The sequence below is a fragment of the Dicentrarchus labrax genome, unplaced genomic scaffold (assembly GCF_905237075.1).
Source record: "Dicentrarchus labrax unplaced genomic scaffold, dlabrax2021, whole genome shotgun sequence".
Taxonomy (NCBI): Eukaryota; Metazoa; Chordata; class Actinopteri; family Moronidae; genus Dicentrarchus; species Dicentrarchus labrax.
In genome coordinates, this window is record NW_026136705.1 from 20,177,303 (window position 1) to 20,299,198 (window position 121,896).

The following is a 121,896-nucleotide window of genomic DNA, read 5'->3' on the forward strand; positions in this document are numbered from 1 at the left end:
TAATTACGTAAAGCAAAAGATTTTAATTTTACACTTTTTTAATTGTAAACAAGTGAGATGAGCAGCAGGACACAGTTTATAGTTGGGAGGAGGTCACCTGAAAGACAAATCATGCAGCTTCTCCATAGATAGTGAATAATGGAATAACTGCCAGGAAATTATAACTTAACCAATAAAAAAAACTTATTATGGATATATTGGAGTACATTGGAATAGCAGTTATCTGGAGTAATATTTAAAATTAACTTCATTAAGATCACAGTCAGTGGACCAACTCCACAAAATGTCACTTGATAAAAATACAAAGTTCAAAGTTTAATACTGTTATTTCCAGTTTAGGGAACAATTTAGAGGCCACTAATTTGACTTTTTTTTGTAGAATATAAGACATAAGATGCTTATAGTTTCCCAACAGTCACCTGGATATTCATAACATATTAATTACGAGTGGATTAAATTATAATGGACTGGTACACATCCAAAACAGCCATAAAGATTATTTTCATATTCAGATATAGACAAATCATCTATCATGTTCTGAGAAGTGTTCATGGCGCAAGTGTGAAACCCAGTGGACACACAGGGAATTGCAAGATGACAGCACTTCTTTTAGTACACTGTTGCTATATTTCTGTTTCTCAGTAGAAGTAAACATACTGTGCTTGTTCCTTCATCTAGTGGTAAAATCAGTCTATATTTTTATTTTATATGTAGGTTTATGCATTTCTCTTAAAAGGAGGACAGTTATAGATCTTTGCCATCAATGTTACAGCTTGCAGAGTTCATTCATGGAGCCCATACAGCCCAACAGGAGCTATATCATGGGTGCAGGGCGTTAGATACAGATCCAGTCCTCCACGGATACACTTGAACTTTTCCTTTCAACTCAGTCCTCAGGTCTGCAATTTCTTTTGCACTACAGAGAAAAGACATATACAGACGTATGTGTGACATTACAACCACCACATTAGGACTGTTTCAGTGTTCACCTGAGGGGAATAAGAATGATTCCACATGTCAGGTTCAGCTGCTGAAGGATTGTGGGAAGACTTGGTCTGGAAAACTGGAGAGAAACACAGTGTGAGATAAAGTATCACACAACCAGAAATGCTTGTATTTATTCGTGTGTTTACAAAACTCTACAAACCTTTGGAGGTGGAATACAGGAAGTAGGCGTGTTACTGTAGATGTGGTTGATGGCTTTCTGAAGGATCACAGCCTGCTGAGTGAGGCTCTTCAGGTAGTCGGAGCTTTCCTTCGTGCTGTCATGGTCCTCACCAACCTTCATGTGTGCAACAAAAAAGTTAAAATTAAGAGCATATGGCATAATCTTAACGCAAAGTGTTCCAGGATTTGTAAAACTCACCTGGCTCTTATATATTGAATAAGCCTCTTTCTCATGTTGCAGGGCTGATCGAAACTCTCCTTTGCTCTCGTACACAGTGGCGAGCAGATGGTGTCTGCACACAAGGTAAAGACACGGAGGGAGAGAGGTAAAGAAAACTTTTTTATAAATGAAGGAAGGGAGCAGCATAGATCACTGATATGTTTTCAAGTTGTATGTAATTGTAATGTGTTGCAATCTGTGTTTTTTATCTTCTCATCTGCTTCTAAATGTAAGAAAACAGAGGAACGTGGTGACAAACTGTCTTACCCATAAAGCAGACTTCCAGGACTGCCTTTCTTCATTTAGACACATCCAATCACTACACCTCAGAGAGACTATAAAAATGATGCTTTATCATAAACTTAACTACACAACTAGTCCATTAATCATTTATCGATTGACAAAAAATTACTTGGCAAATGTTTGATAATTGTTTAAGTAATGTTTCATGTAAAGCATTTCATGGTTGCAGCTTCACAACTGTGAACATTTTCTGTTTGTCCTTTTAATAGCTTTAATGTATTTATAATAATATAGCAGTTTGGAATATTGGTTGGACAAAACAAGCATTGTGAAAGTGTCACTTTGGGTTCTGGGAAATTGCGACGGCATCAATTGATTAATGGAAAAAACAATAATCAGCAGATTATTTCATAAATAATTAGTTGCCGTCCTATACAAAGTAAATTAAAATGAGCTCCACCTCAGTGAAATTCACCTTTTACTTGAATGCATGAGTGATAATAATCAATTATATAATATATAATAGTGTAACATAGGGGGTATTTCAATTTCAATACAGGACTTTTACTTGTAACAGAATATTTTCACAGTGTGATATTAGTACTTTTACTTCAGTGAACGATCTCAATACCCCTGACCATCATCAGATTAAAACTTTCTCTAAAGTTCTTTTTAATAATTTTTTTCTTTTTACAGAGGTAGAAACTGTAAATAGTTGCAGTATATGAACATCAGAGCAGTTCATGGGATTGTCTCAATGTCTATATAAAGACCTACAGTCCATGACAACAAACAGAATAAAAAAACTTCAATGAATCTTTGATTTATTTGAATGTTGTTTTAATGTAACGATACAAGAGGGAAGTCAGATTCAGAATCACATTATTTGATACATTCACTAAGTGTACAGTATTTTCTAAAGAATCACAGTGTAGCAATAACAACAGAGTTTGTGACAAATCAATCACACAGCAGCCAAACAACATCCTTACAGTGGGAAGAGAAGGGCACCACTGAAGGTGCTGTAGTTATCTTTATCGTCATAGAGAAAATTACCTGATGGGAGAACAAGGTGAATTTCATCTCCTGCTATCAGCTCCAAGACAAGAGAGTTAGTGAAATACTTATCACCCCCAGAAGATTGCCAAATATCATTATACATAATCCTTTGGTTGTTCTTGTACACCTGTATACCCATAGAACCTGCATGGTAACCAAATGCAGTGAACTGGAGATAGTAGACCCCTTTCACTGGTGCTGTGAAGAAACCTACAGAGTAAAAGCAGAAAATCAAAAACATTAACAACTGATTGATGTAGATTTCCATGACCTCATGTGACCTGCAGTATATTACCTGTAGCTGGATTGTAAGCGTTGCCAATGTTGGTGAAGACCTTGCTGTATTTCAGTGTCATGTCAGTGTTGTATGGTCCAACGTTCCTTGAATTAGTCAGAGCTGTGTAAAAGGCCACCTTTGGTTTCTCTGTTAACACAAAAAAGTTAATTTATGTCATTAAACTTAACTTAACTACACTAAATAATGTTTGTAAGGTGTGTGTGTGTGTGTGTGTGTGTGTGTGTGTGTGTGTGTGTGTGTGTACAATCATCACCTTCATTTTCTCTCTCCAGCTGGTCAATCCTGGACTTACTGACGAGAAGTTCACTCTCACTGGTTCTAAGTCTGGTCTGCAAGTCTGGAGTTAATACAATGACAGTGAATTACAGAGCAGAGCAGTCATCAAAATATCAAACAGTTAACATGCAAAACAAATTATATACAGTGTGATCTCCAGACATTGAATCCTACTGACTTTGGTGATCCTCTGACTTTTCCTCTGGCGCCACCATGAGGTTGACATTTGTGGTTTTGAGTGAAATGTCTCAACAACTGTTGGATAGTTTGTCTTGAAATCGATTTCTCCCTCAGGATGATTTGTAATCACTTCGGTGATCTCTTAATTTTTCAGTGCCTTATATGTAATCAGTAAAATCTTATATTTCATTCTGAATTCATAATCACCGGATTGAAATTTATAAGCAGATTTATGAGCAATATTTTCACCTCTATTTCAGCTATTTTTTTTGTTTCCCTTTCTTATTAACCTGAAAACAACATTATGTTTAAAGATGTACATAGATTGAAATAATAACATAGTAAATAACAAACAATACGTGACACTTATTAAACAATCATGTTTGTCAGTGAAATACCTGCATTCTGTTTCTCTAGGTCACTTGTTTTGCTCTCGGTGGCAGTAAGTCTAGTTTCCAGAGAGATCAGTTGTGTGGCTTGGACTGAAAAACAGAATTAGTTAAATTTTTGTTTGTGAGTGGTTGAAAGCTGTTTAAGTAACACAATGAGTTCTGTTGTATTTAGTATTTAATGTAGCTTAATTATCCACACAATCTGAATTTTTATTGTGGAGCTCACAATTAGTTTATCAGTGCACTGACACACTTCAGTCAAACTCTTGAATCAACAGGAAAAGTTACCAGTCCGTACCAGAATTCTCTCTCTGCAGCAGCTCCATTTGCACCTTGGTGACCATCAGCTCAGCCTTCAGTTCATTCACCTGGCTCTCACTGTCCTTCACTCTGGCCTCCATGTTCCTCAGCTCCACCTTGAGCTCCACCACCATGTCTCTCAGGGCCCTCACCTCTACCCAGATGTCAGGGGTGGTTTGCTTTGTGGTCTGCTCTGACGATTCCTCAACTGCACCCACCTCGTCGAGGCCTCCACCCTCCCCCTGAGCCCCTGAGCCACACAGACCGAGCAGCAACAACAGCAAACCAAGAACAACCCTCATTGTCCAGTTACACGTCTTCACAAAGGTACAGTGGTAGAGTTGGTCTGTCTTATATAGTCTCCAAACTTCAGCTGGCTGAATGAATGGGAAAAACAACAAGTGACTGATTCAAGGCCTCAGATGATTAAATATGATCTCTGTGCTGGTGAGAAAATACAAGCTGCTACAGGCTGGTGGAAAACTTTTACTAAGATACTCTCATACAGTCACAGCTGTATATACACTGTGTTCATTAATACACACACATAGACAAACAGTCACAGAAACCTACTTACCCTGATGCCAAGGTGTTTTAGTGTGTGTGAGGGTTATCTGATTAAAGTCGCAGAAGTGATTAAAAAAAAAAAAAAATTAAAGTAAAAAACCACCATTCATTAATTTGTTTTCTTGACATCACAAAATGCAGACAAACCTCATAACTTTCCTATATTGTAACAATGATGCAGTTATATTCACTCTCAAAAGTCTTGTAAAATAAGCTGTGAAGCCCAGAGAAAATATCTCTCATCTTTTCACTCTTCTAATCTCGTAGACATTATCTATAAATCACAGCATGAAATTATTGTTATAATATTACTATTATACATTATTAGTGCAGTGATCATGGCATGAAAGCTATCTGATTTAATGGCATTTCTGAGACTAAATGTAATTCTAAATCTGACCATCTTACAGCTAAATATCCCTTAAAGCCACAAAATCACAGAACTCATACATACATCCATCTTCAGCACCATATCCTGAATCAGTGTTACAAACGTTAATGTGTTTGTTATATATATATTTAAATGACATGTGGAAGGTGCTGTAGTGTAGCAGGTGGTACAACCTAGCATGACAGCCTGTGCTGGCAGACAAACTAGTGGCTGTTTGTTGTTGAGGACAGATTTAAAGTCTTTCCAAAGCCCACAGTCATAGTGTATGTATGTATCTGACTGTTTGTTTCAGCCAGGTAAAAAATAACCACACAATTTGAGAAACACAGAGTCACAACAGGTGGTGCCCTCCTTCCTTGTCTTGCAGGACTGGGATCACACTTCTTCAAAGTAGGCCAGGGAGAAGCTGTCTTCTGTGCAGACATCTATCATTCTGCTGTGTGCAGTTTCCTCTGCTGAGTCATCACTTCAAATTGTCTTTGTTCATGTCAAATCATGTTTTTAAATAAAATAACTGAAAGTTTGACACTCTGGTGGCAGAGGTGGAGCTCATGGAGTCAGATTGGCTGAATGGACAGCCACCATACCAAAACGGCGTTGGTCTGAGCAGAGAGGTAGCTAAGCAACATGGCACACTTTTTTAATTGTAAACAAGTGAGATGAGCAGCAGGACACAGTTTATAGTTGGGAGGAGGTCACCTGAAAGACAAATCATGCAGCTTCTCCATAGATAGTGAATAATGGAACAACTGCCAGGAAATTATAACATAACCCATAAATATAACTTACTATGGATATATTGGAGTACATTGAAATAGCAGTTATCTGGAATAATATCTAAAATTAACTTCATTAAGATCACAGTCAGTGGACCAACTCCACAAAATGTCACTTGATAAAAATACAAAGTTCAAAGTTTAATACTGTTATTTCCAGTTTAGGGAACAATGTTACTACGAGGCCACTAATTTGACTTTTTTTGTAGAATATAAGACATAAGATGCTTATAGTTTCCCAACAGTCACCTGGATATTCATAACATATTAATTACGAGTGGATTAAATTCTAATGGACTGGTACACATCCAAAACAGCCATAAAGATTATTTTCATATTTAGATATAGACAAATCATCTATCATGTTCTGAGAAGTGTTCAAGAAGTGTGAAACCCAGTGGACACACAGGGAATTGCAAGATGACAGCACTTCTTTTAGTACACTGTTGCTATATTTCTGTTTCTCAGTAGAAGTAAACATACTGTGCTTGTTCCTTCATCTAGTGGTATAATCAGTCTATATTTTTATTTTATATGTAGGTTTATGCATTTCTCTTAAAAGGAGGACAGTTATAGATCTTTGCCATCAATGTTACAGCTTGCAGAGTTCATTCATGGAGCCCATACAGCCCAACAGGAGCTATATCATGGGTGCAGGGCGTTAGATACAGATCCAGTCCTCCACGGATACTAACTTGGATACAGTTGTTGTCCAAAGTAGGCTAACCCACTTATTAACACCAGCGATTTGCCCGGCTTTCATTTGCCATTGTTATTTTCAGAAGTCTGGCTGAAAACACAGATGTGCTATTGTCCCTTTAGTCCAGTTCAGTGTTGTTTTTTGTCGTCTGCAGTTCTTAAGTCTTTTTTTCCAGCTCTTCCACTTGAACTTTTCCTTTCAACTCAGTCCTCAGGTCTGCAATTTCTTTTGCACTACAGAGAAAAGACATATACAGACGTTGTTGTTACATTCAGGTGTTGGACATTACAACCACCACATTAGGACTGTTTCAGTGTTCACCTGAGGGGAATAAGAATGATTCCACATGTCAGGTTGAGCTGCTGAAGGATTGTGGGAAGGCTTGGTCTGGAAAACTGGAGAGAAACACAGTGTGAGATAAAGTATCACACAACCAGAAATGCTTGTATTTATTTGTGTGTTTACAAAACTCTACAAACCTTTGGAAGTGGAATACAGGAAGTAGGCGTGTTACTGTAGATGTGGTTGATGGCTTTCTGAAGGATCACAGCCTGCTGAGTGAGGCTCTTCAGGTAGTCGGAGCTTTCCTTCGTGCTGTCATGGTCCTCACCAACCTTCATGTGTGCAACAAAAAAAAGTTAAAATTAAGAGCATATGGCACAACCTTAACGCAAAGTGTTCCAGGATTTGTAAAACTCACCTGGCTCTTATATATTGAATAAGCCTCTTTCTTATGTTGCAGAGCTGATCGAAACCCTCCTTTGCTCTCGTACACAGTGGCGAGCAGATGGTGACTGCACACAGGATAAAGACACAGAGGGAGAGAGGTAAAGAAAACTTTTATACAAATGAAGGAAGGGAGCAGCATAGATCACCGATATGTTTTCAAGTTGTATGTAATTGTAATGTGTTGCAATCTGTGTTTTGTGTTTTCTCATCTGCTTCTAAATGTAAGAAAACAGAGGAACGTGGTGACAAACTGTCTTACCCATAAAGCAGACCTCCAGGACTTCCTTTCTTCATTTAGACACATACAATCACTACACCTCAGAGAGATTATAAAAATGGTGCTTTATCATAAACTTAACTACAGAACAGTATATACAAGTGTAGCTGAAACAACTAGTCCATTAAACAATTAACGATTGACAGAAAATTACTTGGCAAATGTTTGATAATTGTTTAAATAATTTCATGGTTGCAGCTTCAGAACTGTGAACATTTGCTGTTTGTCCTTTTAATAACTTTAATGTATTTATAATAATATAGCAGTTTGGAATATTAGTTGGACAAAACAAGCATTGTGAAAGTGTCACTTTGGGTTCTGGGAAATTGTGACGCCATCAATTGATTAATGGAAAAAAAATAATAATTTATAAATAATTAGTTGCCGTCCTATACAAAGTAAATTAAAATGAGCTCCACCTCAGTGAAACCCACCTTTTACATGAGTAATAATAATCAATTATATAATATATAATAGTGTAACATAGGGGGTATTTCAATTTCAATACAGGACTTAGACTTGTAACAGAATATTTTCACAGTGTGATATTAGTACTTTTACTTAAGTGAACGATCTCAATACCGCTGACCATCACCAGATTAAAACTTTCTCTAAAGTTCTTTTTAATCATTTTTTTCTTGGTACATAGTTAGAAACTGTAAATAGTTGCAGTATGTGAACATCAGAGCAGTTCATGGGATTGTCTCAATGTCTATATAAAGACCTACAGTCCATGACAACAAACAGAATAAAAAAACTTCAATGAATCTTTGATTTATTTGAATGTTGTTTTAATGTGACGATACAAGAGGGTCGTCAGATTCAGAATCACATTATTTGATACATTCACTAAGTGTACAGTATTTTCTAAAGAATCACAGTGTAGCAATAACAACAGAGTTTGTGACAAATCAATCACACAGCAGCCAAACAACATCTTTACAGTGGGAAGAGAAGGGTGCCACTGAAGGTGCTGTAGTTATCTTTATCATCATAGAGAAAATTACCTGATGGGAGAACAAGGTGAATTTCATCTCCTGCTATCAGCTCCAAGACAAGAGAGTTAGTGAAATACTTATCACCCCCAGAAGATTGCCAAATCCCATTGTGCATAATACTCTGGTTGTTCTTGTACACATTTATACCAATGGAACCTGATTGGTTACCACATGTAGTGAACTGGAGATTGTAGACCCCTTTCACTGGTACTGTGAAGAAACCTACAGAGTAAAAGCAGAAAATCAAAAACATTAACAACTGATTGATGTAGATTTCAATGACTTCATGTGACCTGTAGTATATTACCTGTAGCTGGATTGTAAGTATTGCCAATGTTGGTGAAGACCTTGCTGTATTTCAGTGTGATGTCAGTGTTGTATGGTCCAACTTGTCCTGAATTAGTCAGAGCTGTGTAAAAGGCCACCTTTGGTTTCTCTGTTAACACAAAAAAGTTCACTTATGTCATTAAACTTAACTTAACTACACTAAATAAGTAAATAGGTGTGTGTGTGTGTGTGTGTGTGTGTGTGTGTGTGTGTGTGTGTGTGTGTGTGTGTGTGTGATGTAGATGAGTAGATACAATCATCACCTCCATTTTCTCTCTCCAGCTGGTCAATCCTGGACTTACTGACGAGAAGTTCACTCTCACTGGTACTCAGTCTGGTCTGCAAGTCTGGAGTTAATACAATGACAGTGAATTACAGAGCAGAGCAGCTATCAAAATATCAAACAGTTAACATGCAAAACAAATTATATACAGTGTGATCTCCAGACATTGAATCCTACTGACTTTGGTGATCCTCTGACTTTTCCTCTGGCGCCACCATGAGGTTGACATTTGTGGTTTTGAGTGAAATGTCTCAACAACTGTTGGATAGTTTTGAAATCGATTTCTCCCTCAGGATGAGTTGTTATCACTTTTCTGATCTCTTAACTTTTCACATAGCGCCATCATCAGCCAAGGACTGAAACTAAGTACATTTACTCAAGTATTGTACTTAAGTACAGATTTGGCAGTTTGGATTATTGGTTGTACAAAACAAGCACTGTGAAAGTGTCACTTTGAGCTTTGGATAATTGTGACGGCATCAAGTGATTAATTAAAAAACATAATCAGCAGATTGATTGACAAATAATTATTTGTTGCTTTCCTGTACAAAATAGTTCAGAATAAATTACACCTCAATAACAGCAACAGTCAAATCCTTCTTTTACATGAGTAATAATAATAAATGATATTATATATAATAGTGTAACATGGAGGAATTTTGGGTGTCAATACAGGACTTTTACTTGTAACAGAATATTTTCAATGTGATATTAGTACTTTTACTTAAGTGAAGGATCTCAATATCGCTGACCATCATCAGGTGACATTTTCCCTAAAACTTTAGTTTATCAGTAAAATTTATGAGCAAAATTTTTATACACTTTTTTCTTTCCCTTTTTTATTAACTTGAAAAAAATATATATTTTCAAAGATGTACGCATACAATCTTTAACACAGATTAAAATAATAGAATATAAAAAAACAAATCATCACAATTAGTAAACAATCATGTTTGTCAGTGAAATACCTGCATTCTGTTTCTCTAGGTCACTTGTTTTGCTCTCAGGGGCAGTCAGTCTAGTTTCCAGAGAGATCAGTTGTGTGGCTTGGACTGAAAAAACAGAATTAGTTAAATTATTTTTTTTGTTTGTGAATGGTGAAAATTAACACAATGAGTTCTGTTTTATTTATTATTTATGTAGCATAATTATCCACACCATGTACATTTGTATACATTTATTGTGGAGCTCACAATAAGTTTATCAGTGCACTGACACACTTCAGTCAAACTCTTGAATCAACAGGAAAAGTTACCAGTCTGTACCAGAATTCTCTCTCTGCAGCAGCTCCATTTGCACCTTGGTGACCATCAGCTCAGTCTTCAGTTCATTCACCTGGCTCTCACTGTCCTTCACTCTGGCCTCCATGTTTCTCAGCTCCACCTTGAGCTCCACCACCATGTCTCTCAGGGCCCTCACCTCTGCCCAGATGTCAGAGATGGTCTGCTCTGACGATTCCTCAACTGCAACCCCCCCTCGTCGAGGCCTCCACCCTTCCCCTGAGCCCCTGAGCCACACAGACCGAGCAGCAACAACAGCAAACCAAGAACAACCCTCATTGTCCAGTTACACGTCTTCACAAAGGTACAGTGGTAGAGTTGGTCTGTCTTATATAGTCTCCAAATTTCAGCTGGCTGAATGAATGGGAAAAACAACAAGTGACTGATTCAAGGACTCAGATGATTAAATATGATCTCTGTGCTGGTGAGAAAATACAAGCTGCTACAGGCTGGTGGAAAACTTTTACTGAGATACTCTCTCATGCAGTCACAGCTGTATATGCACTCTGTTTATTAATACACACACATAGACAAACAGTCACAGAAACATACTTATTCTGATGCTAAGGCCTTTTAGTGTGACTGAGGGTTATCTGATTAAAGCCAGTGAGTAAAAGTTTTTTCTTCACTCTGTCTCACTTCTTGTCTCATTCTCTCTGATATTTTATGAATTAATATAAAAACTTTCCTCCGTTGGATCATTGTGATTTTCTATTCCATCTTATATTTTTAAAGTTTTTTCTTCATTCTGTGTCACATAATCTAACAAGTCTGGTCCACATTAGAAATGTGTGCACCCAGTTCATCTCACTTCAGATCGGTTATTGTCCTACAAAGGGAAATTCTCAACTCAATAACAGAATCCAAAAACTTAAATGAATCTTTGATTTATTTGAATGTTGATTTCATGTGACGATACAAGAAGGAAATCAGGTTCAGAATCACATAATTTGATACGTTCACTAAGTGTACAGTATTTTCTAAACAATCACAGTGTAACCAATAACAACAGAGTTTGTGACAAATCAATCACACAGCAGCCAAACAGCATCCTTACAGTGGGAAGAGAAGGGCGCCACTGAAGGTGCTGTAGTTATTTACATCGTCATAGAGAGAATAGCCTGATGGGAGAACAAGGTGAATTTCATCTCCTGCTATCAGCTCCAAGACAAGAGAGTTAGTGATATACTTATAACCCCACTCAGGCAGATTGCCCCAATTATACATAATCCTTTCACTGTTCTTGTACACATCTATAGCCATAGAACCCGGTTGGTGACCAAATGCAGTGAACTGGAAATAGTAGACCCCTTTCACTGGTGCTGTGAAGAAACCTACAGAGTAAAAGCAGAAAATCAAAAACATTAACAATTAACTGATTTTGATTTCCATGACCTCATGTGACCTGCAGTATATTACCTGTAGCTGGATTGTAAGCATTGCCAATGTTGGTGAAGACCTTACTGTATTTCAGTGTGATGTCAGTGTTGTATGGTCCAACAAGTGCTGAATTAGTCAAAGCTGTGTAAAAGGCCACCTTTGGTTTCTCTGCTAACACAAAAAGTTCATTTATGTCATTAAACTTAACTTAACTACACTAAATAGGTGTGTGTGTGTGTGTGTGTGTGTGTGTGTGTGTGTGTGTGTGTGTGTGTGTGTGTGTATACAATCATCACCTGCATTTTGTCTCTCCAGCTGGTCAATCCTGTACTTACTGACAAGAAGTTCAGTCTCACTGATACTCAGTCTGGTCTGCAAGTCTGGAGTTAATGCAATGACAGTGAATTATAGAGCACAACACACAACACATTTCATACAGTATTGTGACCCTCATGTTATTTGTTGAGCCAATCTTCAAAGAATAAACTGCTGTAAATGTACAGTAGTTAAAACAACCAGTATGACCATTAGAATCGATTAAGGCAGATAAAACATTTGGTTCATTTTAGGGGAAGGTTGCAGGAGCAGAGGTCAGAGGGCCATTAGCCAAAACGCCTCAGTCTGACAATAACTTTGCTCTTAATAGTATCTATTAAAATTTTAAATAACACAATGAGCTCTATTGTATTTATGATTATGATTTATATACATGATCTATAAATCACAGCATGAAATTATTTGTATAATATTACTATAATATTAAGTGCAGTGATGATGTCATGACAGCTATCTGATTAATTGGCATTTCTGAGACTAAATGTACCTGCTCAGTCTATATTACCTACATTGATTTGTGGGCACAGAGCTGGACTCTCTGGTGACAGTGGCAGAGAGAAGGACCCTGGACAAACTGCTGTCCATACTGGACAACACCCATCACCCTTTGCACTACACCTTCAGCAGGCAGAGGAGTGTGTTCAGTGGCAGACTGCTGTCCCAATCCAGCTCCAACAACAGACTCAAAAACTCTTTTGTCCCCCTGGCCATCAGACTGTACAACAGCTCTCAGTAAAGGCAGGGAGGACAATCTATCTATCTATCTATCTATCTATCTATCTATCTATCTATCTATCTATCTATCTATCTATCTATCTATCTATCTATCTATCTATCTATCCATCTATCTATCTATCTATCTATCTATCTATCTATCTATCTATCTATCTATCTATCTATCTATCTATCTATCTTGATAAGATATGTATTAACATTAGCAACACATGCTCGTATGTTTTGGTTTACTGTATTAAAAGGCACAGCACAAAAGCAGAACTGCAGATGAATATGTTCTAGCATGACTATAATATGGTCATTATAACAATATTAAAGATGGATACATTGTCATTCCATCCCATACACATTCAAATTACTTTAGCAAAAGAGTGAAAAGAAAATTTCCCCTAGGGGATTAATAAAGTATATCTTCTTCTTCTTCTTCTTCTTCTTCTTCTTCTTCTTCTTCTTCTTCTTCTTCTTCTTCTTCTTCTTCTTCTTCAATAAGTGTATCTCTGTAGGCTCATGTCACTATGGTGTTTTCCCATTTGTAGATCCCCTTTTATCTCTGACTTCATCTATAAAATAGAGAAAAACTAATGTTTGAAGCAAACACTACAAATGCAAACAGGTAAAAAGATGAAAATGTGTGCATGGTGTGTGGTTTTAATGCAGGATGTTACCAGATTACTGGCTACATTTGATCTCCACTATATAATATAAACAGAGACGTCACACAATTTAAGTTACAAATGAAGGTTGGTGCTTGATTTGCAAAGACCTGAGACACTCTGACCCAACCCAACTTAGTCCTAAACGATAGCAGGTCTTTTCAAATCACATCCCAAAATATTTAGTGGCAATACACCGGCAGACTGCACGACAGCACATGATCAATGTAAATGACGAATCCTCAGTGGTAGAGAGTCTGGCTCACATTTCCCACAATTTATTCATGTTCAAATTAAATTTCTCAGACTATTAATGACTGCAGATTACACATTATTAAGATTGTTCTACAATTAAAAAGACATATTTAGAGGATTGTGTGGCCTTGATGGGGGTGTTTGCTCTGTCTGCATTTTACTGACTGATCTAGGAGACTAATGTCTGCACAAACATCAGGCAAAATAGAAACACTGTTGTATGATCACTGTTGTAATGAAACTATTCACAAAATAACTTGAGATTACAAATAACTGACACATCTTTGTTGTAAATATTAATTTGTGTCACTCGAAATTAAATCCCATAAGGTACAACATTGTTTCAGATGTAAAATTATTCCTAAACACAGGACATGAATTTGGCAGGAAAATCTCATAATAGAAACACACACACATTAAATTACAATCCCCCACAATGGTGGAGCTCAAGATGTATGGTGATGTTATTTAAAGAACACAAATAAATAAGGTTAAAGATGCAAACGGAAACACTTACGCAATGTGTTGATGAAAAAAGAACCAATTATTAAGATAGATTCTACCTGCAGTGATTGTCTCCAACACTAACCCTGAGAAAAACATGAGCTGAGGCAAAAAGAAAGAATAGAAGAAATGGAAAAGCCATCAATCTGCTACTCAGCAAATGAGTCAGGGTATGAAATCAACCCCAAACTTAAAGTAACCCCTAATGCTAAGACATTTGAGCACAATGATACCAAATAAAACCTTAGTAACTCAAATCATAATAGTACAAAATAAAGTTCAAGGCACGTCAACAGTCTAGAGTACAAAATATAAAAACTTGAAATGAGCTCAAGCTTGCAACTGTATACTACATTTCTATTAACTATCACATTGCAAGAAAACAATAAAAGGCACCTGTGTGCTGTTGTCAGTAATGAACCTAGTAACAGAAACAGCAAGCAAATACAAATGAAATACCAGAACAAAGATCAAACACTGCATTTTGTGTCACATTTAGACACTGTCCCTGCACCCGTCTGCTCTGAATATTTAGACTTTTCTTCGAGTTCCAATTAGTACTTTTATAAATTGCTTTTATCACAAAGTTCTTTTTCACATTACATATTATTGATCAAGAATTATCTTGAGTTTATTTTTAGTATTTAATGCTACATTCAACAATATGTTGTTAAATTTATAATCAGAAATGTGGCAATTTCGTTGAAACTTGAAAAGTTGTATGTAATTGTAATGTGTTGCAATCTGTGTTTTTTGTCTTCTCATCTGCTTCTAAATGTAAGAAAACAGAGGAACGTGGTGACAAACTGTCTTACCCATAAAGCAGACCTCCAGGACTTCCTTTCTTCATTTAGACACATCCAATCACTACACCTCAGAGGGATTATAAAAATGATGCTTTATCATAAACTTAACTACACAACAGTATATACAAGTGTAGCTGAAACAACTAGTCCATTAAACAATTATCAATTGAAAATTACTTGTGTTTGATGTTTGATAATTGTTTAAGTAATTTCATGGTTGCAGCTTCACAACTGTGAACATTTGCTAACTTTAATGTATTTATAATAATATAGCAGTTTGGAATATTGGTTGGACAAAACAAGCATTGTGAAAGTGTCACTTTGGGCTCTGGGAAATTGTGAGGGCATCAATTGATTAATGGAAAATAAAAAATAAATAATTAGTTGCCGTCCTATACAAAGTAAATTAAAATGAGCTCCACCTCAGTGAAACCCACCTTTTACATGAATGCAAGAGTAATAATAATCAATTATATAATATATAATAGTGTAACATAGGGGGTATTTCAATTTCAATACAAGACTTAGACTTGTTACAGAATATTTTCACAGTGTGATATTAGTACTTTTACTAAAGTGAAGGATCTCAATACTGCTGACCATCATCAGATTAAAACTTTCTCTAAAGTTCTTTTTAATATATTTTTTTCTTGTTACAGGGGTAGAAACTGTAAATAGTTGCAGTATGTGAAAATCAGAACAGTTCATGGGATATTCTCAGTTTCTATATAAAGACCTACAGTCGATGACAACAAACAGAATGAAAACACTTCAATGAATCTCTGATTTATTTGAATGTTGTTTTAATGTGAAGATACAAAAGGGAAGTCAGATTCAGAATCACATTATTTGATACATTCACTAAGTGTACAGTATTTTCTAAAGAATCACAGTGTAATCCAATAACAACAGAGTTTGTGACAAATCAATCACACAGCAGCCAAAAAGCATCCTTACAGTGGGAAGAGAAGGGCGCCACTGAAGGTGTTGTGGTTACTTCCACCATCATCATAGACAGCATGCTTTGCTGGGAGAACCAAGTTAAATGTATCTCCTGCTGTCAGCTCAAAGACAAGAGAGTTAGTGAGATACTCATTACTCACACTAGACAGCCAATCCCAATTACACATCATCCTTTGGTTGTTCTTGTTCACACATACACCCATTGAACCTGCTTGGCGACCAAACACAGTGAACTGGAAATAGTAGACCCCTTTCACTGGTGCTGTGAAGAAACCTATAGAGTAAGAACAGAAAATTAAAAACATTAACAATGGATTGATGTAGATTTCCATGACCTCATGTGACCTGCAGATATTACCTGTAGATGGATTGTAAGCATTGCCAATGTTGGTGAAGACCTTGCTGAATTTCAGTGTGATGTCATCGTTGTATGGTCCAACATTTCCTGAATTAGTCAGAGCTGTGTAAAAGGCCACCTTTGGTTTCTCTGTTAACACAAAAAAGTTAATTTATGTCATTAAACTTAACTTAACTACACTAAATAAGTTTGTGTGTGTGTGTGTGTGTGTGTGTGTGTGTGTAGGTGTGTGTGTGTGTATTTGTGTGTGTGTACAATCATCACCTCCATTTTCTCTCTCCAGCTGGTCAATCCTGGACTTACTGACGAGAAGTTCACTCTCACTGGTACTCAGTCTGGTCTGCAAGTCTGGAGTTAATACAATGACAGTGAATTACAGAGCAGAGCAGCCATCAAAATATCAAACAGTTAACATGCAAAGCAAATTATATACAGTGTGATCTCCAGACTATGAATCCTACTGACTTTGGTGATCCTCTGACTTTTCCTCTGGCGCCACCATGAGGTTGACATTTGTGGTTTTGAGTGAAATGTCTCAACAACTGTTGGATAGTTTGTCTTGAAATCGATTTCTCCCTCAGGATGAGTTGTAATCACTTTTCTGATCGCTTAACTTTTCACGTAGAGCCATCATCAGTGAAGGAATGTAACTAAGTACATTTACTCAAGTATTGTACTTAAATACAGATTTGGCAGTTTGGATTATTGGTTGTACAAAACAAGCACTGTGAAAGTGTCACTTTGAGCTTTGGGTAATTGTGACGGCATCAAGTGATTAATTAAAAAACATAATCAGCAGATTAATTGACAAATAATTATTTGTTGCTTTCCTGTACAAAATAGTTCAGAATAAATTACACCTCAATAACAACAACAGTCAAATCCTTCTTTTACATGAGTAATAATAATAAATGATATTATATATAATAGTGTAACATGGGGGGGATTTCAATGTCAATACAGGACTTTTACTTGTAACAGAATATTTTCACAGTGTGATATTAGTACTTTTACTTAAGTGAAGGATCTCAATATTGCTGACCATCATCAGGTGACATTTTCCCTAAAACTTTAGTTTATCAGTAAAATTAATGAGCAAAATTTTTAACACTTTTTTCTTTCCCTTTTTTATTAACTTTAAAAAATATATATTTTCAAAGATGTACACATGCAATCTTTAACACAGATTAAAATAATAGCATATAAAAAATAAATCATCACAATTAGTAAACAATCATGTTTGTCAGTGAAATACCTGCATTCTGTTTCTCTAGGTCACTTGTTTTGCTCTCGGTGGCAGTCAGTCTAGTTTCCAGAGAGATCAGTTGTGTGGCTTGAACTGAAAAACAGAATTAGTAAAATTTTTGTTTGTGAATGGTTGAAAACAGTTTAAATAACACAATGAGCTCTGTTGTAGCCTATATATGAATACATTTAGATTAATTATCCACACCATCTTAATTTTTATAGATTTATTGTGTAGTTCACAATAAGTTTATCAGTGCACTGACACACTTCAGTCAAACTCTTGAATCAACAGGAAAAGTTACCAGTCTGTACCAGAATTCTCTCTCTGCAGCAGCTCCACTTGCACCTTGGTCAAGATCAGCTCAGTCTTCAGTTCATTCACCTGGCTCTCACTGTCCTTCACTCTGGCCTCCATGTTCCTCAGCTCCACCTTGAGCTCCACCACCATGTCTCTTAGAGCCCTCATCTCCACCCAAATATCACAGGTGGTTTGCTTTGTGGTCTGCTCTGACGATTCCTCAACTGCACCCCCCTCGTCGAGGCCTCCACCCTCCCCCTGAGCCCCTGAGCCACACAGACCGAGCAGCAACAACAGCAAACCAAGAACAACCCTCATTGTCCAGTTACACGTCTTCACAAAGGTACAGTGGTAGAGTTGGTCTGTCTTATATAGTCTCCAAACTTCAGCTGGCTGAACGAATGGGAAAAACAACAAGTGACTGATTCAAGGCCTCAGATGATTCAATATGATCTCTGTGCTGGTGAGAAAATACAAGCTGCTACAGGCTGGTGGAACACTTTTACTGAGATACTCTCTCATGCAGTCACAGCTGTATATGCACTCTGTTTATTAATACACACACATAGGCCAGGGAGAAGCTGTCTTCTGTGCAGACATCTATCATTCTGCTGCGTGCAGTTTCCTCTGTTGAGTCATCACTTCAAATTGTCTTTGTTCATGTCAAATCATGTTTTTAAATAAAATAACTGAAAGTTTGACACTCTGGTGGCAGAGGTGGAGCTCATGGAGTCAGATTGGCTGAATGGACAGCCACCATACCAAAACGGCGTTGGTCTGAGCAGAGAGGTAGCTAAGCAACATGGCACACTTTTTTAATTGTAAACAAGTGAGATGAGCAGCAGGACACAGTTTATAGTTGGGAGGAGGTCACCTGAAAGACAAATCATTCAGCTTCTCCATCGATGGTGAATAATGGAACAACTGCCAGGAAATTATAACATAACCCATAAATATAACTTACTATGGATATATTGGAGTACATTGAAATAGCAGTTATCTGGAGTAATATCTAAAATTAACTTCATTAAGATCACAGTCAGTGGACCAACTCCACAAAATGTCACTTGATAAAAATACAAAGTTCAAAGTTTAATACTCTAATTTCCAGTTTAGGGAGCAATGTTACTACAATGCTACTAATTGGACTTTTTTTTGTAGAATATAAGACATAAGATGCTTATAGTTTCCCAACAGTCACCTGGATATTCATAACATATTAATTACGAGTGGATTAAATTATGATGGACTGGTACACATCCAAAACAGCCATAAAGATTATTTTCATATTCAGATATAGACAAATCATCTATCATGTTCTAAGAAGTGTTCAAGAAGTGTGAAACCCAGTGGACACACAGGGAATTGCAAGATGACAGTACTTCTTTTAGTACACTGTTGCTATATTCTCAGTAGAAGTAAACATACTGTGCTTGTTCCTTCATCTAGTGGTATAATCAGTCTATATTTTTATTTTATATGTAGGTTTATGCATTTCTCTTAAAATGAGGACAGTTATAGATCTTTGCCATCAATGTTACAGCTTGCAGAGTTCATTCATGGAGCCCATACAGCCCAACAGGAGCTATATCATGGGTGCAGGGCGTTAGATACAGATCCAGTCCTCCACGGATACTAACTTGGATACAGTTGTTGTCCAAAGTAGGCTAACCCACTTATTAACACCAGCGATTTGCCCGGCTTTCATTTGCCATTGTTATTTTCAGAAGTCTGGCTGAAAACACAGATGTGCTATTGTCCCTTTAGTCCAGTTCAGTGTTGTTTTTTGTCGTCTGCAGTTCTTAAGTCTTTTTTTCCAGCTCTTCCACTTGAACTTTTCCTTTCAACTCAGTCCTCAGGTCTGCAATTTCTTTTGCACTACAGAGAAAAGACATATACAGACAGTATGTGTGAAGAAATCATCATTTACATTCAGGTGAGTTGGACATTACAACCACCACATTAGGACTGTTTCAGTGTTCACCTGAGGGGAATAAGAATGATTCCACATGTCAGGTTGAGCTGCTGAAGGATTGTGGGAAGGCTTGGTCTGGAAAACTGGAGAGAAACACAGTGTGAGATAAAGTATCACACAACCAGAAATGCTTGTATTTATTCGTGTGTTTACAAAACTCTACAAACCTTTGGAGGTGGAATACAGGAAGTAGGCGTGTTACTGTAGATGTGGTTGATGGCTTTCTGAAGGATCACAGCCTGCTGAGTGAGGCTCTTCAGGTAGTCAGAGCTTTCTTTTGTGCTGTCATGGTCCTCACCAACCTTCATGTGTGCAATAAAAAAGTTAAAATTAAGAGCATATGGCATAATCTTAACGCAAAGTGTTCCAGGATTTGTAAAACTCACCTGGCTCTTATATATTGAATAAGCCTCTTTCTCATGTTGCAGAGCTGATCGAAACTCTCCTTTGCTCTCGTACACAGTGGCGAGCAGATGGTGACTGCACGGAAGATAAAGACACGGAGGGAGAGAGGTAAAGAAAACCTTTATACAAATGAAGGAAGGGAGCAGCATAGATCACTGATATGTTTTCAAGTTGTATGTAATTGTAATGTGTTGCAATCTGTGTTTTTTGTCTTCTCATCTGCTTCTAAATGTAAGAAAACAGAGGAACGTGGTGACAAACTGTCTTACCTGTGCGCATGTTTCAGGGATGTGGCACCGTGATATTTGGAGGTTAAAATGAAGGCGTTCTGTAGAAACTTCAGGGAAAGCTCATACTCCATCAGTCCATGAAGCACTAGACCGAGCATACTCTAATGCAGTGGAGCACAACAGGGACATTGACGGATGATTTACAACACAAGGGTGAGATGTGATTTCTACCTTTTAGCACAAATAAAAGTTATTTTATAAAGAAGCCATGCCTGATTGATGACAAGCTGAATTACCAATACGTTGTCAAGTAACTTTGTCAGAGTTGCGTTCAGTGTTTTCTTATGATGTGAAGAGGCTTCCATTGTCTATTTACATTTCTCAGGATCTTATCTACCTTTTGTTTGCTCTTAAATAATCTTTCCTCAAGTTTTATTCCAATACTTAAATATTCTTAACAGTGTCCCCAAGTGTACTTTCATTTTTAAAATGTATATCTTTTCTTGTCTTTTCGTCCCTTTTGTCAGTAACTGTATTGTTATGTTTTTAAATTTTCTCATCAAAGGGTGAATGGAGAAATGGTTTATTTCGACCAAACCAGACTTGGAACAACCGAACAAGGATGTTTTATTTTGTTTCTGAGTCTGAATGAAGTGTGTTTAGTGAACCGCAAGATAAAATTAGTGTTTTGGTCTGAGATGCTGGTGCGCTTGTACGATATCTAGTCTGAAAGCCGTATACAGCACCTTCAATGTCTATGTGCCTGCAACACTTTGCAGTTAAGGTGTCACTTACATCCAGCAGTGCGACATGAGGATGGTCTTCTCCAATCACAAGCAGGGTGAGGTACCGAGCGCGATACAGGAGCTGTAGAGAGGTCGCAAGCCGGCCTCCAGCAAAGCAGTACAGAGCCAAATGAGTCTGAATCACAGATAGATGTAAAGAGACAAGTAAAATATTACATTAATAGAATGAAGTTAACATATTATCTGTTTATAGATTGATGAGAAGGTAAAGGAACTCACATAGTCTTGTATGGTCTGTGGATGGTCTATACCTTGTACTCTCTCGCTACTCATAACAGCCCTTTCCTGGTGGCTGAGGGCCTGTGAGACATGGAGAAATGAGGCAAACAAAACTTTATGATCAAGCTCACAGATGATTATATTTCTGTCTGTTTGTATCATGATGCAGGTTGCATACAATGCAGGAGATGTGGGTGATGATTCAGAAGTCTGGAACCAGGCTAGGTAAAAGGTCATGGTTGAAATAAACATATAATCCATATTTACATCTGCATATTCCCCCAAGATGTAGCTGATCCGTCCCAGGAGACGCAGGCACATGCACACATCCTCATGCAGGACCCCACATACGCTGCTGAACAGGGTTAGGGCCTGGCTAATCAATTCATAGCCATCTTTGAGAAGCCCTGCAAGCAAACATAAAACACTACTGATGAGTCTTAAATGTACAAAAATGAATAACATCTGCTCTTCACATGAAGTACACTGGATCCAGATGGAAACTCCGACCCATTAAATGATTTTACCTATCAGCAAGTCCAAATCTGTGCAGATCAGTGTTGGATGTATGATGTTTTTGTATTGTGTGTTGACCCTAACTATCTGTGTATGACACACAATGGACAGTTTATGAAATCTTATGGTGCCTTTAAGTGGAGTCGTGTTTACTGTGTGCACCAGTAGAGTCAATTTGAATGACCCACAGGTGAGGTATTCACAACCTAACATGTACAGAATGTACATTGAAGGGGTTATTGGTTGATGTAGTCATACTGGCCACAAAGAGATCCCTTCTTAAAGCAATTTCAATATAAGTTATGGGTGACAAAATCCACAGTCCTCATTTTGTGCAATAACACATTGTGAAGTTCAGCAGACTTCAGCATTCTCAGTTAGTAAAATCCACCATGTATCTTCTAAAGTTACCGTCTTTTTAGTTCAAAATGCCCTATTTGTGCTTCAAATGTGTGCTTGCTGAGCCATGGCAGAGGCACCATAACAAAAAGAATGATTTTGTACCCAAACAACTGTAACCTTTGAAGATACCTGCTTGACTTTATACCTCAGAAAAGTCTCATATTAGCTTTTCCTGAGCTTAGGAAATGTATTTTTACACAGAATGAGGACTGTGGATTTTGTCCCCCTTCGCTTGGATTGAAATTTCTTTAAAGGGGAATTCTCTTAGTATGGTCAGTGAACAAAAGCTCTTTCAATGTACATATTGATTTAAGACAGACTTGAAAAACTGTGAACTTATCCTTCCAAGTTTCTGATTCTTCAATGTCTGAGGAAGTTCATTTCTAAGTAGTTACTAAGTTATTTTAAAAATCTATTAATAAATCAATTCTTAAAAATACAAAAAACTAATAATTCACAATTTTAAAATGAGGAACAATACCATATCTATTCATGTTGTCAGTTGCGTAGCAACAGGGTTCTAAAGGCTTAAAACATATTGTTAACTTCACTTCCTTTATGGAGAATACAACCTCAACAGTATCAGAAATGTGACATTTCTAGCTTTTTGCCAAGTGTGTATCAGTTGATATGTTGAATAATATGATACTACTGTAGAGAAATGTTTTACACATTTCCCACAGTGTCTTTGTACTGTAGCTGGTAAGGACTTAATATCATGCTCAACAGCACATCAGCAGGGAAGACACCTTTCTATAGGGGCCCTCCAGTTAATAGTCACTTTAAGCATCCAGGCGAAGCCACCATGTTGACCTAATTGTAAACATATATGCAATACTGTAAGCAGTTGTAAGTGTCTGTCTGTGTCTCTCACCCTGCTGTACTGCCACCTGGGCGTGCTGCACAAGGCGTGTGGCATCTGTTCCTGTAGGTTTGAGATGTTTGACCACAGGGAACATGTTGACAACATCCTCCTCACCAAACACTGGCCTGTGTCGGGACTCAAACACATACTCCCTCAGCTGCACCTAAATGCAGAGGAACACAAAAAGGCACTGTTGCATTTCAATGCTGCACTAGATGCTGGAGATTTATTAGTTTTTAAGGGTTTATTAGTTTTCAGCAACACAAAATCCTGTAGCATAATGTTAGCTCTCAACTTATGTAGCCAGACCTCTGTCTTGTTAAGCATCAAATATGACCACACTTATTTTCTCTGTGAGCTCCACAGGATAGAGGTGTGACCAAAACTAGATGACCTCAGACATAAAGCTCATCTTGGACATCTTGGTGAAAAAGGTGGCAAATAATGTTTCTGCAGCAGGTTCAACCATTACCACCAGTACTGGTGACCCTAGTTTTCTATCAAAAGAGATTTTGCTGTTTATAGGATTTTGTATTTCTCTCTCTAGTCATTGTTGCACTTTGTCTGAGGCCTCTGACACCAAAAAAGCAGCATCTTAGGTATTGGGGATTCAATTAATCTCATAGGTAAATGTATTGTGAAGAGAAGCATGGTAGATATCTGACCTGGATGCCTGTCTTGATGGCCATCTCTCTCAGTAGGGAGATCCTCTGCAGGCTGTGTTTTTCTAGTACTTCATCTATACTTTCACTGAAAGATAGATAAAAATGAAAGCATAAAAAAAACCTATTGCACATATCCAACCACAAATTCCCACACACACACAAACCTGTCTATTGTGTAGTCGTAATAATCTCCAGCCTCAGTCCTGATCCTGCCCCACAGCTCACTGGGGGTCAGTTTAGCCCACACACTGTCTGTCAACAAGGCAACTCGACTCCCGTGACTCCGTCGACGTCGGCTCCTGCGGCGAGAGAGTAGCTCATCGGAGCAGGAGTCAGGGAAACAAGAAGAGGAACTCAGGAGGCAGTTGAGGAAGTGACTGACAGCAGCGGAGAAAGCTGCAGGCTCCACATCCTGGGACAAAATCAGATGTATGTTGATATTAGAAAAGTTATGTGGCATTGCAAAATGTTATTTTAATATATTTGTATCTTCTACTTGGCAACATTATTTGTTTACTTCACCTGTAGGTAGGTCCTGAAGATGTGTTTTGCACTTCTGATGATGACTTCACTGATAGAAATTCTCTGTAAGGGAATATTTGTATAATTATTTGATTAGGAAGACTTCAGCACCCAGAGAAAAGAATGGGATTCAAGTGGAAATCTTAGGTAGGCAGCTATGATGACTTTACATTCATGTGATATGGTAAATAATAGCTGTGGTAAATACCTGTATGTGGCTGAGTCTCCCTCTCTCCTCCATCCTGTCCAGCTCCCTCAGTAGGGTGCCCAGGTATCGTACATTCACACCCCGCTGGTGAAGCACTGAGGTCAGGGTCGCCCCATCCACCGGCACCGCTGTGTGGTCAAGACAGTCCCTCAGCTACCACACACACACACACACACACACACACACACACACACACACACACACACACACACACACACACACACACACACACACACACACACACACACACAGGAGCAGCAGTACAATTAATGATTAAACGTCATGCACATAACAGACCTGACCATTATTGCTGCACACAAGACTCACCACTGCAGGAATCTGATTAGACAGAAGAAAAGCAGCCCCATCCCATAACAACTGTCTCTGCCTCTGAACCTCCTCAACACACTCAGAGGAGAAACGAACACCTGCAGCAAAGGCAGACAGTTCAATGTTTGTCTTTACAGCATATATAGTATATGGCTGTGTGTGTGTGTGTGTGTGTGTGTGTGTGTGTGTGTGTGTGTGTGTGTGTGTGTGTGTGTGTGTGTGTGTGCGTGTGTGTTCAATACCTGGAGAGCAAACATTTGGATTGAAGCGGATGTCGAAGCAAGAGTCACTCACTGATCCGACAGCTTTACAAGCTTTCATGATCACATTTCTTCTCTGAAACTCTACAAGAGTGAAATATGAAACAAAATATTGAATAATATTAATAACAATTACAGTAAGAAGTCTTTTAAGTTAGCAGAATTATATAATATTATATTCTGATTCTAAATTTGACGGTCCATTTAGTTTTGGTTCTTTTTATCATATCACATGAGCTTCATCAGCAGATGGAGTTTTCAGATATCTTGTGGAGTTGTTGTTTTTCAATAAGATTATTATTTTTTCTAGTTGTTTCATATCAATTAAACTACCCCATCATATACAATTAAATAAAAATCACAATTGTACCTCATTTGATGTTTGACTGCGAACAACAAAGATGATATAAAATGATGATAGTATGATATTAGCAATGGAAATATTTTCAGAATATTGTGCTTTCTTGTAGTACTTGAACGTTAAAGTGGCCCTCCTATGATAATAATAAGGTTTATGTTAGAGATCAGTGTCTGATAGATTGCTATGTAAAATCTTAATTTGCAAAGTGCATAGTAACATATCTGTATATCTGTCAGGTAAACTTAGTGAATATTTGAACATTTCTGATTCCATGACAACTGAGCTAACTTCATCTACTCATGAAGATGACGTTATGTGACTGAAAGCTCCAGAAAAACTACTAAATGGACCCTGTGATGAGATTTTTTTCCCAAATGTTGTTCCCAAGGTCAAGAATGATGTCTATTTGCAGGAACCCAATTTCTCCTGGTTTATTATTCTACATATAAATATCAATTTAACTGGTCTTACTCACCCATATCAGCACCAGCAGTGGCTGTATCTCCAGTTCTCGGCTTACAGACTGGCTCCTCACTCTGCTCCGTGGCTTCATTCTGTTCTTCCAGCTGGCTCAGCCCCTGAGCCACCATCTTCACATAAAGTTCATACCTGCAACAGAAAACACAACTTAAAGTATATATTTTTTGGGGGGCTTTTATTATAGTGACAGCTGAAGATAGACAGGAAAGGGGGGCAGAGAGAGGGGATGACATGGAGCAAAGGGCCGCAGGTTGGATTTGAATCCTGGGCCGCTGCAGCAAGGACTCAACCTCGGTACATGGGTCGCCAGCTCTACCCACTGAGCTAACTGGGCGCCCAGAAAACACAACTTAAAAGTCCAAAGGGGTTCCACATTTCCTCTTCCTCACCTGTGCTGGACGAAGGCCTCTATCAGCTCAGATCTTAGGTTTGCCAGGCTGTGATGATGTCGGCGTGGGTAACCAAAGCTCTGACACTCCTTTGGCACCTCACCCCTCTCCTCTGTCTCTGAGAACTGGAAGTTAAGGTCAGGGGGGAAGGTCCGGAGAAGGTCCAAGATGTAAGGTCTTCCGTCATTACCCAGGATGCCTTTGGTCTCGATGCCAGAGCAAAGCTCTACTGGACTGTTCCTGTGGTCGAGCACCTGGTGACGCTGGATTCTTAGTGGTTTACTGGTTTTATCCAGAAGCTCCAGAAATCTGGAACAATGTTGGGAAAATTAAATGTTGCATGATTACATGTTTGTACTTGATCAATGTCTAATTACATAAAGTATAAGACTTTTTTGTTACCTGGGGTGTGTAAAAACTGTTTTTCCATAGTCATTAGAGCCATAGACTACACTCTGCTCCTGATTTTTCTCCAGAATCCCAGGAACAATTGTCTGAGCGATAACACGCAAACCACGATAATCCACCACAGCTGTCCCAAGTGTGTGAAGCCCTTCTATATCGACAGATGTGTATGCCTGTAAATTGTTTTAATGGCAAGAAAATGAAGGGATTAGATTATATATATTTGAAAATAAGAACAGTAGTCCATGTGGCGGCAGAGAAGATTATTTTCTGTCTATTACTGTTGTTTTTCCCTTTAATATCCACAAACTCATACCCTTACAGAAGTACTGAAGCAATACTGTTTTTCTTTAAATGGGACAATGAATGCATCCCAAGCACCTCACTACTCATGCAGGTATTGCTGTCAGGATCTTTACCTGTGCTCCTCTCAGGTCACAGATGGCAGCAGCATGAGCAGCAGTGTTGCCCCCTAGTGGGCTGTAGTGCTCAGATATGTCGAACCCCAGGCTGAAGAAGAGGTTGTTCCAGATGAACATCTGCATATGAGGGGCCTCGCCGGGGTTTAACGGCATGAGGTTACCATCGACAACGGCTACAGCACCTCGTGTTGCAGCTTCAACAAAGTCACTGTTAGTCTAGATGGAGGGATTAAAATCTTGGTTAACACAGTTTCTCTTCCTTTATTTTTATAAAGAGCAACACGATTTAATCAGTAGAAAGAGGAAGCTGTTTCATTAAAAAGCTGAACAGCACAGAGGGTAAGACAAGGGAGGTTTTATTTAAGTCCTGTTGTCCTGGTCACTGCTTCTGGGATTTAAACTAAACTCTCTCAAGTCTGCTTTTCTAGCCATAAATCAGGGAGATATTCGGAAAGAAGATGTTAAGAAATCTGTGGTCTCACCTTGAATATGCTCCTCTCTCTGTGCAGGCGATCCTGAAGGGAGTTCCTGGTGAGTTCCCTGCATCCCTGCAGCTCCTCATTCCAGTCCCGACTCTGTGGTCATAACACAAAACCTAAATATCAGCAACATCATTACTATCAGTAGCCTTAGCTGCATCATTAAAACCTCTGATTTTGTGTGTAAGTGCACACATGCATGTGTCATAAGTTTCCCTTATTTTATGTCTGCAACCTGCCCAGCTGTGTGCTCGTCCTGGCCCATCCGACTGGTGTGTGTCTCCTCTGCTCTGACACAGTCGAGGGAGTGGTCTCCCTGAGGGGCGATCCAGGTGAACACCTGGAAAGGTCCTGCAATCCGCTCATAAGGGTGTTGCTGGACTCTAGTTCACAGCAAGTGACAGAAAACATTTTTTTATGTGTTAAAAGGATGTGGGGGATTTCTATTTTATTGGGATGAAAGTATTTCATGATATTGGATTGATACGTTGCATGTCACTTGTTATTCAATTAGCCTGATGTTTCAAAATTTACAGACAGTTTGCTTACCTCTTCTTCTGCAGGGCACTAAAGGTTTTCCTGAAAGCCGGGCTGACTTGACTGAGCAGCTCGACTAGAGAGTGGCAAAGGATTTTGGGAACTGCAGGTTTCGGGTTGAAGTTGAAGGCAGTTGACCTGGAGCAGTCAGAGCGTAACACAAGTTGAATCCAGGTAAATTTTTTCTGTCTTTATCAGACATAAATATTGTTGGTTGTTGTTGGAAGTACAAACTACAGTGGCTGTAAAATGAATATTATATTCAATTTCTGCCAATAGATCCTCCTAAATGTTACACACTGGACCTTTAAAGTCACTAAAATACCTCAACTAGAAAGATTTCAGAGATTTCATGAGATGAATTAATACCTTCTTAGAGCCACAATGCTAGCTTGGCTAAAAACTCTGAACAGTTTAACACTCACTGGTTGAGGTAGAAACCGCGTGTAGAGGATGTGATGTTGAGTTCTCTGTCTTCCATAGTCAGGACATTGAGGTACATTAAGTCCCCATGCATCTTCCTGTTTCCTGGAGGAGGGTTCCAGCTGCTCATGGTCAGAACCCGCAGGCACTGTAAGGGCTGTAATGATAATGATACCACTGTTGATTCACTATATATGAATATGGATTTATTTGAAGGCGATATATTTAACCAGACTTATTTGCAATTATAAAAACTGATCTCTCACCTTCCAGTCATCTCTGACGGGCTGCAGTGGAGTGAGTGGTCGATCCTTACATCCAGGGAGGATGTATTCTGGAGGCCTGCAGGCAACAGACTCCTTTTCAGAAGCTCGCCTGTTGCCCACACTCTCCCCATCTGAAGGGACGAGTATGGAGTTGAAACGGTTGAAGGATTGCTGACAGAAATGCTCAGACAAAACCAGATGTGAGGAGGTACTGAGAGAGAACAATAATACCTTTATCTCTAGTGTAAAAGCTGAGGTATGACAGTGAGCTGCAGTTCACTCCATTGTATGCGTCTGCAGGGTCGAGGCTCCTCAGAAGATCCCGTACATGTCTGAGATGAAGACGAGCATCACGCACTGAGTAAGAGTCTGTAATGAGATCAGAAAAGATGCTTATAAAGTGTTTAATTGAGTCGCAATGAATTTTTCTTGTTGCTATGGTGCATTCATGAAAAAAAGTGTTTAAAAACAATATAAGACAAAACATTGACAGTATAAAGACTGAAGTGGAGAAGAACTTGCAGAAAACCTGCTGTCCATTATAGTGAGCATATTTTTTTTATTTCACAGGTGATTTAACATATTCTGTATCACCTAGCCTTGGAAAATGAACAGCTTCTTCTTGGAAGCTTGCTTACAATCTAGCACAGAGTCTAGACCCTCAAACCTGTGTGCTGTTATTGGCTGTGGGTTACACTGACACCCAGAAACATCCTGAACACAGCAAAATAAGAGGGCAGGGTCTCTGCAGATACAGACATATGTCTAGTGGGGTCATAAGTAGTGACAGATAGAAAGATTATTTTTGTATGAGTTTATGGTTTGTTTGTTTTTTAGGAAAATCCTACTCATTCTGCAAAAAATTCAGCAAAATTAAACTGTGGTTGAGTTGTGTGGATTCACATAGTTGTTGTAGACCTTCATTTTCACTGTGTTTGCACAGCTTAATGATTTAGGTGCGTGCAGTTTTAAGACACAAAAGAGAGCCTCTGTCTGACACAACTTAATAACAGCTTTTTTCAGACAAAACATGCTATCCCGTGACTTATCACTGGTCCATGTGAAGATGTGAGGTCTAATAAAACTGGACATAAGTCTGTTGCTGACAATTGTCACATAAAAACTTATAAAGAATAAAGAAAAGATGAAGCAGTTACCCTCCACCACCTTGATCAGCGCTCCGTCCTGGATGCCCTGGATGGAGCGTAGCTCTGTGAGGCCGTCAAGTGGGGAACCTCCCAGATGGAGCGAGAAGCATGTGCGGTGGCAGGTGATCTCATGCTCCATCAGCACCTGGTGCAGCTCCGCCACCAACAGCTGGCCTGACACCTGAGGAGTGCAGGAGAGACACAGAATTTGGACTGGAGTGATGCAGAAAGACGTGAAGATACAGTTAAGGATCTTTAAGATTAATGACAGTAGTAGACTGCAGAAAAACCTGAAGCTCAAAACTTTCTGTTCCAGGAGGTTGGATTCTGACAGTAAAGCCGGTCTCTTGGAGATCGACTATGTCACGGATGCTAAGCTGTTTGCTTTTATCAACATCAGACTGCTCTGGGCGATCGTCCTCCAGGCTTTCTTCAATTTGATTTGGAGGTGCTGTTGACAATAGAAGAGACAAAATAAGGGCGTGAGGATGAAAACTGGCTGCGTGATATGGGGGACAATTTTTTCCCAGAAGTTGAACTTAAAGGGAAAATGGATAATAAACTATTATTACATTTTGATACAGGATAACCAGGCAATAAACAGCCAAACTGAAAAGAAAGAGGAAACCGGAAAAGGAAATTGAATAATGAAATGATAAATGGATATTATTAAAGGACAATTTGTAAAAGAAAAGCGAAATTCAAACCAAAAACCAATTGTAAATATCCAATTTACACTTAATCATGGCCTGATTTTCTACTAAAATATACTAATAGTTTATAAGAATTAAGCCATTTTCTGTTTAAATTTTTCATTTCCACGTTTAATTTAGTAAGAAATAAAAAAATATTCACATAACAAGATGATCCAGTGTATAAGATGCCTATGATTGCATATACTGTAAAATTACACACCTTTGACGTGTGCTGCTGCCAAAAACAGCCTGTCAACTGAAAATAAGGTAACTGGCTTCATCTCAGCCCCTTCTACATCCTTCTCCTCCACCTGTTGCAGAACTGATTCCAAAACATGCTGCAGACCGGTTTTGTTGTCGTCCTCTTCTCTCTTCAGTGGGTGCAAGTCTTTCTGAATATGACCTGCCTTTAAAATGGACTGATTCGCTGTCTGACCTGTGTGGTCCTCGGACAAATTTATGTTTGTTTTCGTGTGGATAACATTCTGGCTCTTTTGATTCACATCCTGATCCACAGTCGCCTGTCCCATCTGTTCATTGTCCTGTTTAATCTGTTGTGTCAGGTCTACACAACGCTCAGCAGGGTCAACGTTCTCCACAGTTTCAGGGTTGTTGATGCTGTATTTCGACTCCACAGCAGCAACCTTCTCATCCATGATGTTGACATTGTGTTCAGGCAGCACCACCGAAGTGCACTTTAATTTAATGTTTTGTTCTTTGTCCTTAACGTTCTCCTGTGTCGGCAAAGTGTGGTTCTCTGTCTTAGCAAACTCTGTATTCAGTTTCAACTTAAAGACATTCCCTTCATCAGTGTTTATCTCCTGCATTAACTCGGTATTTTGTCCTGATTTAACCGTATGCTTTGTTAAAGTGGCGGTCAGTTCCTCGTGGCTGTGATTCTCTTTCAGTTCTCCCTGTTCAGCTTTCTTGTCTACATCTCTGAAGGCAAGTTTGTTTTTCTCTGTGTGGCTTTTCATCTTCCCCGACACCTTTAACTCAGAGTCTATACTTTTCTGTTGTTTCTCTGTCTCTGAGCGTCTCTCTTGTGACGTTTGTATGCCTGTTTGTGCCTCCAAGAGCACATCCACTTGTGTCAGTATTTTCCATTCATCTTTCGTGCTGCCAGTATTTGTCAGTTCTTTCCCCACAGTCTCAATACGGTACGCTACTATTTCTGTCTGTGCCTGAACGTCTGTCTGTGACTCTGTCTGAGTCTGCACCCCCATGCCAATCTGTGTCTCAACTTCAGTCTGTGTCTCAACCTCAGAGTACCCCCTGTTTCTCCTCTCTGGCCCTTCATCACCTGGCTCATCGACCCTCGCTCCCTCTTCCTCCTCAGACACCAGCAGACACACCATTGGCTCCACCAGAGTTACTTCCCCTCCCAGGTTGCTGCTCAGGATGATGTCAGGAAACAGGAAGTTCTCGGGTTCGAGGGTAGGGTTTGTCACACCAGTGGAGACGGTCAACAGATCGTCCTCTGGGTCGTCGGGCAGGCTCGGTGAGTCACATTCACTCTCTTCGCTGGAGAGCAGAGGGGATCTCTCCGGCTCACCCTGGGCCTGTGCATCCTTGCACTTAAAGTAGTTTGACAGTGTGTGACAGCACTGAACTATATTTCCCATGGTGCCTTTGTGCACTAAATAGCAATGCAACTGTGCAGGTGGCCTAAGGGAGAAAAGACCACAGCGTTGGCAAAGGTTCAGTCATAATAAGCCATTAGGAGAAACTTAAAGGTAAACTAGGGTTGTTTACAAATTAGTAACCACTTCATTACAGATAAACTGAACAATTACCCTAAACAGTGAGGCGATTTGGATGAATTTTGAGCAGATTATTTGTTGTGAATATTGTATTATCTGTCTAAACTGTTTTAACAATCATACATACTTAATAGACTTCTCTCAGTATTCTCTTCTTATTGTTCCATTAGCTCTTTGGTGGTTTTAACTGCATAATTTTCTAATGCAGGATGAGGCTGTTTAGCAAAGCATGCAGACTCTGTGAATATAGCTTGTGTTCAGGTCCTTAACGTGCCCTTATCCTGTGAAAGTTTATGTCTTAAATTATAATCTAAAATTTAAAATGTAATTTAGTTTTCATCACAGAAATAAATTAAAGGCTTTCTTACACCCCCTAAAATCAAGAAGGCCTTGCAATCACCCCTGTGTAGCTCTGGCGACTCCTAGTGGGGGTCCTGACCCCCAGGTTCGGAACCACTGAAAATGGAGCCCACATTTGACCACACCCAGCCCACTGCTGGGTTGTTGTCAGAGGTGAAACTGACTCAAAACTTTCATCCAGAGAGGGCGACGAAACTCATATCTGCATATTCTGAACTAAGCTGCTGTGTATAAACAAAAGGCTCTGTCACTGTCACATGTGTGTGTCTGCGTGTGTGAATGCAAGTAGCTATAAGAGCCTTAGACAACAGCTGATGACAGGAAGATTATGAAGTGTTCCTGCAGGGGTGTCACCTTACAGTGGAACAGACTGGAAGTCCTCGGAGACTAAATCTCATCAGATGGACTCTGGAATGATGTTGGCCATGTGGGAATCCTGTAACACAGAGGAAAGGAAACGCTGAGTAGAGGCTCTAAATTACAGTTATATGTATATCTAAATCAGAACAGTAGAACACCCTAAATAGGCTAAAATGTGTTTTTTCAAATGAAAGTAACACAAGCTCATGAAAGCACAAAAGAGCAGCAGAGAACAGGTGTGCATTATCTCAAACTACAGCAGATTAAAACAGCATCAACATCACATTAGTGCAACCAGTCTATGGGCCCTACCTGCCAGTATAGAAAGATGGAGAGACTGCCAGTCTGTGACATCTTCTCCAGACTCATCTTCTGTTCATCCTGCTGTTTTCCCAGGCTTCCCTCTATTGCAGGAGGCTCCCCTGTCCTTGCTGCGAAAACCACGTTACACAAACTGTGTGTCAGTGCATGTGTGTGTGTGTCTGCCCTTCATGGGTGGAGAGGAGCTGTGAGAAAGCATGCAGGCCCTCTGTTCACACACACTTGCACGGTCACACACTTTTAGTACCCATCCAAGTCCAGAAGAGGGCAACCTCTCTGCCGTTCATGATGTAACTTCCTGTATTCATACCAGCCCATGCTCTCTCTATCAACCTTGAATGTGAGCACGTGCAGAAGGTGTATAAATAGCGGCAGCAGGAGGTCTGGCACCTCTTCATATTTTGCCATGACACAGCACACCCCTCCCGGAGCAGAAAGTCCAGGGAAAGAGACCTCCGGTTTCTCTGTCTCCGCTCACCCCTCACACACTTTCAGGCATGAGCTGGCTGGAACGCAGCTCTCCAGGTTGCCATGGCAGCGCTGCATAGAGACATTAACATTCTGAGCACGGTCTCCAAGACAACTGTGGGAACGTTCTAGAATGGGACGTTTTGCTAAGGTGTGTGTGTGTGTGTGTGTGTGTGTGTGTGTGTGTCAATGTCTCAGTGTATCCTCTCATGAATGTCAATAAAGTCCATAAATGTTCATTTGCATTTTTCACTACAGTGAAAGTAAAATTTGTTCATTTAAATTTCAATAGAAATAAAGTACAGCTCTCTTTTGGCCTTGTGAGTGCGTTCACCTCCACATTCAGTGGAATCCGATGGCATGTTGCAAATAAATCTGTGTGGTATAAAAGATGTGGATTGTTCAGACAGCAGATGAAGGACAGTCAGACTGTGAGTCATCACAATCTTCCTGTATACCTCCTCAGAGTCCTCTGGACCTCCACCCCCCTTCTTTCTTTTAATATTTCATTCTTTCTACTGTAAAAAGCCTACAAAATTCAGTGATATTGGTGTTTGTGTAGGAGTTTCCTTCTTTTACTTTCTTTGGCACCTTCAGCAATGAAGGCAGATCGGACCAGGTTTTAATCCTGGTCAAGGTTTGATTGTACTGCCACCCAGTGTAGGACTTAAAAAAGCTCTCCTAGAGTTGGTGAAAATGTTCAAGAGCCAGAAGTGGGCTGTGAACAGTTACGACGTGATAATGCTGACATGTAATACTGGTGAATGTTTGTATTATGTGCTTATTAGAGCAGATTATTCTCCTAATTATCAATCGTTTGGTCTACAAAACATCAGAAAATAGTCAAAAATGCCCATCACAGTTTTCTAAAGCCAAAAGAGGCTTAAAATATCTTGTTGTCTTTGACCAACAGTCCAAACCCCAAAGATATTCAGTTTACAGAGATAAAAAACAGAGAACAGAGGCAAACCCTCTTATTGGAGACTACTGATTGACAACTAGATTATTTGGCTAATTGTTTTTAGTTCTTGTACAATCTGAGTAATAACTGTGAAAGAAAATTAGAAAAGAGAAGCTGAAAGAAACTAGTCATAACATCTTTGTAATAGCCACTTTTAAATATCAACAGGCCTTTGTTTCAGCAGATATCTTAACATGTCACAGTAGGGAAAGCACAAGTGTAACTAATACAATTAATGATGCATGGCCAAATGACATTCATCTGCTTCAGTTTCAGGGTCCTGGTATCATGCATGCTGCTTCACTGTCACACTGTCATGACTCACTAGGACCCTTGAACAGAACCATCGTTATTATTATTACTGCTTTTTCCTACCAGCGAGTAAAAAATATCTGCAAAACATCTGCAGAAACACTGAAAACAAGACAACATGACACCAGGAATACGTCTCTGCCTTTACCAGGCACATTGCATGAATTTTAATAAAGTGCAAATCATACAAAACGTCCCTTAAGCCTTCTAGAGTGACTTTCCAAAACCTGGAATACGGCTTGTGCAGTGAAAAAGCAGGTTGCCATTTTTGAAGTTCGCAGACCCAGAGGCAAGGCTACTAATTACAGGCAAAAGCCGTGATCGACAGTGTTGAAATCAAAAGGCATCCATATGAAACAGTCTTTTTTGACCCACTCATTTCTTCACATTTTAGTACATACTGTACCAATCGATGTGACAAATTCAGTTAATACGTCTATGTGTAGGTTGGATCACACACTCTTGTGCAACTAGCTCTAAATATCTAACTCACTCCCTGAAATCTACAGACAATCACAAGGTTAAATCTCTCTCCTCTTAAGTTTTTTTTCCAAGAATAACTCGATCGGGATGTTGATCGATGTTGGCCCGAGACCTGCTGGAAGACAATTTTGCCTTTTATTATCTTCATCACAGAGCAGTTTCTCCCTCTCCCGCTCCCATGTCCACCCTCCTGTGTACCCTGCTGTCCTCTATATCCTCCCACTCGTCCTCCAGCCCGTCTCCGTCTTGCGTTCTGATTGGTTGGTTCAAGCGAAGGAGGCGGTATCTAAGCGGCACCAAGAAGAGGGCGGGGTCCGGCATGGGGTGTGGCCTCTGTGGCGATGTCACTCTCTCCTGTGGGACACAAGCTCTGACCCTCTCCTCCCTCACAGTGACACGCCTCTTGTGTCTCACTTCTGATTGGCTGGGAGAGGCTGGAGGAGGCGGAGACAGAAGCCAGTCTGAGTCCTCCCCTTCATCCTCTTCATCCTCTTCATCCTCTTCTTCCTCTACTTCTTCTACCTCCTTTCCTCTGGGTTCCTCCTCTCCCTCTGCAGCAGACTCTGTGCTCTGCCGTTGCTGGAACAGTTTTAAGCGTGCGGTGTGGAGCTCGTGGCAGAGACTCGACGTGATAACATTTTGCCGTTGCAGCTCACGACTCAGCAGCGTGATCTTGTGGCTACGCCGTTTCAGTTCCTCCAGGAAACACCGCTCTTCTTCCCTGAGGCTCCTTCCGAGCGCTGAGGCCCGTGCCCGGCCGGCCCGCAGTTCCCCACGCGCAGCGACCATCATGCACTGCTGGTCCTCTAGGAGACGCTCTGCGGCCTCACAACGTGCTGCCAGCTCTGCTTCCTCCTCTGAGAAACAAACATAAACACACTGAAGTGGACTGAAGTATAAATACACATTACACAAAATAGTGTAGATGTTTTTTCTTTCCACTGTGCCTTTCTGTGCTCCTTTACTTATTTTATCAGCACAACGTTGCTGGAAAAATAAATAATACAGAAATTTACATTAATTTTACTTCTCTGTGATTTAGGACAATTTTTGCTTATCTTTTGCAGAATTAGTTCTAATCACTTCACTTCAATGTAACCTCATAAAATGAAGGCCTCATTTAATATCACAGATGCAGATGAAACGATATTACTTGCAATAAACACCATTTAAACATTATTATTATATTATTATTATTATTATTAGTAGTAGTAGTAGTAGTAGTAGTATCGTAGATAGACCAATTAATTGGCCGGCCAATTATCTGGCAGTTTGAGACAATAAAAACAAAAACTGTCTGCGGATACATCTGCAAGCAGCCTTGTCAGTGTGGCTGCTGTGGAATTGTGTTAGCGTTGCCCTTTGTGAGTTTTGGTGGCTTTGTGAGCCCTGTGCGATAACTCTCATGCATCCTGCCGTAAACGTTTGCCTATATTTCCTCAATCACCATCGTCTTTTCTAAATGTTAACACTTTATCCCATCCTAAAGGACAGCTAATCCATTTAAAACAACATGTTATACTATTTATTTTATATTATCTATCTATCTATCTATCTATCTAGTCTACTAATGCACATAGCAGGTTTGTTTCTAGAGCGTTTTCTCTAGTATATTGTTATCATGACGTGTCCTATCACACATAACTAATGGCCTGGTCCAACTTTTTTCTCTCCCAATACTGATTCTAATACTTCAACTCAGAGTATCTGCTGATACTGAGCACAAATCCAGTACCAGAGGTCTGGTATCAGTGTTAACTTACAGAATGGACCTTCTGGTTGATAATTTGTATGTCAGGCAACATAATTTATAGGATGCGGTGACACAAAGAAACTGTATGTGGATCGATTATGTCAGGGATGATATTTGATCTGCCTCATAAAGTCAGTATCATTGCAGCTACAGATGCATCCCTATTACTAACAAATATAATACAATATAATATATATATAATATAATGTTTATAATATTTAATAAATCAAGAGGTTAAGCTCCATTTACTGTACTAATGTTGTATCGTGCCTCGTCATTGCACCACTTTCTGTCATGAGGTCCTTGTGAGTTTCCACTACCTCTGCACAGCCTTTGTACTTTCCTCTCCATAATTAGGATACAATTTCGGCATCTCCCACATCTCATTTTCCCTCTTGTCAGCAAGGAGTTGTAATGTCTTACCTTCTGTGTTTCTGTCAGGAAACCTGGAGTCCAGCTCACAGCTTAGCTCTACAGCCAAGAGGAGGACACACAACAGGCAGACAGGAAGAGATAAGACAGACAGGAAGCCAATTGGTTAAGAGACACATAGAGAGATGGAGAGCAGCAGGTCACCAGTAGACTGACCATGACAGCGCCTCTTCAGGTGTGTGATCTCCAGCTGCAGACCGGTCAGCATGGCCAGGTGCTCCTGCTTCAGGAAGGCAATGCCTCTGTCCACACTGGCCACCTGCTGCTCCAGCCTCCCGGCATCCATGGCCGAATCCCCACACAACCTGCACACAGATGCTGGTAGCTGTATGACTTAGGATAAGGGGGTTTTCCCTGTGCAGTATGTTTACATTACAGTAGAGACCCAATTTGAGCTCTGATAGAACACTGCTTGGATATTAAGTGTTAATTCAATGGAAAACAAATAAAATATATTGTATTTATAAAATTAGAGTGATAAACCATCAGTTAATCTGCTCAATAGTAAGATTATATTATTTTTATTGTGATATAACACCACTGACATACATTTATGTGCTTTTCCCTGCAACATTTATAGCCTCATTAGGTAACACTCTTGTAATCTTATTTGCAGAATGCCTACACTCTCTCATTTGATCTATTTCTGTTTGATTTGTCGCCCATTAAAGCCTCCTGACGGCTGCACCGTTGGTCACTAGTGCTCAGCGTCTACCTGTAACTGTGGCCTACCGTGATACTGAAGCGGTATCCTATTCAAAGCGTCTGTCATGGATCCTCGTATCGCCCTGGTATCTCTGTCCTTGATGCAGCAGAGATGGAGAAAACAAAAGACCCGTGCAAAACGTCCGGTGCGGAAAAAACGTCACTTTCTCCGTCTCTGTCCCCCTTTGCTCTCTCAGGTGAGCGGCGTCAACGCTGCAGCTGTTTGTTTCTCAGTGTGAATGGATGCTGCTGCAGTCAGGAGTCGGAATAACCTCCTCATAACCTTCTGGTTTGTACGCGCAATACGGTGCCGCTGCTGTATTCACAACAAAGCAGCCCGGTATGAGGGGAGATAAGTGCCACGATGCAGGAGGAAGAGGAGGAGGAGGAGGAGGAGGGGCTCCATGGAAATGATGGTGCCAGCTGTTGCCAAAAAGAAAGGGAATACGATTTTTTTTTTAATTCCCTGAAATAAGAAGGGCTTGTGTTTTAGATTTAGATTGAATTTTATCAATCTTTTGGAAGTGTATGCATCATATGATTAATTTATTTATTTTGGAAGTAGTATTCAGATGCTTCACATTAATAAAAGTACCAATAGTGTAAAATATAAAATGTTACAGTTAGAGTCCTGGATTCATATTATTATTATTAGCAAAATGTACTTAAAAGTATTAAAAGCAAAGGTTGTCATTATGAAGAGTGGTCCCTTGCAGAGTTAAAATTATTTCATGTTGTTAATTTATTATGATTATATAAAGTGTTAACAGAATTTTTATTTATCAGTCGGTCAATGTGGCCTCAGTTTTAAGTGCTTATTGATAGTTTACTCAATAATGATGCATTATATTTGATAGTGATTATGTTTAAAAATCCTTATTTGCAAAATAACTAGATGTCAAATACATGTTGCTGAGAACAAACTACCATATTTCCTCTGAAATGTAGTGAAGTAGAAGTATTATGTTGCACAAAATGGAAATACTTAAGTAAAGTAAGTTTCACTTACAGACTCACCTTTAAAGAAAATTCTTGCTGTCCTCTAAAAGATGGCGCTGGTATTTAGATTATTATTATTATTTTCATTATTGATTGATCTGCCAATTGTTACTCTCAACTCTACACCATTATTATTTTTAAATGTCAGGCAATAGTGAAACATATGTTGTTTGTTCCTATGCTCTCGAATCATAAACCATAATAAAGGTATTTTCATATTAAAATGCAGTAAATTAAAGCATCATATATTCCATCATATTGAATATTAGATCAATCACACATTCAGGTTGATTTTATTTGTTCTGTGTGGTGCTTTGTGACATACTGATTATAAGACATCATCCCTATACCAGTGTAATCTGGCCATCATCATAAATTATACACAAATACATTATTTTTAGGTACACAGCAGGTAGAATTAAATAGTTTTTTTCATTGTTGCCATCTGTTTCCTGTGAACTGGTCGACGAGGCTAAGCCTCTGCTTGCTGCCACCATGTTTCTCACTCATGCTGGGAAGGGGAAAAGGCTCAGTGTGCGGAGAGGTCTCGTAGTAAGGACAGACTTTTAGATGAGCAGATATAGGAGGGATGTCGGCCATGTGCCATGAATCCACTGCAGTGAAGAGCTGACTGAACTCCCATACCTGGAGAGAAACAGGAGGAGAGTCAGGAGGAGAGAAAAATATGGATCACAGTTTCATACACATTTCATATGTATATCTCACAGGTTTAGCCTTCCACTTGGCTCCACCATGGGAGTAGGTCTTCCTCTCCCAGCGGAGGGTGACCATCCCTCTCTCTTTCAGCAGTGAGGAGCACACCTCCCTCATGAGCCGAGACACCAGAGCCAGCTGGGACAGGGACAGACTGTCCAGGAAACTGGCCATGTGGCACAGCACCTCATAGGGCAGCGAGCTCAGATAGCCCTCCCCTCCTCCTGCCCGACCTCCTCTCTTCCTCTGAGCAGTGGAGGAGACCGCTGAATTTCCTGGTGGCTGGGTGGGGTCACCCACTGAGTCTTCAAGTGTCGGACGCAAGTTGAAACTCCTCAGCTGCTGGCTTGAGGGATGAAAAGAGGATTTAAGAACATCAGAATCATTGTGTTTTTGTTATCTTAGAATGAACTGTTTTTATCTACAGAGGGAGCGGGTCCTCTTGTATGGAGGCCGTCATGTTGAATCACAATATTTCCACAGCAGTTCAGAAGGGACAAACCAAACACTGGCTCTAGATAGGCCATTTTGTGTAATTTGCGCATTTCATGGCCACTGTATTTTCTCCTACTTGCTGAGCTGTATTCAGATAGTTGCAAGCTGCAAGTTCCCCACTAGATACCATTAAATCCTACACACTGGTCCTTTAACGTTCATTTGGAGCTGTGTTTCTGGTCACCTGATGAATTTAAGCCCAGTATTCACTTAGTTTTAGCTCTGTTTTGGTCTCTACCAACTCTTCAGGTAAATCTCTGTCTCTTTAGCTGCTAAATGCTCCTCTGTGTTCACCAGATGGTCACTTACTGTGTCGTTCTGCTGTTTGGTGCTGAGCAGGTAGTGTATAGTAGCTTTTTAGAGCTTTTTACATGAAAACAGCTGCCTACTGCAGCCAAAAACAACAGTAGGAGAGTGATGAGAAAGAACAAAAACAGTAAAGCTCAGGGGCCGGACAGATAAACAATAAACTGAAACTCACTATAAAGCTCCATAAAGCCAAAGAGAAGTGCAGATTCATAATGCATTGTTATTATAAAAACACTGATTATAGACACTTTAAAATGTTGGGGAAATCTTAAAATACAAATTGTACACAAATATTTGAAACTGGACTGATGAATGTAAGTTGTGCTCACTTGTAGGAGACAGTGGCTTTATGTGTGGAGGGCTGAAACCTCCTCTGGCTGTAGGTGCATCCAAGATACGATAGAGGGCATCTCTGCTCGAACCATCCACTCAGAGACGTCTGGATGTCACTGTGGACGTTTCTGGAAAGGAAATGACGATTAATACGTAAAAGGTGCTTATAACCAAGCCTTTTGCAACTGGTGAACGAATGAAAAAGAGAAGAGACTTCATGCTTAGTCAAACAAAACCACATCAGTAGCATTCACAGACACCTGAAATGTGTGGCGAACTCTCTGCGGTGGAAGGCGTGACCACAGAGGAAGGTGAAGACACAACTGGCTCTGCTGTGTCTGCCGCTCACCCTCTCTGCCTGCAGCTGAAGATGAAGCTTCAGTGGCCTGTCCACCATCACGTCCGCCAGGGTCGTCTTCCCTTTAAACGGAGCCGAGCGGAACGAGTGCGTCTGCGTTCCCACGTCAACATAGAGCCCATCAGTTCCCTTTGACGCGCTGATCTGCATGGAAAATAAAATACTATGAACTTATTGTTCTCACTTCCTTGGTAACTATTCAGCATTTTGTTTATCTCATTGTAAAATGTTACAAAAAGTATAGTCTACATATTTCAGGAAACACTCATGTAGCTTTACTTAATTCCACTTTCATCTCTCTCATCTGGTCATGTTTTTATATTAAATACTGTCATAAATATCTGGCTGACCTTGTGACCCATGACCTCCTCCTCGGCGTGGGCCAGCAGGGTGGTTGCTGCTTCATCACTGAACCAGTCCTCTTCGCTGGCTCCTAGGTCTGATGTGTCCACACTACGAGGCTCACTTTGTGCCCGCGCAGCCGTGTCGTACAGATGAACCCGCTGCCTGTAGTGATAGCTGTCAGGGACCTTATAAAAGGGATACAAGAGAAAATGTTACCCCAGAAGCCAGGAGAGTACACTGAACGCATCTGTTGTACGTTTTTATAAGGTCAGGTTGACTTGTTGATGCTTATTTTAAAGCTCCATTCAGCCGCTTTGGACATTGCATTTGTCAGCACAAGCCAACTGTCTTTTAAAGCAACATTATGTAACTTTTCTGCCTTAAAATAACAGCTTCAAAATCCTTTTGTTATCATAGCAAATTAAGTGGACATCTGTCCATATTTACGACAGTGGTGTATAAGTGAGTTGTACTCTAAAACTGTAGGGGTGCCAAATCACCAGTTCTTACATAATTTTTGCTTTAAAGGCCACTGAAAGGAGGAGATTCATATCAAACGATGTGCAGTTTACAGGATGTCGGTAATTGTAACTGTGACTGCCTGTGCTGTGAATACATTTATAGACTCACTCTGTGTCAGCAAAAAAACAAGAACCAAAAACCATTGTTTAGGAGAACCTTCTACAGTACAGTATGCAATAGCCTAAGATATTTTCTGTTGCATTACATCTTGAAAACACCACACTCACACAGATGAAGCAGATTAGCTAAATTTCGAATACTGATACTTTACTTTAATATTTAAAATGAGGGGCTTTAATGTTGTTGAGTGCAGTTTTATCTGGGTGGAGCGCTTCCATTCTTAAATATGCTTTAACAGAAGCTTACATCACTTTGGTTGATTTTATTATTTTACAATAAATAAATGTAGCTTGAAATCATCACCTTGAAAGAGCGCAGGGTCTGGACTGGGATGGGCTCCAGGCTGCCATAGACAAAATCCTTTTCCCTCGGTGTACAGGCCTGGATATGTCCGAAGTTGAGCAGCATGCGGCCATGATGCACCACATACATGGTGTACTCCTGCGGGCTGAGGTCTGTCCTTAGACGCTCCAGCACTCCTTCCTGCCACGGGGCATGCCCTGTTGCGTCTGTTGGGGGGCAGTTTTGGGGATCAGCCTCACCATCTTTCCCTGTGTCTTTGTGGTCGGCACATGTTTCTTTAACCCCGCCATCCTGCCTCTGGGTCTTCACCTTCTCACCAGGTTTTGGGTTTTGTTTGGGATTGTTTTGGTTTGCCTCAGCGACAGCACAGCCACCTCTCTCCATGCTGAACATCATCTCAGACATGTTGTATTTCTCTTTGCTGAAGCTGAAGTCTTGCCCCACACTGCTCTGCACTGTCTCTTCAACAAGGTTGCACAAGTGGGGAGGTTTACAGGAGAAATGTTAACACAATAGATGAGGGAAGAAGAACAGAAGCCGTATTATTTTGTATATTTAAAAAGATACACTTTTGAAATATTGGTCATTACAAGTTATATTATATATGTGTCTGTAAAGACTTTTGTTCCAAGAATAGTGTATGTTAATAACATTTTCCTGATTGGTGCACATACTGACATCACATTGTTGCTGAGCCCCGCCCACTTCAAACTGGTGAGAGGAGCTCAGAGAGAAAAACAGAAATATCTTGTGTGAAATAACCAACATTTTTCTCAATTCCCAAGATTGTGTATTAATTTAAGTCCACCTCACTTATAGAAAAGGGCTGATAAAATATTTACAGGTTTCAGGCTTTCAGGGCCTTTAAAGTGACTCTTAACTCTATCAATTACTCATAATGGACCAGGCATAATTTCCCAGAAGAGGCATCTTTTAAAATGTGGTCATCTCATGTTGTACCAAAACAGCACTTTAATTTACCTTCATTAATATCTTCGTTTGTGAAACCATTGACAAACTCTCCAGTTGCCGTCTCCTCTTTCTTCTCATCCATTATTTCCTCCTCTTCTGCCTCCATCAGCTCTGGATAGAGCGGCTTCATTTTTAGGCGCCCATAAAGCTCTGACTGATCAACCAGAGCCATGGCGAGATCCAGAGCCTCCCCCTGCTGCTCATTTTCCTTTATCACATTCTCCTGCAGGGCTATGTTGCTGTGTGGGTTTGTGTCATCGGTCGGCCAGCGGAGCCACTCCATGGAGCAACACACCACACTGGCCGGACACACCTGCAAGTGAGCTGCCTGCGAGGAGCGAAGCAGGTGCACCGGGCAGCCGTACCCAGCGTTGAGGCAGGGGACCCTCACGTTAGGGCAGAGCAGCAGGTGATCCTCCTCTTTGCACAGGTGGAAGATAGCTCCACAGAGCAGACGGCAGGGGATGACTGCACAGCACACAGAGACCTCCACCCGCGCCCTGCAGCGCCGGCTGTAGCAGGAGTCACAGTGGACATGCTGTCGCACCCTGGAGGCTCGAGAACGATGACTCTGATTGGATGAGAAAGAAAAACAGTGGAGCCAACTAGGATGAAAAAATAATTAAGGAGAAAGCTGTCAGAGAGCTAAAGCATATCAATTATTGGTACATCAAGGCTGTATAATGCTTAATCCTTACTTCAACCCCAATAATTATAACTGTAAAGTCGGTGACTCACCATTTCAGATGTTTTATAATACTGCAAGAGAAAAACAGAAAATTGACATATATTCATAATCTGTAAAATGATGTAACGTGATCCCCAACCTGTTTGGCCTGTGACCCCTGAAAACAAAACAATGTCACCAGCAGTCGCACATGTCAACCAAAGAGTGATATTTGAATGATTTTTAAAGGCCCGAAATAGCAAAATTATCTAGTAATTCTCAAAATGTTTAGGGTAGCTTGGGGTATTTTTCTTTTGGTTTCCTAACCTGTTCTCTCTTGACCCCCTAAATGAGCACAATACAGTATAAATCTAAGTTAACTGAACCCCCAGGATGGGAACCAGTGATATAGGCCACACAACAAATCAGCAGCACATTTTGCACTGATGCAACAACAACAACTTGTCCTTCATGCACTGTGAGCATAACACAAATGTTCCAAAGCACTCATTCATCAGTTGAATGTCTGACAGAAAAAATCTCAACGGTAATCGTATGAGCACTAAAAAAGAAGAATTTAACTTCTACAGTTGTATCACGAGTTGTTTCACTGTGCTGCAATTTAAATGAACACAAATAGACATTATCAAGGCATTTCAACTCATTCACAATGGGATCAAACCTTATCTGGACAAAGGTCTTACCAAGGTGCCACCGCAAGACGTGTTTCCTCTCTAAGGGTTTATAGTGTTGCGTTCGGTCTCTCGTGCTCTTTGAACTGGCAGGTTAAAATTAGCCAAGAAGCCCCCAAGTAGCTTCAGCAGGAGAAATAACTCCCCCTCAGTTTCTCACTCTGCTGCAGTGGATTCAAGTCACAGCCAAACCTCATCTGAAATCTCCTCATTCTGGGGAGGAATTAATGTGTCTATGGAGAATACACAGCTAATCTTCTTGTTAGAATGACAGAATGACATAAAATACACACTGGCTGTGTTTTGGTTACACTTAAATTAAACACTAGAGGTCAAGACTCAGCCTCATTTTGCTCGCCGCAGGTTGAAATCAATTCTACTCAGGACCACAACATGAATAAAAGGGAAGAAGGTAATTTCCTGATGTAAGTGCCTGAGGGGGCTGGTAACCCAAACCATGTTACCGACCACCTGTGTAACATTTCTCTGTCAGTGCTCAGCTCTATTTATAACACAGACACACACTTGTCAGACACTTTGGTCTTTAAAGCACGGCATGTGAAGGAGCGTTCACAACTCTTACAGCGGTAGGCTAAAGACTGTAATTCACTCTTCCCATTATGCCAGAGGACTCTGCTGGTTTCTCACCATTGTGTGTTTACATTGTACAGCTGATTGTATTGTGAGACTGTGTGATTCATAGTTTCTTCTCTGTTTGCAGGACAGACCTCCAGCTTCAAATAAACCCTGGTGCCAGAGGATCTGAAGCATGGTATGGTTTCATTTTGCAACTCTAAGATCAAATGGACAGTTTTCTCCTGAAGTAGCTTTAAGTTTGTTAAAAAGCATCTTCATCTCCACATCCCATTTATCATATGCAGAATATTCTGTTTTGGTTTGTGGTTGATGTTGAAGAAAGTTAAATTTTTATGGCTGAACTATTCCATCAAATGGAAATACTGTGGAAATCTTTTGCATCATTTATACACAAATTCATCAAATTCAGCCTGACATATTTGTTATCTTTAGAAACTTTGAGAATCTCCTCCAGACTTTAAATTAAAGATCTGTTGGTTTGAACTATGTTTGAACCCACCTGTGGGTCAGTGAAGTTAACAGAAACACAAAAGTAAAATGGAAATGTATTATGTTACTATTCTATGCTTTCACTAAATTAGTTTAAAATAAAAACTGCTGATTTAGTGTCTTTTCTTTATTCTGATAAACCCAATCAGAGTCATCGTTCTCGAGCCTCAAGGGTGCGACAGCATGTCCACTGTGACTCCTGCTACACCCGGCGCTGCAGGGCGCGAGTGGAGGTCTCTGTGTGCTGTGCAGTCATCCCCTGCCGCCTGCTCTGTGGAGCTATCTTCCACCTGTGCAAAGAGGAGGACCACCTGCTGCTCTGCCCTAATGTGAGGGTCCCCTGCCTCAATGCTGAGTACGGCTGCCCGGTCCACCTGCCTCGCTTCTCGCAGGCAGCTCACCTCCAGGTGTGTCCGGCCAGCGTGGTGTGTTGCTCCATGGAGTGGAACCGCTGGCCGGCCAACGACGCCCATTCTTATCCAAACACAGAGCTGCATGAAAACCTGCTGATGGAAAGAGAGCAGGGAGGATGTCTGGACCTGGCCATGGCCCTGAAAGACCAGGACCGCCTGTTTCACTCCTTGAAGATGAGGAGACTTTTCCCAGAGCTCATCCAGAGTGTGGAGGAGGAGGAGAAAGAGGAAGAGAGGAGGGAAGAGGAGAGGAGGAAGCAGAAAAAGGCTGCAGCGAAGGCAGCTGAAAAGGAAACGAGAGGTCACACCTGGGAGTCTTTTAACAAGTTTGACCTCCATAACCATGATGAGAAAGATGATGAGGAAGAAGATGAGGTTGAGGTAGAATATGAGCAGGAGCTAACACAGGAGGAGAGAGAGGCTATAGCCATAGGCTCGGGGGTGAATGCTGATCTGTTAGAAAACTACAATGCCTGGGAGCGCATGTTCAGTATGGAGATGGGTGGCTGCAGGGAGACTGAAGGGGCAGCTAGTACAGGCATAGACCAACAGAGACTGGCTGCAGGGAGAGGAAAGGGCCTGGCCACTCTGACAGAGGAAGATACAGCAGATACCTGTATGGGTGCCACAGCATCAGACACCTGCAGACAGGTGAGCAGTGCATGCATGGCTTCCTCGACATCCTCCGCCGCCTATCTCGCTGGAAAGCTGAAGACATTTGTGTACGGACATGTGGAGCCGATGAAGATTATCACTGTGCGTACCTTTAAAATCCCAACCAGCTTCTCTGCCAGGCAGGGCCGCATCCGCAACCCTGGTTTCTACAAGAAGGAGAGTCAAGCTGTGGACACCAGCGACCTCGGGGTGGCGCTAGAGGAGATGCCAGTGTGGGAGGAAATTCAGGTAAGAGAGAGAAATTCATCCTACTTATATGCACTTATTGTTATTATGAAGTTTTACCTGAGTTTTGGTCACTTGGGGGCAGTCTAAACAAGCTGAGAACATAATGCTGACATATCATCACTTTATAAAGTTAAAGTCACAATTTCTTTAGTTTAGTTCAGAATCAGAAATACTTTATTGATCTCTGGGGGGGAATGTGTTGTGCTAAAGTTGCAAGACATTAAAGAAATATAAATAAACAATACATTTTGGTCTCCACCATCTCCTGTGGGAAATATCTGTCTCTCAAGCTTCTCTTCATATGTTGATTTACGGCGTGCAGGTAGAGTACAGTAAAGTCTGCGGCCAATAAACCAGAACAATGAGTTGAAAGATGCTACAGAGCTGAGAAGAAGTGAGTTCTGACACTCATTGCTATGAGTGACACCCCTCACATTACACAATTATTTCATCTATTGTTTTAAAAAAAAAAGATTATAACCCTTTAAATGTCTCATGAGCGTGGGTTTTCCTTAGAGACGGTCAAGCCAAATTGTATTACACATCTATATATATATTTATATATATCTTATTTACATGCTGCAGAAGAATTTTATTGACAAATACAAAAAGTGCTGGAATAATTAGTCTATTAATCAATTTGTCAATCAACAGAACTTTAATCAACAACAGTTTTTCATAATAAATCTGTTATTTAAGTTCTAAAGAAATCAAATAAAAAGTTCTTTGGGTTTTTGAGTGCTGGTTGGAAAAAGTAATTTGAAGATTGTTACTTTGGGCTCTGGAACATTGTAATCTAATATTTTTAACATTTTATAGATCGAATATTTTGTGGGAGAATATGAATATGATGATGGAATTGCCTGTTTTCATCATACAGATAATCTTCTCCATTAAAGTTTTTTTCAACATCTTGAATCTATTAATTGAAGAAATAATGAAGCCATATTTAAAACAGGACACCATAATTTGCACGTTTTAAAAGAACATTTTAACATTCAGATACATCAGTTTACTTGTTCAGATGAGTTCAGTGCCATCATTATTCATCATTATTCCTCAGGCTTCCCTGCTGTGCTCACTAGAGAAGGAGCAAAGGGGTCACCTTATTGCAGAGAGCGTATGCACAGATGGTCTGTTACAAGATGAAGGCACACAGACGTACAACTTCCTGTCTGCTCCTTTCCGGAGAAACACGTCGCTGGCTGACCTGACCGCCACAAAACCGCTGGAGCTGAACCTTCAGCTGCAGGTGGAGAGCGTCACCAGCCGACACCACAAGGCCAGCTCCGCCTTCACCTTCCTCTGTGGACACACCTTCCAGCGCAGAGAATATGGCAAACATTATAAGTTGGTTCCTGCTTTTTTCGAATCTGTATTTTTTTTCCTGCATGCATGGGGATGTAACAATTTTTATTAGTGTCCCAAAATATTAAGTTCCTTCATAAAGGAATCAAGTCAGATATGGGAAAAAATTCCAATATCAATCCAAGTTTGTGTTTAAACTTATACTAGATCATAACACAAATGGTTTATAAAGTACTTCTATTATCATTGTTGTTACTTTATTCTGTAGAAATCACTGACCCAATCTGATTTGTCCTAATGCATTAAACACCACCCGTCTAATACTCAGTATGTTGTCATGTGCAGGAACATCCACAGCGACATCCAGATGGGTGTGAATGGATGGTTTGAGCAGAGATGTCCCCTGGCGTACCTGGGATGCACCTACAGCCAGAAAAGGTTGCAGCCCTCCACACATGAAGCCAATGTCACCTACAAGTGAGATAAAACTAATAGTTCATCTTTATTATTGTGTTAAAAGGTCCAATTTCAGTTTCAACATTCAGCAATGGTATATAGTATTCATATGTATGTTTTCATTTCATTGAAAATAAGAGCCGTTGTGATTTTGTTACCTTAGGTTACATGTTGAATTGCCATTTTTCTATATTAACCCAGAAGGGACAAACCAAATGCTGGCTGTGGATGTGGCCTTTCGCTGATTTTACAGCCACCGTAGTTTCTCCTTCATGCTTGGTTTCAGTTGGTTGCAATCTGCAGTCTCACCGCTAGATACCACGAAATCTTACACACTGGTCCTTTAATTAGATCAGTAAACTGATCCATTGTTATTATAAAAAGATTGATTACAGCAGATTTAAGTTTTAGTGTCACTTTAAAGTTGCATTTAAGAATCTACAACTTTATCTACAAATCAAACTCAAAGGGTGACTTTTTAAGCACCTTTACACATAATAGTGTGTACATACACGTGTGTACTACTACTATATGTGTGAAACAAGATATATATATATACAGCCTTTTGTGACTCCAGAGTGAAATCTAATGTCAGTTGGGTCTTTAGACTACAAATTTAGGCCACCAGCTCAAGGCTACATTAGCTACTGTTAGCACAACACAGCTGAATATCCCACCAAGCTGTTGGCAGTCACGTTGCATTGTGGGCAATGTAGGCACCAGGTTTTGACAAGGTAGAAGAATGTGTGAAATATGTTTTTTGTTGTCTATTGTGAGTTCGACAGTGTTATACTGTAGTGAGTGTAGTGCTCTTTTAACCAATACTGCGAAGGATCGACTTCTTTCAAACAAAGCAGAAAGAGTGGTGAATTAGACCTGAAGTCCTGTATAGTTGCATCCTTTCACCTTTAGCACTGCCCTGCATTACAGAGCCCTTACAAGTGGAAATATGTAAGAGGTGTCAAGTGTCCAGCAATAGTTAAAATCCATTAAGTCTCAGCAGCAGGCAAAGTATTGCCATCTTTGATTCTCTGATATTATTCAAGAAGCCTTTTAATTCCCTGCAGATAAATTACAACCATGCAGGGCTGTAAAAATCTACTGTAATGCACCTTTAAAGACCGCAGTTTCAACTTTGCTTTCAGTGAGGATCTAGGCTGCTTTAGCCTGCATCCCATCATCCCTGTCTCTCTGGGTGACACCTCCCAGCCGTCCAGGAGCGCAGCGGTCTCCTCCGCCGCTCAGAGGAAGAGAGGAGGCCGGTCAGGAGGAGGGGACGACTCTCTGAGCTCGCTGCCGTACGAGGTGCTGTGCCACATGGCAAGTTTCCTGGACAGCCTGTCCCTGTCCCAGCTGGCTCTGGTGTCCCAGCTCATGAGGCAAGTGTGCTCCTCGCTCCTGCAGGAGAGAGGGATGGTCACCCTCCACTGGGAGAGGAAGACATACTCACACGGAGGAGCCAAGTGGAGGGTGAAGCAGAGGGTAAGGACCAGTGTGTCCGTCAGGAGCATTTATGAGGAGAGGTTGTAGCTGTTGCTTTCATCAGCAACATCTGGGCAGTTTAGAAGATTTCCAAATTAATAGTAGTATAATTAAAAAAATAGAAATTGATGGAGAGTATTTGTACTTACTTATTTAAAGGCATTTCCATTTTATGGTTCTTTATACTTCCACTCAACAACATTTCAGAGAGAAATATTGTACTTTTTACTTCACTACATTTATTTGACAGCTGCAGTTACATCTGTATGTGAAGGTTTGGCCATACCCTGACAAATATCATATTTTGGTGATTTTTTTCATTAAAAAGATGTAAACACAGCATCTTGACGGTAAGGAACATACAATGCAATATTTGCAGCAAACATTCATGCATTGTTTTGGTTTCTTTAATAAATTAATCAATATAAAAAACTAAAATCATCATTGTGGCATATGCAAAGGTTTGTGCAACCTAAAAGTTCTGCAGTCTCAGACCTTCATCAGTTCGTTTGGCCTGAGGCATGAGAATAGTTTCAACCTTTTACAAATACTCTGACTTTTCAAAACCTTGTGTAAACTCTCACCAACAACGGGTTCCTCAAAGCAGCTGTGTAAGACTGATAATGAAAGTTATTGATGTCCACAATGCAGGAGAAGGCAACAAGAAGATAGCAAAGCTTGCAGGTTCTACAGTGTGAAATGTCATTAAGAGACGGTAATTTAGGGGAACTGTGGAGGTCGAGATGAGATCTGGAAGACCAAGAAAACTCTCGGAGAGAACTGCTCGTATGGTCTCTCACTGGTCAGAAAGGCAAATCAAACATCATAGCATCTGTTAAAAAGCTGAAGCTGAAAGGAAGAAACAAAATAATGATCGAAAGTCACCTCCTATCCTCCATGGACCACCTCAAGAGAAGCAAGCTGAAGGTTTTAGAATGGCCCTCACAGTCCCCTGACTTAAATATCATTAAAAATCTGTTAGGTCTGCTAGACTACCCATGAATTTTGTATAACTAGAAGCCTTTTGCAAGGAAGAATGGAGAGAAAAATCACAAATACAAGAACTAATAGACTTTAAGCTGGTTACGCAAAACATTTGCAAGCTGTGATATCTACTGACAGTGTAGGGGCTGAAACCTTTGCACATGCCACAAAGATGTTTTTATTTTTCACAATTTATATTTCACATAAGTAAATATATAATGTGCTTACAAATAACAGCACATCAGTATCTAATTGGTGCCCTTTCAATGTATCAGATGTCTTTAAATTTTTCCACGAAGAAACATTTCCGCTCTAAACTTCTCATTTTGTTTCATTTAAATACACTATTTGACTCTTAATGGGGAAAAATTATCCAACATTTCACGGAAAAAATGAAATAAAAGTCAAAAAAATATAAACACATTTGTGTAGCAGAACTTTTATTTTCTTCTCTCCTCTTCCACGAATCATCTCACGACTCCCTCAGATTGATAACCCAGTAGGTTGGGAACCCCTGGACGTAACCACTGTATATAAAGTAGTTCAAACGACCTCCCCTCCACCAGCTAGAGCACATTGATCCATCAGTACAATCTAATATTGTCATATATAAGTAAATATCACTCACAGGGGCCATTTTACTACTAAGTACATTTACTTTTGATACCTAAAGTGCTGATAATACTTATTATTGTTGTATTTTAGCATCTGGACAGTCACTGCTTAAAGTTATTAAACTATGAAATAAAGTTTTCAATAATAATAAATAATAATAAAGTCGTCTGTTTCTCTCTGTGACTTCAGGTATGGCAATTCAGCACCTTGTTCACACCTGTGGACACTTGGTGCTTTCAGGATGTGCCGTCCATGTCCGAGCACCTGAAGATGTGTCCTTACTATGAGAGAGAGTGCAGGACGGAGAAGATTCACCTGCCGCGCATCAAAGAGGAAGTCCAAACCAAAACAAGCTGCAAAGGTCCCACTCTGGTCAACTTGTTCCAGCAGAAAAGGATCATGATGTAGTGTAAAGCGCTGACATGCTACTGTGTGCTGCTCTAATCTGTTGTTATAAAACAAGGACCTTGTTGCATGTTGTCCACTCTTTTCCCTGCTGCTGCCGTCCACTGTAATTTAAATATAAAGGAGAAAAATGCCATTAAAAACAATAAAAACACGAGTCCTGAGATTAATGTTTAGACTTTAAACTTTGAGTTATGTTACCAGAAAAAAGTTATTTATGTCCAAAATAAACTAAATAAAGACACTAAGGTTATCAGAAAGCCACTGATGTTTTGATTCAGGTGTTTCTATCACTAGTTTAAATAATTAGGAACAAATCAGGATAAGAGTGAACAAATCCAGCTGTGAGTCAGGTTCACATACAACTCTTCCAATAATTCACTCACTTTATACATTTGAAATGCAGTTATTAATGTTCATTGTAGACACTGAATTTACATTTTTGTAATAACATAACATGAACAAATACTTGTATGGTTGTATATAATAATGTCCCCTTTGATGAATAGCTTAGTTATTAAATTGAACTGACAATATGTTATTAGATCATCAGAGTTACACTAAACACAGCTTAGACAGTATATTGGTGAGGCCTTGCTTGATTCTTTTTATTTCTCACTTTGTCTTTGCTTTCTATTTTAATAATAAACATTACAAGTTACAAGCAAACACAGTAAGATGTGTGCCTGTGCCCCCCCGAACCGTGTCATGGGTGAGAAACACAGAGCTGACTCCCTCTAGTGGTTCTTGCTGGTGTTGTGTGTTGGTGAGGATGTCTGCTCTGAACAGTTTGTAAAACAGCCCTATGTTCATGGTGGAGATGAGACTCAGGCCTATTGTCCCGTCATCAGGACATAGCGAGGTATTTGTTTACTGTAAGCGGCTGCCAGCCAGGGGGTTATCCAAGCTGCTATAGAGACACGAAACACCAATAACCTGCAATAAGAGACGATAATCAATGAGAGACTGTGTGGACTTCTGAAAACCAGATTATATTAGAGATATCCTCCTGTGATGATAAAATGAATCTCATATATACAGATGTTTCACATCCTTGTGTCCAACAACATAAGTTTCTCATGTGGAAAGACACAGGTTCACATTTAAATGTAGCTTTCACACACTCACACACAGAGGTGAGAAGTAACTAAGTAGAAATACTTTGTTAGTGTACTTTCGTATTTTTTTCAGGTATCTTTTTCTGACAACTTTTTACTTTTACTGCCCACAATATTACAGAAATATCTGTACTTTAAACTACTTAAATTTTTAAAACAGGCTCGCCACTTTAGTTTTAATGCATCTGAGGGGAATTATTATTATTATTATTATTTAGTTAGTTATTTCATGACAGATGTGACATGACAAAAGTAGCAATACAGACAAGAGAGGGAGACTCGACCTATTTGAAGTTTCAGTTAGCTTTGCACAGAAACATCCTTCAGAGAAACCAAAAGAGTACTTTTTAACTTTTAACTGAGTAAAGAAGTTGAGTCAGTATTTCTATCTCTACTCTAGTAAAGAATGTGTGTACGTTTGCCACCTCTGCTCACATATGAAAACTGTCTAGTCCAAGAAGCAGTTTGACTTGTGATTTTTCACGTGACCATTGTGAAGAGAGTGAAGAGAAGCCACCTACGTCCCCAGGCAGAGCCAGCTGGTCATGCTGTAGGTCACAGAGGGCCGAGGAGCTGTAATTTCAGTCCCTGACCTGTTCCTCTGTCCTGACAGGAGGAGGAGTTGTCTGATGTTAAGGAAAACAGAGTTGATCTCCATCAGCAACAACACCACAGAAAAGCCCAGATAGAGACGGGACGTTACAGCCAAACTGAGACAGGACGTCACCTGACAAAAGAGTTTGAACACAAGAATCAAAGGTTAAATCCAGAGTTAAATCCAGTGGCGGAAGTCCATTTAATCAAGTTCTGTACTTAAGTTTTTTTATTTTTAGGTATTTGTAATTTATTTAAGTATTTCCATTTTCTGAATTTATACTTCATTACATTTTGATGGGAAATATTGTACTTTTTGCTCCACTACATTTATTTGGTAGCTTTAGTTACTGTTTACTTTGCAGATTCAGATTAATAATACAAAACATAATGAACAAATAAATTATAATCTAACATTATAGATATACAGATAAACCATAATTGACCACCAGGGGGATTTAATCAGCTCCACCTTTAATAGCAGCAACATTGATACGCATCAATAATTATAATCCAATACATTATTATGTAACACAGTCACATGCAGCAAAATGTCATTCACACATGTTAAAACTCATTTTGAGGTGACTTTTAGTTACCAATAAAATAATTAATGAATGTAGAAACCAACCGTTTTGCAACTTTCTAAGGGTTCAGATTATGAAGTAACGGATAAAATAAATCAATCATTATACATTGTAATAAGTATTTAGAAGGATACATTTCAGGTTGTCAAGTCGCAAAAAATCCCTTTGGCTGTTGTATAATGTCCACTAAGATAAGTTGTTTCACTTGTTATTGTCTTTTATTGATCAGGAGGACCTCTGCAGTGGAAAATATTGATAAGCTGTTATAGCTAGACTTTGATCCAGATGTTGTGATGCCCTTTACCAAAAGGTAAGTGATCAAACTATATATATATATATATATATATATATATATACATAAAACTCCCACACACTTGCACCAAGCAGAACTATAATGAAGCTGTGGTCCTCAGAGTGAAGTAAATAAATGATTTACTACCTCTCCTGTTAAATCAGCAGTTTCAAAGAGCCACACACACACACACACACACACACACACACACACACACACACACACACACACACACACACACACACAGAGGTGATGGGCTGCTGCCCTGCTGGAGGTGAGGCGGGTCACGATCTCTGCTGCCTGAGTGTCAAGTGTCACACAGATCAAGGCTGAACCATTTGAGTTACAAACAACATGACTGTGCAATTTTATTCGCTGAACTTGTCAACACACAGAGATGTAAGGGGTGGACAAATTAAGAAGTACACCTCACAGTGTTATGATTAATACTCTCGATATTAGGAATTTCACAGAGTTAATATTAATTAGCATCCTTATTTGATAATATTACATTACAGGTGGAGGAAGAAAAACTCAGATCTTCTAACCAAGTGAAAGTAATAATAACTATAGTGGAAAATCCTCTTGTAAAAGTGAAAGTGCAGAAGTATCATCAGAAAAAGGCACATTCCTATATTAGATTATTACTGCTACTACATTAACATGTGAGGAGGATTTTAGTGCTATAGTTGGTCAAGACAGAGCTAATACACTAAATCCAGTTTTATTTACTTTATACCTATATACCCTTGGACATCTTCCCCCGACCCTAGTGGCCCCATCAAGATGTGTCTTATATGTCAAAAGTTAATTTTGTTTTTTACTGTCCTCACATGGTACATAAATAAAGTTATTAAAACAAACTCCCTCAGATAACTCACAAGTAAACCTGTGGCCAGTTGATATTCCAGCATAGGAGCTCTGGTTGGTTTCTAGTATTTGATGAAGAAAGGGGCAATAGGGGCCCAACAACAAAGTTTACAACCCATACAGGTTAATCAGCCATGCTGTTGGGTATTTTAGTGTCATATAATATAATTATGCATGATATAATCACATGTTTTGAACCTAAAATCTTAATGTGCAAAGAAACGTACTTTCTCACAGTGATCTCAGGCTCAATAAAAGTGGCCACCAGGAAGAAAAACTCCTCTTTTCACTTTTTTGATTGAAGCTTTTTCAAACTCTTTATTAAACCTTGCAGAAAGGAAGTTTTGGTGGGAGACATTTGTATCAATCCCATAAATTAATGTCAGTATATAACCTGCTTTTCTCAGCAAGTGAGGTAAAGTATGTTTTCCTTGATTTAATCCTGGAACAGATTGATGACCTGGAAGTCCTTCTTGTAAAAGCCTAAAAACTGTGAGGAAATTATCAAGACGGCTGTTGCAGAGGACCAGCGTGTAGCAGACTGCGACTAACTGAACACCGCTCGCATCTGTATTTGACGGCCTGTGATTGAGAACCAAGCCTATCTACAGCCAGTGTTTGGTTTGTCCATTCTGGGCTACTGTAGAAACATGGCAGGCTCCATGGAAGACGACCCGTGGCGACTGTAGACACCGATTATACACTAATGACAAACATACATATGAATATTATATTCCATTTCTGACAATAGATCCTCCTAAATGTTACACACTAGACTTTTAGTTTCCTGTTTCATTTCTTAATTAGTGAATAACAAATAATTTAAATGTGCAGCTGATCTGTCTGTTGATGTTGATGTACATCTGTGTGTTAATGTGGGAATTTGTGTGCGTTAGTGGAAGCGTGTCACCTGTAGACACAGACACAAGGCTGTGGGAGAACGTGGAACGAGAGGAGATCACGTCCTCCAACATCTGAGGTTGATGGTACAAACTACATGGTGAGAAAGAGAGAAGAGTAAAAAAATTAAAATAAATGACTACCAACCCTGATTACTGTGTCTTTACGCACCATAAAACAGCTCATGCTCCTGTCAGCGAGCTGTGAACCAAAGAAGTGCTGGTATTCCTCCACTTCCAGGCTTTCTTGCGTGCCGTCTCTGGTGCGGGAAGGAATCTGACAATCAGATTCAGAAGTTTGAAAGAGCATGCAGATCCTCCAATAACCAGAAGTGTTGATCTTAAATCCATAACTAGACTTTACCACAGAGCCTGGTCCTCCCCAGAGTTCACTTCAAATCCCATGTGTTCCTGAGTTCAGGGCACAGCGGGTTGAGCTTAAAAAATACACTTTGAGGAACGAGGGAATGAAAAACAAACTGCTGAAGTCTCTCGCTGTATATGAATGCAATATTTGGCCTCTAACACACATTCCTCCTCTCACTTTGAGTTGATAAACTGGTCACTGGTAATGGGTTAAGGGTCATGGTCATCACAGGACATCATGGCATGACGTCTTTCCTGGTATTAAAAGAAACAATTGAATCAAACTGGTTGTAGACCATTAGCTCCAATATGAGGCAACTATGTATGTGTTCATATCCAGGAGACAAAGCACCATCTACAGATAACAAATGGAGCCACAAAACCCACAAATTAAAGTAAAAATGAATTAAATAAAAAATAAAATAATAAAATAATGATAATTAAGGAGAATGACTTTCTGTGTTAAGTGCTAACATTAGCATGCTAACATTATCATAATCAGTGGTTGTCATGGATCCTTGAGAGGGCTGAAAAATTAAAAGATTATAAAAAAAAAAGTATTTTCGTTTCACTATTATTTAAATTACATTACATTTTATTTGTACAGCTTTGTACAACTCATAACAGAAATAAACTCAGGGCTCTTAATATAGAGCAGGTATATCCTTATTACTCCTTATAAAATGATATTAAGAGACTGTTCCTACTATAAGCAAGCTCTTACTGATACTGTTATTCCTCTGAGGCTTCAGGTAGCGCACCTGGTGGCCCATATACCTGTGTGTGTGTGTGTGTGTGTGTGTGTGTGTGTGTGTGTGTGTGTGTGTGTGTGAATATTTACTGAATACTTCTCTGCATGATCTTTATTTACTGCTGAGTGTTTCTTCCACTGCAGCCCATTACTAATCTCTTTTAAAATTAAAAACCGGATGATTTTCTGTTTTTAAATCCTTGATCTTTGCAGTGGATGAGTCTTGAAACTTGAACCGACTGAGATGTGATGGTTCCACCTCCGGTTTTGCCTCTTTGTCGCCTGTCCATTCAGCGTCGACTGCCTCGTCAGCCTTTCTCTCTATACCGCCGCAGTGAAACACAAAAGACCACCATCGCCTTTTCTCTGCAACAATAACGGGGCTGAACACGACCAGTGACATCACCCAAACCGCTCAGTCACCGGAGACCCAAAAGCAGACTAAACTTTTGGTTGATTTTTACCTTTTTATTTTTTATTTTTTAAATCTTCATCAAACTCAAATAGGCCACGTTTCATGGTCTCCAAGGATCAAAGGGATGAGGGTTGGGGATGGACCGGTTGCCGTGGAAACGGACTTCTATCCCATCATTGAGCTGATGAGCAGAAAACAACCTGTGAACTCGGAAAAACTTCCTTCAGCGGAGCATCTGATCAGCTTTTAATGTTTCTGGAGGGGGTTTGTGTATCTTGGTGGAGTTACAACTGAATCAGAAACATGTCCGGGACCAAACCACGTGAGTAACCTGTCACTTTTATTGATTGAATAACAGATCAGGTTATTGGTCTGTCACTGAATGTCACTGCAGTTGAGTCACTGGGTGTTTTCTGGGTGGCTGAAATGGAAATAATGATATTAATCGAGCAACATTTAAGTGATTATGTCCTTTAATTTCCTTTGAAATGTGTGTGCATGTGTGTCTGTGCATGTGTGTGTGTGTGCATGTGTGTGTGTGTGTGTGTGTGTGTGTGTGTGTGTTCAGCCCGCCAGGAGTTTTCAGACTCCGATCCAGAGGACACATCAGAGGAGCTGACAAACGTGGTGTGTCTGGAGTCAGACCTGAAGGATGGACAGTAAGAAGGGGAGGATGTTCACAACCTGGCAACCCTAAAACCTGTTTTTATTTATTCATCAGGACTTATTATTACTTATTGTTTATTAACTATTAATCAACAAATTAGGATACACACACAAATAACCTATGTGCCATTTAAATTGGTTCATTTACATATAATTTATTTTTAAAGATATTTAAAGCATTTCAGTGGTTTCCGACACTTTAATCAAACAAATTTATGTACAATGTTACGTATAATGTTTAGTGTGTTCACCATCTTAGTTTAGCATGTGAGCTAAATAGCACTACACATAATGTACAGCTGAGCCTGATGGGAATTTGATTACTTTTGCAGGTGTTTTGGTACAAAAAATACATACATACAATATATTTTCAACAGATGACGGCACCAGATGAAACGATCAATCTGCAATCCAACCAACAGTGGTCAATAAACATTATGTCACTAAAAATCAAGAAAGTGAACCTCATGGTGGCACTAAATGAAGGTCACAGAAGTCAGTAGGACTTCATCCTCTGGAGTTCATGAATTTCATCCCAGTGCACCACATATTTGTTAAAGATCCCCTACAGACACATATATTAAGACTTATACTAATACTCTGTTTGGAACAATATTGTGTGTATCCAAATTTAAATTTAAATTCTTTGCGAAAAAACAGATGAAACATATGAAAAAATGCTTCTATCGGTATGTATCATGAGGCAGGTGCGTAGGAGTAGTAAAAGTGGCAAAGATGAATACCCACGCACTGTGTCTAACCTGCAATACTACATTTATTTGCAACGTTTGGTTACTAGACCTTCATCAGGCAAAATGCATGTAGTCTTACAAGTTAGACAGTGTGCAGGTTTTCATCTTTAAAATCCTTAAAAAGACATCTCCTCCTTCTACCTCATTAAAACTTAAAAAATCTATGAATATGCGAATTGGCTTAAATTCTAAAGTTTTCCTGTTGGACACAGGATGTCTCCTACTTCATTCTTTCTCAGTCTATGTGCACTGGTGGCTTCAAGTTTCTACATCACACTTAAGTGCATATTGGACTAGTATTTGACTTCCAAACTATTTGTGACGTCACAAATCATGCTCGTAAGCCCCGCCCCTTAAACATCAGATTATCAGTAACATCCTTCTAGTGTCAAACTCTGCACAGACATTATTCTGTACAGTGATGCTCAAACATCCAACTGTAGGAACAAGAAGAAAAACCTATTTTTGACTTTAGACTGACATTGCCGTCCCTGGAGACATGATGTTAACAATCACAGGCCTTAATATCTGCAATATTTTAACACAGAGTTTACAAGTACAAACCTAAAAGTTTACAAAACAAAGAAGGAACAAAATCTTTATTTCACACCTTATAATAATATAAATAATAATAATACTATAAAACTCCAAAGACTCCTTTGGGTGTGAAGTTGATTGCAGTATCCGTCTGTGGTTGTGTTACTTCAGGATGATGGAGGTTGAAGTGGGACGCCACACCGTGCTGTTGGCACGCAGCGAGGGCAAATACAGTGCCATGGGTAACCAGTGTACGCACTATGGCGCCCCGCTCAGCAAAGGTAAAGAGGCACGACGTGACACAGCTTCATTCAACATCTGAGTAAAGTCTATGAGACTCAGTTTGGAGGATGGGATGCTTTCATATGTTGATGATCTAGATAAAACAGAAATTATGGAAAATATAACATTTCAATGTGTGTGTGTGTGTGTGTGTGTGTGTGTGTGTGTGTGTGTGTGTGTGTGAATGTTCAGGGGTTATTTCAGGCAACACAGTGCGCTGTCCGTGGCACGGTGCCTGTTTCAACGTCCATACAGGAGATCTGGAAGAATACCCCGGCATGGACGGTTTACCCTGCCACAAGGTACAAACCATACAGACAGACAGACAGACAGACCGACAGACCGACAGACTGATATTTGTCTTATGGCTCCATGTTGTCATTTTAACTTGTCCTTTCTCTCTTTTGAAGGTCAAAATTCAAAACAGCAAAGTGTATGTGTCTATAAACAAAAAGGTTAGTAGATTAACTTTTCTTTTTCCTGTCTCATCACATTCTTGTAACTTTATCCTGTTGACTGTGGAAATAAGGCCATAAGGGTTTGTGAGGGATAATACATTTGTCTTTTATTTATGTCTTTTGTGTTTGTATTCAATAGTTTGATGTTTTAGACTAATCATCTGCTATTAAACCCCCAAACTAAAGAAATGATCTATAATTATAAATTTCAGAAATAGAATACTTTATCATGAACATTAATGATAGCATGACTTTGTGAGCTTAAAGTAACGTGACAGCTATGTATAAGGTTATTAGCTAATAGGTATACAAAACTTTGGCATGGATGTATAAAGCATTATGAATGCTAAACGTATAGTACATAATGTCTCCCTCTTTATAAATCTGGTTATAAGTTGACAAGCATGGATAAAAACATGTATAAAGAATTTTATAAAGCCTTACAAATGCATTACATTGTCTTATGAATGTGCTTATAATATATTATAAACCTTTATAGTGTAAAGCTCTGGTTTTAATCACTCCATCACTCACTTTCTGGTCATCATGACTGATGGGTTTAGAGTCTATAAAATCTATAAAATGTGATTGTTAGTTGAAAGTGATGTGAATACCATGAAGATTATTTATTTTGTTCCACTTTGAGAATGTTTGATGGCACTATGAGTGTTACATTTAACACCAAAGACACTAATAACATCAACAATGGCTCAATAAGCTGTGACAGTAAGTCAGCATAAAGCAGCCATCATTCATTTTATTGTTAACACTTTCCTAATGTGTTCAGTGGAGGATGACTGTAACAGTGATGAAGATGTAAGACTGAAACCGGAGAGCCAGGGAGCTCTCAGTCTGTCTAATCTAATCAGAGCAACATAAGAGGAAACACCTCTGAGGGTGGATGGTGGCTGTGAAGGGACATTTAAAACCAGTATTCATCCCCCAAAAAAATAATCAATCAATAGTTTAATTGGAAAGTTATTAGTAATAAAACACTTATGGTAGAAAAATAAAGAACACAGCTGAAATCTAATTAATTATTTAATTAATTAATTCCTCTTTGACAAGTAATTCTCTAATCAATAATATAGAGTACATAATAGGGTTACTGTATTTGGGATTTATTGTGGGTGACTAACAGCATATTTTTTATACTTTTGACCCTTTGTATATGTAAATAATTGTTAATAAGTCTTCCTATTGACAAGTTTATATGATGGTGTATTTCATATATGATTCAGACTCTCAGGCAGCAAAAAAGAATAAAGAGTATGGGAGCTGCAGTACCAGGAGTCGATCACACTATTCTGCTGCTGGGAGGAGGTGAGTGTGGACCACTCTATATGTCTGTGTGTGTGTGTGTGTGTGTGTGTGTGTGTGTGTGTGTGTGTGTGTGTGTGTGTGTGTGTGTGTGTGTGTGTGTATGTGTTGCTGTCATTTAAGCTGAAGCAATAATGTCAAATACGTTCCAGCTTCTTAAATGTGAGGATTTGATGCTTTTCTCTGTTTCCTATAATTGTAAATTGAATATCTATCGACACTTGAAGATGTACACTTGTAACAGGCATTCAGTATTTTGACATTTTATAGAGAATGAATTGACTGAGCAGAACTACTATATTACTTTAATGACATATTTACCAGCTCTGTCCAACTTTTAAAGGTCCAGTGTGTAACATTATATATATAATGTATGTTTTCATTGGTGTATAATCACCTGAATATAGGAACTGTTGTGTTCTCGTTTCCTTAGAATGAGACGTTTTTATCTGCAGGCGTTGCAGGTCACTTTTCATGGAGTCATGCTGAACCAACATGTTTCTACAGTAGCCCTAAAGGGACAAACCAAACACTGGCTCTAGATAGGGGTGTACATGTGATCTGCAGCTATACTGCTAGATGCCTCTTAATCTTACACAACTTTTAAAGTGTTTATAGCTTATAGTTATTTATTTATATAAAGCATAAATAACTCAAATTTTAACTACAAACTGGACTAAAACTAGAAACCATGCTCTACTTCTATATATATACATTAATGGTGCCTGGTAATATTCTGTACAAGTGCAAGTCTAATAGATATTGTATATTATTATAGTATTGTATTGATACAGTGAGTGGAACTGTCACTATAGGTAATCTATATACAAACAGTTATGTATATATAAGTATTACACCGCTGAGTATACTACACAGATCAACAGTATGAGTCTGTATCAACTGCTTTAATATGGTTATAATGTGAAAGTTCACATGGACAGTGAACATTACTGGATGAGTAATAAATAATATAATGAATGTCATAGCGTGTAATGTCTGGACTTTGTCCTAATACGTTTTCCTAGTGTGTGTGATGGTGTGTTAACTTTCCGTAAGCGCAGGAGCTGCGTCTTTAATCTGCGCTGAGGTTCTACGTCAGGAATACTTCGGCGGTAGAATCATCATGGTTACCAGTGACGAGCTGTTACCTTACGACAAAACCCGACTCAGCAAGGTGCTGCAGAGTAAATGACATGATACTGTACCAACAACACCCAGATTTTAGTGATGAATATCTCTGTATTGTTTTATAAAGACACACATCCTGAACCCATCTTGCAGGTAATGAATGTGGAGAGTGACACTATTCTGCTGAGGAGGATGGAGTTTTACCAGAAGTACGACATTGAGGTGTGGCTCAGGAAAGAAGTGAGTTGTCTCCTCACATATTCAGTCTTGTTGAATAATGTGATAAGAACTACCTAAAATTACAGAAACCATCTTTGGGAAAAATGTTTTTGATGTGTACTTTGATTTCTTTGTTTGGCCCATGTCCCATCTGCTATATTGGCTTCACTTTTAGGGAGCTGTCACGTCCTTCTTTATCTACACTGATCAGCCAAAACATTATGACCACTGACAGGTGAAGTGAATAACACTGATTATCTGGTTATCATGACATCTGTCAGTGTGTAGGATATATTAGGCAGCAAGAGAACATTTTGTCCTCAAAATTGATGTGTTAGAAACAGGAAAAATGGGCAGCATGAGGATTTGAACTACTCTGACAAGGGCCAAATTGTGATGGTTAGACGACTGGGTCAGAGCATCTCCAAAACTGCCGCTCTTGTGGGGTGTTCCCGGTCTGCAGTGGTCAGTAGGAAGGAAAAACTGTGAACCGGAGATAGGGTCATGGGTGGCCAAGTTCATGCTGGTTCTGATAGAAAGGTCTCAGAACACACAGTGCATCACAGTTTGTTGGTATGGGACTGCGTAGCCACAGACCAGTCAGGGTGCCCAGGTGGTCATAATGTTAAGGCTGAACAGTGTATGTCGATGCTTAATACTTGTGGTATTTTTATGTGTATTTTGTCTGATGCACAATGTTGTCTGGACAATGAATAAGACGTTTGTCTTGTCGTGTGGACGGACTCATAATGCTTCCATTTTAAAGGCCATGATGTGAAACTGAGTGGACTCTCTGTTCACAGGCGCTGTCAGTGGACACAGACAAGAAGACAGTCACATTTGATGATAGTTCAGTCCAGAGCTATGACCAGCTCCTCATCTCAACGGGCTGCAGGTGCAGACAAATACACACACACACACACACACACTAACACACACACACACACACACACACACACAAATACTGGAAGGCTAACAATATCTTATGATGCTCTGGAAGCTGCAGGAGGAACCAAAAACAACATGAATCATTTACATTTTTATTGTTTTAGTTGATTTTTAAAGTCCAGCTGAAATGATACATGTAATTTGTTGTTTGTTATATTGAACTCCTATTTAACAACAGGTGCCAAAAAGTACATTTCTGTGTATTTTTGTGTCAAAATCCAATATTTTTGTCTGCTTATGTAACGAACCAATTTCTACCAATAATATCATGACATTCACCTGTCAATCAATCTTTAACTCTTACTTATCTAAGACTCATTAGTTATCTAGCTAGCAGCTGCATGTTTCTGGGGGGCTGGACCTCACTGATTACTGTACAAAAACACAGCGTTATCACAACTTTATTTTTTGCTGAAACTGGATCATATTTAATGGAGGAAATATTGTCTGTTGTTTCCTCTGATGTCCTCCGGAAAGCTGTATGGAAATACACACCCAACTTCAAGTATTGAACATTTCTTAACTTTTCTTATATATATAGACAGCGTACAGACAGTACTTGAAAGTGTATTCAGTATCATCTTTAGACCTCCAATGTTAAGAGGCTTTTAATAGTACTGTTTTGGGAGGTGCACGTGATAAATTTAAGAGCATTCGTAGAAAAATTACTAGAAATCTCTCTTATCTTCTAAGATTGATTGTTATCAGGAAACATTACCCGGAGCATTTCTCTTCACTGTTACAATATTAGCCAAAATATTTAACTCAGTCAACTATGAACAGCAGCAGATAACTTTAACTTAACGTTGTATAAGTCATTGTTGCAGCACTACTACACTGTATTGCTCATAAACAGAGTCATGACCTGTTCTTTAGAGCAAAGGGTCTGAACGTGCCTGGCATGAAGTTGGACAATGTCAAGATGTTGGAGACGCCAGAGGACGCCCGGCAAATCCACGCAGCCTGTCTGGGCTGCAACGTCGTCCTTGTGGGAACCTCTTTTGTTGGTACTGTGTTTGAGAGTGGTTCAAAATGTGCACATATCTGTTTCAGACTGGCGATGTGTTGGGAATTAAAACAGACTGCAGAAAAAAGAGAACTTCAAATGTGCTGAACGATTGTGAAATCAGATAAAACATCAAGAGTTCAGCTGTATGAAAGCTTGTAAAATGTTATCAGCTGAGTTAAAAACATGAAAATTACACTGATTACATTAATAAATAATAGAAGAAAGATTTATAAAGATTTAAACTTTTTCTGTAGTTAGCTCATAAAATAAATGTAAAATGTATTTTGCTCCTCTACTGGATGAAAAGTATAAAGCCTATATTTCTTTTTACCCTCCATTTCAATAAAAACAATAATAACTAACAGTATTATTTATGGATCTATTCAGTTATATTGTTGACTTGTCTTTTTACTACTTTTTAAAAGTTTTGGGGCTCAGTACAGTTCATTTGAATTATTTTGTACTTTCTAATATTCCCTACTGCACCTTCATTTAACTTTTTTTTTTCCAGGCATGGAAATTGCATCTTATTTAATAGACAAAGCCTCCAGCATCACAGTGATCGGCAGCAGTGAGCTGCCGTACCAGAACACACTGGGTCGTGAAATCGGCAGAGCTACCATGATGGTAAGAAGAGAGAGAGAGAGAGAGAGAGAGAGAGAGAGAGAGAGAGAGAGAGAGAGAGATGTATTAAATCCTCACATTACGTCTGTTTTCAGTACACTTACTTGTAGTTTAAACTCTGTTGTTCCTGCAGATGCTTTCAGAGAAAAATGTGAAATTCCACATGAATGATATTGTGACAGAGATCAAAGGTGTGGATGGAAAGGTAAAGTGGGAAAATGGCACATTTAGACTTTAACATCAGTTAACACAGAACATAATTTATGTTTTGGGAAAATATAAATATTCTCTGTTCTATCCTCTTTCTTCCTCAAGGTGAAGGAGGTTGTCCTTAAAAGTGGAAAAGTTATTCCAGCGGATGTTTTGATTGTTGGTATTGGTAAGTGCAATGCAGACGTTTCACATTCATACAAAATCTTTATTCATTTTTCTGCCCATTCCCTTTATTACTATTTAACATCTTTACGTTATCAATCAGACATTTCCTGTAAAGCAAAATCACTTCATATAAAAACAGATTATAACAAATTAAACATATGTGTTAATTCAGTAATTATATCATCGCTGATAGTTGCGTAAAAAATGTTATTTTCTTTTTCACTGCCTGAAACCAGCAACATCAGACCGACAAAGCATCATGTATTATTTTTCTGCAAAAGCCTGATTGTCTTAAAAGAATAGTTCAACATTTTGGTTAAACTTTCTGGCAGATAGTCTGGAGTTAGAGGAGGAGATCGCTCTCATATCTGGTTAGCTTAGCTTAGCACAAAGACTGGAAACAAGGGGAAACAGGTAGCCTGGCTCTGTCCGAAGTTAAGAAATCCGCTCAATAACACCTCTAAAGCACACAAACACCATATATCTTGTTTGTTTAATGTGTGCAAAACAATTCAAATTCACCCTTTTATACACCGCACTATCTCTAGACTGGAAACAATAACTTCCTGGAGTCTTGTTGGTTGCCTGGCAACTGCTCAGAGCCAAGCACATAACACCGCCCGTAAAATAACAGTGAATTGTCAATACATTTCAGGTTGTGTACGGATTAAAATAAAGACATATAATGTGGTAATTAGGTAGCTTTTTTGGACAGAACCAGGCTGACTGTTCCCCTGTTTCCAGTCTTTGTACTGAGCTAAGAAGCTGCCTGTAGCTTCATAGTTGTGTCTTCTTTTCTGTGTATCAAAGAAATATAAGTTTGGCTTTAAAAGGTTTTTTGTAATTGTTTTATAATTTTTACAGAGCTGAGTCAAACAGTTTAACAATATTCTTACAAAACCTACTCAACACCTGTTGTCCTCTTTCTGTTTCTCCACCAGGAGTCAAACCAAACTCAGAGTTCCTGCGGGGAAGTAAAATACAGATGGACTCAAGAAACTTTGTAACAGTCGATAAGGTCAGATAATAACCAGCAGTTCGCCTGATTATCAAAGTATTATTCAATACATAATATCTCGTATTTAACATAACCCCCTGCTTTATGTGTAAAAACTTTATTAATAATAATAATAATAATTTCTTTTTTCTTTTGACACTATTAGATTTATATTTTCTAACTACTGAAACATCTCAGTTCATAATCATGATTATATCCAATTCATCAAGCTCATAAAACAGTTGTAACAACACATTATATATTATAATAAATATTATATATGTAATTAAATTATATATTACGTTTTAACACCCACATTTTGTAACAATCATGTTATCAGTGTTTGGGCAGTTAAATAGTGCACAGGTTTTCCAGGAGCAGCACACATTAATGTTGATGAACGTGGGCTTTTTCCACACTAATCAGTATATTCTGCACTATTAACCATCGGTTCTCTGCCTGTGTTTCTCTCCTGCAGTACATGCGCACCAATGTCCCCGGTGTGTTCTGTGGGGGCGACCTGGCCACCTTCCCCCTGGCAATGGCCAAAAACCAGCTAGTCAACATCGGACACTGGCAGATGGCACAAGCACACGGTAATGTAGTAACAAAGTCACACAGTCGTCTGGCAAGTTGCATGATCTGACTAACAATTAGATTGACGTCTAAAATCATCTGTTGCACAAAGCTGTTCAGTTATTGACTGATCTTAAGTAGTAAATCAAAACTTTATTTAGAATAAACATGGCTGACGGAGCGTCAAACCCCTCAGCTACCTTCACGCCAGCATAAAATGTTTGAAGAGTTACAGGACATTTTACTCGGAAGTTAGACTTAGACTCATTGTTCTCCAAGAGATTACTGACCTCTATAAAAACCCTTTTGTTTAACTCATTCCACAACATTGTTAGCATAATACAAATATTATGAGCCATGTTTTCATATACTGTATATCATGTAGAAAGATAGATATTGCAGTTGTATTTAGTTTAGGATAAAATATTTTTGAAAAATTATATGATTATTGTAAAACATAAGATGACTGCTGGGCTACACAGCCTCTGAGTGAGATATCAGGGTAGATAGTGGGGCAAGTAAATGTCGGTAGGAATTGTAAGGTCCAGTGTGATTATTGTATTGTATTGTTATTGTATTAAGCAACAGAGAAAACACAATCACAGTATGTGTGCTTAAAAAAAGACTTTTAATAACTGTAGATATCAAGAGATACAGGTTATAGTGATTACTGTGTTTAACCCTCTTTTTCTGTTATTCTTTTAATATATTATCTGTTCAATATCTGTGTCTATAATATGTTGTTTCCAGTTAAATGTAAACTTTTATTTATTGTCGTTCAGGGAGGATAGCAGCTCTGAACATGCTGGATAAACAGAGTGAACTCAGCTCTGTTCCTTTCTACTGGACCGTCCTACTGGGTACAACCATCCGATATGCAGGTGGGCACACACATACACACATACGCACACACACACACACACACACACACACACACACACACACACACACACACACACACACACACACACACACACACACACACACACATATTTGTATGCCTGTGTGTATCTTTGTAAATGTTCGATTTGACACAATAATGCTGAGTGCAGCCACACTGAGAGGCCTTCATGGTCACATGGTTGAGGTTGTCGCAGCACTATTACACACAAACACACACAAGAGCAAGAGGTAGGAATTTAGATGATGTAATATTGTTTGGAACTAATCTTTTTAATTATTATCATGTAGTATTATTTTATATGTTTGTATTTTGATATTTAAGCCAATTACTAACTAAAACAACTTTATCCCTTTGGACCTTTTAACCACAAAGCAACAACCGCTCACTATACCTCAGTGTAAACACTAATTATATACACTGAATCATGATAACCCTAACTCTTTTACTACTTATCACCATTATATGTCGCCATGTTTTTCTTCTGGTTGTGTGCAGGTTATGGAGAGGGATACACTGAGATTGTATTGAAAGGAAAGTTGGAGGACAAGAAGTTCTTGGCATTTTACATCAAGTACGTTGAGAAAAAACATCTGCAAACACCAGAGAAATGTAACTCCTTTAATGTATATATGTCAATATATGTATGTTTTAATGTTTTTTTTTTTTTTTTTTTTTACGTGTAGGGATAATGAGGTCATAGCGGCAGCAGGCCTAAACTACGACCCAGGAGTGTCTGCAGTCGCTGAGAGGCTCCTAACAGGAAAAGTTATCACGAAGGAAGAGGCTGAGTATGTAAAGTCTGAATGATGGATGACTGGATATGTTCACAGAGATGTAGCGAGTTTTATTTACAGTTAACTAATAAAAGAGGAACAAAATAGCTTATTATGCTTTTGTTATATGGGACAGAAATTCAAGAGCTGCAATATACTGTATATATTAACATATATGTTTTTTATGTAACACACAAGTAAAATATTGAAATATAAAATATTAGAAAGTAGGATAGGCCAACAAATGTACCAATATAATTGATTAAATCATGTTGAGTTACAGTATGTTGTACAGATTGAGCAAGGAGGTCAGTTTCAGTTACCGTCTTTGTATTAAGGACAGAGACACAAGTTGGGAAATGGGTTAAATATAATTTTTATTGTGCACGAGACAGAATATATTTTCATCTAGACTGTTGGAGGATTCTGGAAATATCTTCATAACAGTGTTAAAGTGCTGTTCAAGCGGCTGTTATACATATTTTCTTATATATGAAACATGATACATATTCATAAGAGTTGGTGGAGACCAAAAACAGAGCTTTAAGAGAGTGAATATTGGATGTACATTCATCAGGTCGCCAGAAACACAACTCCAAATCAATGATAATGTTTCTCTGGGATGTGCAAAAGTAAGCATTAAATTAAGTTTAAAAGGTCATTATATTCACAACTTGTTTCCACTGCCACCAAGTGGCCAAAGAAAATCAGCTTTAAGTAACCTGTGTGTTTGAAACCTGTAGCTTGAATGTAATAACATACAATTAGGATCAAACTGAAGGTAACAAGAGCATCAAATGAAATGAAATCCATATAAAAGCACGTCCTCTCTTTTTCCTCTTCCTGACAGATCAGATGACCTGAGCTGGCTGCAGTTGTCCTGATCTACACTTTCCTCCACTCATCCGCTCAACACATCATCTGTACAGTGTCGTCATGCAGACACTCATCTGTCTCTCCTCCGCTCTCACCAAGGACAAAGAGTTTAGAGACCTGTGTTAAAATGTTTGATCCAGAGGAGAACAACTTCACTGATGGCATGGTGTCAAAAAGCAGAATCTACAGTGTTTAAGTTTCATATTTACAGTGTTGAAGTCACACAGTCATGTGAGAGGGACTCCAGCATGCAAACAACAGATACCTCAGATGGATGCAGCTTTTAGGACTTCTTTTTTAGTCTTAACATTTTTTATTATTTCATTAGATTATTATTTTTTAATTTTATGGCTTTATGTCTCCAAACGGTATTTCAGTAACAGTCCAGAAACATTTAAGATGCCTCAGTATGTTCTCTGCTGTTAATACCTGAAAGGTAGTGATGCTTTTTACTTGGTTAGAGCTGCTGGAAAAAAACACAAGTGACCTTAAATGTACAATATGGGGTCTCTCACATAAAAACAATAACAAAAGAAGAAGATTGATGGTGTTGTGAAGTTGCTTGGGATCATGGGAGTTGTTGTCTTCACCACCATTGCTGTCATTGCAGTCAGCTGCTCAGAGGTTTTTACCGGAGGCCGAATTATCCACAGAGGTCTCTTCCTCTCCAATCAAACACAGCTGGTGATTAAAACCGCTAAAAACACTGAATAAAGCCGTTTTTACTTTAAAAATCTGTGTTTCTTTGACGTTGTTTGGCAGACAAAAGGACGTCCCAGAGGGGCTGCGAGCCGAGCTGCTGCTAATGTTAGCTCAACTTGTCTCTCTCATAACTTCACAGGTCCGATGATTAAAATCTTAAACTATATAGTTAAAAACAACAGAGATTTAAAAGGTGCATTGTAAAAGTGTGGCTTAAAACTGGATAAAAAAAAAGTCAATTTATGACTTCTGGCAGAAAACCACAAGACGCATGCACAAAGGGGGATATGACGCCATTGACAGGCGCAATAATTTAATTTATTTACCTGAATAAAATGACAGATTTCTCTGAGTTTGAACATTGTTGGAAACATTTGGGATAATAAGGGCACAACTCAACCAAATATATACCAAAGGTCTAGTGTTTCTAGACATTTTGATGTGGAAATGTTACATATTATAGCTTTAATGTCCACTGTGGTCCAGTCAGTGAGTCTGCGGGAGGATTAGGACAACAGAGGTGGTGGTGGGGGTGGGGGGGTGGGGGTTCAGCTCTTTGAAGCAGAGATGCTGAAATAGGCAACAGTAACAAAATGCACCAACAGGAAACAATAGGCCTCCGACAAACAGCACACAAAGGCATTGTGACAAAACCTGCACAAAAGAAATGCTGTGTTTTCCTCTCTTTCTGCCACTGTCTCTCTGCTGGTCTATCTTTACCTCACACCTCTCTGTCCACCTCCCCTTCCTGTCAGCAGCATGCCTCAGTTCACTGTATCCAGGGTTCAACTGATGCAGTAGCACTTATGATATTTTAGGATTGAAAGTGCCGATGGCTTATATTTTGTACAAGGGTTTGGTACAAGAATTCTTTTTTTTTTTTAATAGCATTTAGATCACGATCAGCATTTAAACTCAAAATGGAGACATTGATATAATCTTATATCATGGTGTATATATGGTTTTATATCACATTATTAATATCGTTAATGTAAAAATAATTAAAAAACAATATTTAAATAGATCCAGATGAATATTATCTGCTGGTGTAACACTAGGAGGAGCCAGAGGAACAGATTATCTGTCTCATGTACTACTGTCACAATATAGTCTCTGCGAATATGTTAATATTATTTTTTTATAAAGGTTACCTACTGAACCTTTAAGGTCACAGATCATTAAGAATATCTTTCCACTCTTGAAGCTAATAGTACAACCATTTCCATCTTACCATTGATTTTTACTGGCACTCACATCTCTCAGAGAATTGCATTCACAGCATTATTCTTTCAAGTAACAGCTTTAATTTTTAATTCCATCTACCAGGAATAGCTTTAAAGTCTGACTTTGCACCCAAACATGTTGTTAGAGTAAGTAATTTAGCAGATTATGAATTTTTCAGCAAAACATAGTTGAAATATATTTTGTTCTCCAGAGGATTTTAAGTCAAAGATGAAGAAAAGTTACAAAACATATAACATAACATAATATCAGTCCTCTTTGGTATCAATGCAAAGTGAACCCTGGTGCCCAGGGAGATAAAACAGGGATGTACTTGTCATTTAAATCTTTTTGTCTTGTGTTTCACATATAAAAAAAAATAATCTCAGACACAGTAGCACCGTTTCCACTGCGTTCATTGACTCATCAGTGTTGGAGCTTTTGATTCAGTCGGGGAACAGATGACTTTTCTGCCACCTATCGTCCAGCGGTGGTGGTGGTTCACTCCAGCATGGACAGGAACTACAAACCACAGAAGAATGTGTCCCTCTTTGTTTATATCCAGTTTTATAATTACATGGCACAACGGCAGCAGTGACTCAGTAGCTTGCCAGGATACAAGAAGCAACAGTCAAACTCCTTATGTGTAAGGAAACAAACTTACATCAACATCATGGCAACAGAATTAAATCTTTACACTGAAAATATTGTTTTGCAACCTATGAGAATATAAGATTTTAGTGTTTTTGAAGATCTCTTTTTATAGTTAACCATTAAAGAGAGACAAGAAATAGGACTTTATCGGGACTTTAATTAGCATTAAATCAGCCAAAATGCTTAAAAGTAACACATTTTATTTGATAGTGTGACAGCATAGGAGCGCATTCAACTCCACAAAAACACCAACAACGTATATTTAAAGTTCTTACAATATAGTGGTGGAAAAGAAATGTCATGTGACCCTCACCCCCATCCATTTAACCCTCCTCTGCCTCTCTGACCTGTGGACACACAGATGTGAGGGGGTGGTATTATCCTGATCGGGTTTCAGTCCTCAAAGATTGACTTTGAGTCTTTTCTAGACGTGTTACATAATTTAGAAGCAGGTTAAGTTTTTAACAGACCCCCATTCAGCAGGCGGACGACCCGTCCTCGTCCATTGAGAGTTGCGGCGTTGTGGATTCGTATTTTGTACCTCACAGAAAAAGCCTTTGTATCAGGGTATTGAATCCTCTTCTTAACTTCTTAACAATGCCCAAACATCTTCACTCTGTGTCTCACATTTGGCTAAATCTGTTTTAAACTGTGAACAAATAAATCCTGAGATGACTAACAGCATACAGCTTCTCTTTTGATTCTTTGAGTCAGTCTTTGCTCCCGTCGGTCAGTCTTTCTGGGTTTCTTTTACCACAGCCTCTCTGTGTGAGATGTAACGCTGCCGTCGGTTGGCCTTGTACAGCTCCAGCCTCTTCTCCTCAGCCTGGGGGTCCTCCAGCACTCCCTCCCACCTCAGGCTCTCCCTGGCCTGGGTGCTGAGCTCTGCTGCGTACCCCTGCTCCGGAGATCCACTGCCACTGTTATTGTTTGTCTCTGTCAGCAGGGATGGTGAGTCCTTGGGGTGTTTTTTGCTGCTCTGGCCACTGCCGACGAGCCGCTCTCTGTCCTTACTGGTTGCTCTGAGCTTGGGCAGCTGGCCTTGAGGCTGGGCCGGACTCTGTGGGTACAGCAGAGACACCAGCAAGGTCTCAGGAGGCAAAGATACAGCATGAGGTTTCTCTGTAGGGAGGCAACATAAACATGTAGGAACATGCACACTGGCAAACAAAGCTGAGGGTTTGGATTACTAATGACTCCCTCTGGAGTTGGAGGGCTAATGGCTTGGTTTTACAGTAATGAGCTGTAATAGGCCAATGATGGGAAGTGACACTGAAGGCCTATTCTCTAATGACCTATTCAACCCTGCAGGGGATCCTCCACCATCACCACACCATCATCATACTGGTGTTTACATTGTGTGCATTGACAGTGACTTTAGTTTGAACTGCCAGAGCGATGATACATGATTCAAATGATTGTTTTTTGCAAATCCTTCAACAACTGCAGCATGACTAAGTATAAATGAATGTTGTGAGGGAGATTTTTTGGGGCTTTCAGGCTTTTCATTATGTGACAGTTTATATGAGAAGACTTTCTGTGTTTGTTGGCAACGCTCACTCCATCAGGAATTCTAGAGGATCTGCTTTTAATAAAAAATGTGGCACAATAATTTAATTTCCTTTACTGTAACAAAGCCCCGAGTCTCAAATCTATTCTTCAGTCCTGCATTTTTGCGAGGGGAATGCATGAGGATTTCATTTTTACAGATTCCAATCTGGTTTGTCAAAACATGTAAAACATTTTTTTTTTTTAAACTGAATTTAGAGCTTTAAGTGTGTTTGTATTGGACGTTACATAAACCGATCAATATGCTCTTTTATACCTTAATGACGATAACGATGATGAGATATTTCTATTCAATGCTTCACTAACGTACCATAATAATGTATATAATGTAATGTCCTCATTTGATATATGTTAGTGATTAAATCAGCATATATTTCTGCCACCTCATGGTTATTTCTCTAGATCTGTCCCTTCATGTCGTTCCCCATCTGTCTGTCAACTCACTAATAAAGCCATAAAATGTCCCACAATGAAAAATTACCATGATGGAAGTTATATGCATCTCTACTTGTTTTACTGTACTGCATAATTTACTACAAAAAACAAAGTACAAATACTTCATCAAACATAATATTCCTGCATTCAATGTTTTGTTCCTTTAGAGACCATTAAAATGTACTTTTGTAGGCTAAAAGCAAAGTAAAACCACTCATTTAGAAGAATTAACCCCATTTTGGTCGCTGATTATTGTTGATGCCCTACTTTATTGATTTTATTGATTGGTTTAGACATGGTTTCATCTTATTTATGAGTTGTAACACTAACTGTTGTCCTAGGGATAGAAATGGCAAGATTTGCCTGAAGATAGGAATGAAAATACTTAAAAGAAGAGTAATTTAGGACAGTAACTAATGATTATTTTAATTACTTTTAAGTCTATTATATCTTGAGTATTGAGTAAGTATAAATATATAATATTCAGAGCAGATCCTCTTATTTTAGAAGGCTGAACCAGATTTGTGCTTGATAAATGACTTGAGTTATGAGATCAGTGGTGAAATGTTAACTGTATCTTATTCAAACACTGTGCTAAAGTACAGTTTTAAGGTACTTTACTTGAGTGTTTCCATTTTATGCTGCTTTAACCTTCTGCTTCACTACATTTCAGAGGCACTTAATGTTTTTTTTTTTTTTATAGTTCTCGGTTTAAGTGATTAGTGATGAGTTTATAAAAGATGATGCATTGTTACAGGTGCAGCTCAACAGTGAATAAAGTAGTTAAAATGAACTCCACCTCAACTAACTTCCACACTAACATGCTGCTTACACATGAATGCATCAGTGATAATTAAAGCTGTTATATAATGTAAATGGCTGTGGACGTTTCCCCACACAGTTAACGCTTTGACTTTTAAAACTATGAATGCATTGTACTGATAATTATTTACCTGTATTTTCTGCAGAAGTGATGGAAACAGTGGCTTTCTTTCTTTTCTTCTTCTTCTTCTTCTTCTTGGTAGAGCTCCTGGGTGACTGGGGCGGCTTACAGTTTTCGTCCTCGGTCATGATGTTTGTCTTTATTGGCGAGCACAAAGTCTGGAGACGGTTGTGCCCGATTGTTTACATGTTTTATTCCACAGAGAGACGAGAAAAGTGGTGGATAAATGCTGCTCAATGCTATCTCTGATGTTTTGTTTTTGTTCCGGGACACTCATTTCCACAATCACGCTTTCGCCGCCGCCGCCCGTTGCCCAGCTACGCGTCTCCATGGCAACAGCACACACTTTTAACTGCCGCTGTACGGAAATGTTTTGTTTGTCGAAACATTTCGACACCTAAAAAACGTTTCATCTGCATTTTTGTAAAGTATTTTTATTTTTTTTATTTTTTTAGCTTAAACTGTATTTGTTCGGGTAAACTGAGCCCAGCCCAGTCAACTCAGTAGTAACTTAGACTACGACAAAATGCAGTTTAGCATTTTAAGTAACGTTAGTACGATATTTACATTAGGCCTATAGACAGTAACGTTAGTATGGCTATGAATACACTATATATAGTACACTAGACATTTAAAAGTGTTTACAGACTAAGAAAGCTAAGTATGTATCTATTTTGGCACCTTTACGAGAGAATATGATGAGGTTGATCGATTAGCTTATTCAAGGATAGTTACAGCAACAACAACATCAAATACAAATCAATGAATAAGCATGAACCTTCCTGGCCAAAGCAAAGGTTTGACCCCGACGTGATTTGAACACGCAACCTTCTGATCTGGAGTCAGACGCGCTACCGTTGCGCCACGAGGTCTGTGAGCACCGTACGGGAAATTGTTACTTGACGTATATATGACGTCATAGTGGCTATATTTGAATATATATTAACATATAGCATTACTCAAATTACAGTGACTGCATTAACATAATAAGGAAGTATTTTTTTATATACTTTTACAACTGCTTCACTGAGTTGCAGCACCTCATCTTTATTGCTGCTATTTTTACATAGGCCTTATTATAATGCAATCCTGTTATTACTCATTAGGCTATGAATTATATTACTATTATAATTTGAAGTCTATAACACCTGGATATCAATTCCCCATCTTCTTACCCTTCGTCCTTCTCTTTACAACTGTAAAGCCTATTATTTTACATAAATATATAATTATATGTGATAAAAGGTCAGCATTTAGGGCTGAATAATAAGTGATCTTCAGTTCATCTGCTTCTAGGACAGTTCCACACACACACACACACACACACACACACACACACACACACACATAATGAAGCCCTCTGGTTGACATAAAATGAATCTGATTAATGCAAACAGAAAATTTCAACTATATGCTTCCTGTCATCACAGTGAAATCAAACCTCGGTACAAGTGAGCACACAGCATCATTAGATGAAACCAGAGCAGTGTGAGACCTGTGGTCCAAACTATTTTAAGCCCTTGGATAAATATGGGCAGTGGTCATTCAGTCATTGATGAGTTCTTTGCATGAACTGCACAGAGCTGGCTTTGAGCTGGAGACACAATAATAAAGAAGAGACTAGATTATAATATAAATACATTTTATTTTTGTATCAAGCAATAAAATTCACGACCTCATTTCAGTAGGTTTTGCAGATTCAGGCGTACTTGGTCTGTTATGACCGGTAGACTATGGCGGCTAATGTTAGTTAACTTTGAGTCAGTTTACAGACTTTAAGACTCCTCTCCAGTGTGCTACTGTCACATTATATGTTTCCATAATGGCAGCTGTTTAGTTAAGTTCTGTATTCTCACTTTAAACCTCATTCGAATATACAAAAACTGAGTCTTTGGCTGCTTGCTGGATCTCCTTTTATCTCTGTTTTGGTCTCCACCAGCTCCTCCTGAGGGAAACATCAGGCTCTTTAGCTGCTAAATGTTCCACTATGTTCACCAGCTAGTTGCTAACTTTGTCTGTCTGATGTTTGGTGCCGAGCAGGTAGCGTACAGTGGAGTTTTAGCTACGGATGAACCAAAAGAGTGAAGTTTTGGGGCCTAAAAACCAAAATAATGACCTGAAAGTTGCTATAGAGCCAGGTAATAATTCTCTCTTTCACATACCAGTAGTCATGTGATCCATTGTTAATATGAAAATATTGATTATAGCAGCTTTAAAGGCAATTTTAAGATAAACATACCATCCTCATTTTAAAAACTAGTGCTGTTTAATATCTGGCAACAGAAGTATTATTTGTATTTTTAATTAAGTCTGCATCAAAAGAAACTGAACTGATTTGATGAAATGAAAATGAAACACAGAAAATGTGTCCTTTTAAATCGCTGCATGGGGATTTCATATGTCGCCTCTGACAACATCCACAGCACGCAGTGTGGTATTTCCCAGGGAGTTTCCATCCTATTCCCGTCCCACAGAATCCAGTCCTCCCCCCCACAAACTGCTTCCTCATTACTGCACACACATCACATGCATCAGAAACCAACACACACATGCTGAATTTATTAAACACTTATGAATTTGAACCTTTGAAGCACAATCCTTTGTAAAGTATTACACACACTGTAACCGTCTAATAAATGACTAAACATGGATGCTGAGTTCTGTCTGCTATTAAACGTTACACCCACCAGTGCTAAGAATAGGCTCACTCTCAGAGCTCAAACAAGTCTGTCCTGCTTCTGCATCCCCCCCCCCCCCACACACACACACACACAGATCTGAGCTCGTCCAGTAAGTAACTACAGGAAGGAAGAAAGAGGATAAAAGTGGATGCTGAGTCACAGGTGACACGTAACATTAATCCACGCAGGAGTGACAGAGTTCACAGTGAGATGCGAGCTTTTTTCTAAAGGCTGTCTTCTTAAAAGTGACTATTAGGACACCACAAACACTAATTTCACATGTTTCTAATAGCAAATTTGATCATTTATGGACAACACAAAGCAGATTTTCACACAACCTTTGAGCCACACTCTGCTAAGTCATGTGATTGGTTGTGATTTTATGTGTCATGAACCATGCCCCTGTTCACGTCTTGTTCTGATGAGCTGGTGGTGGGGGAAGATGTGACTCGCACGCTTTCTCCATTTGGTGCCGACATTATACAAACACATCTCGAGTTTCAGTAAGTGCGCTGGCATCTGCTTGGAAGACTGTTTTCAACAACAGCTTTCGCAAACACACGAGATTAGGATTTTATTTGGAGGGGGACTTGTACATAAAAGCCCTTTACATTTCAATCTAATCATGGTGAATGTTTTACAGAAGCCTTTTACAGAAGGTTTAACCTTACTGGTTTACCTCCAGGGACTCCAGATATGTATAGCAGCTAGTTCATGCAGTCTTCAGAGAGCAATTAGATTATCTTACATGGTGAAGCCGGTTATTCTGTGTTAAATATGTTGAGTAACAGGCAGGTTGAATTAGTGCCTGACATGAGTAAATGTTATAATCATTTTCAATATAAACATTTTGACATAAACATAAACCGAAACCAACCAACCACCAAATATGTTCACAACAGACTGTGTGAACAAAGTTCAGTGGACGTTAGAGGCAATACACTGTGAGTGATATGATGAACTGTCTTTATTTTCTAGACAAAACCTAAATAATGTGGCCTATTAGTGTCATAATGATGATCACTGATTCATAATGACTTCCACCTCCACAAATGCCTAAAAAAGGACATTGTGCCTGAATCAGTGGGCAGTGAAGGTTACAGGTTACCAGCTAGCAATGAGCAACTGGAGTGATAAACATTTCCACAGAAACACCATCATACTTGTGTGGTATAGAGGTCACTGAAGGAAGTCTCGTGGGAAGTGCCACAATTCACAAAGAATTCAGGAATGTACAAAGACTGGTGGTTTATAATAATGATTATTGTAAATCTGAGGACAGTAAATCTACCTTTTTGCTCATATATTCTGTTAAAAAGTTGTCATACAACAGGCAGAAGAAGAAGACACGAGAATGAGACAGCAGGGGTTTGGTCTCGTGATGATTTGTGTGCTCACTGTGTCAGGTGACAGTGATGAAGCAGCTTCTCAAACTCCTTAAAGCTGCAGAGTGACAAGCGCAGGTTCACAGGCAAGAGAGAGACCGAGAGGAAGAAAAAAAGAGAGACTGGCCTTGCAGTCGGTGCAGTGTTGAGAGAATAACCAGTTAATGTTGACCTGCTGATGTCTTGGGAAGCCATTTGCAGACTCCTGTGGTGTTTTTAACACAGCACGACTTTGTGCAGTTAGTTGCAGGTTCAGACTTAGCAAAGTCATGAATCTTCTCAAAATAATAAATAACATTTTCATGCAAAATAAAATGTTCAATTCATGAGCAATAATACCCACCATTGCTCAGTGAATTACACGCAGATATCTTACTCAGTCGAGTATGATGAGCTAACAGGGTCAAATGTTACAACACTTTAGAGAGTTATTACCATTTAAAAGTTATTACCTGAATTAGTTTGACCTTATTACTCTTGCTTGTGCAAAACATGTCAATAATCTATTTTTATGATATTATGATTTAAATGTTTATCTGTAACATGTTAAATATTGTGTGCCAGCAGCATTAGCTAACACTATAAGCTACTGTCATACTAGACCAAATAAGGCTGTAGCAGCAAACGTCTGAGTACCAAAATGAGCGAGATTGTGTTTTATTGGTTAAGAATGTAACATTTCATTTTCATTTGAGATCTTTAGATTTACAATTAATGTTCACCATCATGGTTTGATTGTTGCAGAAGTCAGAAAATCTCATTAAAGAAGAGGAAGCCTGGATGGAGCTGCTGAGGAACCCGACAACCACTTCTCTAATAGTGAAACACACAACATTTTTCTTAAATGTAGAAAATATGTGGGTGTCATGCAACTGTACATCAAATTAATTGTGTGTGTGTGTGTGTGTGTGTGTGTGTGTGTGTGTGTGTGTGTGTTCAGTCTTTTTCATTTCATGTTTGGTCATCTTATTTCTGTCTTCTTTCTGTTACTACTTCTGGACAATGTAACGCTCATCACAATAAATAAAGTACAGCTTTAAAAAAAGAAAAATACAACAGATTTATAATAAAACCTGTTCATACTTTTTATTTTGTGTTTGTGATGCTTAACTTTTCAAAACTTCACTATCCTATGGTCATGTCTCATAAACTAATTTAATATATAATAATAATAATATACGTTACAGCACTTTTCAATACAAAGTTACAAAGCCCTTTATATGGTTGAACCAGGATTAAAACATTTCAGGACAGTTAATAAATAATACAAAAATAAAACAATAATATAAAATGCAGACGCAAATAAAACAGTGAGCTGGCATTAATGAAAAGTTTTTTTCTCAGGCTTGTAAACTTGCGTGAGGACGTCAGATCTGTGCAGTTCTGACGTACGTCTTTCATGGCCGCGACGTCATCACGCTGCCAGCTGATCGGAGTGGGAAGCCGGGTGTGTGTCTGACTTGGGTTTGTGTGAGAGAGAGAGAGAGAGAGAGAGAGAGAGAGAGAGAGAGAGAGAGAGAGAGAGAGAGAGAGAGAGAGGACTGGGGCAGGAGTTGTGTAAAAGGGGCTGAAGTCCTGCGCTGCGTCCTCCTCCTCCTCCTCCTCCTCCTGCTGCTCCTGCTGCTGCTGCTGCCGCTTCCTCGCTGAAAAAGTAGACTCTCCGACCAGATACATAAACGCTGCCACACCGTTTTATATCGTGGATGTAAAACAAACAAAAAAACAGACATCGACACACCCTGCTGAAGGTCCAGGACTCCGAGAGAGAGAGAGAGAGCGAGAGAGAGAGCGGTGGGCGAGGCAGCCTGAACTCCGCCGGACCGTTCAGATGTGCTGGCCGCGCAGGAGCGACCCGGCCGGTGGTCAAGGTGGGGCGTATTACTGGCTGTGAGGCTGTCTGTCTGTGTGTGTGTGTGTGTATTTCTGCTGGCTAAAATGCTTGTTCCTGTCAGCCTGATTTAGCCTGTGGCGGCTTGATGACCCAGTTTGCGTGGAAACGGCAACCTGGGGGAAACCGTCCTTTAACACGACTTTATTCCAGTGAAATGTACCTCTGGCGGGTCTATTTTATGGGGTTTCTGCACAATTTGGCGTCGTCAGATTCTTCGAGGATATAGATTTGGTGTTATAGGAGTTCTGGCTGAAGGCCTGTCGGTGTGTCATTTAGATCATATCGTCCGGGCCCACTGACACAGGAGGAGCTGATATGAATTATGGGCACCCCTAGAGATTTTGATCACAACCTCCCAGCTCCTGCAATCATTTAATCAACATTTATATGATTGATACAGTGAAAGTGTGGGCAGGGGGTTTTGCTAAAAGTGCTACATGGAGTATTTGCACATGCTGTTATTTTACAAAGGCTGGTGGCAGCTAAAGGGCTGCTTGAAATGTGCTAAAAAAAAGTAAGAATTATGTCTAAATTAACATAAAAGCCAGCAATGGCACACAGACAGTGCTTTATCAGTGCTAAACGATTTACAGATTTGTTTTATAAACCTATTATTGTGTCATGACTGCTACATTTAGGAAACCATGAAACTTAAACCTGGGGCCTCTAGATAATTAATTTACTCCTTTGTAAGCACTTAACGGTCAAATGTTGGATTTCTAAGCTGTAGTTGATGTCTACATTTATATAATCCAAACTTGTCAGAAAGTGTCAGCACTCATAACACCCCCCCCTAAAAAAAAAACTGCTGAGTTCATAATAGGCCAAGGAAAAAGCCTGTGCTCAAGTAGGGGATAGGTTAAAATCAGGAAGATAACTGGGGCCGAATCACTCCTCAGAAATGCGGTGACACCGGCAGTCGTCTGGCAGATGTTTCTTCAAATGAAAGATAAGTTTATAAACACGAGTATATTACTGTAGATGTTTGTGAGGACCAGTGAGACATTCTTAAAGCAGAGACGTAACAAAATATTTAGGACTCAGTCCAAGCTTTGGGCCTCTCGAGTCTCCTCAACTCACATATATTGCTCTATCTTTACAGTCTTTTACACCAATGTAACACATTTTTAAAGATGTATAAGTAAGTCCCTCCCTGGGATGAGCGGTTATGGAGCCTGTCTTACATAATTGTACAGCCAGAGTTCAGTGCGCCGGTAGGAATGCGCAATAGGCTGTGTCACGAGCTGCATTTGTGCCATTGCAACCCGGGAGCGTGACATAAGCCACCCTGTCAATGAGGATCACATGGCAATGACGGGGTGTCAGTTTAAAAAGCAACTCATCTCATCTACATGTGTGGTTTGCCCTGCATCCGGCCCAAAAAAAAAAGGGAGCAACCTCTCCCTGTGCCGTTTTATTGACTACATTTGCAGAAGTGAAGCCATCTTGCTCAACTTGGGTTACACCCTTCATTCCTATTGCGTGCCTTGTCAAGGGAGGATGGGGCAAGAAGGGATGTGTTGTGTAGGTTCATTTAGAAAAAGAAAAAAAAAAGAAATCCAGTTCTTTTCAAACTAAATGGCACAGACTGCCCGAGGACAGGCTTACAGGCCTCATGCAGCACGTTACCATCTCCCAGGATATCATGAATTCAGAATGGCATTCAGCTATTCCTCCTGAGCGAGTGCAACAACCTGAACTCCTTTTTTATTTGCAGGGATCTCAGGGTTAAAGTCAGATAGCCTTTAAAAGTCCAGCAAACCAGCCAGCAGCAGAGCATAAGACAAGGCTCTCTGCACTATGATCAGTGTGTTGCCAAAGCCACCGCCCTTTCCCTGTCTTTGTCCCCATTCCCAGTCTAAAATGATCAGTCTATATTACAGACTTGCAATCTGGGGCAGTAAACACTCTCCCACAGCAAGAGGAATGCACCTGAATGCATGTATGTAATGTAACATTTAATTATCGTGTGTTTCCATTCGCAGAGCTGTCGCAGCAACGTGCAAAAGTCGGCTATTTCATGTGATAACTCTGCATTTCTTCACATATATCTTTAGTTTTATTGCCGACGTGCAGACAGACGACTGAGGTATCTTATCTCGTCACACAATAGCGCGACCCTAAACATGAAAAGGTCAAATGGGAAGGCATATAGCAATGGAAAGAGGTCTGCCCTGCCATCATACGTCATTTTTTGTTTTCCGTTCTCGATCTTCATTAGAAGTGTGGCGTTTCTACCTGCTCAAATCTCATTCCTCTTTTATTATTTAGCTTTTTTTTCATAATTTCCAAGCTCCACTGATACATAAATTCAAGCTCTTGCAGTAAAAGCTCGATAAGACAACCTCCTAAAGAGTTAAAAGGTCAATAATTTCTCTTTGCATTGAACGTGGTTCAATCACACCCTTCTATTTACACATCGTCATTCCTATTTCTCTCTGACACGCACATCCTGCCTGTTCAACTCCAGTGTGTCTTTCCTCTTTCTTATCCTCCCTGCCGTGGCGCAGAACACACGTCCACAGTCCCAGATAAGCTCAGTCTTTTGTGTATTAGACTGCGTGTTATCTTTTTTTACACTGTTGCTCCATGTATAAAAGCCTGTCTCAAGGCCTTCCACACTGGCTGTCATGTGGCTCTGTCTGTCTCGTCGCTCGGATAAGGCCAAGACCAAAAGAAGGAGAAGGGGGGGAGGAGGTATGAGGTACATAAGAAGAAGAAGAAGAAGAAGAGGAGGGAAAAAAAAGGAAAATGCAGAATGGAGGTGAGGGCGACCCTGGCAATGAAGCCACGTCCGCCTCGTCTGCTGCAGACCAGACAGAGACGAGTAGATACAGAGGAGATGGGTGAATGATAGAGGGATGGAAAAGAAGGAGAGACTGCGAGCCCACAGCAGCTGGACGGAATTTCTAACATACGCAGCTGGAATGTCAGGAATGCAGGACAGTCTGATCTGACCGAGAAAGAGGGTGGAGAGGACAGACGAGTCAGGAAAGACAAAAAAAAAAGAGGCGATATGGGAAAGAGTGGCACAGCAAAAAAGTCGAGGGCTTCAACACTGCCCGTCATTGTGAACATAAAGATACAGAGTCACTGTTTGTAGAGGGACTGACACCCTGTGGAACAAATAGCTAATTCAGTGTCAGTTTGAGGCTGTGGCAGCAATAGTCAACCATTATGGCGGTCAGTGGTACTGTGTGATGGCCTGAGGACTTGTACAGTACGTCCTCCTCTCTGACTTCATTCAGACTAACACTGCCGTGCACTGAGTGCATGTGCAGGCCTATGGGGGGGGTGGTTCACTTCATGATCCCGATGTGACGAATCATGGTCTTCTGTTGCTAAAAGATTCACTGATTTCAAGACCTGATGCTCAATCTTTCTGCTAGTGGCGTCTCTCTTTGGATGGTTCTGTCAGTCCACCACTTTGTAATATGGAATATCGAACAGACACTCATGTCCCCCTCAGACTGAACTGTAATAACTTTGACGACCTCTTAACTTCTCGTCTAGCATCATCAGATGACCAAATACCTACAAAACTAATGTAATTCCCAGCAGCCTCAGCTTTACTTTGTGTTTAGTGCTATTTAGCAAGTGTTAGCATGCTACCACACTGAACTAAGATGGTGAACATAGTGAACATTGTACCTAGCATTAGCACTGTCATTATGACATTAACGTTTAGCTCCAGCACAGCGTCACAGAGGCAGAAGCATGGTGTAGACTCTTAAGCTGCGTTTCATTAGTCCAACGTGCCCTCGTTGACTTCCCATCGGCATTTGCCCTCGGGGGAAATTCCCGTTGCCATGACGAGACATCATTCCATTTCTCTGGAAAACTCAAGGTAACTTTGGGAGATCGACCCTTCAAGGGCTGAGGGAGCGATTTTACAACGACGGTCACTCAGCGCTGCACATCAGCCACTGGGCATCGCTGTTTCTCTGTGTCATTATTTAAAACAGATGTTTGTGGATCAAACCAACAATGTCTGAGCAAACAATCCATAAGGAGGCTTAAAAATATCCAGATAATCAGAATGATCATGTCGAAATTCAGTTCTCGTCATGGAGTTTGCTTGATTACGTCACTAGGAGGTTACAGTTCCAAATTATTTGCATTTAGAACTGCACACGTTACTGACTTATGCTGTTTTGCACATCATTTCACATTTTGTTAGTAGGTCACACAGTAGTGATTGTTTAAGTTGTATGGCGTTAAAGGGTCAGAAGGAGAGCTGGAGCTCCTCCACTAGGTTCACCAAATGCAGACGTAATGCGAAGGTAACCACCGCCCCATTGAAAGAAGTAGCCTTACAATCCATCGTGACCACTTACTACGAGGACAAGTGCATTTCATTTAAACCCCCCTCACACGATCCCTCTGCTCCCTGCAGTGTACGCTGTTACGTAATACCGAGGGCTGAGGGGAAGTGGAAGTACAAGTGAAACTGCTTTAGTTTTGTTTCCCAGTGGCTAGTAACCAGTACTACACCTATTAAAACTCATATGCAGTGAGCTACACAACATGGAAGCTATTCCAGAAGGAGAGAGAGAAAGCTTATTTCTGCCATAAGCACTAGGTGAGTGAGTGAATGTTTCCTTTTAAATAAACAAACGTAACTATTAACAGAAAGATAAGCGTTGGGCGTGGAGGTGAGCTGCATCAGTGGCGTAAAGCAGCAGTTATGTAAGATGGATACTGAGAGCAGGGCTGGTTTAAATAGGCCTGGCAGAGGAACAACCACATTCATCTGACACGCCTCAGCTCTGACTGCAGACTCCTGGAAGAAAAGGTAGAGCAACAGGCACATAACAGCAACTTTTACTAGAATGAATGGCCGCCATTTTGGATCCCAGTACACAGTTACACGACTCACTAATTTACAAAAAACATACAACTTGATTTTAGGAGATTTACGAGACAAATGTAAATCTGGCACGCTGACACATTTCTTTTAGTGGTTTTAAAAAAGAAAAGCAAAAAGCAGCCACAAGTCAGAACAGGCAGTCAAGGCCTCTGCAGGCTGACTCACCCAAATAATTATTAAGTTATTTTGTAGGTAGGTGGAAGAAAATCTTATTAGTGTTCTTTCCCATGTACAACCTGTTTGTTTTCCGTATTGATCACATGGGAATGACTCTCTGGTCCACTCACGCTAAAGTAAAAGCCAAAGTAAGTGTGAGACTAAATGATTTCTCCCCGCAGCGGTGTCTGTAAAAGTTCCTGGTAATTGTGATCTGAACCCCCCTGATGTGTCCTCGGTCTACGGGGCTACAGGACACTCAAATACCTGAGATTATTCTGGTTCTCCTTACTGCAGGAATGTACAGCATGTGTTACTCATCGTCAACCAGAGAAGTGGAGCATGTCCTCAATATCTCAAGATCACCACAAGATTACATTCTTTGAAGGCAAGAAAAGCACAGACATGCTTTAGCTTCGTCGGTCTTAAAGTGGTCAGTTTTTTTTTTTTTTTTAAACTTTCAGTATGTTTAACCTCAACTGTGCATGTTGGATTTATTTTAACAAGCTAAGTGTTGAAATTCAGTTTTTACTCGTATGACAGAATCCCAAAATAATAATAATAATAATAATAATAAAAAAAAGTAAAGATTAAGAGTGTGCATAAATGCTATCAGCTCTGCGAGGGTATATTTAGGCACAACAGTGCTCGGATCTAAATGCTAATTGGTACAGCACGCAGCTCAGGCTGATGGGAATGATGGGATCAGGATTTTTTTTTTTTAAGTATTAGGTCATAAAATCATTTCATCTATGTGATCATGCCAGTTTAATGGGAGCATATCTGGATTCAAACCTCTTACCCTAACCCTAAAACTGGGGAACAAAGGACCCTGGGAACATTGAAATGACCCTGTTTTAATTTCAGCTAATGTGAAAATCTGTCTGATGCCTGAAGCATTTACAGAACTACTGAACACAATCCAAACTCCAGATTAAGCTGCTATTTTAAGCTAGCTACTCTTTTTCTACTAGCAGCTATTCTTCTTTTTTACATGTAATCTTACAATTTAGACTCATAAAAAAGTGGGTTTTGAAAGCACTACACCCTCTGCAACATGTAGAAAACAGAGGTCAGGTGTAGCTACACGTTTTCTCTCTGGAAAACACCTAAACATTCACTTTATTAATTAAGACAAGACTTCTGAAAGGACTCCAAGATCTCTGCTTTCGCGTAGAGGCTGTCTACTCCTCTTCATCGCCTCTCACTCATGCTTTGTAACCACGGTAACTGACAAAAAAAAGTGTTTTGTTTTTTTTTTTCTTCCAGAGGCCAGTGTGTGATTTTTGTGCATCATAACTAAAAAGAATATCTAAGAATTTGTTGCTGGCACAGTTTAACGTGCAGAGGCAGAGTGGAGCTGCTGATGCATGTATCCCTCCTGGTTATCTGACGCATGATCTTGTGTGCATCTTCCCAGTCATTCTTGCATATCAGCTCATTTCACCCACTTACTCACAGCTGATCGCACACACACACACACTGTGGCTCAACTGCACCCACTTACTGTACGTGTGTGACTGGCCGCAAGCCAGCTCATACCCACGCTACTGGAGCAGGGAGTTTAGAGGGGAAGTTAAATGATCTCTTCTTTTCTTTCTGCAGGAATATGTGCACCTAAAAGCAGATGAACAAAGGAGAAGGAGTCTCCATTTGTGCCTTAAAGCGGGTCGTCCATCACTCCAGGCTTGTCTGGTTCGAACTCTCACGCTCGCTGGCTGACTCCCAGCACTCCCTCAACCCTTGGCCCTGAATGGCTGACACACAGCAGTTCTTCACTGGCAAGCTTTATGTTCCTGTACACATGCTAAAGCTGCCAGCTGAAGAACTGCTCTGGTCAGCCCTGCCCCGGATGACTCAAGAAGAGGAAGCGGATGGGGGGGGGGTTGATGGGAAGAGGACAGAGGAAGGCGGTGTTTCACACACTCAGTAGACAGACTGGACTTTAATAACCTGCCAGATTTGAGCCACCATTGTTTATATTCCCGTGTTAATCATATGTAAGGTATATTTAACTTTAGTCAGTACAAAATGTTTAGTTTGCGGGCACACATGTTGTCTTTTTCCTGCAAGAATCTGCTCAGATTTTGTCTGTAATGTGTTTTCTTACAATAAACAAAATATTTTCTCAGACTTAAGGTTTATTGTTGTCTACAAAACTGCACACTATGGACAATAAAACACATACAAGCAACAAAGGCTTTCTTGTCCAAAAATACACACACACACACACACACACACACACACACACACACACACACACACACACACACACACACACACACACACACACACACACACACACACACACACACACTTTTTGAGTCTTTGAGTAAAGGCGAACATGGAAGAGCAGAATAAATTAAAATACTCTTTAAATTGTCAAATGTCATCAGATAGGGAAAAACTTAGTTAATAGTCTTTGTTCTTTAGTGGGCTAACACCACATTAACAAGTCAACCAGCTGAGGAACCCGGTTAGCTCACCAGGTAGAGCCGGAGACCCACATACCAGGGGGGCACCATGAACTCTGACCTGTGGCCCTTTACTGTGAGTCATTCCCTCTCTCTCCCCCTTTCCTGTCACTCTACAGCTATCAATTAAAAAGGCAATAAAAAGCCCCCAAAATATTTAAAAGAAAACAAGTCACTAGTCTGACATTTAGTCAGGACTGTATGAATCCAGTTAGATTGTTGTTACATATAAAATGTGAAACCCCAGTTCACAGGCACGTTCACCGGTGCAGTCGCAACATTATCAAACTGAGGCCAAGTATTGTGATAACTTACTGAATGTACAATAATGTTTATAACAGAGCAAGATCTATTTTTGGCTTCAGCAGCAGGTTATAATATTACTCTATTACTGTAAGCTGAATTGGTTTAATAAGTGGAAGATGTAAGGTTCTTAAATCATTTTATAAAGCAGTCCAATCATCATATTTCTCAAATTAAATGTAATTTTTAGAAGTCAAAATCAGTATAAATCAGATTTACACAATATTTTACTTTACAGATCTGATTGAGCTTTGTTGGTGGAACCACTAAACAAAATCTACTTGAAAAACGAAAAGATTATATAATGAATACTTGTTTGCATGGATTATGAGGAAATTACAAGGACAGATATCTGTGAGTTTGGGAAGCAAAACTGAGAGTTGCTGCACTTCTAAACCTACAACTTCCGGGTCTTGGTGCAATTTCCTCATAATCACCACTAGATGGCGTAATAATCTCTAAGGTTAACATGGCTGAGGGAATCACAGAGGATGTTGAGGGAAATACAATCAGACTGAATGTGGATGAACATGGTATTAAATCTGTAGTGTGTGAAGGGAGAAACCTTGAGAGTGTGTATTCTCACTGTTCCCGCCACTAACAGATCGTTTGATAATCCTGGACACTGTGCAACAATCATGAAACAAATTGTCATGGACCAGATCACAAATTGTTCAAAATAGTTATTATGTAGATTAACATTTAAGTTAATAAGCGATGCCTGGACATGTAAAAGTATCTCTGATGGGCGGTGCTGGAATAGTATTCAGATATAATTTAAGTATTATCATAAAAGAAGTATCCATTATTATTACTGATGCGTTCATCTACATCATATACAGGACACAGTAGCTGGTTGAATTGTACTGTTATTAGGGACCGAGCCAGCGACCGCTGGAGGTCTCTATTGTTTTTGCTCGATTTCTTCTTCTTACCTATTATTATTTTTAGCCCCATTTGACTGCATTTTTGCCCCCTGAACATATATATGAAAACTCAGTTTTATTTGGCAAAGTTGTCAGGCCTGGTGAAAATGGGAATATTCTATGCGTTGCTTTCAGGTTGGCCACTAGGTGGCGCTACTATCATAAAAGATGCGTTTAGGCTAATAACTTCTGCATAGTTTGTCGCACATTCAAAAACCTCATATCCACGCGTTCGGTGAATCTTCCCATGTAAGCCCTGCCCACTTTGGCCTAGAATTTTTTTTTTCTAGAGCCAAAATGTTTATAAACTACTTTTCCGTGTTCCTCCCATGCGCTTTGTCCGATTCGCACGTCATTTTTCACGTAGCATGTGGGGACTGTTCTAATAAAAAAGTAATTCAAAGAATTTTGATATAAAAAAAAATAAGCACGTTATAAAATTAACACTTCCTGTGGATTTTTCGTCAAAAAAGGAAGTGGACCATTTCTCCACATTGGTATGTCCGATTGACACCAAACTTGGGTCCGTAGTTACTCATGTCTTCCATAAGCATTGCGCACAATTTCAGATCATCGCCACTAGGTGTCGCTCTTTAAAATGAAGAAGTTTATATCTCTGCAACGGCACGTGTGATTAAAATGAAACTTGGTACGATGCTTCCCCATGGCTCCCTGAGGCTCACTTAAAAAGGACACAAAAATACGCCACTTGGTGGCGCTCTTTTGGCATGAAAAATTACTGTGCGGAGACCATAATAGTTATGAGTATGAAATTCACAGGGTACATGTGTTTGTCGTGTGTGTAGCGCCCCCTACAGGATAAAAAAAAGCAGCCCCGGAGCCACGTTTCACCGATATGTACGAAACTCGGTAGGCTCGTGTAACATGCCGGGACATAGAAAAAAAGCCTCTTGGACCCATACCCGAAACCCCACGGGAAGTCGGCCATTTTGATTTTCACTTTCGGCAAACGTTTCGCGTTGCATTTGAACGAACTATTCCTCGGGAATTTATCGGATCTACTTCAAAATTGGTCAGTACAGTCTCAAAATGGGGCTGATTAAAAGTTGTGCTATTTGAGACTGTGCGTTGAACAGCGTGTCTGTGGCGTGAGGTCAAAGTTGGCCACTTTGAATTCTGTCGTCATACAAACTGATTGAAAACTTGAGCTGTGACTGTACATTAAACCGCGTGCCAGTGACAACTTGTCCATTTCAGCAGATTCGCCATAAAATAGTGCTCATAACTTCAGTGTGCAATGTCCAATCTCCAATAAACTTCATATATTCTGAAACAGTCTCGCCCTGAACACGTCTTCATAACTTCAGCGTACGTGGTCCAATCTCAATGAAACTTCACGTGTTTTACAAGAGACCCGCCCTGAACTTATCTACAGCTGTAACGATGGCACGTGACGCGGCCGCAGCACACCCTGAGATGCGTGGAGTGCGAGGTCCCGCTCAATGCTGCTTGCAGCTTTAATTTTGTTTAATTTTTATTAAAACCAAGATCTGATGGTGTAGAAAGTTTTATGGGGCACTTTGTAAAACTTCAGTTCCTGATTCCGTCCCTGTTAAACGCTGTAATGTGCTAGAATATGACTTTACAGAAGGACCTGAGTCAGCAGGGCGTGCATGTGTAGAGAGCCTTGTATCGTCCACCTTCCTTCATCTTCAGCTCTCTCTCTCACTTTCCCCCTCACACACCCTGTGCGGTGGGTGCCCTACATGCTGATCCAGCTGAAGCCCCTGTGCGTAAATGGAAAGCTTTTACGCACTGCGCGCGTTCACTCCAGAAGAGGTTTAATTGTTGTTTTTGCTTTGTCACCCAGCTCGCCCGGTGCATAAGCAGACCTGGGGATGTGCTGTGGAGATGTAAGGGTTGCGGTAATACCTCACTACATAATAAAGGGGGGGAGGGGGGGAGGCAAGTCGTGAGTCCGGACGCTCACCGCCAACTAAACGCGAGAGGGACTCAGACATCAATAACATCTCGCTCATCAATAAGACATTTTGATGGAGATAGACTGCTTAATTAAATAGGTTGCCTTGAAGGTATTAGGCATCTCTGAATTTAAAATATTTAATCTAATGACCCCCAATGGAGAACATCTGAAGGAGGACTCTTCAGCATCTCTATCCACAGGAAGCGGCTCGGTCAGACAAAGAATAAGACTTGGAGATTTCTTATCTTTCAGAGATGGCTATCAACACTGACGCTGCGTTTGGGAAAAGCGCCCTCGGCGAGAGGGAAGTTTCCAATCCCACCAACTTCCACGATAAGGAGAAGCTGCTGAGCACCGCCACCACCGAGCCCACCGGGCAGAGCAACCTCAAGCCGTCCGACTCCTTCTCCCTCAACATCAGAGGGAGCGTCCGGTCCCTGGACGCGGACCAGAATGGACACAGATCGCCGCTTAAGTCGGGGTCCATCGGGCAGTTGGCGACCCCACCCAAGTCCGCGTCCCGGCTCAGCCTGGGCCCGCTTCCTTCCCCTGTGCCGCCCGGGTCCGCACCCCCGACTTACCTCTGGCTCGCCGTGTTGTCCTGTTTCTGCCCCGCCGTGCCTCTCAACATGTGTGCCTTGTGGTACGCATATGTGGTGAGTGTTGCGATTATTTACAGCTTTAATTGTATTTATAATAACACAATGTAGATTATTATTATTATTATTATTATTTTGGATATGTTCTACTGCTGTAATCTTGTTTTGGGTTTGTTTTTTTTCCCCAAACACTACAGGTGCTTTGGGGCTTCTGTCGTATTTAAATAATTAATTGTTGATCATCTCCTTTCCCATTAGTCGAGGTCTGTTCTCCATACAGGAGATATTGAAGGAGCAAGGAAGTATGGGCGTCTGTCTATGCTGCTCAGCTGTCTGGCAATACTGCTGGGTGTGGCTCTCATCATCTTCATAGTGGTCACAAGAGGTATGAGAGAAAGACATAAAAACCCTCACTCACTCACAAGGCTCAGTGTACACTTCTTCATCTTAATTTCCCTTTTTTTTCTCTGTCTCACATAGATCCAGCAGTGAAGTGAGGGATGGAAGGAGTCTCCTTTAACTTCAAAATTGTACAGAAGAGAGAGAGAGAGAGAGAGAGAGAGAGAGAGAGAGAGAGAGAGAGAGGAGGGGGAAAAAAATAATTTTGAAGATGAAAAAGCACAAAATCTGAGTTGAAAACAAGCCGAAGAGACTCAAACCTACAACTTTTTTGCTTTTTTCTGCTATGGACATGGAAAGGGAAAGAAATCGCAGGCTGTTCCCATTTTTCCGGCAATGTTCGTGCCCAATAACCCCACAAACTCAGGAACAAAAGGGAAGGACAATGAAGGCTGCACACAGTTGTAGTGTTGGATCATCACTCTGTGGAGAAAGTGTAAACTACGCAGAGTCCAAACTAGTGGTGCACTGAAGTACACACAACTGCCTGACTCTCAGATAATTGGATGGCACACCATTTGCTTATTAAAAATGAAATAAAAATCATTAGATCTGAAGATGTCCTAAAAAAAAAAAACTAAAGAAGAATACCATCATGACAAATGTATAAAAACAGGTGGTCAGACAAAAAAAAGAAGTGCACCTCTAGTCTGTAATACCGCCACTGCCTGCCCTGTTTCTCTTCCTGTTCTGTTGGGACTTCTGTGGCTGTGGGAAGATGTATAAACTGATTTCATACACTGTTTACATAAAAGTTTAAAACTCATGTACGTTTATCACAACAATGCCCTAACTGTAGTCATAGTGTGATATCTTGCTTTGCGTGCTACTATGATAAAAACTGAGCAGATTCCTGTTCGAAACTTCACTGAACTGCCTGGATCTCTACACCTCATTACGTTTACAATATACTGCAAGATATGAATGGGGTTTATTCTCCCTGTATGCACTGTTCTTGGCACTCTGATGTTGATGTTTATACATTTATACTGTATGACTGGTTTACTGTGCCATAGTTCTGCATGTCTGAAATAAACTTGAATGAGCATGACCAACTTGAAAGCGAGCTCATCACCTTTATTTTTATTAGGCAACGTAGATACTATATAAAGAAGTATGACTTCAACAGTACACGATCCCAGTCAAATATTACTTCATACATTTAGAAAGAGTTAAAATTACGAGGATAGGATATAAGCAGCATTACAGTATATACATTTCAGAATTTAAATGTTATAATAATCCAGAAAATAAATAAATTCTAACCCTTTCACTTTCAATTAAGATTTATTTTTACTGCGATATATATTTTTTTCAAAATAAAATCCTTTCTTAACTCTTTAAAGTGTTGTTTTAATTAGAGTAAATGACAATAGAAGGAAGAACATTACAAAACCATGAAAAATACTTCTGAATTACAATGAATATTTTAAAGAAACAGCCAGCGCATCAGTGGAAAGTGTAGAGCAACAGGAGTATGGTGCAGACGCCAATCACTCCACCTAGAATTAAAGAGTCCCGCCTCTTGCGCAAATTGATTTTCTGGATGAGACTGTTGATGGCGGGGAAACGATCTGAGGGGTGGGGATGCACGGTGAAGGAAAATAATTAAGTAGGGTTTTCCCTTTCTTTGCAGTGAGTCAGAGACAGAAAGCAGCAGAGGAAAATACATCAGCAGGTCTCCTAACGCAACCAGGAAAAAGAACAAATGGAGCCTAATGGTGTAGGTCTAATGTCTGACATAGTAGCTTTCACTGTAAGTGAGGTTACGTTATCCTGCTCCATCTCCATAGGTGCTGTGGTTACTCTGGCACAGACACAACTCTAATTTATGTGAAGTAGATGTGAAACATATTAACAGAGAGAAAGTAAAGGACGAAAAGACAAATGATTAAAATGATAAAAGGATACTGGCCAAAGTTGTGACCCTGGTTTGAATGGACTTCAGCATCCCACGCTGAAATGTGATGTTCTCTTTGGTAGCCATGGCGATACTGGAGGGAGAGAGAGAGAGAGAGAGAGAGAGAGAGAGAGAGAGAGAGAGAGAGAGAGAGGGAGAGGGAGAGAGAGAGATTTGTATAGCTGTCTTCACAAGCATCACATTAACTTGGTTTGGATGTTTTTAAGAGACCCAAATGTGCTGTGTTTGCTTATGGTGTGTGAGTGAGTGTAACAGGAGGAGAGTGAACGGAGTAGTAAAACTTACCTTATTGCATTATCAATAAGACTATCTGAGCTGTGAAACATGAAATGGAAAAAAGAAGAGAAAAAAAAAAGATTGTAAGTAATCTGAAACACATGACACACACAAAATCATCATCAGTTTCAAACTGAATATATTTCTCCCGGTTGAAGAGTCATGAAATAATACTACAGTGCACAGGGAAAGCCCGGGCCATGAAACCACACAGCTCTTTGGGTCTATTATCAATAAAAGAGCACTTCCTGTGATTCCTGTGAGACAGAAGAAAGTGCTGATTAATGGAGGATTTTTCAATCCGCCATGTAGCAGAAGCTAATTAAGTCCATATTATAACTGCTCTGAATACACACACACACACACACACACACACACACACCAAATATATATATATATATATATATATATATATATATATACACACATACATATATATGTTTCAGGATGGTAAAATGAGCTGTTTTATTTGTTTTATTTGTTTTATTTGTTTTAGGTGCAAAACAGACATATAGATGGATGACAGTGAGCTTGAACACACACAGGAGAGGTTGATATGAGCTGCTGTGTTCAGGCATATAAGGGCAGCGTGCATCCTGGCGGACTCTACTGGAGACAAAAAAATCAATACTGTGCTTTATACTTCCTCCATCTATCCGTACACCTCTCCCATCATCTATCTACTGCTGTCCTCTGCTTTTTCTCTTTATTCTTTATTAGCTGGCTGTGTCCGCAGGCAAGGCAGCTTCTTGCTTTTTGTTTATGTTCTCTCTTTGTTACGGCCTTTTTGACATGAAACTTCTGTCCTACTTACTTAGTCTTCTGATCGGCAGTTTATAAACCCAGTTTTTATGGGCCTACCTGGCTTGTGGGTGTCATTATGGCAACAAGTTTAAAGCTTCAAAAATAGGTTACATTTGCTACAGATGTCTATCTGCCTGAGGTTGACAGCAGGAGGTTGAGTAGGACTCAGAGCACTTTAGGCACTGTAACTATAAAGCTTTACAAGTAAGTAAAGTTAACTTTATTAAACAAACATCAATAATAAATAGACAAAGACCTTAAATGATGCAGTACGTCCACGGATAATTCTCTCTAAATTAACAACATCTTTGACAAAACTAAAGCATGTAACTTTATACAAGCATTGTACTTGAAATGTGCAACTTTACATTCTTCTGCATACTTCACTTTAAAGTGAAGAGGAAACACAATTTCCAGTTTTCAGTGCAGCTTTGAAAATGAGATGCAGGGTTCGACCTGGAGTCAGACGTATGGTCTGAAGCAGAGCGGTGCTGAATGTTTTAAATGTGTTTTCTCTAACAATAAATACATTTGGTTGTGGCAAGTTGTAAGACATTGTGCCACAGGAGGATCCATTTAATGGGAACATGTCTGGTTTGTTGTGGCTGGGAGGATGAACAACAGCTGGTTATGGCGAGGGTTATTTACAGTTAGTCACAGAGATAATGGACCACTGTGAATCACACCAGGGCTGTCTGCCACTACACAAACACCACGTAGCCACTCAGATAATTACAAAATGAACTAAGACACAGTAATTCCATTTTCAAGAGAAATGGTGAGTCTGGCCACCACAGACAGATAATAGCCCTAAGAGACAACTCAAACTACAACTACAACTCAAACTCTTGGGGGTTTTGTGGTTTTTATAATTCATATTACTTATCTATAATTTATAAAACAAGTCACAGCAAAGGCCCCCACATTAGCCCTCGACGCCTGCTAAACAAATAGCATAATATGTTATAATATTTCTAATGTTAAAATACTGTAAAAAGGCTTTAACCCACACTTAAACACTTCATATATACACACACACATATATATATATATATATATATATATATATATATATACACACACATATAAAAGACATCCTTGTGTGTTATTTATTCCTGTTAATGCATCATTGTAAAACAATATAATCAGAATTTTCTCATCAATCTTGTCAGTCAATCAGTTTCTTTGTCTTTCTCCCTTTTAGGAAATAGCCCTCTAAAATAGCAACTCTTTTAGAAATAATGCACCAAAGTATTCACAAAGGATGAATTTATGATTTGAAATAAGCAAAATTTATTCAAAAGATGAATGTACGAGTGAAAATATAGTCCACATGTTGTATGATACTGTCTCTGGCTGACTATTTACAATTTCTTTCCACTTTTTCTGTACTTCTGTGCTGTGCCTTGAAACTGTTCTTATAATCTTTATCCTTCACCCAAACATTGTTATATATTTATGGAAAGGAAGTCTTGTATTTGTGATGTTGGTTTTATTAGCAAACTGACTAACCAGCAGTTTGGTTTTAATATAATTTATAATCTCTCTTCAAGATATTAGCATCCTCTGCAACAACAGTATCTGCACCAGGTATGATTTAGGTGTGTCATAATAAAGCAAATGAAGAACACAAAATTAATATTTTGAAATGACGTGTTTGAATGGCTTTGTTTTTACTTTAAGACCTAATTAACTAATGGTTTATTTCACTAATCGTTTGCAGCTCTACACATGTCAATATCAGGGTAACGCTGTCACAGCTGCTACATAAATTTTTTTAAATCATCTCTTCAAGTCTGTGAACATTTATTTGCCACCAGTTTTGGTATTGAAAAGTTTCTGATGTAACTCTGTTAATCAAACACTGTTAGATTCTGTGGAAATGAAGGCATAGGCTGGATCAATAAAACCTCTTTGAAATACCGATCAGAATGTCCTCCTCATCCATTTCAGACATGATCACACCATTATAGGATACCTGACAAAGCACAATGCTGTTTCTTCAGATCAACCTCACTTACTTAAACTTCATCGTTCCCTGTGGAACATGAGACTGCAACAATTTACTGATAGTTTACTGCCTGCTACTGGAAATATGATCACTGCTAATGAAAGCCTTAAACAGATCAACCATCTCAGACACTACCTGTGTCAGGTTCTAACTTCCTGTCTGTGTCTACTACTCTGTCTTCATGTTTTTGTTTTGTTTACATTAACTTGTTACACATTAAGCTGCTGTGTCCCAGATGTGATAAGACAGTCTGGGCGTCACAGCTGCAGAGTGTGAACATGGGATTCAACAGCACGTTCTTTCTTTCGTCATTTTTCATCATCTTTTTAGGCTCATCTGTCTACATATCAGCACGACCGGCGTCTAACAACACTGGCAACCACGGGAACATTTCCCTCAGCTGCGATGAGGGGAAGGTAGGCGCTGAGAATGAGTACAATGTTAAAGGTAGGTTTATCTTCTGCACACTGATAATGGCTGTTTGGAGTGTTTAAACTTTAACTTTCTGTGGGGTCACACTGTCCTCTCTGATGTACAGATGATATTGGAGAAAATGTCTCTCTGGGAGACATCAGTAACATTCATGTTTCTGGAACAAACGAAGGATGCATTGGAGGAAGGAACGAGTACACTGTGAAAGGTGGGTTATATTTCTCAAACGGCTGTGGTTTATTTTTGATTCATTACTCATGTTTGGAGGTCATCACAGCACATATCTGAGCACGATTAACTGCTTTCAATCTCTTCGATTCTTGGTATTTCAACAGGAAAAATTCCAGCCAAGTCAAACATTGGCAACGTCAATAATGTGACCGTTGGTAACAACTCGGGATCAATTGGTTCGGGGAACCGCATTAACATTAACTGAGGTAAGAAGGATTTACTGGTCACATAGGACACAATATTGAATGTGTGAACGTACATATAACATGTCTGTGTCTGTTAATCCATCGGTTGTTTATAATCAACAATCTCTCACAGTGTTTGTGACTTTTATTCTATCTTGCTCTCCTTTCTTTCTCCACCTCTTTTTCTCTTTTAGGAAATCAATTGGCTAAAAATGTTAAATTCATACTTTGACATCAGCAAAGATCATTGAGATTCTTCAGCTTCATTATTAAATAAAAATAAAAATATAGTCAGTATGCTGCATGTCTTTGTATTGTTTCATTTCACTGTGAAAGGCCCTATTTGGAGCCAGTCCATTCTGGGCTACTGTAGAAAACTAGCAGTTCAACATGGCGGCTCTATGTAAGGCAACCTGCAAAAAAACAGCTCACAACATTCAGCTGATTATACACTAATGAAAACATTAGTGTTAGAATACCTCTGAATTACTGCCCGTATCTTTGTGTTTTACAGTGATTTAAACAGAATGAAATTAACAATAAAGAGAAAGGAAATGAGGTATCAGGCTAGTGAACTGGTGTATTATGACAGAGCAGCAGCAAGGTGGGGCTATATCCAAACCTATACTGTATGGACAGAGCTGTGATTGATGCTCTGATTATTAATCTCTTATTAAGTTAAACATTTCAAAAAGAAGCTTGACAGGTGAATCACACAAAAGAAAAAGAAATAAAAAGACAACATATTCGTGGCTTTAATAAGATCATTTAGATAAGCTGCTTGTGCAAAGTTAGACACTTGAAATATGGAAAGAAATATTTTAAACTGAAGGAAATTAAACTTTAAGATAGCCAACTTTAAGAACATGGCGTTGTCTTGCTCTGTTACATTATGTTACCTTCACAAAAACGCACACTAATAACATCATTTACTCTCGGAGAAGTTTGGACAACAGCGAAACAAAAGGAACAAGAAACAGCAGACAAGAGCAGAGAACCACAGTAAGAAAACCTGCGCTAACAGTGACCTCAACAAATGTCACCTTAATATGTAGCCTGAATACTAAATCATAAAGCCAGCTGTACATGTTTGGTTTGGTCTGTTTATGTAAAGTCCCTCTAAAATCCTCATCCTTCTGATTTATGAGTCAGTGTCAGTTCCCAGTCACCACATTGCTGAGTCAGACGTTTTAGATCATGACTGCAACAAACTCAAACTGAAAGTGAAGCTTCAGGTCAGACAGTCGCTAAAACAGGTTCAGTTTAATGTCAGAACTCAACATCGTGACTTGTGGTGGTTTAATGGTTTCAGTATGAAAAAGAAGTCTGATATTGAAAGTAATTCAAAAATAAATATGACTGTTAGAACCGTTTGAAATGTTACACGCTCAATAAATACCAGGCTCTGCTATAAAATATCACTTAAACCAGACGATTTATTAAAAAAAGATAAAAAGATACAGAGAGCACTGTAGTCCAACAAATAACATGACACAGCAAGTATTGTAGTTGTAAAGAGATGTTACTATTTGTGTTTGAATCTGTGATCAAGCACAAGGAAAATACTTAAACGCACATCACACAAACGTTAAGTAGATCTTAACACAACCAGAAGCTGTGATTGATGAAGCTATCTGTAAATGTTATATAACCTGCTTAATGTTTCAAATAACCCACACTGTAAGGACACCTTACTCCTTCAACAGAGGAGAGGGGAGGAAATGTAAAATACACTTGTTTAGTAGTAGATGTTTTAGGAGGCAGGGGGCTCACCAGTACTATAACATAGACACGTGAAAATTACAACAAAAAGCTCTTCAGACTTTGTGGGGAACAAAAGAGTTTTGCTGAAGAAACAAAACAACTGTTTACCATATCTAGAAAGTTCCTCCTCCTAAACCCCCAAAGACATGAGCACGCATGTTCAGGACCCTTATAAAAGCAGAGTCTCTCCTCATTTCAAGAAGCTCACCTCATAACACAGGACAAACAACTGAAACCAGTGGTAAGATCAAGACTGTTGCTCTGCTGTATGTATGTCAACTGCTGTCTTATAAATACAACAAATTCACTATCTTGTATTTTATTCAGCATTTTATAATGCTGCTATGACAGACCCATTTTTATGACAATCACTAACTTTACTTTTCTTTTAGTGAATCTGTGTCTAGATTTCAGCAGGAACAATGTCGAATGTTGCAAACACAGAGGACGTTCGCATTAGTGACAACCAAGGGAAGGTTGGCGCTAACAATGCCATTGATGTTAAAGGTAAGTATGAGTGTAAGTTTACTTTTCTGTCAGGTGGCCTTGACAGTTTCATACATCTCTTTCTCTAATGACAACTCTCACAGGAGGTCTTGGAAAAAATACTGAACTGAGCAACACCACCGGCATCACCGTTATAGGAAAAAATACAGACACAGCACGTATTGGAGCAGACAACAGCTATGACCTTAAAGGTGAGTCATTCCTAATATTGCTACAGTATTAACAGTTTATCTCTAAATCATTACTAATGTTCAGATATCATCATCTTTACGGCAAAAATGTGAGTTTCTGTGGTTAACTTTTGATTCCTTCTCTCAACCCTCAGGAGGAGTGGGAGATGGTTCCAGGATTGGCAACACTGCTGGTGTTACAGTTGGTAATAACTCAGGAGCCATTGGTGCAGGAAATCGCGTTAACATCAGCTGAGGTAAGAAGAATGATCAGAGATCTATAATACTATATACTATGCTTAAACCCTGATCAGACGTGTGCATATGACATCCTTATGTGTTAATTATTTCTGTAAATGCATCATTGTAAAACTATTTCACAATTTACTCACCAATCTTTGTACTTTAACCACGCTTTTTGTCCTTCTTCCTTTTAGGAAATGGCCCTCCAACAGATGGACAACTCTTCTAAAAATGATGTACAATTTGTGATATAATTGAAATGTCTTAGACGTAGTAGTAGTAAGTATTAAAAAAATGTTAAATTCATGATTTCAAATGTCATTAATGAGATGAATGTCAAATAAGTACAAATAAAAACAAAGTCCATCTACTTTACGGTCTTGGCTGAATACTCATTTTTATTTATATTATATTTATTTTCAATGCCTTCAAATATTTTATATATTTTCTTCATCTTAACATCATTATACATTAGTTTTGTCTTTGTGATGTAGTTTTTGTCAAGAAACGGACTAACCAGCAGTTGGATTTTCAGTATCCCAGTATTTAGCAATGACTTGCTATAATTTCATTAGACACTGATAATCTCCCTTCAGTGTCAAATTATTGTGCAATTTCTGCAATAAAGTGGCTGCACCAGGACCCTCAAATCAATAAACACCAACATGTGTTAATGGTTTGCTCTTTACTTTATGTTCATGTTTATACTAAAATAATAAATAACATAAGATTTAACAGTTAGGTCATATCATAATGTTGAAATTAATATATATGACTCAGTTGAATTCTGCATCTATCTGGTGCTCTACATTTACAAAGATACAGCAAAGACAATACAACATTATAGAAAATGATCTCTGACAAATAAGTCTTGTTGAGGTGTATTCAAGTTCCTGCAGCTCCTTTATATCTGTGCTCAGTGTTTAGGATGATATCCAACACTTTATGGAAAAAGTGATTAATGTCATGATATCAAATGTATTCAAACTTTGAACTGTACAGTTAAAATTACTTGTAAGGACAAACTTGTAGACAGTGACACAGTTTGACTACTGAGCCCAGCTAATTGTTTTATAGAGGACCTGTATATTATATATGAAACTAACTGAAATATATATTTTATTATCCGACTGTTCCTATTCAGTGAAAATGTTAATGTCAATATGATTAAAATAAATATAACAATACTCATAATAATACATTGCATATATCAATAAAGTATGGAAAATATTTCTAAAATGGCATAACAATGAAATTGATGTTTAAGGTAATTAACTGTATGTTTTATTATGCATATTATGTCTCAAAGTCAACCAATCCTCAATAATTCCAATAACTGAACAGTTCTTAAATGCCATTTAACATTTTCTGTGTTTGTATAAGTGTGTATTTGAAATGTCACAATGTTACAATGGCATTGTAGTTCAGTACGTAGGTACGTGTACAACGAGCTAATAATGTGCAAAGTTACATTTGTGCATATTTGTATAAATAATGTTTGTATGATGATAATGTAGTTTCTAAAAAAGGATGTTTGTAGTCAAATGCAAAATGACTGATATCAATGCTTAAATGATGAAACTCAGCTGATGCAGCAGTGACACATGAAACCCCCTTTAGAGTCTGTGGGAGAACCTGCTTTGTGTTCAACAAAAAAAAAACCAACACCTCCTTACTACAAGGAAGTTCTCGTCCCCAAAAGCTATCGACACACATTTGCAGTCCTCTCTCCTCACATCAACAAGTACAGGACAAACCAGAGGTAAGATAATAACTGCATGTGTCTGTTTCTGTGTTTAATGTCAACATCAAACACTTTTAAAATGCATTTATTAACTTTTATATCTGTTTTACATGTATGTTCTCAGCTGATCCTGTAACGGATGTTGTTGTCTTTATAAGAGTTTTTGTCTGAGAATTTTGTCTGAATCCGTTTCATAAAAACTACTTCCTTTTAAGTTTTTGTCTGTCTGTGTAGATTGGAGCAGGAACAATGGCACACAGCATTAGTAACACCAAGAACATTGTTGCTGGGACCAACACAGGGAAGATTGGCGCTGATAATGCTATCAATATTAGCGGTGAGTTAGACCTCTGCATGGCGGTTGTTGTTGATGAAGTCAGGTTTTATAGTTTCCATAGGTATTAATGCTGCAGAAAGCAGAAACGTGCTGTTGAACTATTTTATATCCATCACTTGCACTGAGAGATCAGCATCTTTACAACACAGCTCTAGAGGGAGAGTTTATGTAATTTATTTTTTTTTCTCGTTCAAATTCTTTGTAATACAAAAGGAGGAATAGGTTCAAATACTGGCAACTCATGTAACACAGGAGGTGGAAGCTGCTCTGGATCCACTAATCCAGGGAACACCGGCAGTGGGTGTGGTGAGTTCTGTGTCTCATACTGTTAAAAGCATAATCCATCAACTTAGCGGTGCCAGTGCACTTCCATAATACTGTTGGACTCGGAAGGTTTCTTTGAAACAGATCAAAATAATCCTTTTTTATTTTTATTCTTCTTGCTTGCACCAAAAATGCAATTTGAACAGTTCAGTCAGAGATTCAGGTGTGTTGTTGTGACATCACTTGAGTAAATTTATCAGACTTTGCCCCGCTCCCTCTGGAGCCACAAAAGGCTTCATACAACTTTTTTGTAACACAGGATGTGGAACTGGAAACAACTCTGAATCCACAGATTCAGGGAATGCCGGCAATGTGAAGGGTCTGTGTCTCATATGGAGGGGGCACTTACTGATTTCTGACTCATTGAATCTGTGCAGTAAGATAAACTATGTGATTACATCTATAATTGTTGTGTTTAACAGGAGGAAAAGCAGTCAATATTGGCAACATAACCAACATGACTGTTGCAGACAATGAAGGAGACATTGGTGCAAAGAACACCTGCAATGTAAGCGGTGAGTACTGCGAGTCATATTGTAGGAAAGTTAATAAAAATGGGCACATTGATGATTTCTGGTTTGTTACTTTTGTAGTAAGATTAGATTATGTACACTTAACATGTAAGTATATAGGGTTGATAGGATTTTATCATAAATTGTATTTCAACAGGAGGAAAAGGAGTCAAAGTTGATATTGGCAACGTAAGTAATATGAATGCTGGAGCCAACACAGGAGACATTGGTGCAGGAAACAACTGTAATGTAATGGGTGAGTTTTCTGTCTCACATTGCTGAGAAGTTGGCAGACATGGGCACATTCATGATGTTTGTTTTGTTACTAGATACAGACTGAAAACAGCAGTATGTTGGTACTCAGGTACTACAGTTAGTGCCACATTGAACAATAATCCAGGAAGGATAGTTTGGTAATAACTTGAAAGGCTTATAAGACGGCAAAACGCTGTATGGGGGTTTTTGATACAGACCCACTGACACTTGATTTGAGACTCATATGGATATTGACATTTTAAGGTTATATACGAAACTTTTTGTAGTCTTTCCACAGACTTTCCAACAATCACCAACACTCGTTTGGTACAAATAAACCCTTATTTCACAGAGTCACAGGCAAAGGCAGTGGGACGTCAGTTCAGGACTCCACTATATATTTACATAGAAAATAGATGTCTGCTGCTATATCAACATTTTAAATCCCATATATAACCTTTAATATATACTTTACAACAATCAAAAAACATCTTTTTCCCCCATGACTGTCTGTGCTAATGCCAGTATGAACACTTACACATATTCTTCATTCATTCTTCAGGAGGAGAAGGAGTCAAAATAGGTATTGGCAACATAGGCAACATGACGGTTGGAGACAATGTAGGAGGTATTGGCGTTGGGAACAACTGCAATGTGAACGGTGAGTCCTGTGTCCTATATAGCTGGGAAGGTGCTTGTAGCTTTCATGCTTTCTGACTGATGTATAAGACTAGAATCTGTACACTAAAAATTAACAGTTAATGTGATTTTATTTATTTTGTTTTTCTTTGTAAATCAACAGGAGGAAAAGGAGTTGAAATAAACATTGGCAACGCAAACAACGCAGGGATTGGGTTCAACTCAGGAGGCTTCGGTGTTGGGAACAATATCAACATTAACTAACGTAAGGGTGAGTCGTCACAATGACACAGTTTGGATGTGTTCAAGTATATGTTTTGTATTTGCAGGCGTATTATTTACAAGCACACAGGCATTATCTTTTAACTTTACTGTTACTGTTTCTGTGACTCTGCTTTTCTCCATCTCTTTCTCTCCCAGTTGAAAGGATCATGGACCACAGTGCCAATATGACAGCAACAAATGTTACTACTGTATATGACATATTATGTTTAAAAAGCTTTTTTGTCTCAGTTTTTTCACCATTCTTTACAAATGTGTCTATTGTCTCACAATAAACTTTGTTTGACGTTAAAGTTTTATTGTCTTTACTGAACTATCTTGGTAAGTGTCACCTCTGACAACTAACAACAGTTTTTTTATGGTGGTGTAAGTGGTGTGAAGTAGTTATTAAGCACAATAATTTTAACTAAACACAATAAATACAGCTGAAAACACATGGTGCCGTATAGGTGAGTGTATGTATTAAGAGAATCTCTGGCGTTGCTTAAAACGCCACCGTAGTTGTAATATTTATTTATTTTAATTTAGGGGGAATGGTAATCTGAATGGGAAACAATTATTTATGGAGGAGAGTGTACACGATGCATGTATGCAGAAGAAATCTGTTTCTAGGATTACATTATATTACTCTGAACAAACCTTACCTCACTGCTTGTGATTGTGATCATCATCATTTACTGTAAGTGAAGAAGTAAAAGGAAACGAGAGTTTTTATTATTTGATTTATATAAAGAGTATACTGTATAAAGGTGGGTCAGTGGGTAAATAGGATAAATCCCTTCTGAGAATCATATAATTACAATACATGTTACTACATGTTCATCAACAGCTATGTAATAAGTTAACATTTTACAATAATGTCTTATGTTTAAGGAAATGTGTGCTAAAAAGACCACATTAAAAACAAATATGATAATTCTGCCATTTTGAAGCTCTTTGGGTTCTCAGTTTAAAAAGCATATCAATTTCACTGAGACCATTGTTCACCAGCCACAGTGCTGCTGGATATAAAATTTCATAGTGACCGTGATGAAATGTGGAAAAGGGTTGAACATTAACCAAATCATCAGGACCCATCCCCTACTCATCATGTTCAAAATTGTATTTCAAATGTATCCAATAATTGAGAGAGATAATTCAGTCTGGAACAAAGTGGTAGACTTTCTACGAATCATATGTTGTGGCCTTCGCAGTCACTGGATCTCAAAGTCTCTCTTACAGTGTTAGACAGCACTCTAAACACCTAAACACCTAAATCAGGAATATATTTAGGAATAATGGGGTCTTTCCCTCCAGTAGAGTTTACAGACTTGAAGTATAATGTATAAAATGGAGCACTGCAGTTGTTCTGGAGGCTTGTGGTAGCCCAATACTTAACTAAGAAACCTAATAACTAGAGATATTTTAATGCATCAGTATCGACTAAAATAAAGCCGACTAAAATCTGATCCTTTCTTTAGTGAACTCTACTGTGCTGTATCCACCTCAGGCTGCTGGTGTTGCAGCGCGGATATCTTTCACAAGAGCTGAGCTCTACAGTTCTCACATACCAGTGAAAATGTAGATGTGTGAAGGTGTGTGAAGGTGTGTGAAGGTGTGTAGTTCCAACAACTCAAATAAGCTAGCATATCTTCTCTTGAGTGGATCGTGTCACATTTTCCCAATAAATTATTACTTCATATCTATAAATCTATAATTTGAGATTTTTTGAACCAGTATTTGTATCAAGTAGCATTTGAAAAATAAGTGTCAGGTTAGGTAGGTTGTACAGCTGTTGTGTCAAATATAGGGCCGCTCTTTAATAGTCGACTTAACTGTTGGTCGCTGAGAGGAGTCGACCACTTCTCATTAGTCGGAGAAAAACAAAAATGGTGGGTTCAGGCAGCGTCAGGAGACACATCAAACGGAGGAAGAGGAGCAAGTTTGTGGCCAGTTAATTTGTAAGTAACTGTTATACATCATCCATTGTGTCGATAAGTCCACCAGTATTTGTTTTTGTGCAGTTAGAAGTTATTTATTCCATGTTTTGAACGAGATTTGTGTGATGTTATACTGTGTTGAAATAAATGAACTATAGCTCAGTATGTTCAGATTCATTACTGCTTTTCCCGTTCATCGTTTAACAGGCAGCTGTTAAAATATATATATTTAAATAATAATAATTAATATCATAAATGTGCTACGACAAATAACTGCTAGTCAGCTAGGAAAATCTTTAGTCGGGGGCAGCCATAGTCAGATACACCTTTAGTCAACATTTAGGTAAATATAAGTATCAGACAAAATATTAAAGGACTCAGAAATCATCTTTTCATTCTGATGGACAAATTGCCGAGCTGTTTCATGACACATCAGGAACACGTTGCTGCGAGCAGCTGAGATTCACTTGATGTCTTCTGCTCCTTTTTGTCACCACATCCTCTCTTTTACTTCAGCCCTTTTATTTTCTTTGTCTGTTAACCTTCCTCTGGTTGAGTGCAGTCATGAGAGTCCGTAAGAAATATATCAGCCACAAGAAAACGTGATGAACAAGTGTCCAGTAAACCATGGACATGCATATGTGCATGTACACATAACCACAAACACTTGCACATATAGACATGTTATTCTAATTTAAGTTAAGTTAAATACTGTATTACCATAATATAACCCAATAATGTCTTTGCCTACATCCTCCCCAGTGCACAGTTATGGAAAGCTATGATATTTAATAATCAGAAAAAGCCTTAAACCTTATTGGACACTTCCACATTGCCTCAGCTAAAATGTGACCTGATTTGAAGATTGTAAGATCACAGTCACAGGATCTCAATGAAACCGAGTACCTATGGGACATTTTGGAACAAAGTGTTCAACAACACTCCTCACCACCGTCATCAAAACACCAAATGGGGAAATATATTTTGGAAGAATGGTCTCTATTCCTCCAGCAGATTAGCTCTGAAACCTATTTCTAACCACAATGTTTTACTTCTGCGTTTTATATTGTGTTAATCTTTGTTTGTTTGAGTGCAGTCACGTGAAAGTGCATGAGAAATCTATTATCAACCACAAACATGATTAACAACATGTCCAGTAAACCACTGACGTGCATATGTGCATGTACGCATAACCACACACAAACAGAAGCACGTGTACTGGTCATATTTCACACCAAACTGCCCACTCAGTCCTAACCAGGTAACCAAACATGTTCCTCAACAACTTTCATATGCTAGTTTTGGAACAAAGGCTACGTTGTTTTATTATAAGGAATATATTACGAGCTTTCTAAGAACTTGTAGGTGCATCATTTTATGTAAATGACTGGTTCTCCACATGCACTGATACCAGAGGAGTCATTGTCGTAATGGAGATAACAAACGTTGAATAGAAAAATACATACTTACAATACATACAATCTACTCTACAACAACTCCACTTCTATTGTGGAAAATGTTCAGGGCACCACGTTTAAAGCATTAACATCACACTCAGAACTCAAACAATCAAATAAAATGGTGAAAAGTTGATAGGGCGAACTATACAGTAAATAAGAAGGGATTTAGGACAAAGTTTTGGCCTTCTTGAAAACACAAATATTAATTTCCTGCCAATCTGTTCCAGTGATGAGTTGTTTGTTAAGAAATCTCTTACTTTCTGAGATGCTCATGTTCCTTCAGGAAGAGCTCAGTCCTTCTGTTATTCACTCCTGAGCTGCTCTTGTAGGACCTGAGTAAGAAAACAGAAGAGAGGGACATCAAATGATTGATCGGTGGGTTGAATTGAACAGTAATATGATACTGCAAATGAAACACTTTTTTGTGTTTATTTGATTGAAACAGTTAGAGATCCAAACAGGAAACACCAGAGGCGTGACATGAAACAAAGGTCCCTGGATGCAACTATGGACTAATCATTACCACTAGGACACCAGACCCCACGAAAAAAAATATCTATATTACAGAGAGAGACTAAGAGAAAGAGAAAACAGGCTAATGTTTCAAAATGGGAAAGGACCAGGGCATAATCTCTCATAAGCGTCCCATTCACAAACAGCGCCATCTTTGTAGTGAAAGTCATAAATACAGGAAAATAAACCAAATATTTAATTCAATTTCATTAATCAATTATTCATTCATACTAGATTATTGATTATTGGTCAACTGCAGTGATGTCCTCAATTGGGTCTGCAAATTCAAAAATGGTCTCTCTAATGCTGTCAACATGTTTTCATGACCATTAATATTAACCCTGTTCACACAAAGCCAACAAAAGGTGACATTTTTAAAAATATCACATAACTATCCTGGCCAAATGTAGTTCTTTGAGGAAACATTTATTTCCAAATATGTATGCATTCCCCATGAGATCTGGCTCTACTTGGTGGGGCAAACAATATTCCGGTAGTTTAACTTTTTTGGCTGTTTCATCATAAACCAAAAGCAACACCTCACCCTCCATAATCAAGTTTCAGCTTTGCAGCTTTGCAGTTAGCTAACAAAAGAAAAAACAAGTCTTTGCTTTAATCTGAAAAGAGTATTTCACTGCCTCCTATTAGCTGATGCCTGGATGCTGATTATGTACTTCCTGCGTTAAGGCTTTTAAGTGATTAGCTCTGCTTAACCCACAACTCTGTCCTCCATCTCTTATTTACACCATCTCCTCCTTCTTTGGACTGATCATCAATTCATCATCCATTACCTCTTCTGTTGCTCCTCTCCCTTCACTGTTCTTCCACACCTCTCATCTCTGTGAGAATAATTACAATTCACTCTCATCATTTTTGTAATCAGTCAACGTCAGACCAGGACAATGTCTCCCTCTCCCTCTTTCTCTCTGTCTTGCTCTGCATCTCCTCCCCTGATAAAGCATTTCTCTGTATCAGGCAGAGGCCAGATGTAACCACTCTCCCTCCGCTTTGGCTGAATGAAAGCTTTGTGGTTTGATTTACCGTAGAATGCACTTAGGAAAGATATCCCCAGAGAGAGAGAGAGATACAGACACAGAGGGAGACCGACAGAGAGAGTGAGGGAGATCAGCTAATAAAAGGAGGTGCCTCTTATCAGAGGATGAAACATGATAGAAGAAATGGAGACTATCAAAGGGTGGGGGAATTCAACAACAAACTGCACATTTCTGCCTCCCCCTGGTTAAGGATGACATAGCACAAGTTGTCCAAGATTTGATCTGATTAGTGGATCAACAGAAACTGAATCTGCAACAATCCATCAATTAATGGTCGTAATTTTATAAGCAAAAATGCCAAAATATTAACTGGTTCCAGCTTCTCAAATGTAAAAACATTTGCAGGTTTCTACCATAATCTTGTGAGACTCTAGCAGCAGTATTTTGCATTGTATCCTGCACAAGACAGGCAAACATCATGGTGAATAAAGACAACCATTTGAGGAGAACGTTGAATTTGCTAAAGAAATACAATGTCTTTAATGGTCAGGAGATGTATGAAGGTGCTTACTCAATGTCTCTGTGAACAGAGCCTAGTAGATCCTCTCGCTCTCGCAGGCTGAAGAAGTTGCTTTTGGTTTTGTGGAACTCATGAGTATAGTCCTATAGGACAAAACATTATAAAATAAAAGTCAGCAAGATGATAATATTAACAGAACAGGTCGTCACTAAGCAAAAATTTATTAATATTTCACAAATGTTTCTTCTTGTAAATATGGAAAATACTTAAAACGACTTACATGTGGAAATACAAACTGCATGTGAAAGTGAAGTAACTGCATGTACCTGTAAAATGTCTCTGTGTCTCTGTAAGGTGTGCATCAATGCTGCGTTATGCGACGAAGCTCCTGGTGTGTTTGTGTATTCTGCCATTTTGTCATTGACCGCTGTTAGCTGCAGAAAAGGTCAAAAGAATTAAATTAATATCAAGTAGCCATAAAAACTATGATTCTTTTAGAGTAAATGTTCTCAAAACAACAATCTGAATAACTTGAGAAGATGATAACTTATGATAACAGACTACAGTAAAACGTATTTCAAAGTAAACATGAACGTATCATAATAAACTTTACAATAGTCTGTACAACCTGGAAAATAAACAGTAGTTCTCACTATGTATAAATCAAGGATAACTCAATCAGCTTTGGTTGGCTGCTCACTTATCTTCTATAGGACATTTGATTATAAATCAAATTTCCTTCGATATGTTTGGCATCACACAAGAGTCTTCAACACTGCTACTGAAGGGAACCCTAAACCCTCTTCAACTATGGCTGTTAGCGACTATACAGTATAATCGTGATATTTGACTTACATTAGCCAATAGCTGCTCCAGCTCAGTAGTCATGGCCACGAGCATATTGTCTTGAGATGGGCCAATAGAATCAGACCTGATATAAGAAAGAAAGGGAAAAGATGCTGACGTTCAAGTTGCACAGTCTAGTTCAGCACAATTTATTTAACAAACAATTACATTTCTACAACAATTTCTAAAGTGTAAGAGGATAAGAACAATGTATTTAAGTGGCCAGTGCTCAAAATGGTAAACCCTGTGTTCATGTTGTTCTGTTGCCCATCAGTTACTTTGTTAAATACAAAACCATGTATCTGTGGTAATCAACAATGTTAGTAATACATGTCAATATAAAAAAAATAAACACTGCTGTTAAATTAAAAGATTTTCCACAGCTTCTGAAACCACAAACACATTTTAAAAATCTCAGCAGACTTCATTTGAGCCAGATATCATACAGGTATTTATGTATATCCGATCAGGTCAGGTAAGGAGCCGCTGACCTGTCTCTTGTCCGCTGGTCCCGGCTGCTGCTGCTGCTGTAGCTGGTGCAGAGTTTACTAAAGGAGACCAGCTTCAGGTCCAGCTCATTCTCCAGCTGTCTGGCCTGTTTACGCAAATCTGAGTGAAGAAACAGGGAAATGTTTAGGACACACATTTCAAGATGGGAGCAAACATTACACATCTGACAAAAAAAAGGAATAGAAGAGACTAATAACTCAAATCTGCGACACTAAATCATTAAATACAGGCATCATATAGACATCATAAAAGACAATACACATAGCAGACTGATCTGACCCAGATCACTGTTAACATCGAGCTGTCAGTGGGATATAAGGCATACAAGCCAAGCATAGCACTGGTTTTAATCTGACAAACACTTCTGAGTAAAAGCATTCAATCTCTCACACATTTTGTGTGTGTGTGGATTGAATCAGCACTTTCTCGGAGGATTACTGCCTCACAATCCCTAGAACATGAACGCCATGTGCTTGATTGATTAGTGAGCTAATCGATGTGATTGGAGAACACTGGCAACAGGTGGATTTAAGAAATTCAACAAAGCAGCTCACAACCATATTCACATTTGTTTTACTGTCAGACCTTCGTTAAGGGGAAAACTTGGACTGATTATGATTTGTTTTACTTTTTGCTCCACTTTTTCCCCCCCAACAGGTAGCAGAGACTCAAACAACCAAGTTAAAACACACTTCGGTACAATTTAAGTAAACTAGGTCAACCGGAAGCAGGGCTGAAGCTGACAGTTTGACCGTTAGACACCAACTGACAACTAACTGCTAACGGCTGACGAGCTAACAGGTTAGCCACAGAAGTAGCCATGTTAATTAATATATATCTCCTAACCCCCGCTGAAGTTTATTATTCACGTAACGTACAGCGATACACGTTCAACGGATACGACCCGCATCGGCGAGGAACAATGACATATGACCAAGCAGACTTGTAGTTTTAAATTAAACGCTGTGACATAATTTACCTTCCCAGTAGTCGCTGCTGGTTGCCATGTTTGTTGTTGACATGTCATCGTCAGCCGTAAAGAAGAAGGCAACTGTCGCGAATCTCATTCGAGCCACAGCGACCTCTGCTGGTTTCCGGCCGCGAAGGCGTACCACTTGCTGAAGCTAATCAATAACTCTCTGCGAGCATGCTCCACTTTCCACATTATTGTCCCGAGGGTTAGGACGTGAAACACGATCTCGGAGGGCTAATACGCTTATTGCTTAATGATTGAAATGCACTCACGGCTGGAGAAACGGTTTTGAAGTGCTTTCCATGATGTAGCTCCATGATGGTGTCCTGTCCTTGTTGCAGAAATACCAATATGAAAGACCTCATTACATGTTCTGCATTCAAATTTCACAGACACAGTGCAAGAACAGAAGTGTTCTCAATAAAATCCTCTGTAAGTATCTAAAGTAAAAGCACGTAGTAGCTGTTATTATGCTCTTACTGGTTTATTGTGCATTAGATCAGCAGTGTTTTAATTTGGTAGATGGCTGAGTTGGAGCTAATTTAACTACTTTACTTCTATAGCCTATATTATATTACTGTTTATTACATTTTTTTTAAATGTGAAATTGAAATCTGTTAATTAACTTTAGCTCTTAGATCATTTAAGTGGAGTAAAAAAGAAAATGTTCCTACTTTTAAAAAGCTTTCACAGTATTCAGCCATCATCATTTTTTTGCTAAATTAGTTTTGGAAAATAACAAGAAAATGAAACAACATTTCTGCTTATATATGCAGGTGGAACATATGGAAATGTAGCCTCTGGAGTATGATATATTATTTTGCAACATCAGTCTGATTCAATCTCAACAGCCTGTGTCAGCATGTTACACACTGAACTGTGCCTGCTCAGTTGTTTTGTAGAGAGCAAAAACTCTTTTTTCCTGGATTTTCTCCACCATTAGGGATGATTTTGAGGCAGAATGAGACTTGTATACATTTCTTATATTGTCACAAACATGGCTCAAAACAGGAGCCATTTTAATGTTTCTTTCTAATGTTTAGTTTGTCCGTCCATCTTAGTATAAACCGGTGTTTTAAATCATTTAGTATTCAGCACACAGTGTAACAAGGCAGGTCAAACTCATCCAAATGCAGGTTGTATGGAAATTTAACCCCATAATGACTTATTTTTACCTTTAATTTCACCTTAAGGTTGTTAAAAGCATTTAATTCCACGTTGTTTGACGGTATCTCATACAGTCAGTATCGACTCATCTCAGCTCTTTGTTGAAGCAATATAAATTGTACTGAAATATTTCATCCCTTGACACCATGTTTGTTTGTTTTTGTGGCATTTCCATTCAATCAAATGGAAATGTTCCCGATATCTTTTTGTGCACCATTTTATATACATTTCCCCAAAATTCAGCCTTATATATTTGGTATTTTTGAAAACTTAAAATTAAGTTTCATGGATTTGGACAACCCTACGACAGGTCAGTTGGGTTTGAAGAAGTTAATTCTCATCCATACTTTGACTTTTTGCCCATGGGATTCACCCAATAAGTTCATGTTTTGTAGGTTCATTATTATAATTTGAGCCATTTGCTGCTCACCAGTGGTGTCAGTAGAGAAAGACAAGACACAGATGTGATTGAGGTACATGTATTGTGAATCTCTCTGTTTCTTTGCTCATTCTCTTTATTCATCGTCTTGAACATAGGTAGTCATGGATATCACAGTAACAGCAGGGCCGGTGATCGTGTTGATGTAGAAGACAGTGACGATGATGATGATGTTGATGATGATGATGATGATGCCATCAATGGTGGAGATGAAAAAGAGCAAAAACTTTGAGGTGTTTTCACCGTTCTGCAGCCAACCTCGGGCAGATGAGGTCTCTCTTTCAAACTGATTCAGCTTTTCTCTCAATTCTGTCATTCCTATTTTCTGTCTTTCTTACATCTTTCCTTTCTTTTGTGATGTTTCGTTAAAAAAAAGTGCTGTGAACAACTGACACCAGTAAGCACCTGAACTCCAGCCCAGGATCCTGCTTAGACTAGCCGGACCAATGAAGCCGGGGAGATGGAGGTTGGGGTAGAGGAGGAAGAGAAGGAGGGATGGAAGTGCAGGAGGAGGGAGAGGAGGATGAGGATGTGGAGGAGGAGGAGATAAGGAAGTGTAAAGGAAGCGCTCCCCTCTTAGTGCTGGATCCTCCTGATGGACTGAATCTGGGGAGTCTGGGAGTGGGAGCCAAACTCACGGTAACACTTGTACTCTCCTCCGCGACAGTCACACTCCATGATGTACTGGTGGCCACGGTAGCCAGGGTACTGGTAGCACACAAAGCTGCAAGAATAAACAAAAACATGCTGTTAATCATAGCATACACTTAAACCAATCAAGCAAACATGGATTCAAATAATTCAGTTCAATTCAATTCAATTCAATTTTATTTGTATAGCGTCAATTCATAACAGAAGTTATCTCAGGACACTTTTCAAATAGAGCAGGTCTAGACCGAACTCTTTAAAACATAAAAAAACATTTTAAAAAAAATTAAAATAGTGATGTATGCAGCTGAAGGTGCAGCATTTCCAACCAGTGTGTGTCTGAAGCTGTTGCTCAGGACTAGCTGAAGGTGTGTAAAGCTTTGTTGTGCATCAAACGGACGGACTTACGCTCCACACTGGATGTGCATGGATCCAACCTCGTTGTTAAACCAGCCCATGGCCTGCAGAGAGGGGTAGTCGTCACACAGCTCGAACTGACGACCCATCATGTTCTCCATCTCGTAGATGGTCATGCGGGACTCCTTGTGGTTCTGTACAAAGGAGGAGAAAGGAGGTTTAGCACAACTTGAGGTACAGCTCAGCCTAAAGTGAACTAAGCACTGTTACTTTGTTGTATATTTAACCTACAGCACAGCAGATGGGCCTGAAGGAGATCATCCTCTCAATGCGGTAAGAGTTGCTGCCACTGTAGGCCTCAAAGCGGGGGTAGTCTCCCTTCTCCAGGACAAACTGCTGGCCGCAGAAGCTGGAGTGCTCGTAGCCCACCCAGCTGTAAGCAGAGCATGAAAATAATAAAGTCAGAAATCAAGGAAATACAAAATCAGTCAGTCTAAAGAGAAGTTTTTCCATTTAAGTTTTTAAATCAGCTCTAGCATTTGCAAAAGGGAGGAAAAGGGGATACGTACGCGCCACACTCGACCTTCAGGGAACGGATGTTCTCCATACCGCACTCCATGATGTTCTGGCAACAGGCGGTGAACTCCATACGCCTGCCCTGGAAGTACTCCTGATCGTACACGGTGATCTATAAAACATGAAAGGATGAATGAAGATGTGTCTAATACAGCTGAGTATCTTGCTGCTCCCTGTGCTGATGGGTAATGTAGTTAAGCATGTACACCATATGCTTACCTTCCAAGGTCCCATGGGCATAGGGTTAATCTGGGCCATTTTGTCGTCTGTTTCAGCAGTACCTGTGGGGAAAGTCAGACAATGAGGGCAGGGTTGGAAGAAAATGTTAAAAAACAAACATGTACAATAGTCGGACACCATCTAAATAACCACCTATTCTTCATTCTATTGACTACTCTGAGCAGCATTTAGCTTTCTCTAAGGTTTGTACTTCACTGTTCACTATATCGCACAGTTAACTCCTAGGACTCCCGGGAGGCTACAGTATATGCCTATAACTTTCCTATTCCCTTTTCTTGATTTGTTTTAACTATCTGCTACAAACTGACTCCCTTATTTACAGTAAAGGTAACAAACAAGCGACTTTGTCTCTTGTTAATTAATATATTGCATTAGAGACCCTAACTACATCATGTCTATAGGTTGGGAAACTGTACTGTATTTTCAACTAGTTTGACCTACCTAAAACACTGGTGAGCTGTGTGTCGCAGTGTTCCACTGAACGGTCTGCAGAGATGGTGTGTATGGGGGTATATATACACCCTAGGGTGCCAGAGGCCGGGGGGCAGGCACGCCTGGACTCATGTCAGCACTTTGCTTTGGTCTCCATTGTTTTGTTGTGTGAGCCACAGAGGGGTTAACACACATACACACAGTGATTCATGCAAACACAAAGAGGGCACACTGCTATACTGCATTACCTATGCTTCTGTGGTAAATCTATATGTTGGGGGAAAAAACAGGGTAGCTTTCTCCACCAGTATCTATTATCAAATTGGTTTATACAAAAGTGCAGTTCAGTGGTAAAACATTTTATGTTGCTGTTTTTATTCATTTTGTATGGGAGCAATTAGCTTATTCCTGTTTTTATGTTATGAAGTGTCATATTTATTGCTTTATATTATTTGTGTTTTTTAATGCCACAGTGCTTTTTTGTGTGCACTTAATAGATTCATTATCATAAATTATCGGATTCAATTTTGTGTGGACTTGTCGAAAGCTTTTTTTAGTAATCATACTCGTAGCATAAATATCGTGAGATTTATCAAATAAAAAAATAAAAAGTAAACTTTGTGTCTTTTATTGTCATATTAATGTTATCTTAAAGAGGTTTTCAGGTAGCCTTGGAGACATCCCTGACTTTTGTTGCAAAAACTCAACAAATAAAAGAATATACACAATATTAATCAAGGATGAATGAGTTAATAAAAGTCATATCTTATTAGTAGTTATTAGTTAATTATGATTATTCAACCAGTCACATGCTTGACACTGATTAATATAGACAAAGGAAGTGGGGGTGCTGAAGGGGCTGCTATCAGGAGTGATACAAATTCTGTCTGTAATTAATTGTGTAGTACATTGGCTAGAGGTTTGATTTAGTTTTTTTTAATCCGTGTTAATTGTATGATGTTGTTGTAAAGACTGTGTTGGACTCAGTGCCCCCAACTCTGATGACGCCCAGTGTCCCTGCTCATTAATGTGCAGTATGCGTATCAGACATCATTATTTTGTTTGTCTCAGATCAATTGTTGGTCTCCACCCTTTGTTGGTTCATTTTGAAAATGCATTTCAAAAGTAATCTAATTTCCTGAAACTTGAATACCAACTTTCATGACGGCTGTGCAAACTGGATCAATGACATAAACACACTGGACTTGAAATAGGAAGACGGCTGTTGTGTTGGAAATCTAATCAGGCTGTTGTATTGATCTTAAAACATTGCAGCAATCCATGGAGGGTGTAGAAGAATGAGATTGTTGTAAATAGAGTCAAAGGAGTTTAATCAATATTCAAATGGCAGCTGCAGTCCATCATGAGTCTGGTATGTATACAGAATCTTTCACCTAAAACCAGCCTGACTCCCCCTCTCTGTGAACACCAGCAGAGTTAAAATATGATGCTGTGTTTCCTGTTTTCACTTTGTGATTTAAAATGTTGTGAATGAAAGTACCTGTTGCTATTTTTGGAAAACCTGTACAAGTGAATAAATCAACAATGAAGGTTAGCAGGGGGCAATGGCACCAGTTGAAAGGCCTTATTGGCAGGACTGGCAGCGCTTTGGCATCGACTGAGCCTCAATTGCCAGCTTAAATAGATTTTTATTACGCAGGGAAAATAAGGTGGTAATTGTACAAAAGAAGAGGGAGCCAATGTCGAGCTGCTTTTTATACTTTTGACTGATCTTATTCCTCCAGAAAAGGTAGAAAGCACAAAAGCATTTTTGTTGCAACACTTTTGTAGAAGCCATTTTAAAGCATTTTTCTTTCATTTTATTTTCTTTCATTTATCCCAAACATCTGAACTAAAAGGTGTGTTTTACAGTATTTTACAGTGCTCTTCACTGTGTCATTAAAGTAAGCTAGAGTGAACAAAACAGAGAGAGCAGCTGGTAACTGAGTGTGCACCCTCCTCTCTCCTCTAGCCGCACTGAACAATAAACATTTAGGAATGGCTTACTGAGGTCAGCACATTGCCCAGACTCTGTCTGTGTGTGTGTGTGTGTGTGTGTGTGTGTGTGTGTGTGTGTGTGTGTGTCATTCCCTAATTGTGTCTACAACAAAGAGAAAGAGAGATAAATGTCGACATATTACAAATAACATCATAATAAAATGTATTTTTATGAGCAGCTTCCTGATAAAAGTGAATTTGTTCAGATCAGAATGTGAGACAGAAGGGGCATATATGTCTGTGTGTGTCTGTGTGTGTATCCGCTGTGTGTGTGTGTGTGTCAGTGTGTTTCTGCTGATCCTAGCAGCAGCAGCTCAGACGTGACAAAGGGACGAGCAAACTCAGCAGGCCGATATGAAGAGCCCACAGTGACCATATAGCCGACTGTCAGTGTGCACATACAGATGCCACACACATAACAAAACCTCAGTTTCTTCTATACGTGTTCAACACACCAACATGCAGGGCACAAAGCGTCTCTCACAGCCACACAAACCGCTGGCATATTTAACACTAATTACTTATAAATAAATAAGCTAAAACTTACAAGTATGTCTTTATTTCTGATTAGAAAATGATACCTTTGAATTTTAGACTTGAGATCTGAAAGTTTGGAGGTTACTTTATTACTCCCTGTTGAACTTTGATACCACTGATAAACCAGAAGAACATGTAATTGTCATCAGCATATGCAATACAACAACTACCACAGTCACTTCTCATCATTGCACACTCAAAATAGATTCAGTATAGTAACAAAAATCACTC

The 121,896-nt window shown here is 39.3% G+C and overlaps 11 protein-coding genes, 2 long non-coding RNA genes and 1 other non-coding gene across 30 annotated transcripts; 6 read left to right on the top strand and 8 right to left on the bottom strand.

Annotated features, from left to right (window-relative positions):
• Positions 1-2,437: 2,437 nt before the first annotated feature.
• Positions 2,438-18,432, bottom strand: LOC127364734 (major antigen-like). Of its 8 annotated transcripts, XM_051402559.1 has the most exons (9): positions 18,014-18,404; positions 17,709-17,792; positions 16,718-16,801; positions 10,152-10,235; positions 9,164-9,247; positions 3,842-3,925; positions 3,241-3,324; positions 2,985-3,113; positions 2,438-2,899 (listed from the first exon to the last, which is right to left on the bottom strand). In XM_051402559.1, exons 1-9 carry the CDS (start codon positions 18,315-18,317, stop codon positions 2,619-2,621), a joined length of 1,218 nt encoding a protein of 405 aa, XP_051258519.1. In that variant the 5' UTR covers positions 18,318-18,404; the 3' UTR covers positions 2,438-2,618. The 8 variants fall into 8 exon arrangements, with proteins under 8 accessions (XP_051258519.1, XP_051258520.1, XP_051258525.1 ...); XM_051402560.1 differs by lacking the exon at positions 17,709-17,792 and having other exon boundaries at positions 18,014-18,422; XM_051402565.1 differs by lacking the exons at positions 2,985-3,113; positions 3,241-3,324; positions 3,842-3,925 and adding an exon at positions 8,881-9,009 and having other exon boundaries at positions 18,014-18,420.
• A 366-nt stretch (positions 18,433-18,798) lies between these two features.
• LOC127364729 (clustered mitochondria protein homolog) lies at positions 18,799-34,239 on the bottom strand. Of its 2 annotated transcripts, none has more exons than XM_051402549.1 (30): positions 33,803-34,239; positions 33,490-33,566; positions 31,228-32,675; positions 30,603-30,763; positions 30,322-30,493; positions 29,396-29,533; positions 29,165-29,295; positions 28,901-29,055; positions 28,488-28,613; positions 28,174-28,321; positions 27,942-28,034; positions 27,457-27,675; positions 27,035-27,210; positions 26,633-26,941; positions 26,239-26,372; positions 25,385-25,486; positions 25,140-25,240; positions 24,813-24,965; positions 24,605-24,667; positions 24,247-24,494; positions 24,083-24,167; positions 23,427-23,580; positions 21,902-22,041; positions 21,635-21,715; positions 21,405-21,530; positions 20,649-20,770; positions 20,361-20,454; positions 20,142-20,276; positions 19,984-20,057; positions 18,799-19,877 (listed from the first exon to the last, which is right to left on the bottom strand). In XM_051402549.1, exons 3-30 carry the CDS (start codon positions 32,630-32,632, stop codon positions 19,802-19,804), a joined length of 5,121 nt encoding a protein of 1,706 aa, XP_051258509.1. In that variant the 5' UTR covers positions 32,633-32,675; positions 33,490-33,566; positions 33,803-34,239; the 3' UTR covers positions 18,799-19,801. The 2 variants fall into 2 exon arrangements, with proteins under 2 accessions (XP_051258509.1, XP_051258510.1); XM_051402550.1 differs by having other exon boundaries at positions 32,311-32,675; positions 33,803-34,238.
• A 1,444-nt stretch (positions 34,240-35,683) lies between these two features.
• Positions 35,684-39,337, bottom strand: LOC127364463 (coiled-coil domain-containing protein 92-like). Its single transcript, XM_051402047.1, has 4 exons — positions 38,953-39,337; positions 38,377-38,525; positions 38,212-38,259; positions 35,684-36,892 (listed from the first exon to the last, which is right to left on the bottom strand). Exons 2-4 carry the CDS (start codon positions 38,504-38,506, stop codon positions 36,183-36,185), a joined length of 888 nt encoding a protein of 295 aa, XP_051258007.1. The 5' UTR covers positions 38,507-38,525; positions 38,953-39,337; the 3' UTR covers positions 35,684-36,182.
• An 864-nt stretch (positions 39,338-40,201) lies between these two features.
• Positions 40,202-45,854, bottom strand: LOC127364462 (F-box only protein 40-like). Of its 2 annotated transcripts, none has more exons than XM_051402046.1 (9): positions 45,767-45,854; positions 45,134-45,154; positions 44,405-44,966; positions 43,424-43,878; positions 42,484-42,663; positions 42,036-42,277; positions 41,772-41,903; positions 40,651-40,984; positions 40,202-40,569 (listed from the first exon to the last, which is right to left on the bottom strand). In XM_051402046.1, exons 2-9 carry the CDS (start codon positions 45,134-45,136, stop codon positions 40,357-40,359), a joined length of 2,121 nt encoding a protein of 706 aa, XP_051258006.1. In that variant the 5' UTR covers positions 45,137-45,154; positions 45,767-45,854; the 3' UTR covers positions 40,202-40,356. The 2 variants fall into 2 exon arrangements, with proteins under 2 accessions (XP_051258006.1, XP_051258005.1); XM_051402045.1 differs by having other exon boundaries at positions 43,424-43,884.
• Positions 45,855-46,080: 226 nt separating this feature from the next.
• On the top strand, positions 46,081-53,563 carry LOC127364461 (F-box only protein 40-like). Of its 4 annotated transcripts, none has more exons than XM_051402042.1 (7): positions 46,081-46,166; positions 46,476-46,526; positions 46,990-48,156; positions 49,220-49,506; positions 49,810-49,941; positions 51,066-51,402; positions 53,191-53,563. In XM_051402042.1, exons 2-7 carry the CDS (start codon positions 46,524-46,526, stop codon positions 53,407-53,409), a joined length of 2,145 nt encoding a protein of 714 aa, XP_051258002.1. In that variant the 5' UTR covers positions 46,081-46,166; positions 46,476-46,523; the 3' UTR covers positions 53,410-53,563. The 4 variants fall into 4 exon arrangements, with proteins under 4 accessions (XP_051258002.1, XP_051258001.1, XP_051258000.1 ...); XM_051402041.1 differs by having other exon boundaries at positions 46,082-46,179; XM_051402040.1 differs by lacking the exon at positions 46,081-46,166 and adding an exon at positions 46,275-46,341.
• Positions 53,564-59,248: 5,685 nt separating this feature from the next.
• aifm5 (apoptosis inducing factor mitochondria associated 5) lies at positions 59,249-71,810 on the top strand. The gene is made up of 19 exons (XM_051402067.1): positions 59,249-59,620; positions 59,867-59,957; positions 61,425-61,534; positions 61,728-61,837; positions 61,946-61,990; positions 63,235-63,316; positions 64,375-64,487; positions 64,595-64,681; positions 65,464-65,555; positions 66,485-66,615; positions 67,129-67,244; positions 67,375-67,446; positions 67,557-67,620; positions 68,561-68,637; positions 69,095-69,212; positions 69,975-70,073; positions 70,592-70,667; positions 70,780-70,884; positions 71,720-71,810. The coding sequence occupies exons 1-19, from the start codon at positions 59,602-59,604 to the stop codon at positions 71,751-71,753; spliced, it is 1,641 nt and encodes a 546-aa protein (XP_051258027.1). The 5' UTR covers positions 59,249-59,601; the 3' UTR covers positions 71,754-71,810.
• Positions 71,811-74,216: 2,406 nt separating this feature from the next.
• On the bottom strand, positions 74,217-77,593 carry cunh17orf97 (chromosome unknown C17orf97 homolog). The gene is made up of 2 exons (XM_051402068.1): positions 77,280-77,593; positions 74,217-75,444 (listed from the first exon to the last, which is right to left on the bottom strand). The coding sequence occupies exons 1-2, from the start codon at positions 77,395-77,397 to the stop codon at positions 75,053-75,055; spliced, it is 510 nt and encodes a 169-aa protein (XP_051258028.1). The 5' UTR covers positions 77,398-77,593; the 3' UTR covers positions 74,217-75,052.
• A 476-nt stretch (positions 77,594-78,069) lies between these two features.
• On the bottom strand, positions 78,070-78,141 carry trnaw-cca (transfer RNA tryptophan (anticodon CCA)). Its single transcript has one exon. It is a non-coding gene; the product is annotated as a tRNA-Trp (tRNA).
• A 4,637-nt stretch (positions 78,142-82,778) lies between these two features.
• LOC127364516 (uncharacterized) lies at positions 82,779-90,385 on the top strand. The gene is made up of 2 exons (XR_007885037.1): positions 82,779-83,203; positions 89,858-90,385. It is a non-coding gene; the product is annotated as an uncharacterized LOC127364516 (long non-coding RNA).
• Positions 90,386-92,275: 1,890 nt separating this feature from the next.
• On the top strand, positions 92,276-95,960 carry LOC127364156 (trafficking regulator of GLUT4 1-like). The gene is made up of 3 exons (XM_051401407.1): positions 92,276-94,556; positions 94,758-94,884; positions 94,980-95,960. Exons 1-3 carry the CDS (start codon positions 94,155-94,157, stop codon positions 94,994-94,996), a joined length of 546 nt encoding a protein of 181 aa, XP_051257367.1. The 5' UTR covers positions 92,276-94,154; the 3' UTR covers positions 94,997-95,960.
• Positions 95,955-115,364, bottom strand: LOC127364153 (Golgi SNAP receptor complex member 1). Its single transcript, XM_051401400.1, has 9 exons — positions 115,278-115,364; positions 114,280-114,397; positions 113,798-113,873; positions 113,269-113,376; positions 112,994-113,085; positions 111,172-111,246; positions 97,105-97,134; positions 96,810-96,892; positions 95,955-96,472 (listed from the first exon to the last, which is right to left on the bottom strand). Exons 1-9 carry the CDS (start codon positions 115,318-115,320, stop codon positions 96,348-96,350), a joined length of 750 nt encoding a protein of 249 aa, XP_051257360.1. The 5' UTR covers positions 115,321-115,364; the 3' UTR covers positions 95,955-96,347.
• LOC127364157 (uncharacterized) lies at positions 99,949-103,812 on the top strand. The gene is made up of 8 exons (XR_007884982.1): positions 99,949-100,357; positions 100,449-100,550; positions 100,678-100,779; positions 100,953-102,763; positions 102,915-103,029; positions 103,113-103,220; positions 103,355-103,456; positions 103,637-103,812. It is a non-coding gene; the product is annotated as an uncharacterized LOC127364157 (long non-coding RNA).
• On the top strand, positions 104,803-107,828 carry LOC127364154 (uncharacterized PPE family protein PPE12-like). Of its 5 annotated transcripts, none has more exons than XM_051401402.1 (8): positions 104,806-105,204; positions 105,402-105,523; positions 105,737-105,829; positions 106,270-106,362; positions 106,517-106,615; positions 107,177-107,275; positions 107,417-107,524; positions 107,674-107,828. In XM_051401402.1, exons 2-7 carry the CDS (start codon positions 105,436-105,438, stop codon positions 107,515-107,517), a joined length of 573 nt encoding a protein of 190 aa, XP_051257362.1. In that variant the 5' UTR covers positions 104,806-105,204; positions 105,402-105,435; the 3' UTR covers positions 107,518-107,524; positions 107,674-107,828. The 5 variants fall into 5 exon arrangements, with proteins under 5 accessions (XP_051257364.1, XP_051257365.1, XP_051257362.1 ...); XM_051401401.1 differs by having other exon boundaries at positions 105,421-105,523; XM_051401403.1 differs by having other exon boundaries at positions 105,421-105,523; positions 107,417-107,518.
• Positions 115,365-116,935: 1,571 nt separating the features above from the next.
• On the bottom strand, positions 116,936-119,208 carry LOC127364605 (beta-crystallin A1-like). The gene is made up of 6 exons (XM_051402242.1): positions 119,140-119,208; positions 118,678-118,739; positions 118,452-118,570; positions 118,174-118,315; positions 117,934-118,076; positions 116,936-117,601 (listed from the first exon to the last, which is right to left on the bottom strand). Exons 2-6 carry the CDS (start codon positions 118,714-118,716, stop codon positions 117,454-117,456), a joined length of 591 nt encoding a protein of 196 aa, XP_051258202.1. The 5' UTR covers positions 118,717-118,739; positions 119,140-119,208; the 3' UTR covers positions 116,936-117,453.
• Between the last annotated feature and the right edge of the window lie 2,688 nt (positions 119,209-121,896).

Coding starts and splice junctions, on each gene's coding strand:
- LOC127364734 (XM_051402559.1), bottom strand. CDS start 18,317: ATGAGGGTTGTTCTTGGTTTGCTGTTGTTGCTGCTCGGTCTGTGTGGC. Junction 10,236..16,717: donor GCTGGAGAGAGAAAATGGAG/GTGATGATTGTA, acceptor CTGTTTTTTCAG/TCCAAGCCACACAACTGATC. Junction 3,114..3,240: donor GCTGGAGAGAGAAAATGAAG/GTGATGATTGTA, acceptor TTGTGTTAACAG/AGAAACCAAAGGTGGCCTTT.
- LOC127364729 (XM_051402549.1), bottom strand. CDS start 32,632: ATGGGAAATATAGTTCAGTGCTGTCACACACTGTCAAACTACTTTAAG. Junction 28,614..28,900: donor CGCGGTTTCTACCTCAACCA/GTGAGTGTTAAA, acceptor TGACTGCTCCAG/GTCAACTGCCTTCAACTTCA. Junction 21,716..21,901: donor TCTTGGGGGAATATGCAGAT/GTAAATATGGAT, acceptor CATGTCTCACAG/GCCCTCAGCCACCAGGAAAG.
- LOC127364463 (XM_051402047.1), bottom strand. CDS start 38,506: ATGGATGCCGGGAGGCTGGAGCAGCAGGTGGCCAGTGTGGACAGAGGC. Junction 38,260..38,376: donor CCTGAAGAGGCGCTGTCATG/GTCAGTCTACTG, acceptor TCTTGGCTGTAG/AGCTAAGCTGTGAGCTGGAC. Junction 36,893..38,211: donor TCCTGACAGAAACACAGAAG/GTAAGACATTAC, acceptor TTTGTTTCTCAG/AGGAGGAAGCAGAGCTGGCA.
- LOC127364462 (XM_051402045.1), bottom strand. Junction 42,664..43,423: donor AGACCCTGCGCTCTTTCAAG/GTGATGATTTCA, acceptor CCCTTTTATAAG/GTCCCTGACAGCTATCACTA. Junction 42,278..42,483: donor AGGAGGTCATGGGTCACAAG/GTCAGCCAGATA, acceptor TTTTCCATGCAG/ATCAGCGCGTCAAAGGGAAC.
- LOC127364461 (XM_051402042.1), top strand. Junction 49,942..51,065: donor GAAGCCAATGTCACCTACAA/GTGAGATAAAAC, acceptor CTTTGCTTTCAG/TGAGGATCTAGGCTGCTTTA. Junction 51,403..53,190: donor AGTGGAGGGTGAAGCAGAGG/GTAAGGACCAGT, acceptor CTGTGACTTCAG/GTATGGCAATTCAGCACCTT.
- aifm5 (XM_051402067.1), top strand. Junction 61,991..63,234: donor ATGTGTCTATAAACAAAAAG/GTTAGTAGATTA, acceptor TATATGATTCAG/ACTCTCAGGCAGCAAAAAAG. Junction 64,682..65,463: donor AGGTGTGGCTCAGGAAAGAA/GTGAGTTGTCTC, acceptor CTCTGTTCACAG/GCGCTGTCAGTGGACACAGA.
- cunh17orf97 (XM_051402068.1), bottom strand. CDS start 77,397: ATGACCGAGGACGAAAACTGTAAGCCGCCCCAGTCACCCAGGAGCTCT. Junction 75,445..77,279: donor CACTTCTGCAGAAAATACAG/GTAAATAATTAT, acceptor GCCTCCCTACAG/AGAAACCTCATGCTGTATCT.
- LOC127364156 (XM_051401407.1), top strand. CDS start 94,155: ATGGCTATCAACACTGACGCTGCGTTTGGGAAAAGCGCCCTCGGCGAG. Junction 94,557..94,757: donor CCTTGTGGTACGCATATGTG/GTGAGTGTTGCG, acceptor CTTTCCCATTAG/TCGAGGTCTGTTCTCCATAC.
- LOC127364154 (XM_051401402.1), top strand. CDS start 105,436: ATGGCACACAGCATTAGTAACACCAAGAACATTGTTGCTGGGACCAAC. Junction 105,524..105,736: donor TAATGCTATCAATATTAGCG/GTGAGTTAGACC, acceptor GTAATACAAAAG/GAGGAATAGGTTCAAATACT. Junction 106,363..106,516: donor GAACACCTGCAATGTAAGCG/GTGAGTACTGCG, acceptor GTATTTCAACAG/GAGGAAAAGGAGTCAAAGTT.
- LOC127364153 (XM_051401400.1), bottom strand. CDS start 115,320: ATGTCAACAACAAACATGGCAACCAGCAGCGACTACTGGGAAG. Junction 113,086..113,268: donor GACACAGAGACATTTTACAG/GTACATGCAGTT, acceptor TTTGTCCTATAG/GACTATACTCATGAGTTCCA. Junction 111,247..112,993: donor TCTGTTCACAGAGACATTGA/GTAAGCACCTTC, acceptor TTTCTTACTCAG/GTCCTACAAGAGCAGCTCAG.
- LOC127364605 (XM_051402242.1), bottom strand. CDS start 118,716: ATGGCCCAGATTAACCCTATGCCCATGGGACCTTGGAAG. Junction 118,571..118,677: donor TGCCCATGGGACCTTGGAAG/GTAAGCATATGG, acceptor CATGTTTTATAG/ATCACCGTGTACGATCAGGA. Junction 117,602..117,933: donor ATGCACATCCAGTGTGGAGC/GTAAGTCCGTCC, acceptor TTATTCTTGCAG/CTTTGTGTGCTACCAGTACC.